The sequence below is a fragment of the Pinus tabuliformis genome, chromosome 5_2, assembly GCF_031772625.1.
Source record: "Pinus tabuliformis cultivar Carrire ecotype Pingquan chromosome 5_2, CPIR1, whole genome shotgun sequence".
NCBI classification, from domain to species: domain Eukaryota; kingdom Viridiplantae; phylum Streptophyta; class Pinopsida; order Pinales; family Pinaceae; genus Pinus; species Pinus tabuliformis.
The window spans coordinates 56,354,084-56,498,262 of NC_142306.1; the positions used below are offsets into that span (position 1 = coordinate 56,354,084).

The 144,179-nt window shown below is 38.3% G+C and overlaps 1 protein-coding gene and 1 pseudogene across 2 annotated transcripts; one reads left to right on the forward strand and one right to left on the reverse strand.

The window, feature by feature from the left end:
• Positions 1–9,202: 9,202 nt before the first annotated feature.
• On the reverse strand, positions 9,203–109,468 carry NUFIP (GATA zinc finger protein). Of its 2 annotated transcripts, XM_089435841.1 has the most exons (8): positions 109,236–109,468; positions 107,798–109,145; positions 94,556–94,908; positions 94,032–94,156; positions 93,614–93,686; positions 93,379–93,478; positions 93,231–93,299; positions 9,203–10,455 (listed from the first exon to the last, which is right to left on the reverse strand). In XM_089435841.1, the coding sequence occupies exons 2-8, from the start codon at positions 109,142–109,144 to the stop codon at positions 9,487–9,489; spliced, it is 3,036 nt and encodes a 1,011-aa protein (XP_089291967.1). In that variant the 5' UTR covers position 109,145; positions 109,236–109,468; the 3' UTR covers positions 9,203–9,486. The 2 variants fall into 2 exon arrangements, with proteins under 2 accessions (XP_089291967.1, XP_089291966.1); XM_089435840.1 differs by having other exon boundaries at positions 107,798–109,468.
• LOC149157539 (eukaryotic translation initiation factor 3 subunit A pseudogene) lies at positions 35,297–37,491 on the forward strand (annotated as a pseudogene).
• Positions 109,469–144,179: the final 34,711 nt, after the last annotated feature.

The window sequence follows — 144,179 nt, forward strand, 5'->3', positions numbered from 1 at the left end:
TGAGATATTTTTATCAGAAATTTATTACAGCATTGAATACAAAATAAAGGCGTCTTGATGTTCTGTCAGAAGATACTTTTGGCCTTTGGGAGCTGCTGAGTCGGTTGGGGACGTGCTGTTCAAAATGTGGCGAGCTGTCATCATTAGTGATGAATCACTTTTTGGATTCTTTTCAAACATTAATCCTTTTACACTTGTCTTCTGGTGAGCTGAGCTGGCAGTGGACGAATGTCTTGAAACTACCGTGGCAAAATTTGGAGCATGGCCTGCCACCAGTCCTCCTTAAGCATTTGGTGCCTCCGAATTTTAATTAGAGTCTCGTCAAGCTTTGTATATCTGAAAAAACTAGGAGGAGTTTCAAATAAATGATTTACCTCATTTTCAACAAAAAATGAGCCTTCAAGCTTAGTGTACAAGCTCTGTCCTGTTGGAGGAACTGTTTCCTCAGAAGTACTGCTGGATGCAGTGATTTGATTTTCAATGTAAGCGGCCACCCTGTTTGTAAATTGATCTCTGCTGATTAATTTTCCTGTGCTGCTCAGCAGGCTAGGCAGTCCTCTTGCTTGTAGCATTCCCATTCTGAGTTTATAATCTTCAACTTCAGTCTGTATCTCATAACTTTTTCTTTCTGCCGTCTGTACATAACCTCTGAGAGTTAGCACCTTTTTAGCCATGAGGATGGCCTCTGTTCTGTTGGTGATTCCAATGGCTGCCAGCTCCTCTTTGTCTTGCCTGTTCAAAAATTCTATCAATTGGCTAGCTTGCTCAGGTCTGTTTCCTAACACTGTCTTGGCTCTTTGGACATCTGTCTGGGCTTGTACAATTAAATCCATATGCTCATGCATTGTTTTAATGGATTTCCACTGTTTGATAATAGCTTGGGTAATTTTATTCCACAGGATTCTTTTAATTTCTGCCATAGTATTTTCCAGATTGAGCTCCTTCTCCAGGGCCTTTATTCTATCTTTTTGAGCCTTAATCTGTCTGCCCTGTTCTGCTACCGTTATCTTTGATTGGTCATATTTGGCATCTATCTCTGCCAGTTTTTCTTTTGCTTTCCTTATTTCATCCGCCTGTAGCTCCATTGCTTTGACAGCTTTGGTTAATTCTTCTACACTGGGGTGGGCATCTGTAGCTGCTGTTGTACCTGCTGCTTCTGTTGTGGGGACCACTGCTGCCCCAGAAGTTGTTGCTGTTGTGGAATCTGTTGGAGGAACTTGGAGTGTAGATCCTCCCTGTTTGTCTTGCAATGCTCCTTCCAGCTCTTTCTCTAGTTCTTGGATTCTTTGATCTTGCTGTAATAAGAGGTCAAGTTGTTCATTAACTTGCTTTTCCTTTTGCAATTCAGCTGTCTGAGGGTGTTCTGTAGGTAACAGCTTCAACCTCTTCTTCATGGCATTTAGATCATCATCCTTTTTCTTTATGAGGGCTTTTACCCCGGTTGGATCACTAGGGTCATGTCCTAGATCAACAATAATCTCCTCAAGAGATTTTATCCTATTGTCCTTGGCCTTAGAGGACAACCTCTCAAAATCTAGTTGAGTGTTTGTGTTCTTCAAAGATTCTTTCAGCTCATGAGCTAATGTGGCCTTCTCTACCAAGGTGGCATAGACCATCTCCCCAGTCTGCTTGTGGAGCTCAATTTGGTCCATAGGATGTATGTCTTTGGCCAGGACCTCCACCCTTGTTTTGATGAAATCTGCAGTTGTCATTGGGTGCGGCCCCTTGGGTTTGAAATGGCTGAATATCATTTTTTCCTCTTTGAAGTCGTAGACCGACATCAACCTTTCCTGCTGGGCTGGAGTGGCATCTATAAACTGTTTGTAAACCTCAGCCCTCAATAACTCATTTGCTGCCTTGATTTCTTTGAAGGTAGCCTTAGCACTGTTAAGCTTCTGGCTTTGCTGAGAAGAGGATGCCACCTCCAAACCAAGCTGTAAATTCTGCTCCTGCTGAAAGGAGCTTGTCCCTGTATGTTGGCTGCCTTCCCTGTCCTTTGCTGTATCGTTCAAGACATCTTCAGTGATGTCTTCCACCTCTGGGGAATCTGCCCTTTGCCTTTTGGCCTCTGGCTGGTGGGAGGATCCACTGAGGGGAGTGGACTCTTCTCTTTGCCTTTTAGTACCCCTCTCTTCATGTGCCGGGGTCTGCAAAACTGAGGTAGTTAATGGCTCAATTTCAGGTGGCGGTGTTTGCATTAGGGGGTTTTCTGGCAGCCCAGTTTGTGGCAGAATGGTTTGTCCTTGTTGCTGCTCTGTTTGTTGTTCTGTTTGATGATCTTTTTGCTGTGACTGTTGCTCTGACTGTTCCTTTTTTGCTTCATCCTCTGCATCCATTTTTCCTTTTCCTTTATCTAAGCCTGGTGCTGCTGTAGAGAGTGTCTGCGGCGCTGTCCTGGTAACTGAGGTCCCTCCTCCTACTGATTGAGGCAATCTGAAAGGTACCTGGAGCACATAGTCCAGGTCAATTGTCTTCTCAAGTTCTTTCATATTTCTAAGCATTCTTTCTTCTTCAGTTAAGCTCTCAACTAGAGTGTCCAGCTGCCATTCTTGTAAGTTGGCATACTTTTCTATGTGTGGGTAGTGGCAGTGTTTAATCCCTAGGAGTCTGTATTTAGTTCTCCTAGCAGTGATGAAACCTTGAGGGTCATAAGGGACCCATCGAAAACTGTATGACAATTTATATTTGTCCTTGAGGATCAGGTCTGCAGATTCCCATCCTTCCTTCTTGTTCATGATGAAAGGACCCAACTCATTTTTGAAGTTAAGGTGTGCCTTTTTCTTGGAGCTGTGGAAATGGGTAAGGTCTGACTGAATCAATTGCCTGTAATACTCCAAGGCAAATAATCTCATAGGAACATACTTGGGTAGCCTGTATGGACAGAGCTCACAGCCATATACTCTGAACACAGTATGGTTTTCATATAGGTACCAATCACCTATTTTGTACTTCTTAGACAGCTGCAAAGCTTTCTTGATCTCATTAGATACTCTGGGTGGAGGGGACTTCATAAGCATGCAGGAGACTGGGTATACAAACTGGTCAACAAATTCACAGTAGGTATAGGGTGAATTTGTGATTTCATGATAGACTGAGGTCCAGAAAATGACAGATCTCCTCTCTCCTTTGTTATCCAGCCTTCTGATGTAGCATGGGAAAGCTTCAGAATGATAAAACATGAACAGGTGGTAGATATAAGCTGAGTATCTGAAGACCCCCTGTCTGTCCATTTTGCTCAATTGATCATGAATCCTATTGGCTATGAACTTAGCAAAGTTATACTTTCGGGCAGGGGGTTGGCGTGGGCTGTAAGCAGACAGCAATACGAGCATGGCTTGATCCACATGCTTACTGTTTTGGTAACCTAACACATAGGCTATCATGTCTAGTAGCAGCCTGCCTGAGTCATTGAAATGTTCATGCAGATAAGGGGGTGGCCCTGTAGGCTGGCACTCAGCGCTCATGTAGTTCCTGGTGACCTTTTGCAGCTCCTCACTGGTCATCTTGTCACCAGCTTCCAGCAAGTACCTCATGGAGAATGGGACTAGCAACTCCATTTGATCAAACTGCAACATCTTGTTGATGGACTCAGCATTTATATAAAAAAGGATCCTCCCTGATGGAGTATTGACAGCTCTGTGCTCCAGATCATAGTTTTGAGCACATAAGTGAATGATTTCAGGGAAAACATTCACAGCTGGGAGACAGTAATAGGGCAGGTTTGACTCCCACATTCCATCTGTACCAAATCCCTCCTTATGGTCTTCCCTCAGTGTAGTGAAGGTCTTCAAAAAGTCCCTGTCCCCCTCAAAGTCATTGATGAGACAATCCTTGTCAATAAATGGCAAGGCCTCCAGTTCCTTATTGGTCTGATTCAGTGGAGTAACACTGAGGGAAGAGGATGCAGAGGCTGCCATGATTTAATCTGTATGTGTGCAGGGAGAGGTAAAAGTTTGATAAGTCTTTGAAGACTTAAGCAGCAGGAAAACTGTACACCGTGTGATGTCCTCTTCTAGTGTCAAATTGTAAGCAGGTTGGTAAAATGCTGTAAAATCTCCGGGATGTGGATTGCCTAAGGGGACGCTGCAGGGACAATGCTAATTTATTAGGAAGAGTGCAGGTGGCCTGTACTTGGCAAAAGGGAACAATGCCAAGTACCTCGGGGGCAAATTTTGCAGTTTTAACCCGCGAACTGATTTCTCCAATGTCAAATTGTGTCTTAGGGATGGGGCAAGTTGCTTGGGTTTGGTTTAGGTGCTCAGGTGGAGCTGAATTAAGTGAATTTACCAGTCTTTAATGGTGAATTCTACAGAGAATTGGAATTCATGGGCAAAGTGGAAGGAAATGGCAAAATACCTGGAAAATCGACTTGGAAGCTCGCTGGCCGGGTTGTGGCGACTTGGTGCCGTCGAATTCTGAACTTTGAATGGTCGGATTGTCGAATTTGATGGCTGAGTGAGAGGTTTCGCAGCATCTGTTGGCAACGGCTAGTTTCTCTTTCGCATGAAAATGAGCGAAAACGACTCATTTAGTCGTTTAAATCGTTAAATTTGACCAAAGTGTGCATTTGGCGCTTTTCCGCTGATGACGTCAGCATGACGTCATGGCGGGGCCCAGGTACGGAGGTGACGTGGCGGCTGAGGTGTTCGCCAGGGTGGCAGGACACGGTGGCGGGCGGGTACAGTGGTGGGTCCGCGTGGAGGGCCACGGGGCGCTGGGGCGGGTACCGGCGAGGTGACGTCAGGGTGACGTGCAACTGACGTGGGAGGAAAGTGGTATTAGGGGTGGCGGTAAGCGGGTTCCCCGCACCACCTTTGGGCAAAGGCGGTAATGGGGAGGGGGGCTCCAAACAACCCCGCCGCCTGCCACGCGTCCCCTGTACGGGATGGGCGAAACCACTTTCCCCGGACGCTAAAGGTCGGCAGGTCGGGGAGTGAAAATGACCGCCCACCTTTAGATCTGGGCGACGGAGATCTGACGACTGGCGGGCCTTCCGACTGGTCGAGCATGTTGGGGAGGGGTCCCGCCAGCGTAATAAAATGTTCAATTTAATAATTGGGCGGAGGACTATAGGAAAGTGGGTCTTTCCGCAGTTTTTGGGTTTTTTGAGCTTTTTCAAGGGTTTTTATGGGAAAACGGGGTTTTTGTGCGTTTTCAGCAGAGAGACTGTGAGGGTTTGAGGGAGAGGATTTCTGCTCAAAACCAGAGGTCAGAGCACATCCAAGACAAGGTTGACCACAGTCCCAGGTGGACTGAAGTCCCCTTAGACCATTTACTTGGCTATAATGCCAAAAGGAGAATATGTAGATAATGCTGGGATTTATACACCTTGGTGTTAGTAGTATTAGGGAAAAAGGTGATATAAGGGATTTATATAGTAGGGTAAGTGTTAGTTATGGAGGAGGGGGTAAGTGGATGTGGAAACCATTGAGTTTATGTGAAACAAGCTTGGTTTCAAGAGTAGATCAAGATGAAAAGATTTTTAGACAAGAAATGTGGCCTTTAAAGATCAAGAACCACCATGAAAACTTAGTCTTTTCCATGAATCTCAGGCTAGTGAGGGAATGTTAGAAATGAAATTGGAGGAGAGTGAGGGAAATTAGTCATGCTTCCAGCTGTAATCTTTTGCCTTGCTGCCCACCATCACCAATCTTGCAATGATAGGGATAACCTTTCTGCAACCCCAGCTACCTACCCAGCTACTTGCCTAGCATTTTATTTCTTCTTTGAGGGTGCATTTGGACTTGCAAACCCTTACTTGCCTTTTCTTTTCTTTGGCTTTTTTCTTTTGCTTTTTCTATCTACTTCTACCCTTATCTCTTCCAAGGTCCCAGATTAAGCTGTTGGGATCCTTTTCTTCTCTACCTAAACTAGTTGTCTGCCAAGATTAAACAGTTTGGACAGACTTCTTTCTCTAGTCTACAACACAAAATTGAACACATGGCATGATCCAGATTAGACTGTTGGATCATCCATCAAAATTTGAAATAAGGTCATCAACATTTGAAACACTTTACACACCTTCTTTATCTTTAGGAAATATGGGATCTTTGTGAACTCAAAGCAGAGCATATTTGGACTTTCTCTTGCCAATCATGAAATATGAAACCTATTGGTATAGGTATCCAACACACTGGACATGAAGGATCTATGTTGACGCACTATTATTTGGGACTGGAAGTCTAGCAAGGACCTGATGAAATCTTTCTAAGTCAAGGGAAGTATGTGATCGAGATGTTGAAGAGGTTTAACATGATGGATTGAAAACCAATGAAAACCCCGATGATCACAAACTTGAAAAGACTAAGGAGTTTCGAATCGAGCCCTATGGATCCTACTAGGTATAGAAAATTGATTGGCTCACTAATGTACTTGGTGAATACACAACCATACATATGTTTTGTAGTGAATGTTCTCAGTCAATTCCAAGTTGAGCCAAACCATGATCATTGGATAGTAGCAAATCATATACTGCGATATCTGCAAGGAACAATCCACTACTACCTGAAATATTATAGGAGAAATGATGTCCACTTGATTAGATATACAGATTCTGACTAGGGAGGCAGTGAGAAGGATGGAAGGAGCACTATAGGAGGATGTTTTATTTTGGCATCATCCATGATCTCATGGATGAGAATAAAGCAAGAAATAGTTGCTTTGAATAATGTTGAGGCTAAATATATTACAACCTATGAAGTAAGCAGAGAAGTTGTTTAATTGAGGAAGTCGTTGTCCTGCTTGTCTTAAGGACCAATGGACCCTACAATGATACATTGAGATAACACAAGTTGTATAAGATTGTCTGAAGACCTAGTGTTTCATGGAAAGAAAAAGAATATAAATAACAAGTATCACTACATTCAGAAGCCAGTACAAGATGGTGTACTTCAGCTACGGTATATCTTAACTGAAGAATATGTAGATAAGATTTTGACAAAATCTCTTCCTAACAAGAAACTTGTGTATTTGAGAGACAAGCTTGGTTTGGTTGATACGTCCTCCCTGGTTAAGAGAAAGAGATAGTCAAATCATTATTTTCTTCACTTGGGAAGAAAGAATGGAGGAATGGGTAAGCATCTGGAATCTGATACTGTTTGAGGATGTGGTGGGGAATCCAAGATAAGAGTAGTCGCACAAAACTAATATTATTTGGGGACTGGATATCCAAGATAAGAATAGTCCTGGTGTAACATACACTAAGAGAACCTCAGTGCGGCATGTTCTGAGAGAGACAATGATGATGGTGACGATAAAGCATTGGTCTCACCAACATTGTTCTCTTACCTTATGGGGAGATTAAGGTGTTAGTCAAGGCCTTGCTATATGAAAATGCTAGTTGGTATGATGTTAAACAGATGAGTTACCAATCTAACTCTTCTTATGAGATCTCTTCATATTGATAATGTCCATATACCATTTATTAATACCTCCTTAGTTAATAAGGAGTGTTGAAAAATGTGTAACTAGGTTCGTTCTTCATAAATATGAAATGTACTTTTGATTCTTTTATACCATTTATTAATACCTCCCTATTTTGTCAAATTTTCAGATTTTGTTGGGTTTCTGGCCTTTTCCGCAGGTCAGAGGTACCAGCCAAGCAAGAGATGACAAAATCTATGTGAGATCTGCCAACCAAAACTCCTGGGAACATGAAGCACTTTTCAGCCGCATAAGTGAGTTGTAGAGAGCATATGTTTGGCGAGAAAACTACATTTTCCTCAGCCAAACATGTAGCTCCTCAACATGCGAGCACAACTTGAGTGTATTTGAAAAAATACACGACAAGAAGCGCAACAAATTAAACTTAAAACTTAAAATATTCCAAATTTCCAATTATTTTTTTTAATTCATTCAATATATTTTTTTAATTATTATTTTATAATCTTTGTACAGGTTGGAGTCTCAGCGACTTAATGACATGGTCTACATCTACTACAATCTTCGATTGTGGGTGAGGCAACTTGAGAGGATACCTGATATGGAAGCCATCTCATTGGATGGGATTGACACCACTGTTGCATGGAGAGTTGAGGCCGAAAAGCCTCTCATGGAGTCGATCGATGATTGGTTAGAGCACGGGGTAGTGGAAGGCGTAGAGGGGGAGGAGGAGGTGGAAGAGGAAAAGCAACAGGGGGAGGAGGTGACACCACCTACCCAGGCTACCCATGCCACCCCACCAGTAGAGGACGTGGTCTACCTCCTCTAGCTCCTAATTCTTCAGCTTCTAGAGCACATCAGAGTCCACTACCAACTCCATTGGCATCTACATCTAGAGGGAAAGGGAAAACTATTGCATTTTCTCGCAAGAGGGGCAGAGGAAATCAATGGTATTGATTATTTGGTTCATTTCATTGTATATGACATTATGACTCATAATATGAGATACATTATTATATTTTTTTTGATATTTTGACACTAAGTTGGGACTCAAGAGTCAGGACTTACTATTCAAGACATGATTCATTGTTATGTGTGATGTGGCACCAGAAATGATATTACACATCTTATATATTAGTTTTTTCATCATATTTATGTGCCAATGTATTTATTTTATGTTGTAGATGTTTTAGATATCTAAAATTTTGAAAAAAAAAAAATGAATATTTTTATATTTTATGATTTTTTTCCCGATTTTTACGATTTTTTCCAATTTTTCCCCTTGCCGATTTAATCCCGATCACGATTTTCGCAACATTGGAACTTCGACGAACCTGAACAAACCTCAAATTTTTGTTATGTTCGTCAAATTTCAAACTTCAAATGTGTTATGTTCCTCAAATTTCAAACCTCAATGTTGAAGTTCACTGAACCTTCTGACATAGCTGTCAAGCACTTACTGAACGTATATTTTCGTTTATGCCTGAAAGAAAAATACTATTATTTTCTTTCGAAAATAATTATTGCTACTATTTCCATGTTATGATGGATATCCTTTGTACATCGGTAAGAAAATATTACAAATCACAGTAGACAATTAGAAGCAAAATTTTGAAAAGCACTGTACATATAACTTGTTTACTGTCAGCAAATGCAGTGTACCTGTACCAAATGATACAGAAAAAATTCATTTAACATTAACACGATCTTCACCATTAAATGGAAGCATAAATGAACAATTTTAGTAGATGTGTCAGTCTGAAATGCAAATTGCAATAATATAGACCAAACTTTATATACATACACAAATACTAGACGATACTGAGTGACAAGTGTATATATAACGCTTCACAGGATGGAAAATCAAGCACAAAGGTCAAATCATACAGGACCATATTCACTACTAGCATATAATACACATCCATAAGTTAGCAAACCCTAAACTGTAATACAGCAGTAAGCAGTAAGCATTACTGACTACAAGTAGTCTGTCCAGTTGTCCATCAGATCTCAAGTTCAGATAATTAGAAGACCTGTAATAGCTAGATCATAAATTTGCATCACTTGTTTAATTGGAATTAGTGTCTACCTTTTTTCTCAACAATTCTATTCAACCTCCCCCTCCACTATCTCTCCCTCTTCAATGTCTTCATGACTGCTGCTCTCTGTCTCATCTACGACAATCTTTTCAGGAGCATCATCTTCATCAAACTCTGTGTGCACTTCATCAATGCCAGTAATTGAATCCAAAAAGGACAGATTTTGTCTTTCAGCCTGCTCTGGATTTACATTTGATGCCTCCCCAGACCACTGAAAAAATTTCAAAGGCTTATTTGGCCATTCACTGAAGAAAGAATTGTTGACCATAAATCTGAAAACCTGCAGCAAGTGGCTTTTCTCCCTCTTTATTTCTCGACTAAGAAGTTTTTCTAAAAGTGTGGGTTCTCTTTTTGAATGCTTGGAAGCCAAACTAGTTTGATTATGACCGTCGTTTGACATCCGGACATGAACATGGTCACATCTTTGTCCTTTTTTGCAAAATCCCTTTTGGAAATATCGACAAATACTTTGTACTTTGTGGAACCTTTTACCATCACTGTGCTGAAGCTGCATATCCACGTCTGTGATATCATTCTGTGGAGCAATGCCCAAGGCCTCCTTATCGCTTTTATCCACTCCTGGGGGCAAGGGAGAACTTTCAGGGCATTGAATACCAGAAGCAGGGCTGACTGTTTCAATTGATTCCCTGGACTGTTTCACCTTAAAATCACTAGCATCATTCAGTACAGACCTCGGAGATGTTAAATCGTCAAGCCGTGGTATCTTCATGGCTGCATCATCTGTCCCCACTTCATTACTTTCGCCACTCTCATGTGATTGAGATTTCTTCGACTTCTGAAAATTGTAATTATTTGGAACCTTTCTGGATGTGAACGAATCTTGATGAAAGCGACCACGATGACCACTTTTATGGTGTCCTTTCTGGTGATCCAGACTGTCATGCATATAATGATCTGGTACTTCAGCTACTTGAATGCCTAGTTCTGCCTGTCTAGTAAGAATTTCTCTCAAGCGCTGGAAACAAAACCAACAAAGGCATGTCAAAAAGATGACACCAAGAGTGCCCCACTGATGCTTGTATCAATCCACAATAAAAGCAATGATAATCTGTAAAATGGCATATGACTCAGTTTCATTGAGCAAAACTTCAGACTTTGATCCTTGTTAAAAAAATAAGCCAAAATTCACATGTGGGAGACATGCTATTCAGTAAGAGGGCATAACATTTCCCTGCAGAATAAACGTCCAGTACATGATCTCGTGCATGGTAAAATCTTCTTTATTTCTCATCTTTTTTAATGTTTAGTAATAACATGCGCATCTAATGGACCATATTAACTGGGGAATATATTTGTAATGTATACAGTGAAACTAGCAATTAAATACATTGCTTCTTGTAATTATGTATGTAAAGCTAATTTTTTAACACAATTTGAAGAGGAACATAAATTCATGGCAAATGCATGCAATTGAATATATTGGATGTCTATTACATTCATAGACAACAATCTGTACAAGAACATGATAGTAAGAATTCACTGGTCAATAATTGCAATTAATCAATCTAAAGCATGTCAGGTAATAAGCAAAGGTATCTATAAAAACACTATATTCTTGATGAATATGTATGATATTATCATGAAAGTGAACAATGAGAATGACTGCAATAACCAGAAAGTCATCCATCATCTTGCATCTATTGGTCCCTCTGATCACATATCAACCACGTTGATGATAGTATGATAAAAGTACGATAGACTATTCCTCTAGAACTCTGAAGATATTTACATTTTTCAAGAAAATCTAGAAAGCATCAACTAAGTTCCCTCCAAATAGCCAGAATGTGAAACTGAATAGTTTAATAGTTGATCAAAGGGATTTTCATTTCCTTGAGTGAAAGGAAGTCCCACAATGCCTATGCCATTTTCAAACACTAAAACTAACTCTTGATAATAAATAATGATTTGAATGTCATGATCCTATTTCCAATGTATAAGCAAGAAACCTCTTCATCCAGGCTGACTTCTTTCAAGGCCTCAAATAGATCCTATGTGCTTAAAGAGCATTCAAACAATGGTAGGAATCCTAGAAATTTTCATCCCTACTTACAATGCACAATCAGGCAGAGGTGCAAGAAACTGAAGAAAACTATTGAACCCTCTTAAAGTGGGGATAATGGAACATGAACAACAGTTAATAAAAATAATGTTGAGCTCACCAGGCAAGCGCCAACAGTAGTAGCACCCAAGGCCCTAGACATGGATGCTTCTATCAGACAAGAAAGTAGAATTATTAGTGACCAACAAAAAGGGAAAGAGTTCCCTTGATATGTTATTTACCAATGTTCCACCAAGTTTCCAGGATGCAGGGGTGCTGATGCTGGGAAACACATCCAGGGGATTTGTGGAAGCACCCCCAAATTCTAGGGAATGTCATAGGGGACATCAAGGTCTCTGATATAGGAGACCTCACCAAGTTTCCAGGATGCAGGATTGCTGCTGCTGGGAAACACATCCAGGGGATTTGTGGAAGCACCCCCCAAATTCTAGGGAATGTCATAGGGGACATCAGGGTCTCTGATATAGGAGACCCCACAAAGATTCCAGGATGCAGGGTTGCTGCTGCTGGGAACACATCCAGGGGATTTGTGGAAGCACCCCCCAAATTCTAGGGGACATCAAGGTCTCTGATATAGGGCACCCCACCCAAGATACAAAAAAAAACTAAAAATTAAATATAGAATAAATTATATACAAATCATTGAATTCTTATACATAACAATGCACCAAAAACATACATCATTACATGTAACGTCATAAATCATAAATGATACATGTGATAACGTAACAACATTATAATCATGATTCACTGATCATCTATTACCATATATTTATAAGTTTCAGAGGATATAGATCTAAGTATTCAAGTAACCAATTTAAGAACAAGGAAAATGACAAATGAACATCACTACTTCAGGCAATGCCCGCTAATATCTGCATCTAGTCACTGCACGAGGAATACGGACCAACCATGAGAATGCCACTATCTGAGACAATCATTTGCATTCTCCAGAATACTGAATGACACACCAACCAATCAGAATTATGCCTCATTAGGTCCTTCCTCATCTACCTATGCATTAAGTTTGCATTCATTTTATTTTTTTATTTTGCTTTGTTGTCTATGTTTTCCTTGAAATGACAAACTTTGGTTAAAAGGGAAAGTGGAAGCATCTTATTTTTTGAGGGTATCGTTCCCTGCATCCCATTTGTTTAATCAATGAATGAATTGAATTGATTTACATGAACAAATGAAGCTCAATAAGTAATACAGAGATATTTACAGAAATAGAAACATCAAGTTTCTATTAGGAAATAGAAACAACCAGTTTCTTCTAAGAAACTGCTAAAAAGATAGAAATAGAAACAGCTAATAAGAATGAGCATTAAACACTAAATAGCATTATTCTAATACCCTCCCTTAATGCTCAATCTATTTACAACACCGATAGACCCTCTGAATTTTACAAACTTATCAGGACCAAGGGGCTTAGTAAAGATGTCGGCAGGCTGCTCCGTTGTGGGAACATATCGCAATTGAACGGATCCGTCTTCAACAAGCTGGCAAATGTAGTGACAATGGGTTTCTACATGTTTTGTTTGTTCATGAAAGACTGGATTCGTGGCAAGTTTGAGCACTCCCTAATTATCACAGAACAAGGGAGTAGGACCTGTTTGGAAAACATGCATATCAGCAAGCATACGTCGAAGCCAAACTGCCTCACAAGATGCCTTAACTGCTCCCCGATACTCTGGTTCTGTTGAGGAGAAAGCCACTGCCTGCTGCTTCTTACTAGTCTAGGTGACAGCACCAGATCCTAGACTAAACACACCCAGCGGTAGATTTACGTTCATCAACCGAACCGGCCCAGTCAGAATCTGTGTAACCACTGAGTATAGGATCAGAACTTCGAGTGTACAGAAGTCCATAATCAAGAGTGCCATGCACATAACACAGCACACGCTTTGCTGCTATCCAATGATCAGCCTTAGGAGCTGACATGAAGCAGGAAATGTAGCTCACTGCAAAACTAATGTCAGGTCTAGTGGCAGTAAGGTAGATGAGGTTGCCCACTAATTGCCTGAATAAAGTTTCATCCACAAGGGGTGAGGATGACTAAGCTGAAAGTTTGAGCCCTGGTTCCATAGGAGTCGTGGCAGGTTTGCAATCCTGCATTCTGAATCTGTCCACAAGAATTCTCGCATACTTGGACTACGAAAGAAAGATGTTGTTCTCAGTCTGCCAGACTTTAGCCCCCAAACAATAATGAAGAAGTCCTAAATCTGTCATATCAAAAGTCTTGCACAAATCCTGTTTGATCCCATGGATCAAATGTGTTGAGCTGCCAGTAATGATAAGGTCATCCACATAGACAACAACAAACAGAATATCATCACCAGTATGCTTGATATACAATTTTGCATCAGATAGACTCCGCGGAAAACCATGATCTGTGAGGCACTGATCAATTTTCATGTACCAAGCCCGAGGAGCTTGTTTCAGAGAATAGAGTGTTTTGACTAATCTACAGACTTTCTGTTCTTGACCGGCAACCTTGAATCTTGGAGGTTGCGTCATGTAGACTTCTTCCTGTAAGTCACCATTCAGAAAAGCACTCTTTACATCCATCTGATGGACTTTCCAATTGAACTAAACTGCTAAGGCAAGGACAAGCCATATGGTACTCATCTTGGCTGTAGGAGCAAAGGTCTCCTCGTAGTCAATGCCTTCCTTCTGTGAGAACCCTCGAGCAACAAGGCGAGCCTTATACTTGTCTAGGGTTCCGTCTACTTTGTATTTCACTTTATACACCCATTTGCAACTAATGGGCTTTTTCCCTGCAGGAAGATCAAAAAGGGTCCAAGTGTGATTCTTCTTAAGACTCTGGAATTCAGCTTCCATAACCTATTCCCACTCAGGTGTACCCTTAGCCTCTGAATAAGTTTGAGGCTCAAAAATACAGTGCAGGTTAGCCATAAGAGCAAAATTTACTATAGACTGTTGTTTGCTCTTATGTCTAGAAGTTCTACCTTCAAGGAGCTCATTATCCCCGAGATCACCAATGGTTTTAGCCCACCACTTAGGCTGGAGAGTAGAGGAACCGATATCAAGAGGAGATGGAGAAGGCTCAAGAACAATAGGAGCAGCAAGAGGAGGGTTATTTTCCGGAGGAAGCTCAGGTAGTGCATTATCAAATACTGATGCTGCATCATCCCTCCCATCCGATGGACCTACCGGAAGAAGAACACTGCGAGGCTGATCCTCAGAACACTGCTCAGAAAGAGGAGACTGAAAGAATCCTCTGTCTTCATCAAATACTACATCACGACTGAAGCTGAGACGACCAGTGGCTATATCTATCAACCTATAGGCATTGTGATGATCACTGTACGCTATCATCATGAGTTTCTGGCTTTTGGAATCCAACTTAGAGCGCTTAGCTGCTGGAATCCAAACATATGCAAATGAGCCAAATACTTTGAGGTAACTGATCTTAGGCTTACAACCAGACCAAACCTCTTCGGGAGTCGTCCCCTTAACAGCCTGAGTAGATGATCGGTTAAGAAGATAGACAACAGTAAATATTGCTTCAGCCCGGAATTTTTTTGGAACATTCCTGTGTTGTAACATGGAACGAGCCATTTCAACAATCGTACAGTTGCGGCGTTCGACAACACTGTTCTGCTGAGGAGTGTAGGGTGTAGTTAATTGACGTTTGATGCCATGAGTATCACAGAAGTTGGAGGAAGCAGAAGAACAAAATTCCCCCCTGTTATCTATCCCAAGAGTTATGATATTACAGCCAAACTCTTTTTCAACTAAGGATTTAAACTTCTGAAAGATGCTAAATACATCAGATTTATATTTTAGAAAATACACCCACATCTTTCTACTAAAATCATCTACAATAAGAAAAAAATATTTGCAACCAGTAATAGAAGATGTATGCATAGGACCACAAATATCAGCATGAATTAACTGGATTACCTTAGATGCGCGCCAAGATTCTCCATCCTTGAATGAAGACCGATGTTGCTTGCCAGCTTGACAAGCGTCGCATACAACCAACTGCTGAGTCTGAATATCAGGTAACCCTGACACAAGTCCCTCCTGAGAGAGTTGAGAGAGATACTGCATGTTTAGATGCCCATATCGCTGATGTCGTAGAGTGCTGATGGGAGAAACACGAGCTGCTAGAGCTACTTCTGGAGAATCTCCAGTGTCAAGAAGCCTGTATAGACCATGATCCTCTAGGCCAACAGCAACCGTAAGACTAGTGTCCCTATCGATAATGGAGCACTTGTGCGCACTGAACACTACATCAAGCTGAGGAGAGTTCCTCATAATCTGGTTAACAGACAACAGATTAATTTCCATACCAGGAACATAGTACACATTTAGGAAGATAAGTGTGCGCCCACCAGACTGGATCTGAACTGTACCTTTGCCAACCACTGTGTACTCTTCACCTCCGCCGAATACTACTGAATCACTGAAAGGTGAGAAGTCAATAAACGAGTCACGCCTGTGAGAGAAATGGCGTGATGCACCAGAGTCAATGTACCAGGCCGAAGACAGGACATGATCTGAAGACCTTTTAGCCATAAAGGCGTAATAGGCAGATTCTATCTGCTCGGAATGTTCTGCAACATTCGTTGTCTGATGAGGCCCTCCCTGTTTCTTTTGTTCAGAAGCAATCCTCTGTCGGCAATCTTTCTTCATGTGGCCGAATTTGTCACAGTGATTACACTACACATTTTTCTTCCTAGCAAGATCAAAAAACTAAGAAGAACCTTTATGTTGAAAGGACTGAGAGGACTGATATTTGGCAACAAAAGCATTTTCTGAGGAGGCTGATGAAGCACCACTACCAAACTGTTGTTTCCAACGATCCTGCTGCATGAGTTTGGTGCATAACTCCGGAAACTTCAGATCAACATTAGTGGAGGTAATGTTGAGTGTTTCTATGAAGTGCTCATAAGATTTTGGTAGACTTTTCAGAGTGATGACTACCATATCTTCTTCCTCCATGGTCCGACCAATGGCTTCACGCTGATCTTGAATGTCTTTAATCCTGTTAAGATGTTCCTGTAAAGACATATGTTCATCCATCATCATGGAGAACAATTGATTCTTGAGAAAGAAAGCTCTGCTCTTGTCGGATGTCTCATGCAATTCCTTCCAATGTTGCCAGATTTCGGCAGTTGTCTTGCCGGAAGGAATCTGCGGTCACTGATCATCAGTCACAGAGAGTTTGAGAAGCATAACAGCCTCTCGATTTCGATCATCAAACTTATCTTGACTGGTACCAGCTGTACCAGGACGGAGCTCTTTGTTCAGAACGAGCTAGTCAAGACGCCTATATTCAAAAATGGTCAACATTCTCTATTTCCAGATGTTATAATTTGTGCTATTAAAGCATTGATTGCCTTCCAACATCAGATTGGTTAGCGAGGCCATCTGTATCATGCAAAAAAAAAATCCACGGCCCCTCCTTGGTTTGTTGTTAAATGACGCGTATTGCTTTTCGCTGTGTGGACTGGTATATAGGTGGGGACATATGCTACTACAAGAATGCCAAGTTCCAGCTAACTCTTGCTCAGGTACAGAAAAGAACAACGCAAAACTTTACTCCAACAATAGGACTGAACACGTCCCTCTAGTAATTGGTGGAAATGTGCAAACGTTGTTACGACTGATAATATTGGTGATGACCCTCGTGCTGATAACGTCACACACAGCCGCCACGTGATCCTAGCCGTCAATCCGTCAATCACATGCAACCAACGCTCGATCTAGCCGTCACTCTGTCCCGTCGTCATCGTTGCTTCCGCAGGCCACACAGAGAGATTTCACGAGCGGCAAATAAAAAAATTCTCCAGCTCGAGCAGAGACGGAGGGGATCAAGAAATAGTGATGTTTGAACGACGATAGTGACCAACTAGAAGATGAGTTGGCGCTGTGGGAAAGTTCGCCTTCGTCGGGATCAGATGATTGGCTCACCCTCAAACAGTGACCCAAAGTTTTGCGATATTACCTTCAATTAACAGAGCGTCAACCTTTGAGCTTCGGAGGAGTAGCACCATGAACCAATGTTGCACGAAGTGGGGGCGAAGCGGAAGCTTTTTTGGAAGCGGGGACACGGAAGCGTCATTTTCCAAAAATCTAGGAAGCAAAGCGTCCGCGGAAGCGTCTGCTATATATATATATATATATATATATATACAGCCTTTGAGCTTCGGAGGAGTAGCACCATGAACCAATGTTGCACGAAGTGGGGGCGAAGCGGAAGCTTTTTTGGAAGCGGGGACACGGAAGCGTCATTTTCCAAAAATCTAGGAAGCGAAGCGTCCGCGGAAGCATCTGCTATATATATATATATATATTTATATTTTTTTGCATTTATACTCAAAACAAACATCCCAAATAGCAAATTAATTGTAGAAGACATGAAAACATGCATATTTTTGCATAAATCAAGATAGATATAACATCCATTGTACATTAATGATTAATTATTCGAGCATCAACCATTTAGATGCATCAACCATCTGGAATCTAGATTCTTCTCCTCTTGTCTAGCCTTTGCCTCTACCTCGATTGTCTAGGGATATTAGTCAACATTGCCCAATTTTGATCAAACTACCTAATTCAAGACTTAAAATATGGTAGAAAAAGCTTAACATGCTTGATCGATGATTTTGACTTGATTGAAAGGTAATTTTTTGCTAAGGGCGTGCCGCGTGACAAAGGAGTTCAACAATTAACACCACCAACACTAGGGTACATATAGGGCTTGGTGCTCTTGATTAAATGCTAATCGCATACCTTCATACTTGATATAATCTAATGAAATGCCACAATCCCATTGATCCTGAATTCCTGAAAACTGTTAAGTCTGCTGAATTTTGAATAGGATATGAAATTCTATTTTCTCCATATGAAGTCCAATGAGGCTGGAACCACTCTCAAACATCCTGAGTCATTTCATGGTAATGTTAAAAATTTAAGTAAAAGGATGAAAATGAAAAATAAAGGAGAATGTCACTTTTACTTTAAGAATTTAACATTACTATGAGGGAGCATCTACTATATTTATATTTTTTTTTTGCTTTCAGTTCTCACCCTAACCCAAGGTGGACCACCCCAACAAGCAAACTCAACTATAATTTAAAAAAAATATTGAAAAAAAAAAAAACGATTTTCTAAACACTTTTCCGGAAGCGTACGGAAAGCGTACGCTTCCTCCTCTGAAGCGCCATGCTTCCGACGCCCGAAGCGTTGTACGAAGCGCGCTTCGGCGCTTCCGTACCACGCTTCCAAATTTTCAGTAAGTGGCAAAAAATTCGGAAGCGCGCTTCCAGCCAAGCTTCCTAGGCGCTTCCGTACGGACGCGCTTCAGGGCTTGGAACCGTGGGGGGGGGGGAGGTGCTTCGTGCAACATTGTCTTCTCATCTCAGAACAGTCATCTTCATCGATACAAGTTGATATGATCTTCTAAGTGACAAACAAAATTGTCGCACTGAGAAGGGATTAGACCATCCTAGATTAATCTTCTGTGGAATATTCTGATCACTGGAATTTTGTAACAACTTGTCATCATAGGATTGGATTGAGGTTACATCACTATTCTCTGGAACATCAGTTTGTTGTTTCTGTTCTGAATGGTCCTAATACGTAGCATGGTTGAGTTGTCTACTCTCATGATTCGGATGTCAATAGGGAACCTTTTTGGTTTGACTTTTCTTTATTAAGTGTGTGAAAAAAATTTATTTACTTCAGGTGACGATGTTGTTGAGTTGGTTACAAAACCTTCACTTGGGGTGTTTATCATCTGAACTGCAACATCTAAGTGCATCTTTTCTTCAACTAGTTTGCATTCTTCTTGAGTTATGATATTCATTGGTTTGGTCTTTGTTCCCTTATCTTCAACTTGGACTGTTACGACTGGAGATTTCGATACTTCCTTTTCATTAAATTGTTCTAACTTGTCTTTTAATGTTTTGTTATCATCCTTAAGTTTCTTAATTTGAGTGAATAGACTTTGATTATGGTTTTTCAGACGTAAAATTTCTTCGGTTTCTGATTCATCAACCTTATTTTCAATGTTTTGACTTTTGACTGTTTCGTCTTTTAGATCTTTGATTTGTTCTAATAAATTTTTATTAAGGTTCTTTAAACCTAAAGTTTACTCTTCTTGTTCTAATAAGTGCTTCTTGAGTTCTTTCTTTGTGACCTTAGTCTTCTTCACTTGTGCAATTAGTTTTTCGACGTGGTCCTTGAGGCAAGAAATTTCTTCATCCTTTTCCATTACTTCCTTGTAATGCATATCCACAAGATTTTTATGTTCGTGTTGTAACGCTTTCTTGTTTTGTCGAAGTTTGGCTATTTTTCCATTCTCTTGATCTTCTAGCTGCAATTTCTTGGTACACTGGATTACATCGTTTGGTAGAAGCGATGATGGGCTTTCAACTTGAAATGTGGATTCTGTTTTCTTCATTTCCTTATTAAAATCAGCATTTCGTCGCTTATATATTGCCATTAATTGTTCTATATCTCTTGTAATTGATTGCTTTTGTGCATAACTTAGATATTCACCTAAGGTAAAAGTTTTGTAACATTTTATGCAAACAACGTTTTGATTTCTGAATGACTCTTGACAATTGGGGTATCCTTCTGAACAAAAAGGACATATTGAAAATAAATCGTCTTGTGGAAATCATCTTTTTACTTCTCTCTCTTTTCTTTTGTTTTTTCCCTTCAGTGATTGACTTTATTTTTTGTCAAATGATACTTTGATCAAAGGGTTTAAAGTGCCCTTTTAATTCTTGTAATAATACTTTTTTGTAAATCTTTTATTTTTTATTTTTTTTATAAAGATCCTATTTTTTATTTTTTTCTAAATCATCTATATATCCTCTTTACAAGATATGGTTTTAATATGTTTTTTTATAATTTATGGTTTCCCTTTATATTGAACCTTAGGCCTTAACCCCTTTTTTATTATTATTTTTTTGTCTTGAATAGTCTTAGTAAAGGATTATATATTTAGAATAGTCTTTCAAAGGTATTAAACCTTCAACAGTGCAAATCACTTAATTATTTGTTAACTGTTATGTGCTTAAACCAAACAATGCGTACCATATAGACGCGATTGTAACTATTATGTACTTAAACCAAACAACATGTACCATACAGTACCATTGTTATGTGCTCTCGATGGTCAAATGACTACTCGATTGTGCAGAGATTGATGGAAGCAATTTTGTACAGCGATGACAATCTTGAGCGGAGTAGGCGATAAGGTGGCAATGGCTTGATTTGACCGGATGGAATGGCAACTAGCCAACAATGGCCGATAGTGATAGTTGTTGAGCGTATTGTGCGTGGATGCTGGCAAACGGATAATGTGGTGGTGGCGAATGCAGCTATGGCTTCCACTGCAAAGATGGTGGCTTCCTGATGCAGGCGCATTCAACCCAAGGAAAATCATTGTATTTTAGTAGACATAAGGAGGGTCATGTGTTTTAAGGAAATTGGTTTCCTAAGTCTCAAATTAAAATAATATTTAGGCTTTTAAGTGATTAAAATAGGAATTAATTAGATGTGTGAGGATGTTTGTAAATGCTCTCGAATAAAGGAGAACATGAGTGGTTAATAATGACAAGAGAGTTAGAAGCCAATTATAACTCTAAAGGTAGTTTCATGATTCGAGGAACTAGAGAGAGTTCTTAGGAATTAATTGAAGTTAGAAGTGGACATAGAGGACATTTAGGAGTCAATTTAGTAGATCTAGGATTTGAACTAGAATTAGTTCAACAGAACCTTTCTAGTATAAATGTAAGCCTACGGGCAGAGTAAAGGGAGAGGCCATTGATATTGAAGATCAGGCCTGTGAGAGACAGAAAGTCTCGATATGTAATCATTTGTTTATACTTATATATACAGAGGTTTATTTCCTAACTGTGTAAGTGTGTGAAACGAGTATTTAATGAATGAATTACATGTAAGTTATGAATTCGTAGGTTCTGTAACAGAAGGTTGCAGGCAGAGTTCTGTAGATACGCAGAGGAGAGAATGATTCAGAGGAATCATAAGGGATCTTTGAATCCAGCTGAAGGATCAGAGTAAGCTCTGGAGAGGTAGCGAAGGGAGAATTCACGGAGTTAAGTTCAGAGGAAGCGGAAGAGCGGAAAACCGAAACCCTAAAGAAAAACCCAAAACCACAAGGAAAAACACTGAAGGACGAAGTAAAGTCAAAGGAAAGGAACGAGCGGAGAAGTGAAGAGGTGATGCATAAGAACTATTAGATCTCATAAATCAACGGTCATCGCATGAGAGAAGAGTGTGGGAGATAACTGACAAAAAGGCGGGTTTATAAGCGGAAGTGGTATTTCGGGCGAGGTTTAAATGGTAAGTGGTATGGAAGGGTGAGTGCCTGATTCCACTCACCATTCGACACGTAGCACAAAGGTGGTGAGGGGAAACCGCTTTATCGGGCGGTTAATCCCCGTGCTCGTTGTCTATTCGAAACCAACATCAACCATCAGATATAAAGAATGAAGATCGACAGCGGAGGGTCTTCGTTCTGTTCTGTTGATCGAGTGCAAGTCCTACCGTCGGATCGAGTCTAGATCGACAGTCATAATTTGATCGTTGATTGGAGTTTGAATGGAGAGCGCAATGGAAAGGTGATGGATGAGTGCAGACCCGACGACAATTATGAACACGGTTTTATAATGTTTGAAGTCCGGCCTATGTGTTTCGATCGGGTTATTCCTTTGTATTCTGATATAATTGAAGTTTCGTGTTTAAAGGTAAGTTCATGCGATAAATGTTATGTAACCAATGTTTAAAGAGGGAAGGTTATATATATGTGGTTAAAGAGTTAGCGAAAACTTAAAATAAGGTTTATGGGAGTGAATGAGACCCAATAGAAGGGTTTAATGAAAGGCTTTAATAAAGTCGCAAATGAAAGCTTGAGGATTGATTAAAATCCCGATAAGTGGATATTGCCTAAGGGTTAGGCTATGTTGGGTTTTAACAAATTATTCCGCAGAGACTAAGAAAGGGGGCCTTAACCATATTCTAATTGAAGATTTGGCTCCTTAGAGAGTTAAAATTCCTGGGACAAATGTACTTATGCATTTTAGATGCATACAATGGGTGTAAGCGGGGGTAACCCTGCATCATTTGGTATCAGAGCAGAATTGTAATTGAAACAATTGGTATTAAAACAAAACAAAGAATTTCTATGTGAAAGAATTGAGAACAAAGTTATGTGCCAAAGATGTTTATGCAGACAAGGAAGGAACAGATTCTAATCTGACAGAAAGTAGACACACAGAGGTGATGTGTCACAGAACTTGCAGATGCAAGAAACAGAGGACAATCCATTCAAGGTACAAGTGGAATGGTGGAACAAGATCATGCTGAGATCTTGAAGGTGATGTAATATGTTCTGTTTTGATTTGAGAATGTGTATTTATACATTGATATGCAGGTGACAGCGTAAGAAGGTGTGAAGGTTGCAGCAATCTAGAGCAAGGAGTGTTCAATTGATTCCAAAATAAAGAACCAGAGAGATGCTAAAAGACTGAGCTCAAAGGAGAGAAGCTTAGTGAGGTATATGTAACAAGAAGGAGACTTGTTACTACAGAGAGATTGTTGCATATCACAAAGGCAATTCCACAGAGGATGTGGGTAGAATTGCTAAGGGATGAAGGAAGCTGGTAAGACTTTCTAAGTGAAAGAAGAGGTGGTCAGAACCAAGTATTTCATTGTGATTGAAATACAAGAGGACAGTTGTGTTCTTGAGAAGTGCAGATGAGTTGAAGCCTAGAAGGAGCAGAGAGAAGTGCTCAAAGGAGGTTCCAGAGATAGAGAACCAAGGGCTTGCCAAAAGACCAAGTACAGAGGAAAGCTTGGTGAGGTAAGTTGCAACAAGGAGGACTTGTTGTTGCAAAGGCTTTAATGCAGCTCATAGTGAGTGAGTGAGGAGCTCATGAAGATAGAGAAGAAGAAGATGGCTACTAATAGTCATAGTAGAGGTTCTGAGGAAGACCACAGCAGAAGAAAGATGAAGAAAGAGGATGCCAAGGCAAATGGCAAGAGGATGAGTCAAGAGGAAATTGACAAAGAGATTGTAGAGTTAAAAGAACAACTCAATGCATTAAGGAGAATACTTGAGGAAAGCCAAGACTAGGTTGGGTTTTGAGGAAGAAGCCAGTGAAGTGGAATAAGTTGCAAAGAAGGCTACAGCGGAGGCAAGTAAGGTGGCTAATGGAAGAACTCAAAAGAGCTGAGTTGGAAATGAAAATGGAAGTGTCCATTTGTGAAGCAGAACAGGGTGAAGTTTTGAGAGAAGATGAAGACATGAAGACTAAAACTTCAAGTGAGGCCAAAGGGTCACATGGTTTTAAATCTAACAATTTGTGTATGTTTGCAAGTGAAACATGTAAAGAAGGACAATTCGCTAATATTGTCATAAAGGAGGAAGAAGACAAGCAAAATCTAAATTCTATTCTAGAAGAAGATGAGATAGATAGGTCTCATATACAGTTGGGGAAAGATATCAAGCAACCAAGTGAAGGGCTTGAGGAGATTGAAGAGGAGACCATCGAAGAATTTCTTAATCATATGAAGGATTTAGAATAGCGAGGAGATATGATGGTTGAAACATCAAGTGGGACCACGGGGTCTTATGTTTTTAAGACTGATAGTTTGTCTGTGGATGCAGAACAAATGAAAGAGAATATTAATGCAGATGGTGAGACAAGGATAGCTCTTGAAGAAGGTAAACAACAAGAGATTAAAGGCAAACTTGAAGAAGAGACTATGTTAGCTAAAAAAATAGTAAAGGATCATTAGTTCACTATAATGATAGGCACAGTGGAAATAGCCATGGAAATTGTTGAGGCAGTCAGTAAGAAAGAAGGACATCTACTGAAAGATGTTAAAAAGGAAGAACCCTATGCAAAGGATTTAACCTTCAAAGAAGGAACACTAACAAAGGAGTGTTTTGCAGAGGATGAGCAATCTTTTGAACTGTCAGAAGTATGGAAGAGTATCTTTTATAAGATAAAAACTCTGAAATAAAGGAGAATGGAGAATGTCTCTTAAATGAGAGACGCAATGATTTATTGCAGTAGAAAGAAGTTAATAATGCATTGATATTTGAAACTGTGACAACACATGAAGAATTTCTTGTGAAATAAGGAGATGAAATTCAATCTGAAGAGCTGATATGTGAAGCAAAAGTTGAGACTGTTGAACCTTGTGATTTTCAAATTGATAATTTGTTTATAAATGCAGGAATTATAAGTGATGATGAAGTACTTATGAAGTATCACAAAGAAATTGCATTGCTGGAATATTTGCTGGAAAATTCAAAATATGACAGTGTGATTGAAGAAGGAGTTCACTACAGTGGACAAGAGTAGGAAGACATCATTAGAGCAGATGATGTGGGGGAGAGACTAGTTGACAGTTTCATGAATTCTTTTGAGAATTCAAAACAGCATACTGATGTGCTGACAGAGGAGAAAGAAACAGAGCAGCAAACTGAATTGTTGCCAAAGGAAGATAAGGCACAGAAGCCTTATGTTTTTTATTTTAACAAGTGTTTTGTGAGTGCAGGTTTTGTTGCAAATACTGAAGGAAATTTGGCACCGATGAGCAGCGAAATAAAGATGAAAGAAGAAGATTCTGTGAAAGAATTCAATCCATGAAACAAAGATGCTCAATTGCTGGAGAGAACGTTGGAAAGTCATGATTCAATGCAAACAGAAATAATCATGAAAGAGGGTAAGGATGAAAGGGAGGCAGCAAGAATAACAGAACAAGTAAGAATGAGAGGAAGAATAAGAGTAAGTGATAGCATTCGACAACTCCAAGAAGAAGAACATCATATTGAAGAGTTGGTGAACAGCAGCAACAACTTGAAACAAAGAAAAAGAGGCAGAAGTAAGTGGCAAAGTATAGCACAGTCCAAGGATGCACTGGAGACGGAGATTGAAAAATTATGGCAGCTAATGATGAAACAGGCCATAGGAAGGAAAATGATAGTAGCAGGAAACATGATCAATCAGAATTTGAACCTAATTGACAAGGAGAGGAAGATGAAACAGAAAATAGCAAACATACCGCAGCAACATAGGTGCAGAGCTTTCAGACAGTTACAAACTAAAGTTTGGGACCCTAGAGGTTTCCTATCAACACATGAAGACACATGATCAGTTGATCATGAATATTTTCTACTTTGGGAGTCTGATGCAGAAGCATTCAACCCAAGGAAAATCATTGTATTTTAGTAGACATAGGGGGTGTCATGTGTTTTAAGTAAGTTGGTTTCCTAAGTCTCAAATTAAAATAATATTTAGGCTTTTAAGTGATTAGAATAAGAATTAATTAGATGTGTATGTTTGTAAATGCTCTTGAATAAAGAGGAACATGAGTGGTTAATTAATGACAAGAGAGTTAGAAGCCAATTATAACTCTAAAGGTAGTTTCATGATTCGAGAAACTAAAGAGAGTTCTTAGGAACTAATTGAAGTTAGAAGTGGACATAGAGGACACTTAGGAGTCAGTTTAGTAGATCTAGGATTTGAATCAAAATTAGTTCAATAGAACCTTTCTGATATAAATGTAAGCCTACGAGCAGAGTAAAGGGAGAGGCCACTGATATTGAAGATCAAGGCTGTGAGAGACAAAAAGTCTCGATATATAATCATTTGTTTATACTTATATATACAAAGGTTTATTTCCTAACCATGTAAGTGTGTGAAACGAGTATTTAATGAATGAATTACATGTAAGTTATGAATTCGTAAGTTCTGTAACAGAAGGTTGCACGCAGAGTTCTGTAGATACGCGGAGGGGAGAATGGTTCAGAGGAATCATAAGGGATCTTTGATCCAGCTGGAGGATCAGAGTAAACTCTAGAGAGGTAGCGAAGGGAGAATTCGCGGAGTTAAGTTCAGAGGAAGCGAAAGAGCGGAAAATCGGAACCCCGAAGAAAAACCCAAAACCACAAGGAAAAACACTGAAGGACAAAGTAAAGTCAAAGGAAAGGAACAAGTGGAGAAGTGAAGAGGTGATGCATAAGAACCATTAGATCTCATAGATCAACGGTCATCGCATGAGAGAAGAGCGCGGGAGATAACTGACGAAAAGGCGGGTTTATAAGCGGAAGTGGTATTTCGGGCAAGGTTTAAATGGTAAGTGGTATGGAAGGGTGAGCGCCCGATTCCACTCACCATTCGACACATAGCACAAAGGTGGTGAGGGGAAACCGCTTTATCGAGCAGTTAATCCCTGTGCTCATTGTCTATCCAAAACCAACATCAACAGTCAGATATGAAGAAGGAAGATCGATGGCAGAGGGTCGTCGTTCTGTTCTGTTGATCGGGTGCAAGTCCTACCGTCGGATCGAGTCTAGATCGACAGTCATAATTTGATCGCTAATCGGAGTTTGAATGGAGAGCGCAATGGAAAGGCGATGGATGAGTGCGGACCCGACAACAATTATGAACGCGGTTTTATAATGTTTGAAGTCCAGCCTATGTGTTTCTGTCGGGTTATTGCTTTGTATTCTGAGTAAGTGGCAAAGTATAGCACAGTCCAAGGATGCACTGGAGACGGAGATTGAAAAATTATGGCAGCTAATGATGAAACAGGCCATAGGAAGGAAAATGATAGTAGCAGGAAACATGATCAATCAGAATTTGAACCTAATTGACAAGGAGAGGAAGATGAAACAGAAAATAGCAAACATACCGCAGCAACATAGGTGCACAGCTTTCAGACAGTTACAAACTAAAGTTTGGGACCCTAGAGGTTTCCTATCAACACATGAAGACACATGATCAGTTGATCATGAATATTTTCTACTTATGTGATAAATGCCATGCAAACAATGTTTAAAGAGGGAATGTTATATATATGTGGTTAAAGGGTTAGTGAAAGCTTAAACTAAGGTTTATGGGAGTGAATGAGTCCCAATAGAAGGGTTTAATGAGTCCCGATAGAAGGGTTTATAAGTCACAAATGAAGGCTTGAGGATTGATTAAAATCCCGATAAGTGGATATTGCCTAAAGGTTAGGCTATGTTGGGTTTTAACAAATTATTCCACAGAGACTAAGAAAGGAGGCCTTAACCATATTCTAATTGAAGATTTGGCTCCTTAGAGAGTTAAAATTCCTGGGACAAATGTACTTATGCATTTTAGATGCATACTGTGGGTGTAAGCAGGGGTAACCCTGCATCACTTCCTATAGCAAAATCGGCCTAACACGGGATTTAGCCCCTGAAATTGGGTGTTCGAAGATGACATGACCTTGGCAAACCTCGGCCTCCACCTGTACTTAATTTAGCCTCCCTGTATGGTTGTGTTGGCAACTACGGTGGTTCCATAACTGGCGGCGACACGTTTTCATGAAGTTTCGCGGAAGCCTGTCTGTTGTGTATGGTAGCGGTTGGAGGAGCTAGACGCAACAGGGTTTTTCATGAAGTTTTGTTTTGATATGTATATATATAATACATAAACTTTTTTTATAAATTGTGATTTATTTTATTTTACTTTTATTTTTATTTCATTTTCAAACGAATTTTTTTGAAATTATTATTATTATTTTAAACATTTTTTTATATATTTCTTTTTTTTCTAATGCTTTTTTTTCTTCTTTAAAAAATGGCCAAGGGCCTCTAACGAACTCAGCAACAGAGAAACTCCAAAAGTGTAGCGAAACGCTTCAGTCTTGACAGAAACAATGTTGACGAAACCTTGATGGTCAAGGGTCTGGATTGGAGAGATGACTCTATGCAGCGGTGGAGCGGCAAGAGGATCGAACTGCTCTGATACCAAATGAAGCGAACAAAGTTCCTTCTTCAGATTGATCACCCCAGAAGACTTGGAATATAAAGATATCCATGAGGATACAAATATTATATATTAAATGTGTGAATAAGAATGTTTCAAATGAGAGTGAGAGGTCTGCTTATATACTATGCAGGTGTCTCTTCATGGAGAGTCATGTCTCATTTAGACATGACTCTTCGACCTAATTACTAAATAACTAATCATTATTAATTATTATCATTTATATTATTTCCTATATATTTATTCATAACAACTTCTTCATCACTTCTTCTTTTGTTTCCCAACAACATCATCATAGCCAAAAAAGGAACCAACAAGATAAGGCTAAGCCATATACCCATCATGTTTGTTGAAGGTAGAGATTCTTGCCTGCAATAAAATGAGGGAGAAATGGGAAAGAGTAGCAGAAGAGAACATCTAGATTCTAGTAACTAGTTTCTACTTCTAGATTTGACAAATTCATTCAACATATAAAAAACAAAAATGTTACAAGGATTAAAAAACAAGAATGGCATTAGACCTTAACTCTTTGGCTTTGTAATGGTGGTGGCAGCCTTCAATCTCCCATGCAAGCTCCCATAATCTTATCTTTTCAATCTTCTCAAATCTTCCCCTCAAGGCTAAAACCCACTCAATCTCTCTCACAAACACATAAAATGATGTTAAGTGGGAGGGGAGGAGGCCTTTATTCCCCTTGGCCCTCCCATTTCCCTTCAAAAACCAATTTTTCCCATATTGGGCCACGCACGGACGAAAGGGGGCAGGAGCGGATTTTTTGTTTGGGGAGTGATCGTTCCCTGAGCGTTAAAAACACTCCGAGAGTGAAGCCCCTTGTTTACTACATAAGGATGGTTTTCTAGGTGGATTCTTCTTTTATAATAAATAAGATAGCAACTCAATGGAACACCAATGCATGGCTCCAAATCTGTTGGAGGAGAGCAGTTGATAGTATTTTGTTTGCTGCACAATAAATGTTGGAGATGTTTCCCACGTATATACAATGGTAACCATAGGAGAAATGTTTTCTCTCCTGATGAGTGTTCCAGCGAGCAACCTCACATACCCTTTAGATAGTAGCCTCTAAGATACCTCTCACTCATTATTAATTAACTCATTCACTCAATCAACATACTCATCCCATGAAGGTGGGTTAGTAACCATGACGTATATTAGCCATTGTTTCATACAAAGTGCTTACATTTCATGTTTTAGGCTAAGGATCATGGGTTGAAGTTAGATAATGGATAATGATGGTTGGAATTGTACTTGTTGCCTCATTTCACCTTGGTGGTCATCTATTCCTTCTAGTCCAATGTAACCACTTTGGGTCGTTTCTTTCAATATCCAAGAGGGGCACGAATTGGAGGCCTTCATACAGATAGTGTGTCTGCATGTTTCCATACTTAACATTTTCCATCTATTTCTTTCTCTGTTTCCCTATCTTTTGGTTGGTTTTTGTCAGTCACCCATAATGGTTCCTTGTTTGTCTCATTCTATGAGAAGAGGGACTTTGAAATGCCCAGAGGTTGATGCAGCTACAAAAAGAAAGAAATAAAGAGCATGTGCCAAATGCCAAATGCTAAAACATGGCAAGAGACGAATGATGATTAAAAACCAAGTTAGCTTGAGCTCTACCCCCTTATGTGAGACCATCACCCTAGTCCCATGCATATCACGGCTATTAAAGAAACAACCCAACCGCTATGGGCAATGAATTTCCCATCTTAAAGGGGTCTTAAATAAAATCAATGCAAGCTTGTTGAGCAAGTTGATCTAAGCAAAGAAAAAGGCTAATTAAAGGGCAAAAAAAGCAGTGTCAAAGAAATAGTTACTCAAGTGCTCTCTCTACAAAGGTGTTCATGGATGATGGTCTTGCATAACCCATGTATAAGACTATGACACCTTTCATGAAGTCCACCCCTAACCATTTCACTTATCATTTACACCTATCAATTGAAAGGTCATCCTAGGAACTCCTCCCCTTAGGGTTGGAAGCACCATATAAGGGTAATTGATGACCCTCCCATACCCAAATTTAGCAACATGTATGAGGTCCTAAACTAGTGTGAAGTTTGAAGAAGATACTTAACATTGAATATAGTCCACCTTTTGTGCTTTAATGACTCTTTGTATCCATGTTAGTTGATCTTACTTGATTCCTTGAGCTTGTACTTGTTGATGATGCAAACATGGTCATAGCCCTTTGGAGGATGTTGATGATGCTTCTCCTACACTTCATGGATGATGATTGCACAACCTTTGGAGGTCCTTCCACTTCATGATGGGCATTACGCATATGATGATGAGCATTGAGCTTGGTGATGACTTGACATGCATCAAGAGACACTCCTCCACCCTCGACATCTTGGGTGTTGCCCATTGGAGCAAGGACATTGCTCCTACATGATGATGTGGTACCCTATTGCATGATGTAGGGCTTGAGGAGGATTGTGTTGGGCTTGAAAAAGGCACCTTTTGATGATAAGACGTGACCTTTAACAAGAAGACATGCCCCTTGGACTATTCATTACACGTTTTGATGGAGGGGCATGCCTTTTAAGGATCATGTCACCCTTTCAAGGCTTATACACTCACATATGTGGCCTTTTGGAGGGCATTTTTCATGTTTTATCATTGTATCTTTATTACTTTAGGTTATTTTGGGGGTCGTCTTGATAAACTATCCACCCGATATCATGGATTTGTATGGTTTAGGGATTTTTATCCTAATTTCAACTAAAGTGCTTAGTTGCCCTAGTATATAAATGGAAGCATCTGGTTCATTTGGATCAATGTACAACTTGAGAGACAACTCATAGATTATTACTCTTTTCTCTAGATTGCTATGGAGAGTTGAGCGACTTTCTTGGGGACTTTTGTTAAAATTGGGCAGCTCCGGGATGAATTTCACCAATGGGAAACCATAAGCCCCAATAGAAGCCCATCTACCCCAACAGAAGCCCCAAGGAAGAATCTGAATTGGTCAAAGGAAATTATTAATTGGTTTATTAATGTGGCTTGATTCATCTAGGGCTAGCAAATGGAAATTTAATATTAATTTGGGCAAAACTTTTATTAAAAGAAAAATGTATTTGAAAAGAAAATTTAAATTTTGATTTCCCTCCAAATATTATCAAGCCCACTCAAATAAAGGTCACCCATTCGGTCAAGGGAAAATATATATAAAGGAGGCTCGCTTTATCTCAAATGACTCGAAAAGATTCGTTTGTAGCATCGAATTAGTATTCGTTGAGATTCACATCTTATGGCTCGCATTTCTGAGGCACGCATCATCTTTCCTATGGTTCAATTATCTGTGACTCAATATCCATTTCAAAGGCTCGTATTGTATTGGAGGATCACATCTCCCTATGGCTCTTATCTCACTCTCCAGAGGCTAGTAGTGATTTATCTATGGCATTCTTCTATTAAGGCTTGCACCATATTATAGTGGCTCGTGTATCTAAGTTTTCCTATTACTCAATTCCTTCACAAAGGTTCACATATCCCATTTGTGGTTCGTAGATATTCTTTATGGCTCACTCTGGTTCATAGTGGTCACATTAATGTTACAGAGGCAGCTTTACAATGGTCATAGTCTTCAATTATCGCATTCTATTACAATGGCGTACATATAATTTCCATCACGGTATCTCAGTAACATAGTAACTTATAGTTTGACTCTGACATCACTCACGTGAGATGGGTCACTCTATGGTATAACTTGTTGTATAGTTTGGTTCTTCTATACAGTAGTTACTCGTTCTATGTGAAGCAGCGATCTATGAGATTGTATTTAGGACAGTGATTTATATTAGTGGGACAGTGACCTTATATGGTGATGATCATGGTGTTGGAGAATCTAGTATGGCAGTTATTTAAACAATCTCCTTATTAATAATTGTCTGTGAAATTTAGTTAGCTTCTTATTCTTCTTTATTAGATTCTTTCATCAAACAATTATCAAGAGCATAAACTATAGAGACAATAAACACCAGAAGTAGGCTCCAAGCCAAGGCAAAACCCCTCCAAGGGGAAAACCCAGTAAGAATCTCTTCTCTTCTTATAAAATCAATTCAAATGAGAAAACCAAGACCTAAAGACAAAAGTCAAACCTCCTCCAAGCACCAAGTCAGCCCTAACAATGCTTCCTTAAGTAAGTCAAAGTCTTCGAAAGTCAACAAGAGTCAAACCCTCCTTCAACCTGCTCCAAATCACAGTGTCGTCCTTCAACTCAGATCTACAACTTCGGCCTACAACTCTCAGTGCTGCAATTGTTGCAGAATGCAATATGGCAACTGTTAATTCAATTTCTCCTTAAACTTAATAATTGCTTGTGAACTTCATTTATCTTCTTATGTTTATTTATTAGATCCTTTTCATCAAACAATTATCAAGAGAAAAACAATAAAGACAATGGACACAAAATATATGCTCCAAGCCAAGGCAAAACCCCTCCAAGGGGAAAACCTAGAAAATCTCTTCTCTTCTTATAGAATTTGCTTCAAATGAAAAAACTGACACCCAAAACCCTAGACCAAGTCCTACTCCAAGCACCAAGTAATCCCTCCAAGAAACCCTTCCAATTAGGTCAGAGATCAACCAAGACAACAAGAGTCAATCATGCTTTAACTGGCATCTAGCTTCAACTTTGGCCCCTAGCTTCGACCTACAACTTCAGCCCTACAAATGCTACAGAAACCCGAATTCTAGAACACATTAATCCTCCAGGAAGTCTTCCTTCAAACAAGCTAAGGTCTCCAAAGTCAAACTAGACCAAATCAAAGTATTTGGTTCTCCTACAACTTGGATCTGCAAATCAGGCTCCTGCAATTCAAACCTACAAATTTCGGCCTTCCTTGAAGCTGCAAAAACACTAACCTTCGCACGTCTGAGAGAATAAGGCCCAAATGTATATTTTCCTTGTTCTTCTAGACTTCTTGCTTCCTTCATCTTTGCTCTAGCTTTCTTGATCTTCCTTGCTCCAGTTCGAACTTCTTTCTTGAGAGATCGAATTGGTGACTAAATGAGGTCAAATCTGCTTCTATTTATAGGCTTTCCATGACGTCATATACCCCTCTTTACGCTAATTTGTGCTAGGAGGCTTGAAGGACTTTCTAGACTCATAATTAATGTCATTTACATGTTACAACTTGCCCAATAGGGTTTTATACAAATAATAAGGACTCTCTTAACTCAAGAAAAATATTCTTTTGACATGACAAACCCTAGAAGCATGAAGAACATGCTTACCTAGATGACCATAAAAATGGAGCATGAAACCCATGCTCAAAATAATGTTTTTCTTTCTTATTTTTCTCATTACATAAAATATACATAATGAAATGAGTACAATGACAATTATGAAGACTGAAACTAGTTACATTTTCCAATGCTCCCTCTTAACTAGGCAGGTATTCATAATTGTACAACCGATACAATATTATTCTCAAACTCAAGAGTAGTCATAAGAAGAGTCAGATTGGTAAGCCATCGTTAAGCGTCAACATCATGAACAGCATTGTCAACATAGTAAGGACTTAACTAGACAAGCTCTTTCTTATACATGAGCATAATATTGGGAGGCTTTATGTGAGATACCATACTACCTCTTCAAGGTACATACCCCATCTGGATGTTCACTAGGTATGCCCTTTTAGGACTACTCTTATCATGGATTCCCAATCCTCAATGAATATCCATCCTCTTTGACCACTCTTGTCTTGGATACCTATCCAATCGTCATAGAGTGCTAGTCCATTTCCTATCTTGGGTTTTTCTATCCTCAAGGAAATCATAGATGTTTATCTAGTCCTCCATTCTTCATTCCCCCTCCATGGCCTTCAGTTAGATGTACGACTGTTAGTCCTAGTCAAATGACACATGAAGTAGAGAATATAAATGTGATGTCCATCATCACTCCCTCTCAACCAGAGAGGAGATCCTCATTCCCTCTTGATGTTATGAATATAATTCATAACAATTAGATAAATAAAATAAATATAAATATTAAATCATTAAATATTATTTAGATTAAATAGTCATTTAATTAAGTGAAAAGGAATGTCTAAAAGACATGCCCATTCACGAAAGGTCACCTGTTGAGATATAAAAGCAGGGCCTCATTGTAACATCTTATATCAACTTATACATTTTATATATATTAATAAATCATTATTTTAAATACTTGTGTGTATTTTTACATTCAAGCATACAAGCTATCAGTTTTTTTGCTTCAACCATAGTTTTTATGCTATAGTGGTATCAAAGCCATGGCACACAATATAATCATGCGGGCCTTTGAACATAGTTCACCGCACAATGTGCCATTACGTTAACATCCTGATTACGTTGAACAGTTTAGTATTCAAGAAGCATCTCAACGATTAGAAAAATCATTTACAGAAGTTAAAGAATGTCGAAAAGAAATTGATGATCTAGATGAGGATTCAAATAAAGTTGATATTGATGAGAATGAGGATTATCTAGACCAAGATAATGATTCTGATGAAGCTGATATAGATCAAGAAGATTATAATGTTGAAAATCCAGATGAAGTTGATCTTGATGTGGATGAGAATGATGATTGAGATGTGGCGTTGGCTATAAAGAGAAATTTATTGCTTGAAGGACAGGATGGAGAAGATGATGTAGAACTTCAAAAGATAGACAAAGACAATGCAAAATTGGCCCAAATAAATTTCTCAATATTGAAGCGAGAAGCCACAACCCTTTTTGAAGTGATCACAAAGGATGCAACCCAAGGAAGCGAGGTAGGGAAAGAAATGGCATTTTATGTGCTAGATTCCTTGTTAAGCTTTGATCAGGACCAGGTTTTCTTAATCCAGCTTCAAAGTAGGGATTTGTTACATGGTTCTCTGTAAGACATCAACAACAACTCATACCAAGCGGTAATGCTTCCATCAACGGATTCTATACGTCGTCTGTATACTGTTGAAGGTGAGTCAATGGACCATGAGCTCTATGAGGAACAAGATAATGACTTCCAGCAACATCAAAACAATGCTGCAACAACGATAGAAGAAATGAAAAAACGGATAACTGAATTAGAAGAAGAGGTGAATGCCATCAAGGAAATGCAAGCTAAAGTTGAGAGCGAGATGGGTTTAAATTCAAGCTCTACCCAAAGTGAGCCAACCAGGGAGGATACCGATTCGCGCTCGGTACCTGATATTGTAGAGCCAGTGCCCATGGAGAGTGAAGAGAACCCTATATTGACATGTATAAGAGGGAAATGTGTTACTCAAGTTCTATTGCTGGGTGCAATTGACTGTATCCAGGTTGCAAGCTGGGGCGCTTACCTAGCCAGTTACAATATGTTGACTATGTCTTTTGCACCAATAGATATACATGAAGCACAAGTGCAGTTTTCTTTGGAGCGTGGAGTGCCAGCTATAATTGGAATAATGGGCATACGTAGACTTCCTTATCCTGCCAAGGCTTTTGACATGGTTCACTGTTCCCGATGTCTGATTCCATGGACACAATATGATGGCCTATACTTGATTGAAGTGGATAGAGTCTTGAGACCCAGTGGCTACTGGATTTTATCAGGTCCACCCATTAACGGAAAAAAACATCATGAGGGTTGGCAAAGGATTGTTGAAAGCTTAAAGCAAGAGCAAGACGCAATTGAGGATCTTGCTAAGCGGCTATGCTGGAAGAAGATTGTCGAAGCAGGTGATATTGCTATATGGCAAAAACCTCTTGAAACAATAATGTTCAAATACGTGGAACTTTGCATGGAACTGAGGCGTGGCAGGTTTGCAAAGGATGGGCTTATTCAGTATCGTAATGTATGCCAGCAAGTTAATGTGAGTTCATTGGAGGAGGTTATAAAGTATTTCCTGCATCTGTCTACTGAGAAGGCTGGTGGAGCAGTACAGGCTAGTTTTGGCCGAATTGCCTTGGATCATGTGGAGGACTTAGAGGCAGAGAAGAGGCCAGAGGACTTGATGCTTAGTTGTGTGAGTGTCAGTGGAGAGAAAGAGCAGGAGCTTGTTACACCCTGGCTTAAGTTTCTGTGGGAAACGTATAGGACTGTGCTCGAAGTACTTCGCAACAATTCGAAGGTGGAAGCATTATACGCGATGACTGCATAGCGAGCCTTCAATCCTGTTTGCAATATAAGCGGACAACAGAGTTCCGCCAACTTTGTGAAATAATTCGTAATCACCTAGTCAATTTGACTAAGTACAGGGATCAAAAAGACATGCCTGATCTCAATCTACCTAAGACTTTGCAGCTTTACCTTGATACAAGGTTTGAGCAACTGAAGGTTGCAACCGAGCTTGAGCTCTGGCAGGAAGCTTTTCAGTCGATAGAAGATATTCATGGTGTTATGTGCATGGTTAAGAAGACTCCCAAGCCCCAAATGATGGCAATTTACTATTCAAAGCTAACAAAGATATTTTGGATATCAGAAAGTCATTTGTATCATGGTTATGCATGGTACAAGCTGTTTATCCTTCAAAAAAGATACAATAAAAACTTGACCCACAAGGATTTGCAGCTGATGGCATCATCTGTCTTGTTGGCGGCCATTTCTGTTATGCCCTACGATCACAAGCAGCATGGAGCTCACCATTCTGAACTGAAAAATGAGGAGAGGAGTTTAAGAATGGCCAAGCTTTTGGGATTTAGTTTGGATCCTAAAACAGACAACAAAGAAACGTTGTCACGCTCGGCCCTTATTTCTGAATTGGTTTCCAAAGGTGTCATGACATATGTTCCGCAAACTGTCAAAGATTTGTATCATCCACTGGAAATTGATTTCCACCCTATGGATCTCGCTGACAAAGTTCAGCCTTTGCTAGGTATCAACCTTTGCTAGGTATCACAAGTGTATCAAACCATGAAAATCACGGCCCTTTTGAGGATGATACCATTTTCTGATTTTGTTGCCGCCACCCTGTTCTGCTTCTGTCGTCCACCGTCGTCTTATGCTACAATAGTCCACCGCCCATCCTATGTCGTCGTCCACCGACTAATCTATCCACCTGTGCTCGGCTCCAGTGATGTCGGGCACCAAAGATGGCTGACCAACCCGCTATCAAACCAGTCCAGCCACCTCTCCAACTCGGCGTGACGGTCAAACGGTCAGACATAGTCATTCGAGCACTACATAAGTTTAATTTAATTATATTTATACAATATATGGATTATATCTATATATATATATAAAACGTATATATATATATATATATATAATTTAATTAATTAGTACATTTTAATTATTAAAAGAAAAGTATTTAAATAAAAAAATATCAATGTTTAATAAATAAAAAATCAGTAAAAGAAAAAAGCATAATTATTATATTTAAAAAAAAGGAAGTTATAAAAATAAAACAAATATAGAGATAAATTAAAAAATTAAAAATTAAAAATTAAAAAAAAAAATAGACTTCAAAAGAAAAAATAAATAAATAAATTCCAAAGGAATATCACTGATTAGCTATAAGACGAGAGGAAGGTCACGTTACATACATCAAGATGACATACACTAAGTGAAGAAAACCCCCACTGTTAAAGCTTTGAGGACAAAGCTTTCGAAGGAAGAGGCTATGTTATGAATATAATTCATAACAATTAGATAAATAAAATAAATATAAATATTAAATAATTATATATTATTTAGGTTAAATAGTCATTTAATTAAGTGAAAAGACATGTCTAAAAGACATGCCCATTCACGAAAGATCACCTGCTGAGATATAAAAGCAGGGCCTCATTGTAACATCTTATATCAACTTATACATTTTATATATATTAATAAATCATTATTTTAAATACTTGTGTGTATTTTTACATTCAAGCCTACAAGCTATCAATTTTTTTGCTTCAGCCATAGTTTTTATGCTACACTTGATTAGTGAATTGATCCTTTCTCCCTTTCATAGATTCAAGGAGACTCCTTTTACTCCCTTTCAAATATGGAGGAGATTTTAACTTCATTTTAATTTGGGAAGTCATAAGCACAAGCACTTTAGAATATCCTCATAAATGTATCAGCTATCAATTCTTCATGGAGATAGTTGGATGGCTCCTTCTTTCCTTTGTGTCGCATCATATTGGCATCTTTCTTCCTGTATGTTGTGGAGCCATCTTCTTCATTTAATCTTGTGACAGGGTTCAGGCCATGAACATTCCATATCATCAATGAAGGCACTATATTAAGCCTTCCAAAACATGAAAGTGATCTTCATGAACATCAGGTTATCTTCTTACACTACTACCTTTCAATCCCAAGATGATGATGTAAACATCTTGACTGTTAAACTTTCGATTGTTCTATGTTGTTACAAGCACTTTAGCCCAATTCTTATCTTTCATTAGCAATCTTTAAACACAATTTAATCTTTCAATGATCAATAGCAATTGTAGATAGAACAGTAAATGCAATGAACAATAAGAGACACCAAATTTGGTCAAAGACCAAGGAAAAACCCCACAAGGGGGAAAACCCTTTCAAATTCTTCTTCTTATTAGATTGTCATAAAGTGTTCAGCAAAGAGAGAGTACAATGTTCCAATTCATCAATCACAAGACTATTCAGCAAAACCAACCATACAATATCCAAGAGATGAATCCAGCAACAATATTGATCAGAATCAAGGTTTCAGGCATGCAGTCAATTATCAAGATCTGCGGTCAACTGTTATCAAAACCCTAGGTCACAGTTGCGCAAAGCCAGTGACCATGCGAGCGATTGCAACTCTCCAATCACACAGAGAACCATGTATGCATGCAGCTACAGTCATGATTTCCCTGATCCAACCATGCGGCCCAGACCAAAAGCCTAATCCACATGTGCGAGCTCGAACCCTACAATTTCGAACCTATACAAACCAATTCTGTGAACCAACCTCAAATCTGTGAGAGCCAATCCAAAGAAGAGAGAAGAAGATGCTTGATGATGATGTCCAAATGAGGTTCACTTGAGTTGTGGCTTCCAAGGGTGTCCAATTTCTCTTTTGGGCCAACCTATTCTTTTGTATACATGTGGGTTTCCATATTAAAAATATATTTTTCCTCAACCAAATTAAATTCTTCCAAGGGATAGGAGGGGTCTTTCTTGATGAAGAAGGTTGTCCAAAGGAGGGAATTTGTCCCTAAGCTACCAAATTAACACTCCCTCTCAGCTAGGGAGAAATTACCGACTGCAACATATGTTCCATCTCAAATATCAATGTTCGACACTGCTCATCTCTACTCATCTCTGTTGAACACTCTTGAATCTAAAAGAAGAAAAATTTTACATCAAGGGAAGCTCAAGCTACCACCCTCTTTCTAATGAAAATAGGCGAGATACAACTTACTAGCAAGGATCACAACCATCCTGTTGTTTAATGACAACAAGTGAGATATGACTTGCTATCAGGTAAGGATCACATCCATCCTATCATCCAGAGACAATGGGCAAGATACATCTACCAACAAGGATCACATCCATCTTGTTGCTTAGTCAACAGGTGAGATACAACTTGCCATATAGGGTAGAGATCACAACCATCCCAATGTTTGTTGATCTTCCCACGTTGACCCTCAAGAGTCAAGTGGTAGAACACCTACATCCTCTATACTTGAGCAAGATACCACTTTCTATGCAAGGATCACACCATCTCAAGTCATCTCAAACCATTGGTCAGATGGGGAGGCAATCCCAACAAGCCCTTCTTGTGGGTAGGATGCATACTGGGGTATACTCTACTAATCATGATATACCCAACTTGTCATAAATGACAAGGATCACGCACACCCTATGGTGACAATAGGCGAGATACCACTTACCATAAGGGTAAGGATCACAACCATCCTATTGTCTAGAGATACCTCAACCCCAAGAGCCCTCAATGCTCCATTCCCTCCTTGGGAGCTCAAACAAGGGGGAAGAGTTATGCTCAGTGTTCTCGATCAGCCGGGACCCTTACCCATGAGGGTCACATCCATCAGTCCAAGCTACTCTCTAAAGACCAAGAACTTCCCTTTCGACAAAGCCTTGGTGAGTATATCTGTGATTTGTTTGTCTGCCGATATGTGATGGAGTCTCACGAGTCCTCTTTGTACCATGTATCAAATGTAGTGGTACTTGATCTCAATATGCTTGGACTTGTCATGAAATACAAGATTCTCTACCAATCAAATCCCACTCTTGTTATCGCAATATATCACTGTCATGTCTAGGACCTGCTCAAAGAGCTTCCTCAACCAAACTGCCTCACACCTAGCCATGCTAGCAACAATATACTATGCATCTGTCATACTCAAGGCCATTGACTTTTGTTTCTTGCTCATCCAAGATATCATGGTAGATCCCAAGCTAAAGCAGCACCCAAATGTGCTCTTCCTGTCAATAATGTCTCCAACCCAATCAGCATCAGTATATCCATGCAGTCTCACATCTCCGAAAGTATATCTAAAACAAATATTAATCGTCCCATGCAAACATCTCAATATGTGTTTGGTAGCAACCCAACCCAACGCGCATGAAGAGGCTCAGTCATAAATTGACTCAAAGTGTTCACTGCAAAGCATATAATTGAAGGTGTTCACAAGGAACATTAGTGCCCCAATCAATTGTCGATACTCAAAAGGATTCGCCAAATCAAGTCTAGCAGCATCTCCACCTAACTTCTTGAAATTTATCTCCATTGGGGTATCCAAGGATTTGCATTTCGTCATTCCAAATCTCTCTAATAACTTCATGACATATTTTCCTTGAGAAAGGAAAATCTCTCCAGGTCTCTGCCAAACTTCTAATCCCAGAAAGTAATGCATCATGCCAAGATCCTTCATCTCGAACTCAGAGGCCAACTCCCTCTTACACTCGATCATTAGAGGCTCACTACCTGTCAAGAATAGATCGTCAACATATAAAACCAAAATCAAAGGCATACCTTGGACCACCTTGAAATAGAGGTTGGAGTCAGCGCTGCTTCTTGTGAATCCAAGCTTCATCAGGTAACTATCAATGTGGGCATACCAGGCTTGAGGAGCTTGCTTCAAACCATATAATGCTTTCTTCAACCTGTAAACATGAGTCTTCTTGTCCTTTACTTCAAATCCTTGAGGCTGCTCAACATATACTTCTTCCTGTAGCATGCCATGAAGAAATGTTGTCTTTACATCCATCTGGTGAAGGGTCCATCCTTGACTAGTAGCAAGGGCAACAATCAATCTAATAGTGGTGTAGCGAGCAACTGGTGCAAAGATGTCATCATAATATTCTCCCTCTTTCTAGGAGAATCCTCTAGCCACGAACCTTGCCTTGTACTTTTCAATGCTTCCATCAGCTCCATGTTTGATCTTGTACAACCATTTTGAGGTCATGACAGACTTTCCTTTAGGTCTCGGAACAATATCCCATACATCATTCTTCATAATGGATTCATATTCTTCGGTCATAGCATCCTTCCAAACTTGTTCTTTCACTACTTCCTCAAATGTGGAGGGCTCAGCCTGGATCATAGTGCTCATCGCTACAACATATCCCTGATATCAGCACAACCTTTTGCTTTCTCTAAAGGTTCTTTCGGCGGGAACAAATCTCTCGACATCCTATAAAGTATCATGAAGCCATTATGGTCTCTTTCAGGCAGGGGGGTCACTTGGAGGAGAATCCAAGGGGTCCATAGGCTCCATGGGATCATCAATAATGTCCTTCTCTGATTCCGGCACAGAAGGACCTTCTAATATATCCATATCATCATCTTTCTTCAGAGGAGGAGGAAGGCCTCTTGCTTTTCCAAGAGCAACATCTTCAGCAAAGGTCACATCCATGCTAAACTCGATCCTACTTTGGCCATATATATATATATATATATATTAAATGCTTTAGAATTTTCACAATACCCAACAAATGTACCTTTCTTTCTAGTGGCTTCCAACTTGTTCCTCTTATCCTTCGGCACATGAAAGTATACGGGGCAACCAAATATCCTGAGATGACCAATGTCGGGTTTTACACCAATGAACATTTCTTCGGGAGTCTTGTTATCCAAGGCTTGATGTTAAAATTCGCAACTCGGGCCAAATTCCACCTTGGGACAACTCATACAATGGAGATGATTATTGCATTGGATTCCTCCTTTCGAGAGGTCCAATTTTGATAAAAATATCATCTCATTCTGACAAGCAGAAGTGGAATTTTGAATTTATTCTCTCTCGTGCACAAATTGTCAAGGTCAACCTTAGTCAAATGTAGGCTCAAGAAGCCCAATGGATGTGTCTCCTCACCCTCAACGAATTGTGTAAATAGGAGTGACCTCTCTCCTCATTTGGACATCACTCACACACAATATTCTTCTCTCTCTTCTCTTGATTGGCTCGTACAGCTTGGGAAGCCTCTCTCTCTCTCCCCCGTGTGGCATAGAAGGATGAAAATTTCAAGGACAAGTACAAGCTGAAATTTCAAAGAACAGACCAACGTTGGCCAGCGGTCGCTTGACCATCTTTGACTGTGTTTTTCTGGGAAAATTTCTGATTTCTTGAGGCCGCATTCTCTGGCACAAAAACATAGGTATTTGGGGCAATTTGACCTGTGTTGACCGTAGGAATGTTTGACCACAACATTGACTAAAGTTTGAAAGAGGTTGGGTGGACTGTTTTGGGTTGACTTTGACCCTTCTTGAAGGCCGAATTGGATTGTTGTTGACCGAGCTGCTTGGAGGAAGTTTTGTTGTTGATTTGACCAGTGTTGACTTTCTGGTTAGGGTTGCAGTTGACTGTTGTTGACTGCTGATTTTGACAGGGTTGTTTTGACTATGTATTGGGCAAGTAAATTTGATCTATGTACTCTCTCTCTCTCTCTACTGAACTATTGAATAATAATAAGAAGATTTGATCAAAGGGTTTTCTCCACATTGAGGTTTTCCCCTGGCATCCGCCAAATCTTGTGTCCTCTTGTCTTGGCTTGTCTTCTGCACATGTTTTTATGTTCTATCTGCATTCATTGTCAATGTGATTATGTTAATGTGATTGCTACTAGAAATAATTGGAAATTGTCATTGGGTTGATAAGGAACATTGAAGTAAATTGTACTAAAGCATAGAACATACCATTGTTATCTAAAATTAACAATGAGGAACCTTGTTTTGTACATAGACCGTGTATTTGTTGCTTCACCACAAAGGAACTTTGGTAACTTTTGATCATGCAGCATAACTCAGGCAACTTCCACAATCGACCTATTCTTTCTTTCAGCCACTCCATTTTGCTCGAGATTGTAGGGTACAATTGTTTCCTTCTTACAGAAGTCAATGAACTCATTTGAAATGTACTCTCCACCATTTTCAGACTTGAAGACCTTAATTTTCTTCCCTATTTGATTCTCTATCAGCACCTTGAAGTCTTTGAACATATCAAAAGCCTTGTCCTTGTGCTTCAAATAGTAAATCCATGTTTTCCTGGAGAAGTCATCAATGAATATGATGTAATAGAGATGGCCACCAAGAGAATGCACTAGCATGGGTCCACAAAGATCAGAATGAATGATTTGAAGAATATCATCCGTCTTCTTTCCACTGGCACAACTCGGACAAATTCCATCATGACTTGCTTGAACATCAAGCATCCCAGAGACTAACTTCTTCAACTTTGGTAGGGCATCATAATGTAGATGTGCTAACCTACGATGCCATAACTCACTTTGGTGATTGGTGTCGTGGACCATTGCCAGTAGAGGTCTCCCATTAACTCTATAGAGTCCTTCAACTCTAGATCCCAATGTGAAAGCATCCCTCATGCAAGATTCCTTAGGCCAAGTGAGGACTTTTCCCTTTATGAAAGCTACTCTCATGCCCTTGTCTTCCAAAGCAGAAATAGATACCAAGTTCTTCTTTAGTTCTGGAACATACATTACATCATGAAGAAGGATGGATTCCCCAGAGTACAAATCAAATTTGACATAGCTAAAGCCCTTTACTAGATATGTAGAGTTATCCCCAAGAATGATCTTCAAACTTGTCTCCCTCTCATCCAAATTTGAGAGGACTTCCTTGTATCCAAAGAAGTGTCTAGAAGCCCCACTATCTACCAACCAAACATCATACAAATCTGGAGAAGAAGAACTCAAAAGAGTGGAAATAAGAATATATTCAGATTGACTTGCAGCTATATTATTTTCATACCTAGAATTTCTTGCTCTCTTTTGAGGACGATAGCTTCCTTCTCAATCATCAAGTGTATCTCTTCTTCTTCTATCATCTCGCCTTCTTCTATCATCACCTCTTCTTTTATCATCATTTCTTCTTCTATTATTGAACTTGTGAATCATGATTGTTGTTGTACCTTGATCTTGGAGCATTCCTCTTTTCCCGACAATCTTGAGCATAGTGGCCAAACTTGTGACAATTGTAACATTCAATCTTTGACATATCTTTATCTCTCCTCATTCTCCTATTGGAATCCCTAGGTGTTGGTGCAAACTTCCTTTTATTAGATGGACCTCCTTTACCTTTCCTTTTCTTATCTTGAGTGGCAAATGCAGAAGGCTCTCCAACTTCATGCTTTTGAATTTTCCCTCTATCAATCATCCTGGTCTCCTCTTAAGTGCATTTACCAACGAGCTCATTAAATGACGAGAATGCATTATTATTGCTTAGAGTAGTAATGAAGGTCTCCCAAATAGGAGCAAGATCTTGAAGAGTGGCCAATATCAACTCCTTATCAAATACCTACTCACCTGCAACTTGCAATTGATCCCTTAAATGGGATACCCTCATGATATAGGATTGCACAGATTCTCCCTTGTTCATATTTATCTCTTTGAGTTGATCTTTCAAAGAGAGGATGTGATTCAAGTTGTTGACCTCATACATCCCAATCGGCTTGTCATACATATCCTTAAATGCCTTCAAGTTACTAACATAAATAAGAAAATGATCTTGTAAACCATCAATGATAATTTTCTTAGCTTTGAGATCACCTTTCTTGTACCTGGATTTTATAGCAATAGAAGCATTCGTTGGAGGCTCAGGTACCTTTCCTTGCACATACTCCAAAACATCATTGTCATCTAGTATAACTTCCAACCTGATCTTCCAAGCAACAAAGTTAGATGAGTCACCCAACTTCTCATTCTCCTTGAAGTAAGAGGTAGACATCTTGACCAAACCAAATAGGCTCCTTCAGCTTCTTTCAAGAATGATTGCTCTTGTCTCTTGTCTCCTTGGGCTTTGTTCTTCACCTTAGCTCTGATACCATGTTAAACTTTCCACTGTTCTATGTTGTTACAATCAATTTAGCCCAATTCTTATCTTTCATTAACAATCTTTAAACACAATTTAATCTTTCAATGATCAATAGCAATTGTAGATAGAATAGTAAATGCAATGAACAATAAGAGACAAATAAGAGATACCATATTTGGTCAAAGACCAAGGAAAAAACCCCACAAGGGGGAAACCCTTTCAAATTCTTCTTCTTATTAGATTGTCATAAAGTGTTCAACAAAGAGAGAGTACAATGTTCCAATTCATCAATCACAAGACTATCCAGCAAAACCAACCATACAATATCCAAGAGATGAACCCAATAACAACACTGATCAGGATCAAGGTTCCAGGCCTGCGATCAACTGTTATCAAAACCCTAGGTCATAGCCGCACGAAACCAGTGACCATGCGAGCAGCTGCAACTCTCCAGCCACACAGAGAACCATGTATGTGTGTTGCTACAACCAAGATTTCCTTGTTCCAACCCTGCAGCCCCAGACCAAAAACCCTAATCCACACGTGCGAGCTCGAACTCTGCAATTTCGGACCTATACGAACCAATTCCGCAAACCAACCTTGACCCGTGCGAACCAATCCAAAGAAGAGAGAAGAAGTTGCTTGATGATGATGTCCGAATGAGGTTCACCTGACTTGTATTTATAAGCTTCCAAAGGTGTCCAATTTCTCTTTTAGGCCGACCTATCCTTTTGTGCACATGTGGGTTTCCATATTAAAAATATATTTTTCCTCAACCAAATTAAATTCTTCCAAGGGCTAAGAGGGGTCTTTCTTGATGACGATGGTTGTCCAAAGGAGGGAATTTGACCTTGAGTTGCCAAATTAACATTGACTACATAATTGCCAACACCATATACTCAATCCATATGTTCTTTGAATTGATTTCAACACTAACAGTTCAACTTGCCTCAATTGTCATCAAGCATTCCTGTAATATCCTTCTAGGAAGCAAAACAATATGTTAACCAAATAACCAATATCAAAATATTAATATCAGACTTACCTTATCATGATGGCCTTTTCATCAAAGCATCAACTTACTTGAGTTCTTTGAGATCAACATCCTTTCGCATGATCCATCTCCATATGAATCTTTCTCCATGCATCCATTTTAATCAAAGTGCCCATGGATCAAACTTGATTACCAAGGTACAACATCTTCCTTGGAGTTGTCATTGTTAACTCCCTTTCTTTCTTCCAGACACTACACTTGATGTTGATCAATATTGTCACATGTATGCCATGCAATCTTGTGAGAGAGTCTTGATCTCCAAAGAATATCAAATTTCAAGCATCATGCAGCCATATGGAAGACTTTACCAAGCCCATTTTTATATCCAACTCTTTTTGCAATATTCTTGTAGATATGAACCTTACCCTAGAGAGGAGTTACTTAAAATATGCATACCTCTGCTTCCATACAATCATCTAGCCATTCTTTCTTGAATGAGCTTGCTTCTTTTACCTGTCAAAGATAGGTCCCTTTTCCCAAGAGAAGAAAGACCTTCATTATGCTCTTCTCACTGCAACTTGACCATCTACATTTCCTTCATCCTTTAGAAGTATTGTTTCCATACTAGATGGTATACATACTAGTCATGTCATAATGTTATTTCCAAGAGCCTTTTAAAATTATGGTTCTTATATGATCTTGATGATCCATCTTTGCAAAAGGACTACCTCTAACATGATGTTAGAGAATGCTTGGATGAACAACTATATGCAATATGGTTCTAATCTTCTCATTCCTTTTAAACTATTTGATCTTTCCCAAAGCAATTTAATCACGTAGATTGTAATTTCTCTACTATCATATGCTTCTATCTATGATGCCATGTTTTTACAAAAATCAAGACTTCTTCTAAAGAATGCAATAATGCATACTACTCTACTTTCTACTTAATAAAAGAAAGACAAAATTCATAAAGAACCTGATGTAGATGGAGCTTCCTTCAATAGTAAAAATGCTTGAGATCTTCTCCTTTCGGCTTCTTCTTAGGTCTCCCTTTTTCCTTAGATATGTGTGTTAGGATATTCCAACACATAGGAAATAATTAAGTATAACTTGGTCTGGTGTATAGTTACGTAAAGTCTGTTTTTTTAGTATGTACTTTTTGTAACTTACAATCCGACGTTCACAATATGTTCTAGACATGAAGTGATCCGACGGTTCATTCTCTCATCGGTATTACCGACACTTGATCCGTGGCTTAACACTCGATTGGTCCATGATCTATAATTATAGAGCATGGAGGGTCAATTGTTAGGTGACCGTTCATGAGAGGAGCTTATGTAAATTTTCTTTCTTTTACATTAATAAATTTCCTGAGGTGGCCGTGTTGGCTTAGGCCGTGAACTGTTTCCCTCTTTGAGGGTTTTAAGTTTTAACCACGTCAAGAATATTGGTGTACCGATCTATGATCTGTTTGTGAGCGGTGTCCTTTGGTGTTCTATCTAAGGAACTTACATGTTGGCTTAGACCGTGAATTGTTTCCCTCTTTGAGGGTTTTAAGTTTTAACCACATCAAGAATATTGGTGTATCGATCTATGATCTGTTTGTGAGCGGTGTCCTTTGGTGTTCTATCTAAGGAACTTACCCTGTAAATTCCTACAATGTGAGCTTCACTTCTTTCCTTTCTTTTGTTGTTCTACTTGTTTGGACAATCCCTCTTAAAATGACCATACTCATTGCATCCAAAGCATTGAACCTTGGACATATCTGTCTTTTTCTTGGACTTTCCAAACTTCCCTTTCTTCAACTTCTTAGACCTTGCAATAAAGGCTTGAGACCTTTCATTTGATTCGGTGTCATCCTTTGCCTTGATCCTAGATTCTTCCAAGATACATTGAGCCCATAACTCATCAAATGGTGTAGTATCCTTCTTAGAGTAGATACTAGTTGCAAAACTGCTCCAATCAAGTGGAAAAGCATTTAATACACAAATGGTCATTTCAGAGTTAAAAACAGTTTCCCCAAGCCCTTGCAATTGATCCCTTATTTGTGAGATCTTCATGAGATAAGTGGCCATGTCTTCATCCTTTGACTTCCTTATTCTATATAGTTGATTCCTCAAGGAAATATTTTGACCTAATGTACTTATAGAGTACAACTTTACCAACTTATCATACATAGCCTTGGATGTCTCCAAATCATCACAAAGGGAATAAGATGATCTTTTAATGGATTTAACAATGATCCTTTGTGCCCTCACTTCTCCCTTCTTGTATTTTGCTATCTCTAGAGTCTTTTCCTTGTCTAGTTCAACTACGTCACCAAGGACATATTCCATGACTTCATTTTCTGTGAGTGCCAAGCCAATCCTCTTATTCCATGCTAGGAAGATTGCTAATCCAACGAGCTAGTTGCTTTCCTTGCTAAATGTAGCCATGTGATCTGTAGATTGAGATATAGAAGATAATATGATACTTACTTGTCAACCAAGAGTCTTATCCTTTTTTTGATGATGTCGCCAACTATCTTAATGTTTTCAAGACCTTCAAGGAGATTTCAACAATATCCTAGAATGATGACTTCTAGGATGCCTTCAACAATGGTGTATTTGAATAGCTTCAAAGAATGAACGATGATCCCAAGCTTCCTTGATGCTTCTTCTTCTTCAAGATGATGTACTTAGGAATCTTCAATAAGAACTTGTCCTTCCTTCCTTCAATGAGAGCTTGATGATGAGGTCTTCTTCAATGAAAGCTTGATGCAGTTCTCTTCCTTTTAGGTCAATAGATCTTCTTCTTTCTTTGTGTCCTTTTGCAAATGATTCCTCTTGACATGCAATCCCTTCAAGTTGATCCTTTAGTTGCCTTCTCTTGTTCACCTTAGCTTTGATACCGTGTTGGAGAATGCAGTAAGGCAACTATTAATTCAATTTCTCCTTAACCTTAATAATTGCTTGTGAATTTTATTTATCTTCTTGTATTTCTTTATCAGATCATTTTTATCAAACAAGTATCAAGAGCATAACAATAAAGACAATGGACACAAAATATAGGCTCCAAGCCAGGGCAAAACCCCTCCAAGGGGAAAACCTAGAAAATCTCTTCTCTTCTTATAGAATCTACTTCAAATGAGAAAACTAACACCCAAAACCTGAGACCAAGTCCTCCTCCAAGCACCAAGTCATCCCTCCAAGAAACCGTTCCAATTAGGTCAACGATCAACCAAGACAACAAGAGTCAATTCTGCTTTAACCAGCGTCCAACTTCAACTTTGGCCCCCAGCTTCGACCTGCAATTTCGGCCCTGCAGTTATTGTGGAAACCCTAATTTTGGGATGTGTTAATTCTCCAAGAAGTCTTCCTTCAAACAAGCTAAGGTCTCCAAAGTCAAACTAGACCAAATCAGAGTATTCGGCTCTCCTACAACTTAGATCTACAATTCAATCTCCTGCAATTTTCAGCCTTCCTTGAAGCTGCAGAAACCCTAACCTTCACACGTGTGAGAGAATAAGGCCCAAAAACATATTTTCCTTGTTCTTCTAGACTTCTTCTTGCTTCCTTGATCTTCGCTCTACCTTCCTTGATCTTCCTTGCTCTAGATCGAACTTCTTTCTTGAGAGATCGAATTGGTGACTAAATGAGGTTGAATTTGCTTCTATTTGCATGCCTTCCATGAGGTCGAATACCCCTCTTTAGGTCGACTAGTCTCCACCAAGGTCGAGTTGTCTCCACCAAGGCTGACTTGTGCTAGGAGGCTTGAAGTACTTTCTAGACTCATAATTAATGTCATTTACATGTTACAACTTGCCCAATAGGGTTTTATACAAATAATGACTCTCTAGACTCAAGAAAAATATTATTTTGACATGACAAACCCTAGAAGCATGAAGAACATGCTTGACCTAGATGACCATAAAAATGGAACATGAAACCCAAGCTCAAAATAATATTTTTCTTTCTTTTTCTTGTAACATAAAATATACATAGTGACGTGAGTACAATGAAAATTATGAAGGCTAAAACTAGTTACATTTTCCAACAGCAACAGTTGCAAAAACCCTAATTTTTGCACATGTGGACAGAAATGGATAAGATTTCGTACCTTTTCCTTTGCTTGGCCTTTCTCTTGCTTCCTTGTCTTTCGCTCTTCTTGTCTTCATTTTTATTGCTTGAGATCGAACTGCAGAAGTGTGTGTTAATGAGGTCGAACTATCTTTCCTTTATATAGCCTTCACATGAGGTCGAATGGGCCTCTCCTAGGCCGCCATGTCACTGGTAGGGCCAACTTGGTCTTGGAGGCTATTTTGACTTTCTAGACTCAAAAATAAATTCTTTTACTTGTTACAACTGGCCCAAATGGGTCGTATACAGATAATATTGACTCTCTTGATTCATGTCAATTATTATTATGACTTGACAAACCCTAGGAGCATGAAATACATGCTTGACCTAAGCATGAAACCCATGCTTGAAAATAATATTTTTCTTTCTTTGTTTTCTTGTAACATAAGATATACATAATGACATGAGTACAATGACAATTATGAAGACCAAAACTAGTTACATTTTCCAAAAAATGACACATTAGTAACCTTGATAAATGATGTTGTGATAGTAACCTTACCTACATGATGATTGTCATTATAGTAGTAGTGACCTTTGTCCCAGGGATCTCGGAGTATGATTATGACAATAGCAGTGTCCCTTTGTCCATGACAGTATGATGGATTTAACCTTGTTGACAGTGACCATGTGTATGATACATATGACAATGACATTTATTATGTCATAGCAGTGATATAATGTGACTGTAATCTTGTTCTTATATTCAAATGCTATAGTGACCTAGCTCCATGATGATAGTGACCTTCTTTATGATACAATGATGACAGTGTTGCTATGACAATGATGACAGTGCTTTTATGACAAATATGGCAGATATGATGTTGTGATGTGATAGAAGCTCTCTTGGAATTGTTTCGTTTAATTCACAAACAAAGTTGTGCACTGACTCGGGTTGGCCCTAGGAGGCTTAATGTGTTTGATGATTGTATGTTGTCTCTTAGCTGAACAATTGATGAAGATCTAATATTAGAATAATTGAATTGAATTTCGGGTTTTCCCCTATTCTCCGACGAAATCCTTGGGTCTCCATTATGTATTCTTTTCGTCTATTGTTCCTTACTCTTCCACTACTCTGTTGATGTTATCGTTCTTTCTACATAATTTCTAATAATGTTATAATGTTATGGGGTAAATGCAATATGTAAATGATGAAAAATTTGTAAATGCAATTATCTAAAGCAAAGAACAATCTAGCCCTAAGGAAAATTAACAGCTTTGTTGATGTGGATTTGATCTAATTTCATGGATGCTTATGGTGATGCTTGTTGGCAAATGTAACTAGGTTCGGTCTTCATAATTGTCATTGTACTTATGTCATTATCTATTTTATCTAAAATGCAAAAGAAGAAAAAGAAATTTATTTATTTTTCAAGCATGGGTTACATGCTCAAGCATTATTAATTTATTTAGATAAGCATGTTCTTCATGTTAGTTTCTGTAGCATCGGATGTGTTCTAGCCACAAAATTTGGTAGAAGGCTAGAATACATGAGATCTCCAAAATCCAGAAATCGTTTCTCGAAATTCCACCTAGAAATGACTTAATTAGATTATTAGTCAATTTTTAAATATTTCCTAGGTTTAAACTTACGGAATATGACTAATTAATCATAATTAATTAAGTCAAGTCGTGAATGTTCTAAAAACTCACATCAACTTCTAGTTAATCCTAGCCATCGATTAAGATTTAATTTTGGTCGTTGGAGTCCCAACAGAGGATTATAAAAAGAAGTCGATGGGCACTTGGAGAAAACACTTGAGCAGTTCGATTTCATGAGCAGATCGATTTCATGAGTAGCAGCAGTCAATTACCGGAGAGAGAGCTCGTGAGATCGAAGCAATGAGTGAGGGGCAAAGGCAGTGATTTGGAGGAAAGATTTTCCAGATCCGGGGAAGTAGCAGCAAGTGAGCCGAATTATCCCAGAGAGGCAGCGCTGAGGGGCAGCATAGTTGCTTCAGTCTGGCAGTTCGATTTGGAGAGAAGAAAATTCATTCTCAGTTCCAAAGGCCAGGAAGGAATCCCAGAGGGCCGAAGAGATGGTTTTCTCAGCTTCCAGAGGTAGAACGACTTCTTCAGAGCCCAATCTGAAACAAGTCGTCCAGCCAGCTACGTAGAGCAGCGCAAAGGCTGATGCAGAGCTCTAGGAAGCCAAGTTTTGATAGGGAAAGTCGAGCTAGAGATTATTTGTGGGAGAAGGGTAATTCTCTTTAGTATTTTACTCAAATTTTCTTGTTGTTTGGATTGCCAGTTGGGCATCCATAGATGTACTCAGATTTCACTGTTGCATAATAAAATAAACCCTCACTGCTGCACTGTTTTCACAAGTTGGGTTTTTCTGGGGACATTGGTCCAAAAATAACTGTTATTTTAAGTGTGTGTGCTAGCATTTCTTCCAATATTTATTCTTCCACAGTTTTATTTGTGTAGGTTGCAGTGTGATTTATTCAGTGTTTGTTGTAGGAGACAGTAAATAAATTGTCAAATTAAAATAACAATTAGGAGAATAATTTCCAATTGCTGCAATAGGATTCGGAATTCTGAATTTTCACACTTCATGCTTCTAGGTTTTCTTGAGTGAAAGAGTCAAAGTCCTATTTTGACCTGTTGTATTTTAATACGTAATTTGGGTCAAAAACTCCTCTAGATGCCAAGTCAGCCTACCTGTCAAGTCAACCTAGCCCCAATGGACATGTTTATTCGCACCCCTCTAGACAGTATAAATAGAGGATGATTTCAGCTCATTTGGACACACATTTTTGCTCAATCTAATCTGAAAAATTGTAGAAGATGAGAGAGGCCAAAATCTGAAATTGATGAAAAATGTCTCTTCAAGTTTTATGGAAGATCTGCCCTATTACATCTCTTGTTGGAAATTTGTTGCTAGTCTCTTTCTAATGAATATTGCTATGAAGAAGAAGGATTTGACTTGGCATCTAGAGGGTTGAATTCTTTGGTCATCGGTCTTGGATATCTCACTTTGATCTAATTCTATAAGAAGAGAACTTTTTTAGGTTTTCCCCTTAGAGGGGTTTTGCCCTAGCTTGGAGCCTATATCTTGTGTTCTTTTGTTTTTTGTGATCTTCATGTTTTGTACGTTTGATAATTGTTTGATTAAGAAGAACAAAAATTAAATTAATAACAAGCCAACAAATTTCACAAGCAGTTATCGAAGAAAGGAAAATCTAATTTAAACGTAAAGTCTCTCAATTTTCCAACATGGTTTCAGAGCTAAGGTGGTTTGAAGTACGAGGCAAGTTCTCAAATTCCTCTTCTGAGGCTATAAAACAGTCTGAGTTATCTCTCTATTCGAAGTTTGTTATGTAGCTCGCTACTCATCTACTATTGTGATGTGACTCACTATTCATTTATATTTTGTGGCTCGATCACTATATGGGCCCAATACATATGACTGTGGCTCAACATTGCTCCTACAATAGCTTGTATTATCTCTTTTCTGTTGCTGGATTCATTAATGACACAAAGAAACTCATTACAGTGGTTTGGATCTATCTTACAAAGGCTTGAATCAAATTCTCTAGCTCAATTGGCTCGTAAAGCCCCACTCTTTTATGACTCGTTGTATTACCAATCTATGGCACCTTTGATTCAACTATAGCTCGCATATATAACATATACAGCTCAGAGATATACATCAGTGGCTCATTTTATCGCTTGCAGTCCACATTGACTGTAGATCAAATATTATGATGCTGAAACAAATATTTGATGATGTTGTGATGGGACAGATCTGTGGTTCGTATTGATCATCTATGCCCATATTGTCTATCTATGACTCGTGGCTAGTATACACAGTACAGTGGGATCATTCTGCAGAGTAGAGTGGCATTGTTATATCAATCTATACAAGTCAACATCACAGTGATCGCATGGCTCATTCCAGTGACATGATTATAGACTATGGACTCGCATCTCAGTGCTCACTCACATAAAATATAATAATTCGAATTACAGTGACATCAATATACTGAGACATCTCTACAAGGGTCGTGGATCCACATGCCAATTCACAATAGTCTCACTCTACATTATGGTCAATTACTTCAGTGCTATATGGTTCGTATACCATCACATTTAATATTGGCACATATCATGTCACTGTGGTCATGAGAATTTGATGACAGTATTGTATGGCTTGAAAACTATTAATAATGGTCGATGGATACCAAGCAGAATGATGACCTAAAGAAAGCCGACCTAATACTGTCTATTTAAATGAAGATGATGAATTACAATTCAAGAAACAAGACCAAGTCTCCTCAAAAGAATACAGGTAAAGTCTAAGAGGTATGTATACATCCAGATCATTTACAATCTATATTATGATAATGATGCATAATCTTTAATGTATGACTATAGTTAGGGTTTTTGCAATATGTTTGTAGGATTTTGTTGTTTTATTTGTGGTACGTCTTAATGACTATATAATTTCTAGAGTTTGTCTATTGGTATTTAGGGTTTATGTACCCTAGATTGAATTAATCCTAGGAGAGAAAGCCCTAACCCTAACTATTTGTCGCTTTAAAGTAATCCCTAGTTTTCGGGAAATGGAATCTAGGGTTTGTAGGTTGTGTTCTTTGATATTAAAATATCTTGAAACCACAGCATAAAAGAGTTTCGAGAGGAAAACTCTAGGGTATATATTAAACCCCAGCAAAAGTTGGATTAAGACAAAGCTAGGGCTTGAACTCAAAGCCCTAAGAGGACCTAGTGTTTCTGTTATATGTAAAAACCCTAATAAGAGTTATGTGAAGGAATTTCTAGGGTTTGTAGCTAGAACCCTAGAATTACACTTTTGAATAATCATAGAAACCCTAGATTGACAGGATTAACATCATGCTCTTGTACTTGTATAGTTTGCTTGGTTGTACTTGTTGGTGAGAATTGCATAGACATAATGAAGGCTATCAAAATGGTGGAAGTATTAGTTTTCCACTGTTCAATGCTTAGTACAATCACTTAGCTCAATATTTTCGTCAATTAGCAATCAATTTTTAATCTTCCAATGATAAATAGCAATAGTAGATAGAACAGTAAATGCAATGTATAATAGAAGTGTTAGGATATTCCAACACAGGAAATAGCTAAGTATAACTTGGTCTAGTGTATAGTTAGGTAACGTGTGTTTCTTTAATATGTACTTTTTGTAACTTACAATCTGACGGTCACGATATGTTCTAGACATTAAGTGATCCGACGGTTCATTCTCTCCTCGATATTACCGACACTTGATCTGTGGCTTAACACCCAATTGGTCCATGATCTCTATTTAAAGAGCATGGAGGGTCATTTGTAAGGTGACCATTCATGAGAGAAGATTATGTAAATTTTCTTTCTTTTACATTAATAAATTCCCTGAGTGGTCGCATTGGCTCAAGTTGTGCACTGTTTCCCTCTTTGAGGGTTTTAACCACGTCAAGAATACTAGTGTATTGATCTGTGAGCAGTGTCCTCTGGTATTCTATCTGAGGAATTTACCCCATAAATTCCTACATGGTATCAGAGCTATTTAAAGACCGCATCCATTGGTGATCCAAATCCGAAGACGGTACAACTGCATCCGACTGTCGTTTCCTAGATCTGATGTTTCTGACCGCTTTCAGACCAAGAGGACTACTCTATTGTGTTAGGAGCATCTGTTCCAGTGAGGAACCCTTTTCGTTTCACACAGGTTTCTGATAGCCCTAGGTACGTCATTTTTAAGATCTGAAGGTATACAATCTTTTTGCAGTTTTAGTTATTTATCTCTTTGTTTATTTCGATTTATTTATCTCTCTGTTTTTTATTATCGGATCCATACCTTTCATTTCTGCATATGCTCTTTGTCCCGCGACTCTGTGCGATCTGGGCAAATCAAAAACAAAAAAGAAGGATTTTTCTCATGCATATGCTCTTCTCCGCCGCGCCTTAGTGTGATCTCGAAAAATCAAAAACATTGAGGAAAATATTTAGTTTTCGGCAAAATCTAACTTCAAGTTGTAAGGTTTGGTTTTCTTGCATGTCTGTTTTAGGTTGTATGGTTTTTTGTTTTGTAGGCAAAAAGGGCTTTCTCAAGTAAGCACGCACTCCAAAGCTTCAATGACTAAAAAAGTAACCCCCCTTCCTCTTTTCCAAAAATTACTAACCTTTTAAACTACCCCACTTGGTCCAAAGTTACTTCATGAGAATAGAGGTCTTAGGTTCAAGTCTTTCTTTTTGTTGAATTACTTTTTCAAAAAGTACATATAAATTATGTTTTAAAGTTACTTTATGTAAAAGTGTTCTCACCCATTATAAAAAGTGAGTCACTTATAATTTTGAAGTCTCTTTATCTTTTATTTAAGTTACAATTTAGTAGGTAGCTCATAAAGTACCATTGTAAAAGTGACTTTCTCTTATTTATATAAGTGGGTCACATAAAATATTTTTTTTAAAGTGAGCTAATTAGATTAAGTTTGGAAATGATGGGTTTAAAATAACATTATCATTCACTTCCGCATATTCACGTACTTCAAAGGCATCTTCAAAAACTCTTCTTCAAAAAGCCATAACTTCTTCATCTGGAAGCCGTTTACAGAGCCTTTTTTTTTTAATTGACCTAATTTTTCGAGATCTTTCCATTGGAACACTTAGTTTCAGCATCTATAACTTCAATTTCTGCTAAAATGGAAAGTCCATGCCAAGTTATTCTTGACAACACCAACTACTTCCAATGGTTGTCCTACATTGAAGATTTACTTAGAAGTAAAGGCCTTTATAGAATAGCCTCAGGGCAAAAAGCCAAACCTAAAGATGAATATAAGCAAGCCAAATGAGAAAATAAACAAGATCAGGCACGTGGGTTGATAGGGATGTCTATTTCTCCAGACCTTAGATTCCATATCGCAGAACTTGATACCCCTGATGAAGCAATGAAATAGCTCAATAAAGTTTTTGGAATTAAAAATGAAATTAGAGCCCATCAACTCGAAAATGAGTTGCTTACGTTGGACCCCAATAATTTTTCTTCCATTGAAGATTTATTGTCCAAGTTCAAGACCCTTAGACTTCTCTTGGAAGGTGTTAAGGTTAAGAAAGAAGATGGCAGCGTTATCTATTCCATTCTTACTAAGTTGGGACCAACCCACTCTATGTTTGTTTCCACCTTCCATTCTATAAGAGAAACCTTTATTTCTCAAGCACAAGACTACAAGTCCCCCTCTTTTGATGCCTTTTGTGATTCTTTAAAAAGAGAACAAAAAGAACTCTTACATCTTGGTCTTCTTAATATTGGAAACTCTTCAAAGAATCCTAAGAAGCAACATCCTAAAAAGAATGGTCCTAAACCAAACAAGGGTCTTAAGCAATATCAACCTCAAAATGAAAAATCAATTCAACAAAATGATAAGGCAAATAAAAACTGATAGACATTGCAACTTTTGTAATCATGATGGACACTTAGAATCCAAATGTTTTAAAAAGATGGAAGCCTTGGAAGCAGCGATGAAGAAGCATAACATCCATTTGGAGCACTCTTCAACTTCAACTTCATCTTCAGGAATAGCACTTTCTGCATGTGGTTGTCAAGCATCTCGATCTGGTTATGCACTAAATGTATCTTCTTCTTCTCATTCCCATGAGTGGCTTATTCATTCTAGAGCTTCTTATCACATGGCAAAAAACAAAGCCATGTTCTCTTCTTTAAATGATTGTAACACCAAAAATATAAATGTTGGTGATGATAGATCTCTTAGTGTTGTAGGCACTAGAACTATTCATCTAGACAATGGTCAACTTAATGATGTATTATGTGTTCCTACCTTATCTTGCAACCTTCTATCTGTATATCAGATAACTCATTCAGGGAAAGGTAACACCATTGAATTTTCAGCTCATGATGTTGTAATTAAGGACCTAAGATATCCTACACAAATTTTAGCTACTAGCATTGCGGATGATTCTACAAGGTTGTATAAGTTTAACAACTTTGAGTCATCAACTCTTCCCTCAATTTTTGTTGCTCATAATGATGAAGTGAGCAAACTTTGGCATGAGCGATTTGGTCACTTAAACTATCGCTCCCTTCAAAATCTATGTAAGGAAAATATGGTGACAGGTCTTCCTATGGTATCTTGCAGGGATGGTGTTTGTTCAAGATGTGTACTTGGAAAACATCATCGGGATAGTTATGAAAAACGTGCTTCTTGGCACGCCTCTGCCCCTTTACAGCTTGTGCACAATGTTTTATGTGGCCCACTTCCAGTTGTTTCATTCTCCAGCTACAAGTATTTCTTAACTTTCATTGATGATTTCTCTAGACGCACTTGGGTATACTTCTTAAAACTCAAGAGTGAAGTCTTTAATATGTGACTGGCCTTTAAAACCTTTGTTGAGAAACAATCTGGACATCAAATTCTTAAGCTAAGATGTGATAATGGCGGAGAATATGTTAACAACAAATTCATCAACTTTTGCACTGAGCATGGAATTCAATTGCAACATATTGTTCCATATACTTAACAAAATGGTGTAGCTGAAAGTAAGAATCACACCTTAAAGGAAATGGCTAATTGTATGCTTCAATCTAAAGGGCTTAGTCTTAATTTTTGGGCAGAAGCAATTAATTGCGCAAATTACATAGTAAATTGCACTCCTACTAAGGTTTTAAAGAATATCACTCTAGAAGAAGCATGGAGCTCAATTAAACCAGATGTAAGTCACATTCGTGTTTTTGGAAGTGAAGCATGGGCCCATATTCCTGATGAGAAACATAAAGCCTTAGAACCTAAGAGTGAAAAATGTATTTTTGTTGGATATTCTAAAGATGTCAAAGGATAAAGACTTTTTCCACCTAAATTCAAAAATGTTATCATTAGAAGAGATGTAAAGTTTGCTAAAAATATATCGACCTACGAGCCTAGTTCGACAAATGTGCCACCTCTCTCTATCCCTTCTACTTCTAAAAATATTTCTTCAGATGATGATGACAATCGGGATGATAATCCTCCCCCACCTTCTTGGGATCCTCCTTCAGCGCCTCAGCTTCCAAAATGGGTCTGTGCTACTCGAGATGCAACAGGTGCTCTTGCAGGTGATCCTACAGATCAGCGACGTACACATTCTCAGTGTGATACAGCCTCTTCTTTACATCATAGAATATGAGCCTTAGAACTTTGCATAAGCAGAGAGAGATGTTCCACAAAATAGACCTTTAAGAGAGAGCTTCTTCCTTCTATTATCGTCCATGTATCCAGGCCTTTCTTCACTTGAAACAGAGATAGATGATTTAAATTTAATTTCATCTTGAGAGGAGATCAAATAAGCTACATATATAATCTTTTTAATCATGTGAAAGAGTGTGTAACGATCCATCTATAAATACAAAGAACGCAAGCATAATAGCAGGTATACGGTACATGCATATGATAGCTACATATGCATGTGTCGCATACACCGCACTAGTATTTTATACTAAATTAATTATAAGTGCTAAATACCATGACACTTCTTGGAATAGAAGTTCTACACATTCATCAATATTGCGTAATGTATGGTTAGGTCTTAAAAGAGGACTATATATATATATTATATGCTCCAGATTATTGATAAAATTATATTAATAAATTAATAAAATAAATGTTAAATATTAATGTAAGTAATTAATTAAAAAAGGGGATCCAAGTATAAAGTTTATAATGCTATATTTAAAACAAATATATATAAAATAATATGATATGTTAAAAAAATATATAACGTTATAATGTTTTAAACGTAATGGTCATATTAAAAGAATAATAATGTTTTAAATGTAATGGTCATATTAAAAGAATAATTAATAAATACCATATGGTTCAAATTTCAAAACATAAAGAGGTATTCATTCACGACTGGAAAGAAGACCAGGAAAGGATACATAGGCACGGGCGTGTCCTCAGCAGAGTGAGCAGTGGCTGCAAATGGAAGGGCAACCACTGCCAAGCCAGAGCATAAAAACCACGGGACATGGAATTCAAAGGCACACAAAAACCAGAGGGAAGAATTCGAAAGGAAAAGGGAATCAGCCATAGGAAGAGCTTGAGAGTTCTGAGGTTCTGGGCACGGGGGAAGAGTCAGCTTCTGTTGAGAAGCTTACTGGATTGAGCAGCCAGGCTCTGCTCAGTCTGGCTGGGTGGATTCGGTCTCTCGGTAACTGTAGCAGCATAGCCGGAGGCATCTTCAACTGCAGGAGTACAGGTAGGTACCTCAACAGTCCCGTTAATTGATTTTGTCAGGTTTCTGTTGAAAATGTTACAGGTTCATGCTTTAAATCCCTTATTGTTTTCCTTACATTTGTTTACAGCTCTTACAGGGTGTCTTCCATAGGCAGGCCGACTTGATAGTAGAAGGGTCGACTTGGCAGTTGGGATTTGACCAAAAGACACATAAAAAATAAATTTTCTTTCTTTAAAAAATGTCCAAATAGGACATGATAGAAACAATTTTTCTTTTGACTCAAATAACTTCTTTTTAACTCTTTACAAAATAAAGGGTTAGGTTTATGGGATATGACTTATGAAGGAACCTCCCAAAACTTAAAATCCTTATTGTAATTGGTATCCTGGATGGTTCTTGAAGAATTGTCTTTTCAAAGGAATGGGACCACACGGGACCAAGTGGACCCAGTCTAGGATAGGGGGAATGAGTATAGCAACCAATGATGTTCTTACCCTAGACAAGGTGGGGAAAGGATCAAAGAAAGAATTTTCACTTGAAGGTGTTGATTTGATCCTTTGAGGTACTAGCCTTGGGGATGTTAAGGCAAAGTTTGATCTCAGAGCTAGGGCTTGGCTTTTCTCCCAACTCCATCGTCAGAATAGCCTCAAAATTGGAGGAGACCTTGAAGAAAGACCGAAGCAAGAGATCTTAGGAGATCGAACTTTTTGGAGGGCTAGCTTGTCAAGAAATTGATGCCCTAGGTGCCCCAACTTGGCTAGACCTGGAAGAAGGTGAAGGAATGTGATTTTTGGTGACCACCTTTTGGTAGATCAGTGCCTTAGTCTTTGGGAGAATGGAGTCTATGATGAATATGAGTAGGATTTCTTGGTTCCCAATCAAGGAGGCCTCAAGACCACTTCGCTAGCCTTCTAGGTCAAAGAGAAATCTTGCAACTTTTATACTTCGATGTACAAAAGAAATGGCTTATCAAGGTCAAATTCTTTGGTAGAATTACCCCTAGGAGATTTCGCTCAAATTACATGGCCCATACATCGAGAGATGTTATAATAGAGACAAATTCCACAATTTTAAGCAGTAAATGTATGCAACAATTAGCCCTAGAACAACATAAATCCCAGTTCAATGTATATGACAAAGTAAAACAAAAATAACATTAAAAGCATGTACTTACATGTAACAGAGTCCAACCATTCACAATTGACAAGAGAGAAGCTTCGAGAGAAGATAGACCAATATCCACACATCAAAATTCATCCATAAAGCTCTAATTCAACCTCTAGAAAAAGTGTGAAAATCTCAAGAGAGAGAAATGATCCAAACTAAAGTGATGATGAGCAAATGAGTTCATCTCACTTGTATTTATACACAACTTAGGAGTTCGAATTAGCCTCATTGGCCTACATAAGCTCCAAAAATAAAATAATGTTCTAATAATTCAACTTTTGGTGACAAGCCCACCAAACTAGCTCATAAATGAAAAAGTAAGCCTCTCAAGAAGTCAAATAATAATCTATGCATGTCATAGGGCCCTCTAAGAGGCCTAATGAGGTCCATGGGTGCCACAATGAAGAATAGGACCCTCAAAAGCAGTGGACAAGGGGTTGGACCCTTGTAATAACCTGCAGTGCTCCAAATGACATGTGGGGGTACACAAGTATCCTTATGGGTCTCCAAACAAATCAAAGATGCTTGTAGATCACCTACAAGGGCTAGGATGATGGTGTAGGTGATGCCACATCATCATGAAAGTCCAAGATCATCTGTTGAGTGTATGGTGTAAGTCTGGGGCCAGTTGGGCATGATGGGTCAGATGAATCCTACTCGCCCAATAAGTGAACCACGAGCAATACCTGAATGGATGTGGGGATCCATATAGTGCAATCTGCTATTGTCGAGGCCCGTGGCTCTCAACGCTCACCCTACATGTGCTAATGTAACCCTCTGGAGGATTCAAACCCCGTATAGGGAGACCAAACCCAAGATGGAAACCATCTACAATCTTGCATAAGATCCAATGGGTCCCCTAGCCTTCCAGTACAACAAGTAATTAGAGAAATCGAGTAAATGAGCTTACAGAATCATGGACCACAGGTGAAGACTTCATAATGGCATGCCCTTGCATAATGGGCTTCGGGATGTGACAATGTCTCCTAAACTCCAAATGGGGTTAACCAATAATCATATTAGGTGGTTTCTACTTCTAAAGGGGATAATATAGTCAAGGTACATCCTTCAAAAGGTGGTGGCATGTGGCAGATAGGTGAATGAAGTAGGGAATGAGAAGGGGCAGCCCTGGGTTAGATGTCGGGGTACACGGGTAGCTAATAAGAGGGAAGCCCACACTTGGGTTTATACTGTATAGGAGGGAGCAATCATGGTACATGAGGTGCCCCGGCCTTGATTTTTCCACCCTTCTTTATATGCCTTTTGTCTTTTTATGACTTTCTTCGATTAACTGCTCAAGTTTCAGGGGGTAAGAGCATGATGTATAAGATATAGCAGTGAATACCCCCTTTAAGGTGGGGCGGTTTATTGCCCACTAGGGGTTAGGGCAATCATGGGTTCATATATGATGAGGGAGGTTCACAAAACCTGTAGGAACTAGGGAGATGGCCATGATGATGGGCTAGAGCTCATGTACTAGCTTTTGCCCACGTGTTAAATGTATTTGTCCCGGCCATCTTTTGCATTTTGTGGTACATTTTCCTGTTGAATGTGGCCATATATGCTTTTATCTTTCTTTTCAATTGCATCAACCTCCAGGCTCCGTTTCAGGCCATGGCACAAGATGTGGGCAAGGGGAAGGGGCAAACTAACCCTATGTGGACCCAATGGAAGAATGTGGACCCAGGCGGGAGAAATGATGAATGGGGTAGCAACGAACGGAAAGAGGATAATATAAGCGGCTAAGGAAGTGGGACCATGCAACCAAAATCGGGGTTTCCCGTGAAATACCATCCCTGGAACCAAATGGTTAGCAAAAGAGATCCCACGGAACTAGAATCCAACGTTGGGATAAAAGCACAGACCTAGCCCATTCTTTCCGTTGAATCCTCCCATTAATCAATGCCCAGAAGTATCCATGATAAGCAAACTACAATACTCAATTTCTAAATGACAAGGCATACCTTTAGATCCGGGGGACCCACCTTCAAACATACGATCATGGTAGATGGGTGAGGGACCACATGGATGGCTCAGGTGACAGAAAAATGGCACAATAAGCTAGCTGGTGGCTGCAAGGGGTTGTTGGCTGCCGACTGAGGACCATCTTGGAGAAAAAAATTCCCCTAGGGATATTAGCCACAAAATGCTGGTTAACATTTGGCTCCAACTAGGACATGATCTCTCGAAGAAGTGGGGAAAGGATCAAAGAAAGAATTTTCACTTGAAGGTGTTGATTTGATCCTTTGAGGTACTACCCTTGGAGATGTTAAGGCAAAGTTTGATCTCAGAGCTAGGGCTTGGCTTTTCTCCCAACTCCATCGTCAGAATAGCCTCAAAATTGGAGGAGACCTTGAAGAAAGACCGACGCAAGAGATCTAGGAGATCGAACTTTTTGGAGGGCTAGCTTGTCAGGAAATTGATGCCCTAGGTGCCCCACCTTGGCTAGACATGGAAGAAGGTGAAGGAATGTGATTTTTGGTGACCACCTTTTGATAGATCAATGCCTTAGTCTTTGGGAGAATGGAGTCTATGATGAATATGAGTAGGATTCCTTGGTTCCCAATCAAGGAGGCCTCAAGACCACTTCGTTAGCCTTCTAGGTCAAGGAGAAGCAATCTTGCAACTTTTATACTTCGATGTACAAAAGAAATGGCTTATCAAGGTCAAATTCTTTGGTAGAATTACCCCTAGGAGATTTCGCTCACATTACATGGCCCATACATCGAGAGATGTTATAATAGAGACAAATTCCACAATTTTAAGCAGTAAATGTATGCAGCAATTAGCCCTAGAACAACATAAATCCCAGTTCAATGTATATGACAAAGTAAAACAAAAATAACATTAAAAGCATGTACTTACATGTAACAGAGTCCAACCATTCACAATAGACAAGAGAGAAGGTCCAAGAGAAGATAGACCAATATCCACACATCAAAATTCATCCATAAAGCTCTAATTCAACCTCTAGAAAAAGTGTGAAAATCTGAAGAGAGAGAAATGATCCAAACTAAAGTGATGATGAGCAAATGAGCTCATCTCACTTGTATTTATACACAACTTAGGAGTTCGAATTAGCCTGATTGGCCTACATAAGCCCCAAAAATAAAATAATGTTCTAATAATTCAACTTTTGGTGACAAGCCCACCGAACTAACTCATAAATGAAAAAGTAAGTCTCTCAAGAAGCCAAATAATAATCTATGCATGTCATAGGGCCCTATAAGAGGCCTAATGAGGTCCATGGGTGCCACAATGAAGAATACGACCCTCAAAAGCTGTGGACAAGGGGTTGGCCCCTTATAATAAACTGCAGTGCTCCAAATGACATGCGGGGGTACACAAGTATCCTTATGGGTCTCCAAACAAATCAAAGATGCTTGTAAATCACCTACAAGGGCTAGGATGATGGTGTAGGTGATGCCACATCATCATGCAAGTCCAAGATCATCTGTTGAGTGTATGGTGTAAGTCTGGGGCCAGTTGGGCATGATGGGTCAGATGAATCCTACTCGCCCAATAAGTGAACCACGAGCAATATCTGAATGGATGTGGGGATCCATATAGTGCAATCTACTACTGTGGAGGCCCGTGGCTCTCAACACTCACCCTACATGTGCTAATGTAACCCTCTGGAGGATTCAAACCCCGTATAGGGTGACCAAACCCAAGATGGAAACCATCTACAATCTTGCATAAGATCCAATGCGTCCCCTAGCCTTCCAGTACAACAAGTCATTAGAGAAATCGAGTAAATGAGCTTACAGAATCATGGACCACAGGTGAGGACTTCATAATGGCATGCCCTTGCATAATGGGCTTCGTGATGTGTCAATGTCTCCTAAACTCCAAATGGTGTTAACCAATAATCATATTAGGTGGTTTCTACTTCTAAAGGGGACAATATAGTCAAGGTACATCCTTCAAAAGGTGGTGGCATGTGGCAGATAGGTGAAAGAAGCAGGGAATGAGAAGGGGCAGCCCTGGGTTAGATGTCGGGGTACGCGGGTAGCTAATAAGAGGGAGGCCCACACTTGCGTTTATACTGTATAGGAGGGAGCAATCATGGTACATGAGGTGCCTCGGCCTTGATTTTTCCACCCTTCTCTATATGCTTTTGTCTTTTTATGACTTTCTTTGATTAACTGCTCCGGGTTCAGGGAGTAAGAGCATGATGTATAAGATATAGCAGTGAATACCCCCTTTAAGGTGGAGCGGTTTATTGCCCACTAGGGGTTAGGGCAATCATGGGTTCATATATGATGAGGGAGGTTCACAAAACCTGTAGGAACTAGGGTGATGGGCTAGAGCTCATGTACCAGCTTTTGCCCACGTGTTAAATGTATTTGTCCCGGCCATCTTTTGCATTTTGTGGTACATTTTCATGTTGAATGTGGCCATATATGCTTTTATCTTTCTTTTCAATTGCATCAACCTCCAGGCTCCATTTCAGGCCATGACCCAAGATGTGGGCAAGGCGAAGGGGCAAACTAACCCTATGTGGACCCAATGGAGGAATGTGGACCCAGGCGGGAGAAATGATGAATGGGGTAGCAACGAACGGAAAGAGGATAATATAAGCGGCTACGAAAGTGGGACCATGCAACCAAAATCGGGGTTTCCCGTGAAATACCATCCCTGGAACCAAATGGTTAGTAAAAGAGATCCCACAGAACTAGAATCCAACATTAATTCTTAAAAGGGATCTAGGGGATAAAAGCACAAACCTAGCCCATTCTTTCCGTTGAATCCTCCCATTAATCAATGCCCAGAAGTATCCATGATAAGCAAACTACAATACTCAATTTCTAAATGACAAGGCATACATTTAGATCCGGGAGACCCACCTTCAAACATATGATCATGGTAGATGGGTGAGGGACCACATGGATGGCTCAAGTGATAGAAAAATGGCACAATGAGCTAGTTGGTGGCTGCAAGGGGTTGTTGGCTGCCGACTGAGGACCATCTTGGAGAAAAAAATTCCCCTAGGGATATTAGCCACAAAATGCTAGTTAACATTTGGCTCCAACTAGGACATGATCTCTCGAAGAAGTGGGGAAAGGATCAAAGAAAGAATTTTCACTTGAAGGTGTTGATTTGATCCTTTGAGGTACTACCCTTTGGGGATGTTAAGGCAAAGTTTGATCGCAGAGCTAGGGCTTGGCTTTTCTCCCAACTCCATCGTCAGAATAGCCTCAAAATTGGAGGAGACCTTGAAGAAAGACCGACACAAGAGATCTTAGGAGATCGAACTTTTTGGAGGGCTAGCTTGTCAAGAAATTGATGCCCTAGGTGCCCCAACTTGGCTAGACCTGGAAGAAGGTGAAGGAATGTGATTTTTGGTGACCACCTTTTGATAGATTAGTGCCTTAGTCTTTGGGAGAATGGAGTCTATGATGAATATGAGTAGGATTTCTTGGTTCCCAATCAAGGAGGCCTCAAGACCACTTCGCTAGCCTTCTAGGTCAAGGAGAAGCAATCTTGCAACTTTTATACTTCGATGTACAAAAGAAATGGCTTATCAAGGTCAAATTCTTTGGTAGAATTACCCCTAGGATATTTTACTCATATTACATGGCCCATACATCGAGAGATGTTATAATAGAGACAAATTCCACAATTTTAAGCAGTAAATGTATGCAGCAATTAGCCCTAGAACAACATAAATCCCAGTTCAATGTATATGACAAAGTGAAACAAAAATAACATTAAAAGCATGTACTTACATGTAACAGACTCCAACCATTCACAATTGACAAGAGAGAAGCTCTGAGAGAAGATAGACCAATATCCACACATCAAAATTCATCCATAAAGCTCTAATTCAACCTCTAGAAAAAGTGTGAAAATCTCAAGAGAGAGAAATGATCCAAACTAAAGTGATGATGAGCAAATGAGCTCATCTCACTTGTATTTATACACAACTTAGGAGTTCGAATTAGCCTCATTGGCCTACATAAACCCCAAAAATAAATTAATGTTCTAATAATTCAACTTTGGTGACAAGCCCACCAAACTAGCTCATAAATGAAAAAGTAAGCATTTCAAAAAGCCAAATAATAATCTATGCATGTCATAGGGCCCTCTAAAAGGCCTAATGAGGTCCATGGGTGCCATAATGAAGAATAGGACCCTCAAAAGCAGTGGACAAGGGGTTGGACCCTTGTAATAACCTGCAGTGCTCCAAATGACATGCGGGGGTACACAAGTATCCTTATGGGTCTCCAAACAAATCAAAGATGCTTGTAGATCACCTACAAGGGCTAGGATGATGGTGTAGGTGATGCCACATCATCATGCAAGTCCAAGATCATCTGTTGAGTGTATGGTGTAAGTCTGGGGCCAGTTGGGCATGATGGGTCAGATGAATCCTCCTCGCCCAATAAGTGAACCACGAGCAATATCTTAATGGATGTGGGGATCCATTCAACTTTGGTGACAAGCCCACCAAACTAGCTCATAAATGAAAAAGTAAGCCTCTCAAAAAGCCAAATAATAATCTATGCATGTCATAGGGCCCTCTAAGAGCCCTAATGAGGTCCATGGGTGCCACAATGAAGAATAGGACCCTCAAAAGCAGTGGACAAGGAGTTGGACCCTTGTAATAACCTGCAGTGCTCCAAATGACATGCGGGGGTACACAAGTATCCTTATGGGTCTCCAAACAAATCAAAGATGCTTGTAGATCACCTACAAGGGCTAGGATGATGGTGTAGGTGATGCCACATCATCATGCAAGTCCAAAATCATCTGTTGAGTGTATGGTGTAAGTTTGGGGCCAGTTGGGCATGATGGGTCAGATGAATCCTCCTCGCCCAATAAGTGAACCACGAGCAATATCTGAATGGATGTGGGGATCCATATAGTGCAATCTGCTACTGTGGAGGCCCGTGGCTCTCAACGCTCACCTACATGTGCTAATGTAGCCCTCTGGAGGATTCAAACTCCGTATAGGGAGACCAAACCCAAGATGGAAACCATCTACAATCCTGCATAAGATCCAATGCATCCCCTAGCCTTCCAGTACAACAAGTCATTAGAGAAATCGAGTAAATGAGCTTACAGAATCACGGACCACAGGGGAGGACTTCATAATGGCATGCCCTTGCATAATGGGCTTCGGGATGTGCCAATGTCTCCTAAACTCCAAATGGGGTTAACCAATAATCATATTAGGTGGTTTCTACTTCTAAAGGGGATGGTATAGTCAAGGTACATCCTTCAAAAGGTGGTGGCATATGGCAGATAGGTGAATGAAGTAGGGAATGAGAAGGGGCAGCCCTGGGTTAAATGTCGGGGTACACGGGTAGCTAATAAGAGGGAAACCCACACTTGGGTTTATACTGTATAGGAGGGAGCAATCATGGTACATGAGGTGCCTCGGCCTTGATTTTTCCACCCTTCTTTATATGCCTTTTGTCTTTTTATGACTTTCTTTGATTAACTGCTCGGGGTTCAGGGGGTAAGAGCATGATGTATAAGATATAGCAGTGAATACCCCCTTTAATGTGGGGCGGTTTATTGCCCACTAGGGGTTAGGGCAATCATGGGTCCCTATATGATGAGGGAGGTTCACAAAACCTGTAGGAACTAGGGTGATGGCCATGATGATGGGCTAGAGCTCATGTACTAGCTTTTGCCCACGTGTTAAATGTATTTGTCCTGGCCATCTTTTGCATTTTGTGGTACATTTTCCTGTTGAATGTGGCCATATATGCTTTTATCTTTCTTTTCAGTTGCATCAACCTCCAAGCTCCATTTCAGGCCATGACCCAAGATGTGGGCAAGGGGAAGGGGCAAACTAACCCTGTGTGGACCCAATGGAGGAATGTGGACCCAAACGGGAGAAATGATGAATGGGGTAGCAACGAATGGAAAGAGGATAATATAAGTGGCTAAGGAAGTGGGACCATGCAACCAAAATTGGGGTTTCCCATGAAATACCATCCCTGGAACCAAATGGTTAGTAAAAGAGATCCCACGGAACTAGAATCCAACGTTAATTCTTAAAAGTGATCTAGGGGATAAAAGCACAGACCTAGCCCATTCTTTCCGTTGAATCCTCCCATTAATCAATGCCCAGAAGTATCCATGATAAGCAAACTACAATACTCAATTTCTAAATGACAAGGCATACCTTTAGATTCGGGAGACCCACCTTCAAACATAAGATCATGGTAGATGGGTGAGGGACCACATGGATGGCTCAGGTGACAGAAAAATGGCACAATGAGCTAGCTGGTGGCTGCAAGGGGTTGTTGGCTGCCGACTGAGGACCATCTTGGAGAAAAAAATTCCCCTATGGATATTACCCACAAAATGTTGGCTAACATTTGGCTCCAACTAGGACATGATCTCTCGAAGAAGTGGGTGAGGCTACTTGAACGGGAGCTCACGAGAACTCCAGCAATCTCTTGGTTACTGTAGACCTATCACCTGCACATATAATAGATGAAACAACACAAGGCAGCATGCTTTCACAGCATCTCAGGATCGCACATGCTAATATTTTAGGTCATAAATCAACAGAAAAATAAAATATGCAAATTTTAATTTAGACGCACCTAATCTACCATGAGAAATATAATATGATGTTAATTCTAATGAGAAAATGAGCATGCAACGCAACCTATCCTAACATGCACATAGTAAGGCTAATACTAAGTGTAATCATAGAATCCGTGCAACCAACAAATCATCACATTAATATATGTGTGCCTGTTAGTATGATTATTCATGTAGCAACTCCCAAATTGAATGTGGACATAGTCAGATGGCGGATGAAGTGGGTGGGAGGCAAGAAAATATTATCTCCATCCGAGGTAAAGGGAAGTCCTAGGAAAAGGAAAATAGATCAATCTAGAGGTCTCGGGCTTCCCTTCTAGGTACACAATGGTGGAATAAATGATCACTCTCAAGAACTCCTTATCACAATAATTGTCTATAATATCATGGTTTGTAGATGCCACAAGGTTGTGATGAGAGGGGAACAAAAGGTTAGGGAGAGAAGGAGTGCAACAAATGGGTCTCTCAAGGTGATGGTCACATTGGGGAGGGGAGGTCGCAGAGTGATCACAACCCTGAGGATGAGACAAAGTTGATAAATTATATTCAATGACAGGTTCTTCCTTGACACCATATTCAGATAGGGGAAAAGGGGCATTGTCACTCGAGGTCATATCAAAAGCAACAAGGGAATTACTTGAGGAAGACTCAAGGTGATGAACAAGAGGGAAAGGCAAAGGGGATGGCAAAGTATCATATTCAATGGGTTTTCCTTCCCCACAATCTAAAGGCTCAAGTGATTTGAATACATAGTCATAAGGTGGGTAGGTGGGAGCCTCATTGCTTTCCTCATTATAAGCATCAAAGATTGGGCTTTCATTAAAAGGAGAATCAATCACTTCCAACTGTCCTTCTTCATGCAAGGGAAAATAATAATTCTCCTTCCCAAAGGTATCGATGGATATGTCATCGCAAGTAATGTTCAAGATAAAGGAAAAACCAATCTCAATCTCATCTTCCTTGTCAGTATCATAAATGGGAGCACAATCAAATTGGGGCCCAACAATATCCCATTTCTCCTTTTCAATGTGGAAATAATCTCCAATGTCATTTTCCAAGGAGCTCAAAGGATCACCTTCCTCGAAGTTTTCAAAAGGAGATTCATCAAGAGTGATATCCTTGAGAAAGGTAAGGCCCGTCTCGGCCTTACTTTCCATAACTTCATTCTCCTCAACACATGTGCTCTCAAAATCATCCTTTTTGTCTTGCAGCCCCAACGAGGACTCATCTTCCTGCTCATCACCGAGATCCTCAAGGTCATCTTCATCTTGGTTGGTTGACAAGCAGGACCTCTCTTCTTCTCTCCTCTCTTGAAGAACAACGACTAAGTTATTTGTTACACGATTCTGGTAGCATGCTTCTAGGAGGAGAGCATTAGTAGGGTTCTCTTTATATTCACATTTCATCTTATGAACCTTCACCTCTTCATCATAGAAACAGGAGAAAACTTCATTAGAATTATATTCCCTTACTACCTCCCTGCATGACCTACTATATTCATTTCTTGAGTGATTTGGAGGCTTGCAAGATCCAACTCCTTGTCATCCTCAAAGGAGGTATTCCCTTTCCCATTGTTATTGATGAGGTTATCTAGAATATCATAGCACAAGTTATGTGAACAAGGTCAAGGAGACGACTAGGATCCTTTTCATAAGCACACCTTACTATGTCGAGTTGTACTTCTTGCGACCTATAAAACCTAAGCATGAATTCCATATCCATGCTCTCCAACATATTTTGAAAAAATTTTGCATATTCCACCGCTTTCTTTTGCAGTTCCTGGATTTCTTGGTTATTGATTTTTTCAAACATAGGACCAAGAGAAATCTCCATTTTCTATAATTTTGCATATTAAGATTATAATGGAGTTTCCAGGGTGAATTAAAGTGCCTTGATAGATGCTTGCTTCACCCTACAAGCATTAACTTTAAAGCTCAATGAAGAATTAGGGCTTCGTTCTTCCAGTGGAGTCGCCAATAATGATATGTCGATATGTCGTATGGGGAACAAAACACGTCCCGTGTCCCCGGCAGCGGCGCCAAAATGTTACCGCTCAAACTAGCAGGGGACCTAATGGGGATCCCTAAAGGGAAAATGTTAGGCCAAGGGCAACAAATGAAGACTTAGCTCATTGTCACCTCAGCTAAGGCTCCCTTCTATTTACGAACTTTCACCAATGGGAGGAGACCTGGTATATTATGGAGTCATCGATGAAGGATAAGTCAATGAGATGATGTGGAGTGACCGAAACAATCCCTTTCCCGTAAGAATTAGAAGGATAAGGCTTGCTTGCTTTCTAAGCAAAGTACAAAGTTTCTAGGGAAAGGAAAGGAGGATTCAAAGGTTAGGTTTATGGGATGACTTATGAAGGAACCTCCCAAACCCTAAAATCCTTATTGTAATTGGTATCCCGAATGGTTCTTGAAGAATTGTCTTTTCAAAGGAATGGGACCACACGAGACCAAGTGGACCTGGTCTAGGTTAGGGGGAATGAGTATAGCAACCAATGAAGTGTCCATGATAAGCAAACTACAATACTCAATTTCCAAGTTACAAGGCATACCTTTAGATTCGAAAGGCCCACCTTCAAATATACAATCATGGAAGATGGGTGAGGGACCACATGGTTGGCTCAGGTGGCGGAGAAATGGCACAATGAGCTAGCTGTTGGCTGCAAGGGGCTGTTGGTTGCTTGCGAAAAGATTTATCCTAGGGATATTACCCACAAAATGGTAAGTACGGGCCTAACAAGTTAGCCCTATCCAAGCCAAGACACATGTCGATTCAACATATTCAAACTAGTATATATACCCCTATCATGCCACCTCAAATGAATACACTTGAGCTCGGACCTTTAGATAGAGATCACGGTTCTGAGGAAGGGTTCACAACTTGTGAACTAAAGGAAGATGAACATTGTTTGATTGGCATTTTTGTTGATTCAGACCTATTACAATTGTGCATTCTCGGACCTATGGCCTACAGACCTATTACAATTGTGCATTCTCGGACCCATGGCCTACAGACCCGTGTATTCTCAGACCTGTGGCATAGAATTGTGGATTATAGGATCAATTCTCATACTAGGCTAACACTTTCGGACCTATGCTTGAACTATGGACAGACTTTTAGCAGCACGAAACTATGGTAGAGGAGCTCGGATCTATGACTTAAAAGCTCAGACTGTGGTAAGATATCTCGGACCTATGCATAAATTCTCGGATTTGTGGCTACATATTTCAACTTGTGGCAACATATCTCAGATTGTGGCAAAAGGATTGAAGCTCGGACATGTTGCAGAGGAACTCAAGTACGAACTTGTGTGAAGACAAGCTTAAACCAGTGTGTGAACAACAGCTCAGACTCGCTTATTTTTGAAGAGACACAAGTTTTTGTTGAGAGGAAACATTATAGTCTTGTAAAGACTAGGAAGCAAGCTTTTGGAGAAGGGCTAAGGATAGAAAATTCTGAAGAATACTCTAAAAGTATCTCTGGAGTCTTGTTGAAGAAAACTTGAAGTTTGCCTCTTATAGCAGCTTGAATAAACCTTGAAGATTTGTTTTGAAAAGGACTTATTGTGAAAACCTTGAAGCCATCATTGAAAAGTTGTTTTGTATAATTGTTGGAGCAGATTTAAGAAACCCTAACTAAAGCAACTTTGTTGAAGTAGTCATCTATGAAGAAGCAGCATTGTTGAAGTCCTAAGGGAGTAGCTTTGCAGAGGATTGTTTGTGCAGACATGTATATTCTTGGAGACACATACTGGGCATGTTGAAGTTGAGCTTGATGAACTAGCCCTTGAAGTATTTTGGAGACTATTTAAGGCATTTGTTGAAGCAGATCTTGGAGTTATTTTTAGGACTTGTTGAAGAAGATATTGGAAGTCCTGAAGTAGCACTAAAACCATCTTGAAGAATTGAAGCAGATTAAGACGGTTGGAGCCCTAGAGGATTGGAGTCCTCACACAAGGTTGGAGCCTCGTGAAAAAACAGGTTAGGACCGGAATTATTGGAGTGGATTGGAGTCCTCAAGTACACCAAGTTGGAGCTTGGTGTAGTCAGATTGGAACCTAGTTTGAAAATGAAGATTGGAGTGTCCATCTAGGGTTGGAACCCTGAAGTATTATTGTACTTGAATTGTTTTAAAAGAGGGTTGGAATCCTCATCATTCTTATTAATAAAATTATTCTTTTGTTGTACATCTTGTGTTCTGGTTTTACTAAGTGATCTTAACTGGTATAATAAGATAACAATTGTAAAAGAATACAGATTCACCCACTCTCAGTATTTCCAACAGCTTTTCGGCACCCACCCATCAGCTCCGTATCTCGAATAGTGGTACTTAATCATGATTCATAATGTGCTTCAACCTTCCATGAAAAACTGGGTTTTCTGACAATCTTCATACAACTTATTACAAAGTATCACAGTCGGTTCCTATAAGCCATCAAACATTTTATGGAGCCAAACTGCTTCACAACTAACTGCACAAGCTACCGTATATTTTGCCTCCACATTGCTTAGTGCAACAAAATTTTGCTTCCTGCTCTTCCAAGAAACCATAGCATATCCGAAGCAGAAACAACCTCTAGTATTACTTTTATCATCATCAACACAGATAGTCTTCTCTTCTGACTCATGAGTCCTTCTTTTGTTAGAAGCAAAGTATTGCGATCATTATTACTCTAATCAATCAATCTCAAAGTATGAGATATTCTTCAATCATGAGACTCCTTTTTCATGTCCTTCAAAAATCTGGGGTAACTTTTCCAACTGAGGCAAATGTCTCATCATGAACTTCTTCCTCTTACTTGGGAGAATCTTCTTGCTTCCATGTTGCCATTGTTGCATGCTAGAACTCGACTTCTCTGGTATATAATCAAGGGATACTTCAGACTTCCTACTCCTCCTACATTCCAGTCTTCTATAATTCTAGAAAGTCCCCTTGCTTTATTAAGTTCTTCCATTTCCTTCATTTGCTGCCAAGGCCTAGGCAGCCATTGTCATCAACCTGTAATCCTCACTAGGAGGCCATGGAAGAACAAATACAATTAAGCAAAGTACATAGACAAGAGACTATCCAAAGGTAAAGACAATAACAATAGCAATAATCAAAGAGAGAATATATAGAATACTTATCTTTTGACAAAAGTCAGCTCCCTCTTACTCTTGGACTTCTTGCATTTATCTTGCAACTTCATCATCCTTGTCCTCAGCATCAGCATGATGTCATATTCTTCTTTATAGCAAAAACTATCATTCCTAGGGTACAAACCCTAAATATTTCTTGTTCAAACCTTCGCTAGGGTTCATAGACCAACACACTTGACTATAGCTTGATAAATCAAGACTTTTCCTTTCAACCTCTTCTCAACTTGCTAGGGTTTTAGACTCCTAATCTGCAGGTGCCCAAATTCCAAGACGCTGGATCCTTTACGTCATTAATTAATCAATAGTTAACCTTGACTTCATCAAGCCAAGTTACCTGGCTTCTTAGAATCATTGTTATTTTATCAAAGTAAATTTCAATACCCAAGCACATATGGCATTGATACTTTAGAAGTTCAGATCCCCTTAGTAACTCAACATCTTTTAGTCCAAAATCCTTGGCTTGTAATGATGAGGCAACATTAGATCTCACAAGTCAGACTTTAGATTGTATTGATCAAAAGGTTTTTTGTATGTGCTTCCTTTATAATGTAGCAGATCTAGCATTCCTTACAATGTGTGTATCCTTCTAAAAGCACACATCCTTGAGATCATCATTGCTTTGTCGAATTCATTTGTGAGCAACTGTCTTGAGATTTTGATGGTTGATCTCTTACCCATATTGCAGAGCATAGGGAGTTATACTTCTAGTTTATTGGTCCTCAATCATTGAGTATTGTGGTAAAGAAAAATTTATTCAGGTTGCTTATCAAGTCGGCTCCAAGCACTGTCTTTGGTCTAGAATTTTTTACTTTATATTATGTTTCGATCTGTCACATAGTGATCTTGAATCTTCACTATAAAGTTTCAGATGTTATCTGCCTTTTTACAGAGGTTCGCTTCCAGCACTTTTAAATAAATTCAGGTCTGTCTTTTCATGCCACAGTGGTCTGAAAACATGTCATGGGAAATTTCATGAAAACATATCCTTCTTCTACAGAGATACATAAAGACATTTCATGCTATGATCTGCTCCCTAATGGCTTTGACCATTGATAAGAGAACTTGGATTTGAGACCTTAGCAGAGCTCTCATGTCCATCATAAGACTTCTTGTGACTTGAACTAGGGATTTGACTACCCTATAGCCTAGCTCTGATACCATGTTGAAATGCATTTGCAAGAAAGAATTTCTGATCAAGATAATTACTTGCGACTGATATATATGTTTTTCTTTTAGTATTCACTTCATTCAGTTGTGTCGTCAAGCAATTATACATTCAATTATGCAAGTATAAAGAAAGTAGAGACCATAATGCACAAAGAGACAACATATGTTTACCCTAGGAAAACCCACAATGGGAAAAACACATCAATCCTTTCCTTATAGAATCATTGTCAACAATAGAGAAATCCAAGTCATAGATAAACTGACCAGTAGCCAATCACCTAAGTGCCAAGTCAGCACTTCACCTAAGTCACCTGACACGGGGATTCAGGACACGTAGGATTCGAGATTCGTGGTGTCGGATTCGGACACGCTAACCCCCCGGAACAGGACACGTTATATATTATTTTATTAAAAATATATATATATATATATATATATATATATTTATATATATATATTTATATATATATATATATATATATATATATTAAAAATTAGATATTATCATATTTCTTACACAAATTTTAATTAATGATACAAATTTATTGATTTCAAACATAGATCTTCATCTATAGCTATTAGCGTGCATAGTACATACAAAATTCAAATAAATGTCAGTGGTACTGGTCACATAAATGATAAATCTATTAAAAATTTAAATCATGATTCATAATTCATAACTGAAAGACAACTTACAACTACAAGATAGTAAGATAAACACACTGACAATTGTAGTTTCCTCATTAAGTCATCAAATCAAAATGTGTTACATAGGTAGTGTTGGTGCAATGCCAATGGCAAATAGAAATAGAAAATATAAAACAACTACAGGTATACAAGCCTCAAGGCATCAATCAGCATCACTGTCCCCATCATCATGGTCCCCACTGCTCTCCTCTGCATCCTCCTCCTCCCCTGTATCCATAGTCGCCTCTGCATCTGCTGGTATGGAGGTTGACCCCTCTAAGTCATCAAATCTAACAGGCTCTAGCACTGGATCATTGAGATCCATGTTGGCCAATGCCAACTCAACAGTGGTGTCCATACCCATATCATCAGGAACAGTGTTACTTGGGAGAGGGAGCGAAAGCGGGGAGCGGGAGCGAAAACGGGAGCGGGAGCGACATATTCAGAAGCTCTTGGTTTGGTGCCCTTGATTAAATACGAGTTCCATACCCTAATACATGACAAATTCAATGGAAACATTGCAATCCCCCAATCCTAAAATCCTGAAAAACTGATAAGTCTGCTGGATTTTTAATGAAATCTAAAATTCTACTTTCTCCATATGAAATCCAATGAGGCCGGAACCACTCTCAAACATCCTGAGTCATTTCATGGTAATGTTAAAAATTTAAGTAAAAGGATGAAAATGAAGATTAAGGAGAATGTCACTTTTACTTTAAGAATTTAACATTACCATGAATAGCATATCAAATACTAGGGCCTAGACTTGATCATGATGCTGCCAAAATGCTCTACTCCTTGCTGCAACAGCACAAATCACTTGCCAAATGAAAATATTAATGAGCAAACACGCCCTTTTCTTTCCCGCACTGAGCTTAGCGAGTCCTGGAAACAGGATACGTGTCCCAAAATCGCGACACGCTTTTGAAAATCATGACACGACCTCGAATTCGATGTGTCGGAAACGGACACGACGTGTCATATGATTTGGACACAAATCCGGAGCAAATCGTGTCGGATTCGCTGGATTCGGGATTCGTAGGGGGTTTAGGACGAATCTGGTGACTTAGCACTTCACCAAATAATAGCCTTCAACATCAGTCTTCATGAAATTTCCACAAATTGTCATATGTCTGCCCAGGTTTCTATCCACATTACTGCCCATAAGGTGCCACTTGTCTGTCCTTGGTATGACCGAACTTTGGCTTGTAATCCAGCTTTAGAACCATAGAAAAGAGTGCTTCAGGTCTTTGCATTACAGCACAGAATATGAGCCTCATAACATCACACAGGCAGAGAGATATGTTCCACAGAAATCATCCTTCTTTAAGAGCTAGCTTCTTCCTTCTATTATCGTCCATGTATTCTAGCCTTCCTTCAATTGGAGCAGAGATATATGATTTGAATTAAATTTCATCTTGGGAGGAGATCGAATAGGCTAAATATATATTATATATAGTCTTCTTGATCATGCGAAAGGGTGCCTTCCATAGGCACCCTGACTTGACAGTAGTGACAGTAGAAGGGCCGACTTGGTAGTTGGGATTTGACCAAAAGACATAAAAATTAATTTTTCTTCTTTAAAAATGTCCAAATGGGACATGATAAAAATAATATTTCTTTTGACTCAAATAACTTCTTTTTTACTCTTTACAAAATCATGATGATACATTATGAAGACCAAACCTAGTTACAATTTCAACAATACATACATACATGCGTGCATTAATGCATTCATACATGCATTAATGCATGCATACGTACATTCATGCATCCATACATACATACATACATTCATGCATCCATATATACATGCATACATTCATGCATCCATACATACATGCATCTATGCATACAGCATGCATGCATACATATGTACATATTACATACATCCATACATGCATACAAAGCCCTTAATAAAATATTATAATGAATATCTACTTGATGTAAAGAAATAGTGTTACATTAAGAAGAATGCATAACTTATGAAGCTGAGCATGAAATTAATTTAGCCAATTATTTTATTAGAGAAAACTCAACTCAAGAGCACCCATAAATAATGGAGAAAATTTAGGAATGAGAATCGTAACTCAATTTCATTTATGAAATAAAATATGGTAAGTTAAAAAGTAACAAGAGCTAGTAATTAACTTAAGCATGCAACTATCCACGCAACACAAAAATAGGAACTTGTAAAAGATCTAAGGGACAACTAGGAGTAAAAGTAGGAATCAAGGAAGTGGGTGAGTAAAATGTTTTATTTTTAATTTTGAAACTAGATAATCACATGTGCATGAGCATGACACATGTAAGGGTGAAATATAAGCAATTAGATAATCAATAAATTATAATTTTGCATGGGTGGAACAAGAGGCATAAGCCACAAGTGTTATAAAAAGAGGACTTGGGTGTGAGAGAAAACACTTTGGATGTCCCGAACAATGTTGCACGAAGCAGGGACGAAACGGGGACGTTTTTTGGAAGCGGGGACGCGGAAGCGTCATTTTCCAAAAATCTAGGAAGCAAAGCGTCTACTATATATATATATATATATATATATATATTTTTTTGCATTTATACTCAAAACAAACATCCCAAATACCAAATTAGTTGTAGAAGACATGAAAACATGCATATTTTTGCATAAATCAAGATACATATAGCATCCATTGTACATTAATGATTAATTATTAGAGCATCAACCATCTAGAATCTAGATTCTTCTCCTCTTGTCTAGCCTTTGCCTCTACCTCGATTGTCTAGGGGTATTAATCAACATTGCCCAATTTTGATCAAACTACCTAATCCAAGACTTAAAATATGGTAGAAAAAGCTTAACATGCTTGATCGATGATTTTGACTTGATTGAAAGGTAATTTTTTGCTAAGGGCGTGACAAAGGAGTTCAACAATTAACACCACCAACACTAGGGTACATATAGGGCTTGGTGCTCTTGATTAAATGCTAATCGCATACCTTCATACTTGATATAATCTAATGAAATCCCATAATTCCATTGATCCTGAATTCCTGAAAATTGTTAAGTCTGCTGAATTTTGAATAGGATATGAAATTCTATTTTCTCCATATGAAGTCCAATGAGGCTGGAACCACTCTCAAGCATCCTGAGTCATAAGTGACATTCTCATTTATTTTTCATTTTCATCCTTTTACTTTAAGAATTTAACATTACCATGAGGGAGCATCTACTATATTTATATTTTTTTTGCTATATATATATATATATATATATATATATATATATATATATATTGCATTTTTTTATAATTTTTTGGAAGCTTGACGCTTCGTACGGCCGAAGCGCCGTCCGGAACGCCAAGCTTCCAAAAAAAATTATAAAAAAATGCAATATATATATATATATATATATATATATATTGCATATTTTTATAAAAAATTTTGGAAGCTTGACGCTTCGCACGGCCGAAGCGCCATCCGAAACGCGTTTCAGAAAAACCAAAACGCGGTTCGGAAAAAAACCAAAACGCGGTTCGGAAAAACCGAAACGCGTTCTGGGCAGACGATTCCTTAAATTTCCAGGAAGCGCCGAAACGCGTTTCAGTTTTTTCGAAGCACGTTTCAGGAGGCTCTTCTCCCACGCATCCATACGGACCGCGTTTCGGGGGTTAGCTCCCGGGGGGGGGACGTTTCCTACAACATTGGTCCCGAATGCTAGATGGATATCATAATGACAATATGACTTTCGAAGTGGAGATCTTCTTAAGTTTTCACAACTTCAATCCTCAATCTTTTGGTAGTGACAAATCTTCATACAACCCTGTTGTAGCTTGGGGGTCCTTGGGAAAGAAGAATACCCACAGATTTCATAGGGAAGTCAATTGGTGAGCCTTTAACAATCGACAAATCTTCGCAAGGACATCAACAAGATTGACGCAAGGCTTCCAACAACTATTGATGAACAGTAAGCTTATAATTTTGTTGAATTTATAGCTAATAGTATATTGATTTGTTATTTATTTCATTGTTATACTTGATGTATTCATGAAAAGGGTTTTATTTTAGCATTGATTTTGTTGATCACTATTTGAATTAGTTACTAGGATTGGGAGATTGAATTTAACAGTTAAGAAAATATGTTTAAAATTATGGTTATATATAAAAATACTCACACACATACAAAACACTTGTGTAGCCAAAGAAATAGTATCTATATATTTAACAGGTTGAAAAACTAGGTTTACATTGAACCAAATAGCCTTCTAGAAAACTCAAAAATTCATTTGGATCGGGACCATTCTAGTAAGATTACCAAAGCTATCTAGACCTTTTACAATCATTCATTTTGTTAAACAACAAGTAACAAATCTAGCACTTCCCTAATGTGGAAGTCGTTTGAGCAAAACACAAAATGTTCATACATACTTGGAAGTATAAGTGCCAAACTGCTTCAAACTGAAGCTTGAAATCTTGGTTTCCCACTCGCCCTTTTAGTTCGGCCTTTGTTATTATTAGGTATGTGAACATGTCTTTTCTTGGCCAATCAATGCTTGTAAATTTTGAGTTAATAAAGAAAAAGAACAACAATAGAGTCATTGTCATTAAAATAATTCTTGTGCAATTCAACATTGGTTGATCTAGAAAGAGAATTATCTTCCCATTAATATTCCATCTATATTTCTTGTAGTATATATTGTCCACAGATATGTGTAGATATATACCTACAGTAGCAAAGGATTCTTTGCAAGGAGCTCTAGACACAATGGCCAACAATTTAATTGGCATTGCCAATCTTGTGACAATGTGGTGTTTGGCACCCCATCATTCCACGAACAACAATAGAGTCACTGTCATTAAAATAATTCTTGTGCAATTCAACATTGGTTGATCTAGAAATAGAATTATGTTCCTATTAATATTCCATCTACATCTACATCTCTTGTAGTATAAATTGTCCATCGATCTAAGCAGATATATACCTATAGTAGCTAAGGATTCCTTGGAATGAGCTCTAGACACAATTGCCAACAATTTAATTGGCATTGCCAATCTTGTGACAATGTGATGCTAGGCATCCCATCATTCCACTCTCCACCCATGGTTAGTTGATGGTCAGTGTTAACCCCCAGGTTTGCCCCCTTGTAAATCTGGAGGGTTAAAGGCCAACACATTTCATCAGATTGGTATTCATATGTCGTTCTAGAGATAGCTTTGCATGAGCCAAGAGTGGTACCATAGAGTTCAGGTATAGGATTGGTTCAATGATGTGATCTTGATTGAGAGACAAATATTGCGCAAGCTTTCTATTAGATTGGAGAGAGTTACTAATTTTGGCAATGTTCCTACACTTTAGGAGATAAGGTTGAGAGCCTTGCATGTTAGAGATGATGGCATATTTGAGATCATTGCGAAATCATAATTATGATTATCTATTTTCAAGCGACATGCAAGACATTACTATTTTTAACAGGGATTGCATGTTAACTTTGATCACATAATCGAACTCCTTGCTAAGAAATTGAGTTCAACAAGTAGAGTTTCACAAACATGCGAGGACTTTATATTTTTAACAATACCTATCTTTAGGCATGCTATATTTAGCAAGGCTCCCCCTAGTTGTTTTGGACATTTTCTATTTTTTTCGTAATTTCTAGAGGAACTACTATTTTTTGGCGTGTCTTATAGTAGGGTGACATGTGCCAAAGTCGATAATGACACATGGCAACTTCTAGTTGTGACATGTGGCAGCGTCTGCAATAGACAAGTGGCAAAATCTGGAGGTGCACATGAGTCAATAGTGATGTGGCAAGTACTTGAATTTATTGAGAGAGTTCGTGAGCCATCAAAGTGCATGCCTTGGTCAAACTGGAGACAACTGGGTCACTTGCATGGATAAGGGAGTGATGCAGCCTCAGGAGTTAACTTAGTGCTTGCATCAATTAACTGAGTCATCCTTGTCAATGGACTAGAGTAAGGGGTACTTCACAGTAGTTCGACTTCAATTACATCTCAGTTTATCCTCACTTCACTAGTGCACGTGGGTCTCTCTCACTCTACCTCAGTTTAACTAGAAGTATTTCGAGTTTACTAGAATGTGTGACCACTTCATCTTGGTCAAACTTTAGTCCAACTCAAAGTGTACCTCAAGAGGACTAGTTCGCATGGTTACCTCATCATCATTCTAGTAAAGATACTCCTCCTTAAGGATAGTGCACATGATCATCTCTCGTCACTCCCACATTGAATTAACTTGAGCATATGGATAAGAACTCTTGGTCTAGGTCATGCTCTCCACTTTACTTGACCTCTCACCTAGTCAACTAAGCACATGCCTAGTTACTCTCCACTCTATCCTCAAATCACTAAATCGAATCTCGAGGAGGATTAAGCATACAAGTGATCAATTTTAGGTCCTTCTCAAGTCAACAAAGCATACTTCCACATCAGCTTGAGTCCATATCCACCTCATGCTCACTTAACCCACTAAAGCACGTGTATTCTAATTTCTCTCTAGTTTACAGCCACTTAACTGAGTAACTCTTAATTGAACTCGTGTGCACTAGTACTTGTACTCTAGCTTGTCTCCACTTCAACTACAGATAAAGGCACTTCATCTCATGATGACTCAAAGCTTCTTCAGTGGAACTCAAGTGCTTGGACTTTAATTCAACTCTTTCTCTGCTTCAACTCAGTTCTCGACTTGGACAGCAGTGTATTCTCACTTACCTAGACTTGGATGGCGAGTTCACTTCACATAACTAATCAATGGGCATGAGCCTTACTTGCATGATGAATTCGACCTATATCCCTAATGCGCATTGGAAAGGTTGATTTAAGGAGGTTGAACTGGTTTTGGGGCTGGATCTTCATCAGCAGCAGCATACTCTCTCATTCTCTCTCTTTCTCTCTTTCTCTCTTCTAGCTTCTACATTTTTTTCATGAAGCATCATTGTACTGGTTCTGTATTTGTCTCTTCAGCATAAAATGCCTCTTGAGTCTTGGTTCATGCAGAATAAAGTTTTGTTATACTCTTACCTGGCGCTCAGAGTTTGTCAGTATTTTGATGATTTATTGTGCAATGTTTTAGAAGTTCATACACCTTTATTTTGGTAGCAAATCTACCATCTTAGGCGGTTTTCTTCTTAATTTTCTTTCATCATTTAAAGCTAACATTGAAGGGAAATTCCACCACTGTTTACCAAATATATTTTATAACCCCTTTTGGCAGCCTGGTTGCATGCCAAAGGAAATGTTGCCTGCAGTTTTATGTGTCTATTTTGCAGGTCTACAAGGAAAGCAATGCATGCAAGTCTAGGGGCGCCCCATCAAAGGTTGGCAAGTACCAGCCTGAATGGAGAGAAGAATTTGCAACTGACATCATTGGGCAGATTCTTCTAAATGTGACACTGAAATTTCCAACGCAGATTCATCAAGTTACTCACTTTTCTGGCGAGTTGATTTCTGTGCTAACACAATCAGGAAATGAGATGGCAATGAGTCAAGTGATCACCCTTGTTGAACAAAATTAGAATCCATGATGATTATAAGTAGCAGTTACAACTTAATTCCTGTAATTCAGAGAATAGAAGACCACATCCCATAACTCCAGCAAATTCAGTATATGATGAGCATTGTCTTCAATTTAGATTGGGGTTTGGCATCTTTGTCAAATGACAAGGTTTCATATTATTTCCCTCCAGTCATCTTCTTTACACATTCTGTCAGGACAGGACAATGTAAACGATGGTAACCATGAACAGAACATGAAAGAGAAACCACAAACCTTGATTTTAGAGTAACTCATTCAAAATATAATAGTTCTGGAATTTTACGAAGTAAATTTAAAACCTTAGATTAATTCAATGTCGGTTTTCCTGAAATATATTAGATCAATACCAATATAAATGAAAGGAAGGGACTCAAAAAGAGTATATTTAATCTCAAAATCTTTATTTACAAAGCCAACAAAATTATTACAACTTTAGCTGTGTACAAAAGATAATCTTGTTTATCCATTTGTTAAATTGAGCTTTGAAGGTGATTTCCTTGAAAATCCAGTTAGGTGTGCTAATGGAGACATTCTTTGCATCATAAGGATCTCAATTATTTTCAAATTGGAAATTAAGACAGCATTTGGAGGAAGCTAGAACACTATTTTCCAACTTTAAACTTAGCAGAGTACAAAAATTATATTGCGAGTGGCCTGACAATTATTAGGGCAGAATCGGGGTAGGGTAAGGAAATCATCTCTATGAATTGGTGCGATCAAACTCAAGTTAAGCTTCCACGAAATCATATACAACAAATTTCAATGTAAAGTTTAATGGGAGATGTGGAGCCTGTGATAAGAGGAAATTCTGCTAGATAATAATATACTCATATCTACAGTAAGTTGTCTTATAATGCCACTTTTAAATCAATTACCGGATGCATAGTTTTCACCCTTCACAACTCAAGATCAAGATTGAACACAAATAAAATCCTTTGTTTTTACTCTAGGTGCAGTAGCTGTGAAGAAAACATAGAACAAGTGTCTGCTCAATGAGCTGTAATGAAATTGCCATGTCATCACCATGTTAAATGTAAGTTCATATAATGTCCTATTGCACATTTATGCCTTCAAAAGTTTGAACTTCTCTAGATTGGAGTGTTGATTGTTGATATTAGAATTCCGATGTCAGTATATAATCAACAATTATTTTGAATGATGGAATGTATCTGAGAATCAAACACTAACGCCTTGATGGATAACATTCCAATATATTAATTTTAGAGACGAGGATACCACTGGCCAAGTATTGTAGACAGATGACGTCTCACTCCAAAATTGATCATTTATTTATATAGGTTTTGAGCAATCAGTTAAAGAAAATTTGTGAAAACAAATCTAAATTTATTAATAATTGTTCATTTATGTTGGTTTTGCGTTTGAATACCGGTTTATATAAATTCAGGTGGATCTAGACCCGTTTTCCATATGACTTGGGTCTCTAATGACAATTTAGCGATCTTCAAATTGACATTTAGGGCTCAACAGAAACTGCAAAAGAGGAATTATAAAACAATGCTAAAAATTTTCAACTTGAATCATTTTTTTACTGTTCTTGTGTATTTGGTGTCATAGACAAATGATCCAATTCAATGATATCTGTGTGAGAGTATCAAGTCCCTAGAGTGAAGTTATGTTTTAGTGCATGTCTAGTTACCTTCCAGCTGTCTCAAGATCCTGTTTTTAGGGTTGTTCCAGGTCTAAAAAATAGAGTTTTCAGCATTTTTTGGAACAGCACATGGTTTTCTATGGTTTCTAACCTATATTTCAATATCACGCTACTTCTTTGGCACCGTTTTGGTCCTTCCAATGGAATCAAGGAGACCTATTGCATGTGATGCCCTCTTCTAGGACAGCATGTTCTTTTTTCTGATCTTTCAGCAAAAATATTCAAACTTATTTAGGGAAGCACTAATTCAGATTCTATTCATTCAGAGGAATGCTTGGCGGTGACATTTTTTGGACTACTGTTATTATAGGATTTCAAACCCCTTCTTGCCCCTTTCGCAAGTTTTGTTGAGTTCTTCACAGACACTTCTTTCTGGACAGGATGGATTGCTTTGTGGTGTACTTTGTAGATCTGGCTGTACCAGATTCAAAGGCTGATACTCTTGGTATTGAATCCACCTTATTTGGAGATATTCTACATATCCCATGGATTTCTACTTATGATTGGATACTATGGTTGGTAACACAAGGCCTAATCCTCAGCCTCCAACAATGATTTATAGGGGCTCTAACAAGTCTGCAGTCGTTTATTTGCAAAAGGAGACCAATGCTGACTCCTTTGACGCAGTTTCCAGTCACAGGACCACAATATCTATCCCACCCTACATTACTAATAATTATATCAATGATTCTCAGCCTATTTTAGTGGATCATGTTGATTGTGTGGATCTCTGTCCTTCACATTATGATATTTGTCCTTATGGGACATCCTATATGCAACACACTTTAATGGCTCCTTTCAGATCTCTGCCAAAGAACCCCCTCCCCTTCCCCAACTGTGGAACCATATTTGTATTGGTACTAAGGTGATTTTTTGAGGTTCTATCTTCAAATGGCCCACATTCAACATTGCCAGGGGAAGGTGCTATTTAATGCTTTCTCTCACCAGCCTCCTATCCATCTTCAAAGAGGATGTTGTGCATAGAGTTGACCCCGTGTTCAGATGGGTATTCATTAACCCTCTCACTTTTTTATTTCAGCTACAGTTGACCATCATTTCAAGTTGGTTATCCACACACCAACTCTCGCTTGTATTTCAACCACCTATATTCTTTATTTTGTCCATAGCCACTCCTTGTGAGCAATTAGGTATTTATAAACCCACTCTTATCTTATATTCAAGCTTCCTCTTGAGCTTTGCTCTCTCAACTACACCTATGTTGTCTATCCATAAACCCACACACTTGTATTTAATATGCTTGGCCAGATTCAAACTCTTTTAGATATATGGAGTTGGAACTTCTCAGTCTCACTTCAACTACGACAAGATGTTTCCTCTAACACCTTTTCAAATGGACAATTCAATACCACTCCCCTAGTAGATGCACAGTATGGTAGGGATATATCTTCCCACACTCCATTGGATGAGCAAGTCAATGACATTTGTTTCCAATAGAGAAGTCGATCGGTAGCTACATTCATTATTCCTATACAAGATGTCTCTTCTGACACCTCTTCAGATGGATAGTTCAAATGGCAAGGGTATATCTTCCTGACCTCCTCCATTGGATGGGTAGGTCAATGTCAATGTTTTTTAGCAATTGAGCAGATATTACATTCTTCATTTCTATACAGGTTGTTTCTTCCAATACTCCATCAAATGTACAATTTAGTAGTACCACTTTCCCAGTGTTGCAAGGATATGTCTTCCCACCCAACTCCATTAAATGAGTAGGTCAGTGATAGTGTTTCCAACAAATGAGTAGTTTTGTGGTAGCATCTTTTTAGCTTATTCGGTGTAAGTGTGCACAAAGTTTAATTCTCAAACATAAATATAGTCCCCTTACAAATAGTGACCAGCAAATTAAATCACCACGAACATGTGTGCCAATGAGGGGTGCACTCTAATAAAGTGTTGTACCATGTAAATAAAAGATGCCCCCTCAGCAAAACCCAACCATGATAACAACAAAATATAAAGCCAAACATAAGGTGCACCTCCACCAGGGGATTATTATATCAAAAATCATCATTAAACCTTGGGAAAAGGTTAGATCACCATCAAATCATAGCCTCCAACATGGGGACATGCACTCTTTTTAGGAGTGCATAAGAACCCCAAAATTCTCTAGTTGAACTTGTGAAGAAGAAAGAAAAGGAAAGATCATGTGGCGGAAGGGATACATATCAATATCCACAAACACCACATACATATTTTCTCTCTTTTTTTCATAAATACATCAACAAGAACTCAAGATTCAGCTACAACAATGCCAAAAATACATCAAAGTAAACTAAATGCTCACATGTGTTGAACTTATTCCAGTGTTCCACCAAGACTCTGGGACGGGAGACGCACAAGGGGGACGTGTGGGAGTACCCTCAAATTTTAGGGAAATTTAGGGGGGACGGGGGGACGTCGGGGTATATATATATATATATTTTCCTTTTTAATAAATATATATATATATATATATCAAATTCATATTCAATAATGAAAGCATAAATACAATGATACATACATAATTGAATTAAATAATGAAATACAATGATCCATACTCACAATCCTTACTAATACATACATGATTTATCCATAGATCACAAGATTCAACAATGAAATACACCAATCCATATTCATTATTCAGCATTCAGCATTCTAGAATCTACATTGATTTAAAAACTAAATTCATCATTCATCATTCTAGATTCTAAATTGATTTAAAATTAGAATTCATCATTCATCATTCTAGAATCTAATTAGTACTAAGCAAAATAGACTATAATAGATACTGAAAATCTGAATACTGGAATAGTAAATTGATATAACTAAAACTCAAAAACAGTGGAGTGATGAGTCTAAACGTCACTCTAAATTACAAAGAGGGCTTGGTGCCCTTGATTAAATACTAATTCCATACCCTTGTACATGACAAAATGCAATGGAAACATTTCAATCCATCGAATCCTGAATTCCTGAAAAACTGTTAAGTCTGCTAGATTTTGAATGAGATCTAAAATTCTACTTTCTCCATATGAAATCCAATGAGGTCGGAACCACTCTCAAACATCCTGAGTCATTTCATGGTAATGTTAAAAATTTAAGTAAAAGGATGAAAAAGAAAGATAAAGGAGAATGAGAAAATGAAAGATAAAGGAGAATGAGAATGTCACTTTCACTTTAAGAATTTAACATTACCATGAATTGCATAGCATTAGTAGGGAAATATGGTCAAATACTAGGTTTTCCCTTTAAAAGCAAATTTAACAGGGGACGCATAGCCCATATTAAGGGGAGACACCCAGGAGTCCCCCTTTTGGGGAGTCACGCGCCTGCGTTTCCCCGCGTCTCCCCAAAAGGGGGACATGGGGAAACGTTTCCCCAGACGTCCCCCCGTCCCGGCTGCGTGGGGTGCGAGGGGTGCGCGCACCCGACCCTGGGAGATGCGTCCCCGTGGAACACTAACTTATTCATCCTAAACTCCTATGACATAGGATGAAACAAGAAGCTAAGTGAAATCAAATAGCCAATGCAACAATCCAAGCATCACATCATGGCCATGGATCCTACCTTTGCGTTTGGTAATGATCCAAAAAAAATTACATCGATAGTTACATGAGTATATGCTGGAATCTCTAGTGTGTCATGGTTGCTAAATGAATAACATCACATACATGGTAACCAATATGAAAATCTGGAATAGGGTAGCATGCTCTGACACATGCTAAATCAATCCAATGTTGAAAAAAAACTGAAAAATGCAAGTGAAAATCCATCATCAACCTCCAAAATATCACATGTGGGCCTTTTAAAAGGCAAATCTGCCTGCATGACAAACATCAATAACACCCTCAAGCAAAGAGGATGTGGCTAACCCAATGTCTTCTATCATGCATGAAGCATGATATGAAATTTCAGATCTAAAAATGAATTTCTTCATCACAAATGACTGTCATAAATTCTACACTCAATATCTTGCTACCCAAAAAAAAACTCAACACTAAAACCATGATCTTCAGTTGAAAAATCACATGCATTTTCACAAAAAAATAAAGAGGATGGCTGGAAATTTATAGCAATTTCCTCATTAATAACATGCCCCAAAAACTGAAATTTTTCAGCATTTTTTGTCAATAAAGAAGGCTAGAAATTTCTGCAAGATATGCCAATCTGAAAAGTGTGTTGTCCTTGTTATTACAAAATCAAGCAACCTAGTGCAAAGCCTCATTAGGCAACTTAGGTCCTATGGCAACAAAGAGGTCAGCCACCATTGTCACCTTAGTGGCTTCTCTCCTGCTGTTTTTGGTTGTGGATGTTATCCCCCTAAGTAAAACTTCCCTGGCAAGACTTAGATGACCCAGGTTTGCTAAGTGAAATGATATTCTAAGGATCTTGCTAACAATATCACCTAGAAGCCCACAGGGCTTTGGATGGACAGTGAACAGGTGTATTGTTAAAGCACTCTTTGCAAAAAAGGTCACCAGTTCAAATCTTCTTTGGGTTAGGATGATGGTTCCTAGGGCAGTTTTGAGACTCATTACGATTTTTATTAACCATAGATGTTTGCTTGTGGTGGCTACCCTTGTGGTCCATTTTCTTTTGTAAGTAATTCCTTGCATGGCTACTAAATTTTTCATAGAGCGCCCTGTCCCTGAATCTAGTTTTCCTTGGAAATGGGAATCTCAGATCCGTATTGCATTCTTCGGTTTTTTGTGTATTTCGGATCAGATCCATTTCCAGTATAAGTGTATCCAGATCCCAGTGACAGAATCGTGTCAAATTTACCCTTGGCTACATGTTTTGAACAATTTTTACCATCATCATTTCCACAAACAGTGAGCATACACTTCATATTAAAAGCATTTGCTAACTTAGTCAAAATTTGAGCAATTTGTTCCCAAGTGCCCCGGTTGAGCACTTCAGTTGTAATCATCATGTTTATATCATACTGTATTTTACTAGTTTTGTGCAGTGACTTGTCCTCAGTATTGCCTGTCTTCTAAAGAACTGCTGAAAGGTGAAAGTTCACATGCAATGTGTCTTTCTGTATTTATTGGGTCTCACCTCGTATTTAATCATCACCAGTCATGTATTCTCATAGTTTTGTAATCTGAATTAGAAGGGTTCTCTCTGCACAGTTTTCCACTGCTAGTGAGCTTCATCTCTCCTCTTGCAATTAGAGGAATTGATTTTAGTTCTTCTCACCGTCCTCCATCTTGGTCCATATTATTTTGGTGTTATAGCCTGAATATTTGATGATGCTATGATCTATCTATGAGCAATTGCAATCATCAAAATTTTCCGCGAACTTGAAGATTTTGTCTCATTCACCAAGTGGCAATATGAGTATGAGAGTTAAACATATGATATCCTTTAATTCATATTTCATTTCTCTTTTAATATAAAATTTAAATGTCCCGGCTAGAGTCAGTGGAAGCACGGTTTGTTCTCCCCTCCATTCAATTCCTGCAAAGGGACATGTTGGCCCATTGTGATAAGGTTAGAAGGGTAGGTGCCCCAACTACAAAGGACATCTCAGCCCTTTCTAAGTCATGAGTTACCTGTTAGGTGCTGGCTTGCAGGCTGCTGGCACTAGCCTAGGGGTTAGAGTGGCACCTGCTGGCTTTGAACCTAGACCTTGCCCAGGTAATCCCAACAAGTTACTGATTCCGTTAAAACAATTTCTTTCTTTCTTTCTTTCTATATATATATATATATATATATTGCAGTTAGGGTTCTGAGTACACAATTTCTAATATCCAGACAAGTGTTGCACCCCACTGGATTCTTATGCTGAGTCTGGACTCTGAACGCACCCACTGTTCATGTAACCATGGTGCCTTGTATGTAAGTATTGTTCATAGAAAACAGAAATGAAGCCCATCAGTTCTGGATTGGTAGATGCTCTTTGTGCTATGTCCACAAAGGCCAAGGCATTATATCTCTTCGAGTCCTCTGGAGTTACCAGCCACCTATGCGGCTGGCAGTTGATCCACCCTCCTTCCAGAAATTATCGGGAAGAAGTGGGAGAGCTCCACAAATGGCTGGCATGGTACCAACACCTCCATTCTGCCCTTCAAGTGTGAGAGGGTGAAGTGAGATTATTTCCTCAAAATAAACATTAAGTATTTTCCAAAAAACTTAAATAAATAAAAATATTTTTAAGTAATCCGTAATAAAGTAAGAATATGAACACAATACCGTTGCAATTCAAAATTCAAGCTTATATCTTGCAACTCCATACATTTCAAACAAGAAAAAATTTTGAAAATTACAAAACAGTGGTTCAATTTGTAAATGCTTGCTTGTCAATGCTTTGCTATCTTCATCTATAAGTTGAACAAATTCATATACATTAAAAAACAAGGGTTCAACTTGTAAGTTGCAACTACATACCTGCCTCCTCCTTTTGGCATCCTCATCTATAAGCTCACCCCGTGCCCTTTTCTGTTGCATTTCCTGAGCCTGAACCAAGATAATCCACAGTCAACCAGCAAATTGAATAACTACAACATATTCAATCATGTCGAGTATGGAGCCAAACCTTGCGTGTTATGGTTGATTCTGTGGGATAATTCCTTTTGCGCTCCTCACGCCATTGCTGAATTTCTTCAGCAGACTCCTTAGATTTCAATGAAGCAGCCCTATTTATCATAATATTATCCATGAGCAGAGGTATTACAAATTAGGGAAAAAGCAAACTTCCACAGAAATTGCAGACAACCATTCAAGATATTACAAAAAGACATCCCTCCATGCATCAGATCAGAACACAATACCTTTGACCAGCAATCAAAGCTTGCCCACTCTGCTTCTTGTGATGAATCAACATGTGCTCCTTCAACATCTTCCCTGCTCAAACCACACATTAAGTACTATACAAACTTAATTTAAAGACATGCCTTGGCATCTAACTCTAGATAATTTGCCTTCCCACAGGACTTCATAATATTAGAGTCTTGATGACCAAGAGACAAGACCTGAAACAGAGCAATGCAGTATTTAACTATAACACATAAAATGGCGCTATAAACATTCATCATTTAAAATGAGCAATACCAAGCAATGAGGTCCATCAGAAAGAAAGATATTGGATAATTAAGTCTCATTTTCAATGTATTCATTTCATAGTATATAAGCAGTATAGGTACAATCATGACATTCTGTTATTTTAAACTGTAACATATAAATACTGACCAGAGGCATCAAATGAGCAATCTGGCTCATCACATTTGACATGAGACTTTAAATGCTCATCCAACTGACGCCTGTGACTGAAAGAGATCTCACAATTCTTGCAGATTAGTGCATCTGCATATGACCTGCCAAGACAAAGTTAGTTTGAATCCTATATATGTGCATATATATATATATATATATATATATATATATATATATATATATATATATATATAAACAATATGCATTCGTTTGACGCATGCATGAGACCAGAAAAGTAAATTTTGACTCAATCAAACCATATATGCTCACTTTCAAGTTTGCACTGTGTACTCACATAACTCAATATTATCGTTTCAGCCATGGCATAGAAAAGGACACTAAAGCATATGTAAACTCAAGAGAAAGTCAGAAAGACACATCGAGGTTTTCTGCCTATCCTACTGCCTTCAGAACTAAATTAGTAAACAATTAAAATTCAGAGATAATGAAGGTGATAGAAAAAGACAGGTAGAAAGAAAGGCACATTTTGTAACACATACCTTGCACCTTCCACATTCTTCTGGAACCTAGAAGGCCCATTATTGAACTTCCCGTTTTGAGAAAAATTGGGCAAAGCGAATCCATGTTTTGCTCTTCCTTGGGCTTGCTCTGAAGAGTTCAACCCAGATGATCCAATTTTCCGCTTTGGATAAGGCTTCTCAGCTTCTGGCCATCTACTGTGGTCTGTGCTGAGTCTGCCACTATAATTATATTGGTGCACACCAGACCCTGCAACTTGGTCTCTACCACCAATCCCCGGTGAAATTCCTCTAAACGACACATTTTGGTGATGCTGCATGTCATTTGTAGTGGGAGAAGTCTTGACTCCAGCTTCTTGCTCATTTGAACTGGCCTACAAAACAATAATTGGTCCATATAAGCTAAGCAAAGCTTCAGCTCCAAATAGCTCTAAGGATCAAATAGGTTGCAATGTAACAAGATTTGTACATTAAAAAGCAGTATACAGTCACACCTCTAACAATCCATCATAGATGAATATGTCAAAACAAGACCAGATACTGCATTCATCGTAACACAGAAACATGGTAGAAGCAAAGAATTATGCCTAACAAAAGCATCTACAGTAGAGAACTCACATGTAATCTATTTTTTGCTACTGTCAGTTCTTCCAAATTTCATCATTGCCACTAATAATGATCAGTTGCTTTTTAGCATACATCTTAGCCATGCATAAAATTGAGTCTTGAATTAGCTTTACCATAAATTTTACCTGTACACAACCTGCGTGTAAGCTTCATTGTCAAAAGAAACAGAATTTACCTACAACATTACTTTGAGATATGTTACACCTGGTAAGATCTGTATTGCACTATCTCAACCACATCCAATACTTATGAAGTATCAGGATGAATCATGAAATGAAACTCAAAATGAAAAACAGTAGCAACATCAGATAGTAAATTTCCAGAGAAAAGACTGCCGTGATTTTTTTTTCTGAGGAAAAAATTGTGGAGACCCCAATGTGCTGCTTCCCCATATTCATGGATAGCATCCTTAGTAAGCCCGTTGGAGTAGACTAGCATTCCTAACCCTGGGAGATTCGAATTGGACCCTGCTGGCACAAATTTGGCCAAATGCCCAACAACACTGGCAACATCTCGTTGAGCTAAACCCTTAGCTATAAATATTAATGACTTACATGAATTCTTTAACTGTGTGGCAACCTAAACAGACCAACACTCATAAATAATAAATATATCAGTTGGAGAAGACACATACAAGTAGAAGAAATATAACGACTTGGCAGCAAAATGATTCAAGAGGTAAACCTCTTTCTCGTTGTCACCATACATCAACACAGATAATTTAAGGATAGTTAACCTTCCCAGCTAGCCACTAACTAACCATTGATAATATGAAGATCATTTGCAGCCAATGGCTCCTTAACATCTTCCCATTAACCGAATAAGCACTCCTCAAATATTGCAATTTCCTGAATTATCATAGCATGTACGAACATGCCCAGGTAACTCTCCTCAACAGCCACTATGTTCACAATATTAAATGTTATTATTGTACTCTTGCCATATACTGTACTGCCCACGTAACCAACCATAGTAGCCAATTGTTCAGTGAGTCAGAGTACCCAAAACAAAATTCACTGTGATTTATAACCTCGCTAGCCACCATGACTAGTCACTTAATTTGGGCATAGTTTTAAAAACTGGCCTGGTTGAACCGGAAATCGGCCAAACCAGCCGGTCAGATGCCTGAGCTTGCTAACCAGAGCAATAAACCCCGTTCATTGGCCGATTAGGACTGGTTAGGTACCAAACCAGTCAGTTTGGTACCTAAACGGCCGCACCATAAAAAACCAGCCCCCTTGGAATAGCATGTACTGGTTCTGAACTTCTGAAGCCAGAGACTCGCTTTTGGTGAGAGGGATAGCAAGTCTAAAATTTCCACTCAGACTCCTTGGGATCAATTCCCAAGGGATGAATCTGATTGATAACAAATAGCCTAGTGAGAAAGACATTGTTATGGTGTTCCAGCTTATGAGCTTACTTATTGATAAAGAGGGGCATGTATTTAGTATATACTGATAAATAGGCAAGCCAAGACCACTCAATGAAACAGCAATATGTGCAACCCTCATCAAAATGTTACACATACTCTTGATTATTAGAAACAATGAGGGTTATGCATGTCATGTTGATGCAACTATTGAATTATTTACAGATAAATAGGTAAGTTGTGTCTATAGAAGGGGAAACATTAATTATGGCAATAGTTTGACCTTTACCCCCATTATTTTTACTCCACAAGATGAATAAGTTACACCAAACTCTGGGAATTTTCTATCATTTGGTTTTTATTCTTTCAGCCTGAACTACTACAATAATCTGGTTAAACTATTTATGTTTGATGTGTCTATGTATGACAAATATGTCTCATATTTAGAAGACTCACCAACACTTGCCAGAAACTTCTAGTTCTATTAGGCCTAGTGTTGTTGCTCTTGCTACTGCTAGTACTGAAACTCAGGCCAGAGAGGAGTTGGAGGAGTCCTCAGACTCTAAGCCAGATGATGTTTATTTGCTCGTGATGATCCCATGTGTACTAGTGGTGATGAGTTTGATGACTTGATCATGTTGATCAGTGACTTGTAGTACGCTAGTGGCCTAGTAGCTTTGATTTGTAGCATTATTTTTAGAGTCTAGAGGCCATTTCGGGCCTCATTGCTTATGTATTTTTTGATGATATGTAGTGAACTTAGTGCCATTTTGATATATGCACCCTTACATGGTATATAGATGAGCATACTTTGCATATTTTGTCTCTAATGGTTTAGAATCATGGTTTGGAATATTAAAAAAAAATCATTAAAAATTAATTATTTTATGTATTTTTTCAATTCCAGTTTATTGAATCCGGTTCGACCCAATTTGATCTGAATCCTGGTTGGATAGGTGGTCAGTTCGAAATCGGGTTTCGGTTTCTAAAACTATGAATTGGGGTAGTTCTAGCTATAGTTTTAAAAACCGGCCGGTTCAAACCAGAAATCAGCCGAAGCAGCTGGTCAGCAAATCTTGGGATTGAACCGGCCCAACTAATCTGATTCATAGGCCGATCAGGACCGATTTGGCGCCTATACTGGTCCTGACCTGCTGGTTCGGGTGTCGCGCATGTGGACGGAAAAAAGGGGGCCGTGGGTGGTTTTTTGCAAACCATGCACAAGTTTCCCCCCTACATCAGACCCCCTAAATTTATAAAAGCAAATCCAAGCTCCTATTTGCCTCACACAGTTAATTTCTAGTGTTTGTGAGCATTTGAGAGCTTGGATAGTACTACAACAGCATTGTGTTTTGGAGCAACAGCAGCAAATTTGGAAGTTCATTGTCATCCTGGAGGAGTTGTCTAGTGGAGTTCGCATCTTTGGGAGGAGGCTTCATCAACTGGTTTTCATTTCCAGCATTCTAGGTATGATTTTTCCCTAAAAAAATTCCACATTTCATTGTTGTCCCTGTTTTTTAATTTTTTTCCCCTATTTCAAGTAAAAAACAACCCCTATTTGTAGGCTAAATATGTCTCTTTTATTGCTTACCATAGATTTGCCATTTTTACTTAGATGCAATTTTCTCTTCTATTTGCAAATCTCTTTCCATTCAAATATAAAATTTCATCATCCACCATGGCACCAAAAGCCAAAGATGTTGCATGGATTCATTATGATGTTGATGGCAAAATGTTGTGCAAATATTACAATTGCCCAATGGCAAGGGGGGCATCTATAGGTTGAAACAACACTTGGCTAGTATAAGAGGCCACATAATCCCATTTGATGCACCAGATGAACTGATAGGGCTTATTAGGGCAGAATACCTTGAAAAATTTGACGAGTTTTAGGAAGCAAAGGCCAGGGAAAAAGCTATACAAGCAGAAGTTTGATGAATGGTCATGTCATGTTGACCAATGATTTGAATTTTGTAGTAGGCCAGTGACCTAGTAGCTTGAATTGTAGCATTTGTTTGGACTCTAGAGGCCATTTAGAAGTTAGAACTTCATTGATTATGTCTTTCGTTGATCATATGTATCGCACTCTGTGCCATTTTGATATATGCACCCTTACATGGCATATAGATGAGAAGTCGTTCTATATTTTCTCTCTAATGGTTTGGAATCATGGTTTGTAATCTTAAAGAAAAAAACGTTAAAAATAAACATTTTATGTATTTTTGTCGATTCCGGTATATTGAATCCGGTTCAATCCGGTTTGATCCGGTTCCAATTCGACTCACGGTTTGATAGCGCGATCAATTCGTTACCCGTTCTAGCTTTTAAAACGATGGTTCCAGCAAGAACTTAAACAATTTGTTTCATTTTCACCAACCTCTTCTTGGCAGCAATTGTCCTCGTATACCACAAGTCACTTCTTTACACCTTCCTCTCTTTCACTAAAGGGTTTTTCGTCCACCTAAAATTTTGTAGTCTAGGAGGTTACAACTTACATTATGTCAACTATTAGCTTTGTTAATTTTAGGTATGTTCTATGCTTAGAGCAATTTATTTCAATATTCACATTTAGCTCAATATCTTTTCCAAATTAGCAATCACATCAGCATTAAAGTAAACTGCAGATAGAACATAAACATAAATCGCAGAAGACAAGTCAAGACAAGAGGACACAAGATGTGGCGCTAGCCAGGGACAAACCCCAATGTGGGGAAACCCTTGATCAATTCTTCTTATATGTTCTTCAATAGTTCAACACAGAGAGAGATAGTACATTTACAACAGAAGTCAACACGTTGACACATCTAAATAAGAGCATAGATCATCTCTAAGAAGATGAAAAATGAGATAGTTGAACTCAGTTGAAGACATGTTGCTTCAACTGATTCTCCAAGATGACTCCTTCACCTATCATAGTGTTGCACCTTGTCATCATGTTACACCTCACCGTGTTGCACCCATCATCACTATGCTGGACCTCATAACCATGTTGCACACATCATATTGTTGCACCTTATGCTGCCACTGTTGTCCCATGTACCATATTGCTATCCCATTTGCTTGCTCCACCAAGCTTCATTGCTATCCCAAGTACCATTGTTGCACCTTTTTGCACCATGTACTATTTGTCCCATTTGGCATGTTGTACCTTGCTGTCCCATTTGCTACACAATGTCATTGTTGTTGTCCCCATCATACTACTAGCACTGTTGTGACATTGCTACTCCTATGTGGCAGTATCCAACAACTAAGAAACTCCTCCATATGGCTGCTAACAGACGTTGAGCACATATGGGTGTTATTTAGTTGTTGGCCGACCTTGACGAATTGTTTTATAACACAAATAAAGTCATAACTCCATGAATACTTATCAGAATCGAATGATCTTTAAATCAATCCTACACCTCTTGGCGAGAGGGATCCAAGAAAAATATCAACTGCCATAAATAAGATGACCCACGTGGAGTTTGGCCCTAGTTGCCAATTTTAACAAGCTTTCATGTCACTCTAACTATAACAATTGTGCCAAAGGTAACTCCTAACTTGCCTATTTTTAATGTATGACTGAATTTATGCAAGGAGGTGACCCTTTGTTTCATTGTCTAAGGGTCCCCTCACATTATCCTAATTTATTTATTTACAATTTCAAGACAAAAATCCCAAAAGGTTATGTCCAACATTCCTCCCTCAACCCCTCCACCCCCACCTTAAGCTGAATGGTTGTTTGTCAGCCCAAGCATCATTCTGAATTTTTCTCCTCTGAGTGCTTTTGTGAAGATGTCTGCAATTTCATCATTTTTGGAACAATGTCTTAAGTGAATAGTCTCGCCCTCTACATGACATCAAATCAAATGATGCTTGTGTTGATGTGTTTGATCTAATCATGGAATCTGGGATCCTTGGCCAACTTGATTGCAAAAATGTTGCCAACCAGAAGAGGAGTGGAATTCACTTGTTTCTCCTAACAATCCAAGAAATAATTAGAAGTTATAGAATGTAAGTCTTGGACCTCCAAAGTAATCTTTAGAGAAACACCACCCCTCTCAACTTCCAAATCGATATTCTTTCCAGCATTATCATCCAGCAATGCTTCCAACTTCACAAGATGTGTCACAATTTCACTATTCACGTGCACAAGTATATCCCCGGCCTCTAAATGCATCTTATGAGCAGGACCTCCAGGCACCACGGAATTTATAATAAGAATTCATGTCCCCTCAGGAAAAGTCTTTCTCACTAATTTCTCAGTCTCGCGTTGAAGTCCTAACTGACGTGCCTTATCAAATCCTCTGTGAAGCAGGGTCATCTGAAGTGTTCCTCGAGGAATATGGACTGCACTGCTGTCCTAGTTTTCGCAATCTTGTAAAATTTTCAAGGCCCTTACCACTCGATCCAGTGGAAGACAAAATGAGGTAGAAGTAGTCGCATCGCCGCCCGCATGTAGTCCGACTGCTTGTCCATGACAATCAATTATAGGTGACCCACTTGACCCTCCTATTGTTCCTATAGCTTCCTGCATATAAAACGTATTGAAGTCATTGTATCCATTATCAAAATAGTGGCGGGCATTTGTATCCAACTGGGCCAAGGTCCCCGGAATTATTGAAAACTTCTCACCACCGTCATTTCCTACCACCCGGATCTCCAATCCAACCGCTGCAACTTCTTTCTTTATAATTTTTGCTGGTTGCTGGATCTTGGTTACCGTTTTTGGTTTCATTTCTTCATCACTTTCAGAGGTTTCTTCCTCACTGCTGCTTGTACCCTTCTTAAGTGGCTTGGCCAGAACAGCCTTTACTGGTTGTTGGGCCTTGGTTGCCATTTTGGGTTTTGGTTCCTCGTCACTTTCAGAAGATTCCTCCTCACTGCTGCTTGTATCCATTTTGACAAACTTTGCAGGAATGCCCTTTACTGGTTGTTGGGCCTTGGTTGCCTTTTTCAATTTTGGTTCCTCGTCACTTTCAGCCTTGACTGATGGTTTTGTTTCCTCATTGTCCCTATCATCTTCCTTATTATTGATTTCCTTTAGACATGTTTTAACTTTTGCACATGATTTTTCTAATCGCCGAAATACTTCTTGAATTTTATTAAGCTACTCAACGCAATCAGGATGTGAATGTAATGTCACATTATGCGGCGAACAACGTTCAAAGACCCGCATGATTATATTGTGTGCCATGGCTCTGATACCACTAAAGCATAAAAATTGCTACTGAAGCATGAACACTGATAGCTTGGAGGCTTGAATGTAAAAATACACAAAGGTATTTGAAATAATAATTTATTATATATATAAAATTGTACAAGTGGTGATCAAATGTTACAATGAGGACCCCCATATATACCTAAGCAGGTGTCCTTTCGTGACTGGGCATGTCTTCTAGACATGCCTTTTCACTTAACTTAATGACTGTTTAACATAACCAATATCTGATTATTTAATATTTACATTTATTTTATATATTTACTTGTTATGAATTATATTCATAACAAAATTGCAAGTAATTTGTTTGAAGGAATTTAACAAATAGGAGAATATCATCAGTTGTTGCAGTATGGATTACGGCTTAGGAATTTTCAGATGGTATTAGAGCAACAGGTGGAAGAAGAAGAGCAACGTCAGAGTACCCAGCGCTAAGCAGAAGAGGGAGATTGAAAATCTGCAGGAGGCAACAGTTCAAAACCCCAGATGGGTTTGCGCAGTTCTAGTCAGAGGACTAAAATTTCAAGGCAATTTCCCTCCAAGTGAGTCGACGGAGAGAAGGGCTTCCAGATCGAGTTTTTGTCAGCGCAGATGGAGCAGCGCTAAAGCCTCAGCATGAGGAAAGCTGGTGGGACGCAGATTTTTCTATCACCTTTTACCTACTAGACAGGAGCTAAACAAGATCATCAGGGAGGACATCTATAGGCAGTTCATCCAGGCCACTTGGTTCAATCCTCCAAGAGGATTGCGCCCAAAGATGGCCTTCTACGCTGAGCACTTCTTGGAGTAACAAGATATAACTTTTTCTTTCAAGCTTCTAAAGTTGACCACACCACAACAATAGTTCCTTGGTTCAAGTCTTCCAGACACTTGTCATATTATTGTTTTCTCTCTCAATCCTTGAGACAAGGCTCAATCAACCAAATGAGCCTCTTTAAGAACATCTTCAATGGTCTTCCATTATATGTTTGTTAAACTTGGTAATCCGTTTATACCTTCTCCATCATTGCCCTCTTTTGAGCAGTTTTCACATAGCTTTACCATTGAGCCTTGTACCTTTACTTGCATTAACTAGACATCTGATTCCAAGAAATGCTCTATCAAATTCTCTCAAGAAGGCACTACACTAGTACACCCATCTACTTTCTTTCCTCTCTTGACCTCACCTCTATCCTTTTCAACCAGGGTTACGGGGGAGCGCCCCCTCCCCCACGTTCCCGCTCCCAATTCGCACTTCGAGTGGGAGCGAGTCAGGAGCGCGCTCCCGGCAAAAAAACGCACCCTGGCTTCTCAGGTGCGTTTAGGCATTTTTGCAACAACAAAAAATTGCAGTAATATTCCAAATGCAATTTTTTTTCAAATAAACAAAGAAGTTTTGAGTGGCGCAACCTAATGATCAAGCCTATGGCCCTAGTATTGATATTGCGATTCATGGTAATGTTAAATTCTAAACATTACCATGAAATGACTCAAGATATTTGAGAGTAGTTCCAACCTCGTTGGATTTCATATGGAGAAGGTAGAATTTTAGATTTCATTCAAAATTCAGCAAACTTATCTATTTTTCAGGATTTCAGGATTGCAATGTTTCCATTGGATTTTGTCATGTATTAGGGTATGGAACCCGTATTTAATCAAGAGCACCAATCCCTCTATGCACCTTGATGTTAGTGACATTGGTTGTCGAACTCCTCTATCATGACCCTCCTAAAAATGTACACATCACTCAAACAAAATCTTGACTTGACATGATATGCTTTTTCTATCTTATGTTAATGCTTAGAGGGTGATATTAATGACAAAGATCCCTATACAAATCTAGAGGTAATGACAAAAATACCTCTAGATATTAATGCTTAGAGGGTGATATTAATGACAAAGATCCTGATTTTCCAACATGACTAAAAAATTAGACATTTCTCATGGCAGCAAGAGGCCCAAGCATTAGCAATAGATAATAGATTTACTTGTCTTTTCTAGTTTCTAGTAGTTTTTATAACTATTGACTCTTGCATATTTATTATGATATTTTTTGTAAACAATATATGACAATTTAAGTTTGAAGTTGGCAATTATAACTCATTAGTAATGAATTATGAATATGATGCTTTGTGAAAGTTGAAAGTTGTTTCACTTTATAACATTTCATTTCATGTTAGATATTATTTGTTGTAATGGTTACACTTAGCTTACAAGTACAACTTTGGTGATCAATGATGATAAATGTTATAAATTGAATTTTGAAAGCTTGAAACTTTAAAATTGATGAATCATGAGACTCAATATGTTGTCTGTTACTATGTTACTAACTTGTGGACGTGGTTGATGAAGATTATAACTTCTAGATGATTGTTGTTATATGGTTCAATCTATGTTTTTGATGTTTTTTATATCTAATTCATCATTCTACATGCTTTTGTTGACATAAATGCATCAAAATATAAAATATATATATATATATATACAAAACGCTCCCAAAATCATTCCCAAACTAGGATCTTCTGAAAAAATGTCGCTCCTGCTCCCACTCCCAAGTAATCTTGTTTTCAACCATCTTTCATCTATTGTGTTCTATTTATTCTGCTTTCTTTCCTCTCTTGACCTCACCTCTATCCTTTTCAACCATATTTCATCTATCGTGTTCTATTTATTCCAATGTCAACTTGCCAACTTAACATTACAATTTTTTCTTCAACAACTCCTTGTCTCTTTTTATGGTACATGCCACACTACTATCTCCATTTTCTACCATGTCATCCCAACCCCACTAACAACTCTTCATTGTCATCTCCACCTGCTCTCAACTACTAGCTAAATGCCTTACACCAGTCTCTGTCAATCACAAATGTATTAAAATACTGTACAACAACAAACTATACATCATGCAATTATGTATAAATTCTTTCTCAGACTTCAATCTCATAGATGATGCTAGCTGAATTGCTTGGTCAAAACAAAATTCATCCCACAATTGATTGAACCATGCATTAAGAGTCTATTTCTCAAATTTATGAATTTCTCACTGTCTTGACCACAAGATCCCAATTCCTGTTTATTGTTGATTTGCCATTATCCAATTAAAGATCTATCCAAGCAATAACTCTATTAACTTATCATGTTTTTGAGAAATATCTAAGTCTACTCCTAGTCAAAGACAAAATATTTATTTTTGCCAGCAAGGCATTAGATCACTAGTGAGGTCGACAGAGTATTAAGCCATCCACCGAGGTCCCACTCTCATTATCTTGATGGCATGTCAAAAAAGGAATGAGAGAGAGTGCAAGTCCCAAGCGATTTTAGTGGAATATGTCTCTCTCAAACTTGGCATCTATGTGAAGGAAGTTCATGTTATGTAGGGCAGCCCTGACATTGGGACATGTCTCTGGAAGACAGTTCCAAAAAAAAAATTCCAACATAATTTGTGAAGTAGCTCTCAATTTTTTTCCCAGTGTTCTCTGAATTCTTTGTCATACCATTTTTTGTCATTTGTTGGACATTAATACAATTATCTTAGTTTATCTTATCTACTTCCATCGTGATATATAGGAAGCTTGTCCATACTCGCAACTCAAATTCAGCTTACAACCAACAATGAAACCAATGTTCTCTCCATGGAGGAAATGTGAATTAGATTGCTATCACACATTTTGATAGACGAAATAAATTAGATAACGAGTTAGGAGATAGAAAAATAAAGGAAGAAATGGTTAATAACTAATTAGTAATTTACAATGGGAAGTCTGAATTTCCTCTCTTATGTAAATATGCTTATTTGCATTCTTTAAGAAACAGGTATTGGAATTCAATACATAAATCTATCAACTTAGTTGGCCAGTTAACTATTCTCGCTGACTAACTTGACAGACAGGTCAAGCCACTGGCCAGCATCAACTATCCTACTTGACTACTAAAGGCCATCTACCACCAAATAATTTATATAAATATCCCATGTGTCTAGATCGAAGATACGAAATTCTTTTCCAAAGTCACACACTACTCCATAAATACAGCGTCTTACTCCTTGGTAGAAAAAATCCATTTCTCACTATATTTATTGTTTTTCTAAATCTATGACTACAGTTGTACTCTGAATGGGGGTTTTTTTAATCAATAACGATAAAACCAAAAGCTACAATCCATATTGATAGAGAATCATATTTTGGTTGTTGCCTTGTTGCTATAAATCTCTTTTGCTGCAATTTTTTGCAGCTGATAAATCTCTGCAATTTCACTATTATCTGCTTCTGGACTCTTACTCCTATCTTCTAGTTGCTTCCCTCTATTGTCCTGCTTTTATCTATGCATTATCCTCGATTGAAACTTTGAATGGCATTAAATACCTGTGAACCTTTTAGTTAACAGTTTTGCTCTTAGATATCTTCATGTCTCAAATATTGGCATTCCATACCATTTCCTTATTGAAAACCAACTTGATTTTAAACACATTTCCTTTAGGAAGTTGTCAGCAGGAAATAGTATTCTGCATTCCTCTGGGAGTTATTTCAACTTTGTCTATAAACTTTAATCTTCAGCAAATGTATGTTTTTTGCTTGAATTATTTGCAATAGTATTCAGTTTGTACTTCATCTGATAATAACTAAGTTGTTCAATAGAGTATCCCAATTTCAGACCAGACTTGTAGGTGAGCCTGAACCAAAATCCTCCTATAACTAAGTTGCATGAAATGACAAAACGTTTCGGAGTTTCTGAAATGGGTACGTTTAGAAATGTCGCCCCCCAAAAATAGAAACGTTGGCCGAAATGTCAGCGGAAACGTCATATATGTATATATAAAAAATATATATATAAATAAATAAGTGAATAACACATTATCTTGCAAGAAAAAAGGGAATAAGACCCATAGATGACAATTTAGAAGGAAAAACAAGTCTATATTAACTCTAGTAGATGATTACATGATGGTCGAGTTTCGGCCAAGTTTTGGAGTTTCCAGTATGGGTACGGCCCGAAACGTCAGGTTCCTTGAAGCTTCATGCAACATAGTCCTATAATCATCCACAGCAAATCTGGTAACTCTAATGGCAAAATATACAAATGAGAGTTAAAAAGACTTTCCAACACAGGTAAATACCACATCCTCAGCATTTTTCTGACTATTTTATTTCAATTGGTGGCTGACTGTTCCAATCCAGTCTCCCAGATCAGATTAGTCTACCAGCATACCCAAGAATAAACCCCTGCTTTTCCTTTCCCCTTTGGGCAGGCATATGGAGTATAGCCAAGTGGTAAGGCATCAGTTTTTCTGCAGCATGCTGTAGTCAACAAATTATGTATTGAAATGATGACAACCTAAGTGACCTGTTTCATGTTCGTGTTTGAATTTGAGGGCAATGAAATTCAAAAAATGTTCACCAGTGCAAAAAAATATCATAAATTCACCATTAAGTTTGTAAAGACAATTCAGCACATTCCATTATAACTTCACGTATTTAAACAAAATACCAAATATATATATATATATATATTCTAACTTCAAATTTGACTTAATAATATGTCAACATGTTGGGACTAGCGACATAGATACATACATATATGACTTTGTTCTAATATTTTTAGGTTTAACGAAAATGTGAATCCTAATATTTATTTTTAAAACTTATAAAAGAATTGCATGGCCAACTAAATTCACCATTCAATTCGACACTTCTTGAGATTCAACAAGATAACATTCAAGTTTTTATTTAAATATTTTGCCATACACGGTGACTAAGATACAAAAGCAATGAAAGAGATGCACAACTATATCCCCAACGTTTTGGTCATTGGCAAAAAGCACATTTGTTGTTATTAAGGTATCTAAAGGACTGCCAAGATGCTGGAGAGATTATTCTGAGCCATACTATCATAGAGACAACTTAAGGTCTGGGAGACTCTACCAATAATAAAGTAATTATATTTCACAGTGGGTATGTACATTCAACTGTGTCATGGTGCATTAGAACTCCCATAAAGAAAACACAATAAACTTTCAGTTGGATCATGTGAAACATAAAAGATTGCCCAAAAAGGTAAATATAACACATGAAAAAGATATTGAGATTACCTGTGATGGTTGAAGGTTGTTTGGGTACATATATTTCTGGATTTGCTGCAGCTGTTGATGATTTTGATGCATTGGGACTGGCCCACCACCTTGGAAGACTGTGTTGCCTGCTAAATGGGCAGCAGCCATTTGTGACATCTCTCCAACATTTTGAACCACAAAAGGTGGATTGAAAGTTTGGGCTGTTGGTTGTGTGGGAGTAGGAAAGGCTGGATTAGACGAAAACGGAGGGCATGCATCAGAAGGAAGAGCTTGTGATGTGAGGTGTTTTTGCTCAGGAATAGGAGGGGGATGGGAAGGGTGTGGAGGAAGTTGTTGATAGGGTATCTGAGATTGATTTTGAGAAACACCAACAGCTCCAACATTGTTGTGGAGTTGTGTATGAGAAGGTTGGGTGTTTGAGAAAACTGCATTGGGTTCAGAAGCCTTCTGCGTGGGAAATAACAGATTACCGTGAGGTGGATATGGAGGTGTTGGAGGTGTTGGTCCAGCCTGAGGATTGGTATGACTGGCTAGGCCAGGAGTTGAACCTTGTGGTGGCATGCTTTGGTAGTTATTAATCGGAGAAGACATTGAGGTGCCAGGAAAGCCATTTTGAAAGCACTGTACAAAAGAAAGGATGTGCATCAGAGTTGCTGGATTATGTATATTGGCTACTACAGAGGCCAACTGCTGTACCACCGCAGATTGCTGAGCTGTAATATGCATATTGTTATTCAACATTGGCGACGGATTGGGCTGCGAAGGTGCACCAAGATGAGGCAATTGCACCAGCCCCGGGGTTGGAGTAGATATAGGAGTAGACACCGATCCCGAGGGAACATTCATCGCAGGAACCAGAGTTGGATTCCAGACTGGCATCGCAGATGAAACCATGTTCGCATTCGGAACCTCGACTTGGGCTCGACTGTGCATGTGATTAGAGGAAGAAACCATGTGGGCATTCTGTACCAGGTCAGATTTTATCTTCTGACACTGAGAATCTCCACCACTGCCGATAGATGTCCCTGTTACTGGAAGCTGCTGAACGGCTTGATTAGGTAAACCAATTGCCGCAAGCTGAGGATAGCAGTTACTCTCCTGAACTTGCATTTGCATCTGCATATGCGCCTGCAATTGCAACCGTGACTGCATTTGCATCTGCATTTGCATTTGCATTTGCTGTTGGGCAAAGTGGCCAGGGAATTGGCAGGAAGGATCAGGGTGTGGCCGCATGGGGTTGGGTTGAACTAGCCCCTGGGGTTGGCCAGGCATAATCCCCCCTGAAAGATGAAATGGGCTGTTCGGAGCTTGGCCCTCGAATTTAGGGGCCATACGCATGTTTTGGTGATTGAACGGCGATGCCATACTGCGATTTAATGTGACAAACAGCTGAAATCTCTATGAAATAAAACTCTGGGAATGAAAAGGCAAAAGCAAACGTGTGAGATAGAAGAACCTGAGTTTTTCAGAGACATATGAGGAAAAATGAAAAGTCGGTTTCCCGAGTTATTTGCCACTGTGGCAAAGAATTCGTGGAGCTCCAGCAAATGGACGTAGCAGATTGTTAAACTGAAACCTGTAGCGGCGCCTGCTTCTTCATAGAAGCTGCATAAACCCCAAGGGTTTAAGCACTCTTTCAAGTTTGTTTGCTTTTAAGTGGATATTTCGCTCACCGTAAAAGCAAATATCGTCACCATGGAAAGTTGTTCCAGAAGAGGGAAAAAAATTATTGCAGGAATAAAATATACTCATTTAATTTAGACCTCTAAATACAATTTTTTAAATATGTACATGTCGGCCCGTGGCGAGGGCATATTCTTAGGGAGTTGTCTATAATGCGACTTTTTGGAGATTCCGGTGACGGAATCCGTCGGAAGAAATTGAGGTTAAATCTTGATTTGTTGCAGTTAAAATGGTTTTTTAAATGCATATTTAGATTCAGCACCCTGGAAAACCCCTGTGACACTTTGATTGTGCAGAAACTAGCTATCAAACTTGAGATTCCAATAAATTGCTGCCGGATTTTGACCAAAAAACCCACCGGAAAAGCTTCCAAAAAGTCGCATTATAGACAACTGCTATTCTTAGAGGTGGGATGGTTTTCTCTAAATAAATCAATAAATCATATGTATGGATTAGTCGGAAAACATCAAATAAATTATTTTAGAGTCTATGATGTATAATTTATTTTATTTATTTTTAATAAAAACATAAATAAATATATATTTAATTGTTGAAATTGAGATTTTTGTGATCCATATCAAGTTTACGATAGATTTTTTGGCATAAATTACATGGTATTTTATTTGTCGACGCGGTTCGAATTAACAAGTGTGGTTCATCCTCAAGACAAGTTGAGGAACAGATCAAGCTATGCATGTTAAATAGACAGAGCAGACCTCCAACAGCTATAATTCAAGATCAAGCAACGGCTATAACGGCTAAATACCATGTGATTTACCCCGAAAAATCTATTCTAAACAAAATATATATTTAATCTAATATAATGTATAATTTTTTTAATTTTTTTTTAGTAAAAATATAAATAAGTATATATTTAAAAGATTAAATGGTAAAATACTAAAATTATTTCAAAAGTTTTAATCATAATAATTTATTCTCTATACATAAATAAATATAAAGTTGATAGAGGTATAAATTAGTTAACATACATCTTTAAATAATTTATTTAAATGTGATGTTGAAATACTTGTTGAAAAATTTAAACCTTAAAAATCTTACTCACATTTTTTAACTTCTAATTACTTTACATGATCTTCTGATCTTCTGTGGTCAATCATTGGATCTTCTGCCAGAGACCCTGCCGGTGAATGAGGAAGCCCATCGTTTCTGCCGCTGGAAAAAGAAACGAACAGTGCACTGGTTTGAACGCACAGTGGCTTCGGTAAAGCCCACCAAACCAGTCGTTACAACCACCTAGCCAAAATTCAGCCCACTCTTTTTTTGCTGTGAAGAAAATAGATGCCGTTGAAAAATTGCAAGAGAGCCGCAGAGGTAGAACCTATTTGAGAGCCGTTGTTTGAGAAAAATCTTCTGATCTGATCTTGACTTGACTTAGGTTCGGATCTTCTCTGTGGTCTTCGGATCAACCTATGTAAAAATCCTCGTGTCATCTCAGGGTAGGCGTTGGTCGGATCTTCTGCAATCTTCTGCAGGATCGGATCTTCTGCGGTCTTTTGCGGGATAGCTTCTGCGGTCTTCTTCAGATCGGATCTTTTGCGGGATAGCTTCTGCAGTCTTCGGATCTGATCTTCTGCGGTCTTGGGATCATCGGATCTTCTACCACATCTTCTAGCTTCTGCAGTCTTCGGATCTTCCAATAAGGCTTGAGTTGTTTATCAATGGTCTAGCTTCTGTGGTCTTCGAATCCTCTGATCTTCTGCGGTCTTCAGATCATCTGATATTTCTGTTGGATCTTCTAGCTTCTGCAGTCTTCAGATCTTTGTATCATCTGATATTTCTGCTGGATCTTCTAGCTTCCGCAGTCTTCAGATCTTTGGATCTTCTAATCTTTTGCGGTCTTGTATCTTCTGCTCCAAATGGCTCCCAGCTTCGCAAAAATAGTTGTTGGCTTAGCTCCGTCCGCTTCCAGGGGGTAAGCTCCTACCCATATCATCAGTGAAGCCCCAGCTCCCACTGTCCAAGTGGTCCAGGCGTCACTCGATGAGGCTCTGAAGTTTTTTGAAAGTGCCCTAATCTGTCGGTTCAATGGTTTTTGGTCGCAGCTGACAACTCTCCACAGTTGGATCTCGGGGGTATGGAAGCTTGTCATTTCTGATGCAATTAATATCTACCCCTTGTGTTAGGGGTTTCTTTATAGTAGATTTTGAAAACTTTGAAAGTAGAAAATGCATTCTAGATTTTGGCCCTTGGTTTTGGGAAAACTCAGGCCTATTCATGAAGCCATGGAACCCATCATTCGATCCCTCAACAACAGTCATAACCTCAGAACCAGTTTGGGTGAGATTGCCAAACCTACCTTTGCATCTCTGGAATTTCTCCTCGCTAAAAGCCATTGGAAATGCAATTGGGAAATTTTACTACAGGTGCCCAGAAACAAAGGAATATGCCAGAACCACCTATGCACGCATCCGTGTGGAAATGGGCTTCAACGCCAGATTCCCAGCTGAAATAAACCTAACAAGTAAAGACTATGTGTGGAACCAGAAACTCGATTATGAGAGTGTCCTCTTCGGATGTCGATCCTGTTTTGAGACAAGTCATCTAGCCAAAAATTGCCCAAAAGCCTCCCAGAAAAATGCTAGAAAAAATCACCACATATCTACATGGTGGGAAGGAGCACAAAAAGAACACTACATTGTCATCAAAGAAGAATACTCTCGAGAAAACTCTGAATCACAAGAAATCGGGCAAGAAAGAAACAACTCTCAAAACAAGCAGGGGGAAAGCCCCGCCCAACTCGACAACCCCTCAAGCATCAACAGTTATGAGGATTCAAATACCGCACAAAATAAATCTTCATTTAACAGCGAAGCAAATCTCCTAGACCAAACTTCTTCTCCGACTATCTTCAAAAGGACATCAATGTCCGAAGAACCAGAAAAGATGAAGGAGATGCAAGATAAAGGAAGTTAGAAGACCGTAGAGAAAAAAAAGAAAGCTACAGCACCAATCTCTCCAAGAAAGACAAGGAGCCAGTCAATTAAAAAATAAAAAATTTATAGGTCTGATAGACCAATTTGGTTTCAATGGACATTAACCACCACCATCATCATCATCATGAAATTATATTATAAACAACTAAATAAATATGCATAATATTTTTTTATTTTTTTTTATTATAGCATATATTGATTTTTTATTTAGATAATATTTTATTTTTATTTTAAGAGACATACCCACGAACATCACCCTCATAGTGGTTTGTAAAATGAGTCTATCCGCTCAATAAAGAGTGTGGTGGTTTTTTAAATTTGTTTTAATAATAAAATTAATGTTGTTTAAGTAATAAGTAAAATGGTTAGGCTTCGAGTATTGCCCTAAAGTTGCTTTTGTTTGGTTAATAGTTTGTCTTTCTCAGCCACCAGCTCGTAATTTTAAGTGGTGTGGTTTTCCTTGATTAATAGTAATAAATCAACTTGCATTCCTAGGATGTCCTCATTGTTGGTTTGAAAATTGTCCTTGTTGATTTGACAATTATTGTCATGCCCCTACACTGGTGGTACTCTTCCGACCGCACTATAGCGAGGTGCGGCACTACCAACCGTTTTCTTTTCACCAATACTTACGATTGTAGACTACGCCTAACATCCCATACTTAGTTTATTTTTCGTTACCAAGTATTATTTTTATCCTTTATACAAGTGAAAGCCCATAACATTCACATAAACAGCATTATACAATAGAAATGCACAACAGTATAAAGGGAGGGGCAACTCCCTGCAATATGAGTCTGCCTGAATCAATCTTCTTTTATAAGTACAAGTTAAATCTTGGGAAACTCCAAATTTACACTTAGCCAAATTTCCAACTTCGTCAAACTTGGTTGCCCAGCTCGTCGGCGCCTCCGCACAGTCACCGCACGACTCACCAACCCTTCGTTCACCTCATCGCACGATCGTGTTGTTTGCTCAACTTGGGCGCGCCTCGTCGTAACCAAGTCGCCACACACGGATGCCTCCGCACAAGTCACACCTTTGTTCACAACCTAAACACTTCACCGTTTCCACCGTTTCGTCGTGCACGACGCGCCCTACCTAAGTCACCCGTCCGCATGATTTTTCATTTCGGCGTGCATGGCGCACCCTCGCCCGGCCACCCGTCCACCCGTTCACCCAAACTCGTTCACCTGAACAACTTCACCCGAGTCGCCACACGACTTCACCTGGGTCGCACACGACTTCACCCGGTTTGCCCGAACGAACTCACCCAAGTCGCCACACGACTTCACCCGGGTCGCCCGACGACCTCACCCGGCTCACCCGAACGACCTCGCCCGAGTTTCCTGCCCGACGACCTCGCCCGAGTTCTGCCTGAACGACCTCGCCCGAGTTCTGCCTGAACGACCTCGCCTGAGTCCTGCCTGAATGACCTCACCCGAGTTCTGCCCGACGACCTCGCCCGAGTTTTCTACACGAGTTTTTCGCCCCCGAGTTTTCTGCACGAATTTTTCGCCCGAGTTTCTCACCCAAGCTTTTCACCTGACTTATCTCAACGAGTTTTTCACCCGAGTTCCGCCCGTCATGCAGGCTCATCCACGCACCGCACAACTCCTTGTTCGAACTCGTGTTGATCGAATGATGGTCGTTTGCCTCCAAACACCCTCCAATATATATGGGCAGGTGGCGGGTTATGTCACCTGGCCGACCCATGCCCAAGCACTAAGCTTCTCCTCTGCTAAACTTGTTTCACCATTCATCTGAATCACCCTGATATTCCACCTGTCACCTGCAAAACTTGAACTCCCTTTCAAGTCTTCGGTCTTCGTAGAATCAGCACCTTGATTCAGTTCACCAAGTTTCTTGCAAAACTTGGACCAGCTTTGATACCACCTGTCACGAAGTGCAGGTGTGTATCAGCTTCAACGCTTCAACACAAGCACTAGCTCCCTGGTACTAGCTTTGATACCACTTGTCACGCCCCTACATTGGCGATACTCTTCCAACCGCACTATAGCGAGGTGCGGCACTACCAGTCGTTTTCTTTTCACCAATACTTACGATTGTAGACTACGCATAGCATTCCATACTTAGTTTATTTTTCGTTACCAAGTATTATTTTTATCCTTTATACAAGTGAAATCCCATAACATTCACATAAACAAAATTATACAATAGAAATGCACAACAGTATAAAGGGAGGGGCAACTCCCTGCAATATGAGCCTGCCTGAATCAATATATATAATCTTCTTTTATAAGTACAAGTTAAATCTTGGGAAACCCCAAATTCACACTTAGCCAAATTTCCAACTTCGGCAAACTTGGTTGCCCAGCTCGTTGGCGCCTCCGCACGGTCGCCGCACGACTCACCAACCCTTCGTTCACCTCGTCGCACGATCGTGTTGTTTGCCTAACTTGGGTGCGCCTTGTCGTAACCAAGTCGCCACACATGGGCGCCTCCGCACGAGTCACACCTTCATTCACAACCTCAACACTTCACCGTTTCCACCGTTTCGTCGAGCACAACGTGCCCTACCCAAGTTGCCCGTCCGCACGATTCTTCGTTTTGGCGTGCACGGCGTGCCCTCGCCCGGCCGCCTGTCCGCACGTCCACCCGTTCACCCAAACTCATTCACCCGAGTCGCCACATGACTTCACCCGGGTCGCCACACGACTTCACCCGGTTCGCCCGAACGAACTCACCCGGGTCGCCACACGACTTCACCCGGTTCGCCCGAACGAACTCACCCGGGTCGCCACATGACTTCACCCGGTTCGCCCGAACGAACTCACCCGGGTCGCCACACGACTTCACCCCAGTTCGCCCGAACAAACTCACCCGGGTCGCCACACGACTTCACCCGGGTCGCCCGACAACCTCACCTGGGTCGCCCAAACGACCTCACCTAGTTCGCCCGAACGACCTCGCCCAAGTTTCCTGCCCGACGACCTTGCCCGAGTTCTACCTAAACGACCTCGCCCGAGTCCTGCCTGAATGACCTCGCCCGAGTTCTACCTAAACGACCTCGCCCGAGTCCTGCCTGAATGACCTCGCCCGAGTCTTGCCTGAATGACCTCGCCCGAGTTCTACCCGACGACCTCGCCTGAGTTTTCTGCACTAGTTTTTTCGCCTGAGTTTTCTGCACGAGTTTTTCGCCCAAGTTTCTCACCCAAGCTTTTCACCCGACTTTTCTGAACGAGTTTTTCACCCGAGTTCCGCCCGTTGTGCGGGCTCATCCATGCACCGCAGAACTCCTTGTTCGAACTCGTGTTGATCGAATGATGGTCGTTTGCCTCCAAACACCCTCCAATATATACGGGCGGGTGGCGGGTTATGTCACCCGGCCGACCCATGCCCAACGCCCAAGCCGACTCGTTCAACATCTTGTCTTCGCCTGAGTGGAGGGTCAGCCTACCCAACTCGTGGGACCGCCCTCTCAACTCACCCAACATCGTATAAACTCGCCCTTGGCTCGTTCAATTCGCATTTCGCATAAGTCCTTCGCACGGTGGAGTCGCCCTACCCGTTGCACGGACCGCAGGTCCATACAATTATCCTTTCTGTTGGTTTGACAACTAAGCAATAATAGGTTTTCTAAAGTCGTGGTATTTTTCTCCTTAAATGTGATGAAACAATTTTAAATAATATTTTGATTTGTTGTTATTTAAAATGTGTTTTTAAATGCATAAATAGATTTAGCAAATTAAACAACTTTGCAAATTACACAACTTAAACTTATGATCATGGATTTTTTTTGGGGCAAAATTTAGTGAACTAACTATATATATATATATATATATATATTCTTTTATTTGATCAAAAAATGCTTATATTTTACATATATGATTAAGCTACTAATTTTTGTATTCACTATTTTTTGGCCCATAATGAATTAAGCAAAATTCATTATGTAAAAATTTTCGGTAGAAATTACATAAGAGAGAGAAATTCCACGAACCAACGAGTGTGATTTACCATCACAACCAAAACTTTACCAATTTTAATAGTAAATTACATATTTTGTTTTGTATTGAATATTGATCTATATTCTATATATGATCTTTTAAACTAAAATAATATCGTATAATTCTATAGATAAGCATAATATTTAAATCCTTAAAATATATTGCTTGTGATTTTTAGATTCTTAAAATTCTCTACTTAAATTTAGTAAAACTGAGTAAAAAAACATTTTATTTTTTAATTAGAATATATCAATAAAAATAAAGTTTAATTATTTTATTTTTTTTTAATTTCTTTTAAAATAACATAATTTAAACAAAATTATTAAATTTTTGAATAATTCTTCGGCGAAAATCACATGGAGAAATTTTTGTCGACGCGTTTCGAACCAACCAGTGTGGTTCATCATCAGGTCAAATGGAGAAATTTTTGTCGACGCGTTTCGAACCAACCAGTGTGGTTCATCATCAGGTCAAGTTGAATGAGCAGATCTAGCATATGCACTTTAAATAGACCGGGCAGAATATCCAATGACTCAGATTACTTGATAAGGTAACAGCTAGAAAGACAACAGCTCGATTTGGCCTGATAACGGCTAGTTTGACCACTATATTAATTTATATTATTTATTTTATTTATATAACAGAAATTTTAGTTATAGAATAAATTAATTATAAAATAAATTAATTATAAAAAAAATAATTTTAAATATATTAATAAACTTACATTAATTTAAATTTGTTAGAAATGTATACTATAATAGGTAAAATTATAATAAGTAAATTACTAAAAATAAATAAATAATTTTAAATATATTAATTTTGAAAATAAAAATATTAGTCAGTTATAACGACTAGTTTGACCATTAGTTTGATAAGGCGTATTCATTTATTTATTTACTTATTTTATTTCAAAAATGGAATAAATTAATAAATTATAATAGGTGAATCATAAAATATATTAATTTATTAATAAATTTAAATTAACATAAATAAATAATTTCAAATATATTACATAATGAGAATAAAATTAATTTCAAATTGTTAGATAAAAATATTAGTTAGGAGGCCAAGTGCCTGATGTTCTAGGCTTGGTGCCTGTTATTGGATTGGGATGCCGAAGTCTGGAAGGGATGTAAAGGACTTCGATGCCTGGGGTCGTGCACCTTAGTAGTTGTGGAGGGAGTGGGCCAGCCTTGCCAGATGCCCAGAGTCATTGAGTACCGGACCGGATGCCTGCCTTGGGGCAGATGAGGTCTGAGTCAGGCGCGAGCCTTGGGGCCAGCCTTGGACTAGGATACAGACCGGGTCAAGCTTAGCCTGGTGCCGAAAGTGGGAAAAATGACAGAGATTCCTTGAGATTTCCCGGAGTGTTGGGGACTTTCAATCCCTGCTGGTTATACTAGTTCAGCAGAGGGTGTTGGTAACAGGAAGTAAATAAAATAATAAATAATACATAATAAAAATAATACATAATACATAATTCAACATAACTTCAGGACGAAGTTCCTTAAAGGGGGAGAGTATGTAATATCCCTCCCCTTAATAATAAATAATAAATAATAAAAATAATAATATAATAATAAATAATAATAAATAATAAATAATACAAATAAATAATAATAATATAAATAATAAATAATAAATCACTTAATAATAAATAATAAAAATAATAAATCATAAATGTTAAATAATAAATGATATTTAAAAAACATACAAGAAAATAAATAAAAATAAAAAAATAGTAATAACTATGCTAAAGCTCTAATAAGAATAAATAGAAATAAAACAAAGGAAACAATAAAAAAATCAAAAAGAAGAAAATAAACCAAGAAAGCTAAAAATCAAAATAAAAGTAAAGAAATAAAACAAGAAAGCCAAAAATCAAAGTCACATGTAGACACATGGAATGTGTGCATGTGGTTCCCATCCAATGTTTGCTCTATTTATTAGATGGTGAGGAGGATGGGAGGCATTCCATCTTTCCAAGATTCTATCTTTCATTCTCTTGGGAGAATGGTGTTTTAAGACATAGGAGTCACTCGCAGTAGTACGTTGATTGAGGGCTCGGGGGTGGTCAGTTGTAGCAAATCCTTGCACAATTGAGCCTACGGTTGGGTGGAGAGTCGTCCCCAAAACCTGGTTGCGGTAAGCCTACTCCTACGACAGGTAAGCATTATTCTTAGTTGAATTTAATGTTAATTAGAAAAGTTAATTAGATGTTTATTTTTGGACTGTTACAGTTATTGTTGTTACAAGAATTCAATATTACTATTTTGGATCGACTTGGGAAACAAAATACAGTTGCTGACTTTCTATCTAGGTTCAAAATGATAATAATGACGTACCTGTAGAAGATAATTTTTTCTGATGAATATTTTTTGCAGTATCTATTAAATCTCCTTGGTTTGTAGATATTGCTAATTTTTTTTTTTTTTTAACGGTAACGGATATCCTTTATTTAAAAATCAGGGTGAGTCGAGACTAATTCAGCTTAATTACAATGCTTTCCTTTCCTAATTCCCGCCTTGGAGGATTCTGCGGGCCTGAGAAATGCCTGAACCTCTCAGAGCTCTGCTCATTTCCGACAGAGAGGCTAGATTTGCTGTGTTTTTAGCTAGAAGGCGATGAGGACTGAGACGGTGGATTGATGGCTATTGTGGGCGGTTCATATCAGTCTCTGGCCAATGCTTTCCAGTGAGAAACCCTGCAGCTTGGCACGATGTCGCTGGCAAGGAGGTATCCGATTTGCAGTCCTCCATCCGGCTCCTTTCGGACTACAGAGTCGTCCTCATTGCGGATGTCGATTGAGACCATTTGGATGTCGAGGAGAGACACTTGTGCCGCCTTCAGAGTCAAGGAACTAGGCTCCTCTGTTCAGATCTTGAACTTGCAGGCCTCCCTTTTTTCCTGGCTGCGCCTTCCCTGTGCATTGAGATTGAAATAAAATTACCCCAGAAGTATCTGTGCCCATTTTGGAGTGGCCAGTTCAGGTAATGTGCCAGAAGTATCAAACATATTCTTCTCGAGCCTGTGCAGAGTGCTTACTCCAGTCTTCCTGCTTTTTGGTCTGATCTACCCTTGTGCTAAGGTATGCTGTTTGAGATAGCACTGTTGCCATTGTAGTTGAGAATTCCCGGAGCTAAAAGGCAACCTTTGTTTGCCATTTCATCTGCCTCCTTATTCAAGCTTCTGAGGATGTGGAATATTTTACAGGAGGTAAAATCTTGCAGGATTAGCTTTAGTCTGTTCAGGGACTTGTTGAGGATTGCATTGTTGAACTGATCTTCTGAGTTGATCTTCCTGATGAGGATTTCAGAGTCTCCGAATACTTGGCATTCTTTGATGCCTTCGTCCCTGACTATTTGACAGGCTTTTGTGAGGGCAAGAAGCTCTGCTTGATTGTTTGTGGAGATGCCGAGCCCCCAGCAGAAATGGGCCTTCCTTAGATTGTCAGCGAAGTAAATGACTCCTCCAGCTCCCGCAGCCCCCGGATTTCCTTTGGAGGCACCGTCAAAGAAGATTGAAGTTGTATTTTGGATCTTCCACCAGATTTGAAAGGCATCTTCAGATTCTCTGATTTTCCAAGGAGGGGGGAGGGGAGGGGGAAGGGGACGGACTTTGCTAGAGGGACAGGGGCTGTGGAGGTTCAGCCATGCCTTTTCAGAGGGAAGAAGGGAGGATTCAGAGATTTGAGAATGCTGGAGGACAGATTCAATAAGAAGGCCTTTGGCTATTGAGGCGGTTTTTGCAGGAGAGCGAGAGGAGTTATTGAAAATTAAGTCATTCCGGGCAAGCCAAATTTCCCAGCAAACAAATTTGGGAATGGAAAGCCATATATGAAGCCACAAGGATTTCTTTGGGATGGATTGAGGGTAGTATTGGAGCCATCCGGAAAAAAGGTCTGCTATGGAGCTGTGCTGGGGCGGGGAGACAGGCAGTCCAAGTAGAGTTAGTGTCCATACTTCTTTAGCAAAAATGCAGTCAGTAAACAGATGGGGAGCTGTTTCTCCTGAGTTTTTGCACATTGCACATCTGTGAGGCCCAGCAAAGTTACGCTTTGACAAATTGTCCCCTGTGAGCTGTTTATTTTGCATGAGGATCCAAAAAAAGAAATTAACTTTGGGAAGTCCCTTGGCGTTCCATACCTGTTTCCAGAACGCTGGTGTTCTCATGCTGTCTTTTTTGATCTGAAGGGCAGAGTAGCCCAAAGATGGCGTGTAAAACCCGGTTTCGCCCCATCCCCATCTGTCTGCGATGTTGCGGTGTACTGGCGCTGCATTTAGGAGCAGAGATTTGAGGATTTCGGTTTGCTGTTGGAGCTGCTCTGGCACAGGAGGGATTGCCCAATCAACCCAATTCCCTCTGCTGTCCCACTCAGAAATGTCGTTCAGCTTTCTTATTCCTGCATCGTGGAGCCAGTTTCTGATGTCCCGGATTTCTGTGTGGGAGCTGAGTGGAGGCCTGTTCATTATGCGATCTTTCCAGAGAAGGGTCTTTTCCCCATTACCCGGGATGCGGTATAGATGTTTGCTGAAACTACTCATGCTTTTCCTACAGAGATTCCAGGTATTTGTGCCTGCTGTTGTGTTATTTGCTGTCAGGTGTCTGAGGGAGATCCCCTGCGCATATTTGGCGATGAATGTTTCGCTGATCTGATGAGTAGGATCTGAATATATTTTCCACAAGAGCTTGCATCCAAGAGACAGGTTCGAAAGAGCAGGATCTCTGATCTGAAGCCCGCCTTCCAGAATTGGCCGCTTGACTAATTCCCAGTTTGCCAGATGGATTTTATTTTGATTGCCTCTGCCTCCTTTCCAGAGAAAGTCTCTTAGAAGACAAGAGATCTGCTCCATGATGTGTTTCGGGGCCAGAAGAAAGGAGGCTTGATAAATGGGAAGAGCAGATAAGACGGATTTGAGAAGGATGATTTTCCCTCCCTTGGTTAGCCAATAGCCTCCCCAGAAGTTAATCTTATCTTTAATTTTGCTAATGACCCCCTGCCACAGAGATCTGTTATTGACTCCAGGTGTGAGGGGTAGGCCTAAATATTTGATGCTGTCCCATTGGGCGAAGCACTCAAATCCTAGGATCTGGGCTATATTATTGAGGTTGTGCTGACTCACATTCCATCCGAAAATCGAGCTTTTCTGTCATTTACCGTAGCTCCTGATGCTCTACAATAACTTTTTAAAACAGCATCAAAATTGACTGCTATTCTAGTGGAGGATCCTCCTAGAAGAATAGAGTCGTCTGCAAAGAGAGCATGATTCATTGGGTTTAGAGCACTTGCGATTCAGATTCCAGGGAGTTCACCTGTGTTCATTTCCACGGCCAGCTTCCTGCTGAGCGAATCGGCCATAAGAATGTACAAGAAAGGTGAGAGGGGGTAGCCTTGCCTTAATCCGCGGTGAGCTTGAAAGAAGGATGCTGGACGACCGTTGACCATGGGGGAAATCCAAGGGCATGAGATGCATGCTTTGATGAGATTGATGAACTGAGGAGGGAAGCCGAAGGCTCGTAGGACTTGGAGAAGATAGGCATGGTTGACTCTGTCAAATGCGTTCGCCATATCAAGCTTGATCAACATCCCCTTCTCTTTCCTCTGATTGCTGGAATGGATAGCTTCCTGCACTTGGATGATATTATCCAAGATGTGTCTGCCTTTGACGAACCCCCCTTGGGCTTTGGATATTAGTTTGTCAAGAAGGGGTTTAATTCTATTTGCCATGATTTTTGACAGAATTTTATAGGAGGCATTGCACAGGGAGATGGGCCTGAACCTGCCAAATGTTTCCGGATTGACCTCTTTTGGTATTAATGCAAGAAAGGTGGAATTGATGCCTCCCCCAATCTTGGCTTTCCCAAAGAATCCGTGTATCATTTTCAGCAGGTCTGTTTTGATGATGTCCCAGCAGACTTTGAAGAAGTGAATTGTGAAGCCGTCCGGCCCGGGGGCCTTGTCTGAGTCCATTGCCCAAATAACCTTGATGATTTCTTCTTCAGATACTGGTTTCAGTAATGCCTGATTGTCCTCATGGTTGATGAGGTGAGGAATATGCGAGAGCAGATTTTCAGTATCCTCTTTGCTTCCTTCATGCCTTGTGCCATAAAGATCTTTGAAGTGATTTTCAGCTGCAATTTTTATTTGGTCAAATTTATTACAGATCTGCCCTTCATCATTTTTGATCTCTGTAATATGATTCCGAGAGAGACGGGCTTTGTATTGTCGGTGAAAAAAGGAAGTATTTCGGTCTCCTGCCTTTAACCAGAGGCTGCGAGATTTAAGTCTCCAATGCTCTTCTTCCCTTCTGATGGATTGATGGATGTTTCTTTGACAGGCAGCTTCTTTGTTTAAAATTTCCGGGGTGATGTGAAGCCCTTCCATACCTATTTGCAAGGTTTCCAGCTGCTGGACATCGATTTTTCTCTGGTGGGTGGTGGGGTTCTGAAGTTTCCTTAGCCACTTCTTTAGAGCTTGTTTGGTGGCTTTTAATTTTTGCTCCCACACGTAACTTGGTGATCCATTGATGGGGATATCCCAAGCTGATTGGATAGTTTCCATGAACCCTTCTTTTTCGATCCATAGTGGGTTAAATTTAAAGGGGATGGGCCCAAGGTCTTCTTCAGGGGCCAGAAGGAGAAGGATAGGCTTGTGATCCGAGGAGAGCTTGGGGAGAATTTTTGTTGATATGAGGAGTTTTTCCATCAGCAGGGAGCTTTGAATTAGAAATCTGTCCAGCCGGGCAGCGATGTGATCAGGCCCAGTTCTGTTATTTGTCCAAGTATATTTGCCTCTCACCGGGGCAAAATCTAGAAGATCCCACTGTTGCATTATTTCCTCTACCAAAGGGAGCATCTGATCTCTGTTGCTGTTTCCCCCCCTTTTTTCTTTAGGCTTCATGACTAAGTTGAGATCTCCTCCCAGGACAATATTTTTTGGGGAGTGCTGATCTAAAAAGGCCAAGAGAGTATTCCAACAGTCTCTTTTTTCTGCATAGTTAACAGGAACATATAAATTGAATAAGGCTATAGATAACTTACTTTCTAGATGCTTTAGCTCCGTGAAGATCCAATGTTGCGTCTCATGGGAGTTTGCCAGATGAAACTGATCTTCCGACCAGAGGGTTGCAACGCCTCCCGAGGTTCCCCTTGAGCTGACTGCTATACCTTCATTCTTTTTCCATTTAGATTTGTTGATATCCTTGAGAGTTTGCCCATCGATTTTGGTCTCTTGGAGTAGGAGGATGTCTGAGGGTTCTATTTTTATTAGATCTTTGACGGCTTCAATTTTTGGTTGAGTCCCCAGGCCTCTACAGTTCCAAGAGACTATTCTCATTATTTACCTGGCGAGGGGTTTGGGAATCCTCCCTTGGTGGATCTTCCTCTAGTATTTCTTCCTATGGTCATCTCTATTGTAGATTGGCTGCCTTGCATTTTGAGACGCTCTGCTTCCTCCTCCCTGACTGCTTTGTGGGTCTTCCTGCCTGCTTTCTTCGAGGGTCTCTCGTAGGTCTCTTCCTCTGAGGAGTCTGAAGGTTCTGGCAATTTTTTCTTCTTTGTTATATCTGCATATGAGAGCCTGGAGGGGCTGCCCTGAGGAGAGTCTAGCGGTGCTTCTCCACCTCGCTCTTTATTTGCCTGTGGATCTTCGGCCTGTGCTGGTATGATCAGATCCGTTTCTGGGGGTTCTGAAGGAGAGGCTTCTTCAGGATTTGAGATCTCATCCGATTTCTGTTGGGTTTCATTTTCTTTGCTGGGTTTTCCTTGATTGTTCCCCTTTGTGGCTCCTTTCCCTGTTGCTTTTGCATTGCCCGTTTTCTGGATTGTAGTCCATTGATCTCCCTTGGGGGGATGGCTCTGATCTTCCGATTTTTTCTTGCAGTGTTTTGCGAAGTGGCCATAGCCGTGACAGTGTCTGCATTTAAAGGGGATCTGCTCGTAATCCAGCTCTTGAATATGGGACCATCCTGCCACAGTGAGTTTTATTGCTTCGGGTAGTCCTTCTTCCAGATCTACTTCCACGCATATTCGGGCGCAGGAGTATTGGTCTTTCCTTGCAGCCTGATCAATGTATTTGCCCAGAGAGTTGCCGATGATTTGGAGGGATTTCTGACTCCAGCAATGCAGGGGGAGATGGGGAAGCCGCACCCATACGGGAACCGCAGAGGGGACATCCTGGGTCGGATCAAAATCTGGGGACCATTTATTTAAGTATAGTCCCTGTGGCCCCATGAAATATGGCCCGTTCCTGAAGATGAGGCTCCGATCTTCTGCTAATTCAAACACAAAAACAAAGAAGCCTTTACCAACGAAGTAAGATTTAATTCCTTCCTTGATCAGAGGGATCCAGTTTCTCTTGATCCAGTCTTCTACAGATTTGGGCGATGGCCAAAGGCCGGTGAACTGTCCTATGAGCCCTCTATCTGCTAGATTCAGAGCCGAGCGGCAGGTTTCTTCCTCGGGGAGGGCCACCGTGGGGATGCAATCTTTTTTTTTTACGAATTTCTGTTGTTGAGCAGAAGGGGGGCGTCTATTGCATGCTTCGATTATTTTCTGAAACTCTATGACTTCTGGAGGGAGGGGGGGAGGATCTGCCTCCCCATCACCAGGCATGGCTGCCCAGGGCCGCTACTGTAACAGAACGCGGCACCAGGAGGGACGACGCAGGGGGCTAGGTCACGCAGAGTGCTGCGCGGTTCCGTTCCGAGCCTGTCGGAGCTCAGAGCCAGCGTCAAAGGTCCACATAAGATATCAGATATTGCTAATTATTTGGCTACAAGGAAGTTACCATTATATTTGTCTGCTGGAGAGAAAAGAAAGGTAATTCAAATTAGTGCATCTTACTCGTGGATAAATGAAGAATTGTACAAAATAGGGTCAGATCTGATTATTCAAAGATATGTCAGAGAAGATGAAGTACCAGAGATAGTAAAGGCTTGTCATGATGAACCATGTGGAGGACACTTCCCTGATAAAAGATCTCCTTACAAAATCCTTCTCTTAGGATATTATTGGCCTTCCCTTTTCAAGGATACGAAAGAATATGTAAAGAGATGTGATAGTTGTCAAAGAATGGATAAACGTGTTCCTTTAGATGAAATGCCTCTGCAACCTCAGGTACTCATTGAACCTTTTAAGAAATGGGCTCTGGATTTTGTTGGTCCAATTAATCCACCATCCAGACAAAAAAAGTACATTCTTGTTTGCACTGATTATTTTACAAAATGGGTAGAAGCTAAAACACTTTCTTTTGCTACCAAAAATATTGTAGTTTCATTTCTTTTCGAGGATATTTTTACTCGTTTTGGTGTCCCAAGGGAAATTGTGACAGATCAAGGAACTCAATTTACATCCAAGTTCGTACAAAAGATAATGGAGGAATATAAAATCAAACATTAGAAGTCCACTACATATCATCCATAGGCAAATGGACAGATGAAATCCACCAATAAAATAATTGAAGCAATTCTGACCAAGACTGTGCATCTGCATAGAAGAGACTGGGCAGAAAAGCTTCTAGAAGCTTTATGGGCATACCATACCACATGGAGAAACATTACAGGACGTACTCCCTATGAACTTGTTTATGGGAAGCAAGTCTTATTTCTTATTAAGTTTCAGGTAAAGACCTTCAAGACAATAGTTAAAATAGGTCTTGATCTATCTGAAGCACAAAAATAAAGAATGGAGTCGTTGAATGAATTAGATGAGATAAGACATGATGTTATTCAAAGAACCAACATAATTCAACAACAAAGATCCAAGTGGCATGACAAGTACATAAAGGAAAGAAAAATTCAGCCAAGAGATTGGGCATTACTTTTTGACTCAAAATTTAAAGATTTTCAAGGAAAATTTCAAACTCATTGGCTTGGGCCTTATGAGATTGAAACTATCTTTGATAATGGTGCAGTCAGGATCAAAACCATTGATGAAGAAAAAATGACCTTCCTTGTAAATGGTCATCAATTGAGAAGTTATCACAAACCATTGACAAAAGAGGAATTTGTGAAAACCTTGCAAGACAATATTGTTTTGAAGATGATTATGAATTATTTTCCTTCCTCTCCAACTTGATTTGTAAAGCTTTTTATTTTCTACAAAAATAAATAAAAAGAATGAAAAATGAAAAATAAAAGAAAATTGCATAAACATGAAAACCAACTATGTTGGCATGTTTATACAAAAAATTTGGGATGAAAACCAAGAATTCTTGACACCCTAAATTTTCTTTTTCAATCCTATTCTAATCCCCATTTTCTTTATATCCCTCCTTTTATTTTCAGAATAAGTAGCTACATAATTGTTGAGAATCTGCAGCTTTGACAAAATTCTGCAGCTGATATTCACAGGAATCACTAACTGGAACAATTGAGGATTCTAGCAAAAGGGAATGATCAAGCCTACAATTGTAAGCACCTGAGGACAATTCAAAAGGAACAATCAAGTACTAGAATACAAAACTTGAAGGTATGTAAATATTGGATTTAATAATAAAGGTAAAAACATTAGATTATGAAATAATATAGACATTGTACTGCCATTCAAAATAATGATTATTGTTCTAACTTCGGACTGAGTTATAAATATCATGTCATATCAATGAAGTTAGCTGGAAAAGCCCATTTTCCATTCATCATTACACAAACACTTCATTTTTGAAACCTTGCTTCATTGATAATTCCGCTCACTCATATCCATTCATACTCTGTTTTCTCAAGAGCCATTCTACTCATTTCCATTTACCATTTCACTCTCGTCCATAATCATATTTCCGAAACTGATATCATTCCAAAACCCTGTCAAAGAAGCAATTGTGGAGTAAAACTTCACCAACATGGGAGTCATTGTTAGAACAAAGCCAAATGGAAGAAGTTTATGGAAGGGTACCCACAGGTCAAGCAGATGCTACAACAAGCGCAGTGGTTGGATTTTATAGAAAAATTTGATGGCTATGACAGAGAGGTAACCAAGTCTTTTGCCTGAGCCTTTGATGGAACTAAAGTAGAAATCGGGGACATCAAAATAGTGGTGACAAAATCCTTCATGGTCGAGGTAACTGGACTACCCAGGGTTGGCGAGAGGTGGTTCAAAAATAGGGGAATTGAAGGGAATGAATGGAAAGCATTTCTAAAAAACCCAGGTATGGATACTACTATCTTTAAAAAGGGTATTCCAAGCACAACTTTCAAAAGTAAATGGAGGAATTTATTGTTTGTTATTCAGAATTCATTACTTGCGAAGGTAGGTTCAGTAGCATGTTTTTCTACCATGTCCATTTAATGATGCACTTTCTTGAAGGAAATGAAATTAATTTACCCTATTTTCTACTTAATAGCTTGAGGAAGATGTATGACAATACTCAAAGAAAAATATAGTTCATTGAAAATACTATGTATCATCATGGTCTTGTAAAAATGTTTATTGAAGCCCATCTTGAGAATTTAGGAGATATCTCGGAGAGTTTTCTAATCAGAAATCATTTTAAGGAAATAGAGCAAGAAGAACCTAATAGCAGTAAGGTAAAGAGAAGCAGAAGAAAATTTTCTGAAAATCCTAATGATAATCCACTTCTACAACCAAAGCAGCGTTTAGAAGATGAAATTCCTCTTGTAAATGTTTTAGAAAACATAAAGAAGAAAGATGTTCGAAGAAAGAAAGCTAGTGAAAAGGAAGAAAATATACCCAAAAAGAAAATAGATGAAACAAAGAAAACCAATGACAAGGAAGGAAGTATGTCTAAAAAGGAATCAGAGGAAATGGAACAGGTAAAAACTGAACAAGTAAAAGTTCAAAAGAAAACTCCTCTTACAAAAAATTCGTCTACTGCTAGGAGAAGTGCCATAATCAACAAATCAACAAAGGAATCATCTCGACCATCTGTAGATTTTGTCAATTTGGAGGAAGATGAAGAACTGAAGATTTCATCACCTATGGTTCCATCACCAACTTTATCACCAGTTTCATCACCAATTGCTAATACAGTGAGAAGAACACCAGAGATTTACCCAGTCCAGCAAGAGATATATGACTACATTGAGTCTCTGGAGAAGAAAGCTACAAAAAAGGTCACGACAACATCAAATAAAGGAATTTAGTCTAGTAGTCCATAAGAACCTCCATTTGTGAATACTATCAAACAAGAAATATTTAAATTGGAGACACTAAACAGACACTTAAAGTAGGAACATGAAACATTGAAAGTGCAAAATGAAATACAAAGGACTCAAAATGACAACATTCTCTTACATCTTTCTCTATGGTATGATAAAAATAAGAAATTAAAGGAAAAGAACAAGTCTCTCAAGAGGAAGGTCATAAGTTTGAATTACAATTTTTTGATGAATAAGCCCAAGATGGCAATTGCTAAGAAGAAGGTAAAGAAAGCAAACTTGGATGTTCTCGCTCAAGTTTATGAAGGAGTACAATGACAAAGAAAGGCTATCAGTTTTGAATTTTTGCATGAGGACATGCAATGACCTCTGTGTGGGGGAATTATGAGCCTCATAATTGCTTCTTTTTGACACCCTTTTTCACCTATCTTATTCTTTTTTGACCAACATAATCACTCAATGGGCATCAAATCACAAAATTTATGGCATGACAGGTATATAATTGTCTTGTATTTCATAAGTTGATAATGTTCTTTATTATTAGTCTAACATTTGCTTTAACTACCGAAATGGGATGATTTTGCAGCTAATGTCTGAATCTGCAGCCAAGTCCATGGTTTGATAGGTTCCAATGTGCCAGCTCGAGAGCGAAATATATGAAAAGGTGGCGATCAATGCACTCAATGGTTCCCTCCTACCTTCATGAACCATATTGATAAAATAAGATTCCAATTACATGGTCAAGGATAAAGTCAACTCTGTCAGCAATAACAGGCGAGCGAGGAACGAGATATACGCCTCACGATTTGCTTTGTTAATAACACTTTATGAGCAAATTTTGTTGTGTTATCTTTTCATAGTTAATTTTAGCATTCTGCTAGCAAGGTTAGGCATAAAGCTATGAACATTTAATGATACCGATTTTATAAAAAGACCTCACAACAGACACAAACACAATGACTTTTATATGCATAGTGAAGGCTTAAAACTCTGTTTTTAATTCAGTTTATAAAGATTCTTTTCATTTCCATGCGTGGTTGACTGTTTGATTGATAACGTGAATTACCTGCTTCTCATGGAGGGCCCCCTCGAGCACTAAGGATTTTTATTTGTCTTCAGTAGATAGAATTTCTGTATAATTTCATAAGTTTTATGAGTAGATGCGTTTTTAATTTCTTTCAGATTCACATTGTGATTGTTATACTAATCATCTCTTTTGTTTATAAATGCACATGAATTAAGCTTAACAACAATGATAACAACGATTTGATCCATACTTAGACAATACTTTATTTGCCTTATAGAACAAAAGATTTATTTGCTGACATATTTAGATGTTATATTTCAAGCATGAGTGATTTATAAGTAATAAGCACGTGTGAACATATTTAAGTAGGGATTCAATTTATTTTGGTTTTCATGCAAGAGTGTGTTATATGGACAAATGAGTTGATTCTTAGAAAGCATATTTGAGATATATAACAATGTGTGTGTGTTTTATGAATTGAATTTCATTTTACAAGTGTGAGATTGATTTATAAGTTTAAGATTTTTATTGGTTGTGTGGATTTCATAATTAGTTATAATTTTTATAAGAGTGCAATTAATTTTCATTTAAGTGAGATTGATTTACTTATATGCAAAGTTGTGAGATTTTCTTTTAAAGCAGAGTGTGAGATTTTCCATAAATAATCTTCAGTAAAAACGTGTGATCATTTTATTTTCTAAAAATAATTGCTTTACTCATATACATTTCAATAACTCAATTTAAATTTATGTTTAGATAACTAAACTTAATTTAAAATTGAAATAAATAATGAAAAACTTCTAATATATAACATACACTTACACTTCATCAACTTTCTAACTCGTGAACAATAATTTATACAAATAATTTTAGGTTAAATTACCAAACATTATGTACAACATTTAACCATAAAAACCAACTCCTTAAAACCTTTAACCATATAGACCGACTCCTTAATCACTAACTCCCTGATTGCCAAAACAACATTCAACATTATCATGAGACACGTTGGCCACTTAAACGATCCTATGTGGCCTGATGACAAACATAAAGTTTGTAATATTTACATGTGTGAACTCCATAACTAAAATGGTAGATGACATAGTGGACGATGACTTCAATCTTTATGCAATATAAAGACACAATAAAAATCTAACCTTAAATTTTGACTCCTTGGTATTAAATTTTATTTATAAGTTTATTGGTATGAAATTTTCAAAACCATTGAATTATATCAAATTCACTTTATCATAATATTTATGATTACATGACATAATTGTATTATTTATTATTTAAAAATTATATATATATATATATATAATTTTATAATATTAAAAAATAAAAATATAAAATAATTTTTTTATTATATTAAATTTAATTTCAAAATATTTATTTAAAAATGACAAAATATATTTAATTAATTAAATTCCTAAAATATAATTATCATTAATTAATAATTAAACATAATAGTAAAGAGAGTATTTTTTTGGTGAAATTTAATTAACTTTTTTTAAATATATATTCTTTTCAATAAAGTTGGTTTAAACTTTAAACATATTAAAATGATAAATTTAAATGGAATATTACACTTTAAACCTATTAAAATGATAAATTTAAATCATTCAATTTATATAAATTGAATTTCCAAAATTTTCATAAGTTTAAAAATATATTTTAAATAATAATTTTGTTATTGAATTGAGACTTCTGTGATTGATATCAAATTTTCGAAGAATTCTTCAGCGGAAATCACATGGAGAAATTTTTGTTGACGCGTTTCGAACCAACCAGTGTGGTTCATCGTCAGGACAAGTTGAATGAGCAGATCTGGCATATGCACTTTAAATAGACCGGGCATAATATCCAATGACTCAGATTACTTGATAAGGTAACAGCTAGAAAGACAAGCAGAATATCCAATGACTCAGATTACTTGATAAGGTAACAGCTGGAAAGACAACAGCTCGATTTGGCCTGATAACGGCTAGTTTGACCACTATATTAATTTATATTATTTATTTTATTTATATAACATAAATTTTAGTTATAGAATAAATTAATTATAAAATGAATTAATTATAAAAAATTAATTTTAAATATATTAATAAACTTACATTAATTTAAATTTGTTAGAAATGTATACTATAATAGGTAAAATTATAATAAGTAAATTACTAAAAATAAATAAATAATTTTAAATATATTAATTTTGAAAATAAAAATATTAGTTAGTTATAACGGCTAGTTTGACCATGATAAGGGCTAGTTTGATAAGGCGTATTCATTTATTTATTTATTTTATTTCAAAAATGGAATAAATTAATAAATTATAATAGGTAAATCATAAAATATATTAATTTATTAATAAATTTAAATTAACATAAATAAATAATTTCAAATATATTAACTAATGAGAATAAAATTAATTTCAAATTGTTAGATAAAAATATTAGTTAGTAAAAATTTAAATTCAAGGTCTATGTAAGGGAGGGGCTTCTGTCATTCTTAACAAGGAAGACTACCGCAATAAAATGTTAGATCATCTTCACAATAGTGGTAGTTATAAGAAGCTTCCCAGAAACCCGCTAAAGAGGATCTCCAAGATTGTGGCCCTTGCTATTAAATCCTGTGACTCAGTGAGTTCCCTGCACCATAAACTCATTGAGAGCAATCCTATCACGCCTAGAATCTATGGGCTCCCTAAAATTCATAAGGAAGGAGCTCCCCTTAGGCCTATCGTCAACACCATTGGAGGTCCTACCTATCTTCTTGCTAAGTTTCTTGCCTTGAAGCTTAAGCCCTTAGTTGGCCATACAACATCCTTCGTGAAAGACTCGGCCTCCTTTATTGAAGAGCTCAAGGACATCAAACTGGACCCTGGAGACATTCTGGTCAGTTTTGATGTTGTTTCCCTCTACACTTGCATCCCTATAAATGAGGCATTGGATGTGATCAACCGTCTTACTGATCCTGATACTGCTCGGTTAGTTGAGATCTGCCTCACCTCAACCTTTTTCAGTTTTGAAGGGGAGTTCTTTGAGCAAACCTATGGGGTTGCCATGGGCTCACCCCTATCCCCTGTGGTTGCTAATCTGTTTATGGAGGATTTTGAGTCTAAGGCTCTGAACTCAGCCCGTCTCCTTCCCAAACTTTGGAAAAGGTTTATAGATGATACTAATGTCATCTGGTCTCACGGCCAAGAGGAGTTAGATCTCTTCTTCGATCATCTCAATAATCAATCCTCAGCTATTAAGTTCACTATGGAACAAGAGGTTAATGGTTGCCTCCCGTTCCTTGATATTCTTATCTCTAAGAATGAGGATGGTTCCCTCTCCCACCGGGTGTTTCGCAAGAAAACTCATACGGAGCAGTATCTTCATGCTAGTTCCCACCATTTCCTAGCCCAGAAGTTGGGGGTTCTCAACACCCTTGCAACTCGTGCCTTAAGGATCTCTGATGATAAGAGCTTCGAGGAGGAGAAAGCCCACCTCCTTAATGTCTTTGTTGAAAACGGTTATAGTAGACACTTGGGACAAAAGGCTTTCCTCAAAGCAGCTAAGAATTCGTTAACCAAAAGAGGGCCTAAAGAGCGGATTCCTAGTGTCCATCTTTCGTATGTTCAGGGGACCACGGATAAGATTATGAGGGTTCTTAAGAAGCATAATGTCCCCGCATCTTTTAGACCTCTCAACACCATTCGTAAATCCCTCAGATCTGTAAAGGATCCCATCGACCCTAAGGACATGAAAGGGGTTTATATTATTCCTTGTTCGTGTGGGACCCCCTATATTGGTGAGACTGGTCGCTCCATTAATCAAAGGATTAGTGAGCACGCAGCTGACCTCAATCATATGAGAACTAAGTCGTTCGCTTTAGCAGAACATGTGGAGAAAACTAATCATCATGTCTGCATCGAGGAGGCTAGTGTGATTGCTAGAGTGTCGCAATTCCATCACCGAAAATTTAGGGAAGCCCTGGAGATTGAAAAAAGACCGAACAATCTCAATAGAGAGGATGGCTGGAAGATCAGCAGTTGTTGGATCCCAGCCCCCTCCTAGTCGTTTCCTTTTTTTTTTCTTTCTTTTCCTCCCTTATTTCACCGATTAATTAATTTTATTTATTTATTTATTTTATTTACTTATTTATTTATTATTATTATTATTATTATTTTATTATTATTTTTATTGATTGATTTATTTATTATTATTATTTAATTTAAACTTAAGAAAATTAATTTTAAATCGATTTTAATTATTAATTTAAAATATTAATTAATTTTAATAGGTTAAAATTAGTATTAATATTATTAATTATTAATTTATTTATATATATATGTATATTTATTTTTATATTTTTAATTTTAATTTATTTATTATTTATTTATTTATTTATTTTTAATCAATTTGATCTTAATTTGCATAAAGTTAATTTTAAAATACTATTTTTACCATTACATAGACCTTGAATTAAAATTTTTAGTAACTAATATTTTTATCTAACAATTTGAAATTAATTTTATTCTAATTAGTTAATATATTTGAAATTATTTATTTATGTTAATTTAAATTTATTAATAAATTAATATATTTTATGATTTACCTATTATAATTTATTAATTTACTCCATTTTTGAAATAAAATAAGTAAATAAATAAATGAATATGGCTTATCAAACTAGCCCTTATCATGGTCAAACTAGCCGTAATAAATAAATGAATATGGCTTATCAAACTAGCCCTTATCATGGTCAAACTAGCCGTTATAACTAACTAATATTTTTATTTTCAAAATTAATATATTTAAAATTATTTATTTATTTTTAGTAATTTACTTATTATAATTTTACCTATTATAGTATACATTTCTAACAAATTTAAATTAATGTAAGTTTATTAATATACTTAAAATTAATTTTTTATAATTAATTCATTTTATAATTAATTTATTCTATAACTAAAATTTATGTTATATAAATAAAATAAATAATATAAATTAATATAGTGGTCAAACTAGCCGTTATCAGACCAAATCGAGCTGTTGTCTTTCTAGCTGTTACCTTATCAAGTAATCTGAGTCATTGGATATTCTGCTTGTCTTTCTAGCTATTACCTTATCAAGTAATCTGAGTCATTGGATATTCTGCCCGGTCTATTTAAAGTGCATATGCCAGATCTACTCATTCAACTTGTCCTGACGATGAACCACACTGGTTGGTTCGAAACGCATCGACAAAAATTTCTCCATGTGATTTCCGCCGAAGAATTCTTCAAAAATTTGATATGGATCACAGAAGTCTCAATTCAATAACAAAATTATTATTTAAAATATATTTTTAAACTGATGAAAATTTTGGAAATTCAATTTATATAAATTGAATGATTTAAATTTATCATTTTAATAGGTTTAAAGTGTAATATTCCATTTAAATTTATCATTTTAATATGTTTAAAGTTTAAACCAACTTTATTGAAAAGAATATATATTTAAAAAAAGTTAATTAAATTTCACCAAAAAAATACTCTCTTTACTATTATGTTTAATTATTAATTAATGATAATTATATTTTAGGAATTTAATTAATTAAATATATTTTGTCATTTTTAAATAAATATTTTGAAATTAAATTTAATATAATAAAAAAATTATTTTATATTTTTATTTTTTAATATTATAAAATTATATATATATATATATATAATTTTTAAATAATAAATAATACAATTATGTCATGTAATCATAAATATTATGATAAAGTGAATTTGATATAATTCAATGGTTTTGAAAATTTCATACCAATAAACTTATAAATAAAATTTAATACCAAGGAGTCAAAATTTAAGGTTAGATTTTTATTGTGTCTTTATATTGCATAAAGATTGAAGTCATCGTCCACTATGTCATTTACCATTTTAGTTATGGAGTTCACACATGTAAATATTACAAACTTTATGTTTGTCATCAGGCCACATAGGATCGTTTAAGTGGCCAACGTGTCTCATGATAATGTTGAATGTTGTTTTGGCCATCAAGGAGTTAGTGATTAAGGAGTTGGTCTATATGGTTAAAGGTTTTAAGGAGTTGGTTTTTATGGTTAAATGTTGTACATAATGTTTGGTAATTTAACCTAAAATTATTTGTATAAATTATTGTTCAGAGTTAGTAAGTTCATGAAGTGTAAGTGTATGTTATATATTAGAAGTTTTTCATTATTTACATCAATTTTAAATTAAGTTTAGTTATCTAAACATAAATTTTAAATTGAGTTATTGAAATGCATATGAGTAAAGCAATTATTTTTAGAAAATAAAATGATCACACGTTTTTACTGAAGATTATTTATGGAAAATCTCACACTCTGCTTTAAAAGAAAATCTCACAACTTTGCATATAAGTAAATCAATCTCACTTAAATGAAAATTAATTGCACTCTTATAAAAATTATAACTAATTATGAAATCCACACAACCAATAAAAATCTTAAACTTATAAATCAATCTCACACTTGTAAAATGAAATTCAATTCATAAAACACACACACATTGTTATATATCTCAAATATGCTTTCTAAGAATCAACTCATTTGTCCATATAACACACTCTTGCATGAAAACCAAAATAAATTGAATCCCTACTTAAATATGTTCACACGTGCTTATTACTTATAAATCACTCATGCTTGAAATATAACATCTAAATATGTCAGCAAATAAATCTTTTGTTCTATAAGGCAAATAAAGTATTGTCTAAGTATGGATCAAATCGTTGTTATCATTGTTGTTAAGCTTAATTCATGTGCATTTATAAACAAAAGAGATGATTAGTATAACAATCACAATGTGAATCTGAAAGAAATTAAAAACGCATCTACTCATAAAACTTATGAAATTATACAGAAATTCTATCTACTGAAGACAAATAAAAATCCTTAGTGCTCGAGGGGGCCCTCCATGAGAAGCAGCTAATTCACATTATCAATCAAACAATCAACCACGCATGGAAATGAAAAGATTCTTTATAAACTGAATTAAAAACAGAGTTTTAAGCCTTCACTGTGCATATAAAAGTCATTGTGTTTGTGTCTGTTGTGAGGTCTTTTTATAAAATCGGTATCATTAAATGTTCATAGCTTTATGCCTAACCTTGCTAGCAGAATGCTAAAATTAACTATGAAAAGATAACATAACAAAATTTGCTCATAAAGTGTTATTAACAAAGCAAATCGTGAGGCGTATATCTCGTTCCTCGCTCGCCTGTTATAGCTGACAGAGTTGACTTTATCCTTGACCATGCAATTGGAATCTTATTTTATCAATATGGTTCATGAAGGTAGGAGGGAACCATTGAGTGCATTGATCGCCACCTTTTCATATATTTCGCTCTCAAGCTGGCACATTGGAACCTATCAAACCATGGACTTGGCTGCAGATTCAGACATTAGCTGCAAAATCATCCCATTTCGGTAGTTAAAGCAAATGTTAGACTAATAATAAAGAACATTATCAACTTATGAAATACAAGACAATTATATACCTGTCATGCCATAAATCTTGTGATTTGATGCCCATTGAGTGATTATGATGGTCAAAAAAGAATAAGATAGGTGAAAAAGGGTGTCAAAAAGAAGCAATTATGAGGCTCAACATTCCCCCACACAGAGGTCATTGCATGTCCTCATGCAAAAATTCAAAACTGATAGCCTTTCTCTGTCATTGTACTCCTTCATAAACTTGAGCGAGAACATCCAAGTTTGTTTTCTTTACCTTCTTCTTAGCAATTGCCATCTTGGGCTTATTCATCAAAAAATTGTAATTCAAACTTATGACCTTCCTCTTGAGAGACTTGTTATTTTCCTTTAGTTTCTTATTCTTATCATACCATAGAGAAAGATGTAAGAGAATGTTGTCATTTTGAGTCCTTTGTATTTCATTCTGCACTTTCAATGTTTCATGTTCCTACTTTAAGTGTCTGTTTAGTGTCTCCAATTTAAATATTTCTTGTTTGATAGTATTCACAAATGGAGGTTCTTATGGACTACTAGACTAAATTCCTTTATTTGATGATGTCGTGACCTTTTTTGTAGCTTTCTTCTCCAGAGACTCAATGCAGTCATATATCTCTTGCTGGACTGGGTAAATCTCTGGTGTTCTTCTCACTGTATTAGCAATTGGTGATGAAACTGGTGATAAAGTTGGTGATGGAACCATAGGTGATGAAATCTTCAGTTCTTCATCTTCCTCCAAATTGACAAAATCTACAGATGGTCGAGATGATTCCTTTGTTGATTTGTTGATTCTGGCACTTCTCCTAGCAGTAGACGAATTTTTTGTAAGAGGAGTTTTCTTTTGAACTTTTACTTGTTCAGTTTTTACCTGTTCCATTTCCTCTGATTCCTTTTTAGACATACTTCCTTCCTTGTCATTGGTTTTCTTTGTTTCATCTATTTTCTTTTTGGGTATATTTTCTTCTTTTTCACTAGCTTTCTTTCTTCGAACATCTTTCTTCTTTATGTTTTCTAAAACATTTACAAGAGGAATTTCATCTTCTAAACGCTGCTTTGGTTGTAGAAGTGGGTTATCATTAGGATTTTCAAAAAAAATTCTTCTGCTTCTCTTTACCTTACTGCTATTAGGTTCTTCTTGCTCTATTTCCTTAAAATGATTTCTGATTAGAAAACTCTCCGAGATATCTCCTAAATTCTCAAGATGGGCTTCAATAAACATTTTTACAAGACCATGATGATACATAGTATTTTCAATGAACTATATTTTCCTTTGAGTATTGTCATACATCTTCCTCAAGCTATTAAGTAGAAAATAGGGTAAATTAATTTCATTTCCTTCAAGAAAGTGCATCATTAAATGGACATGGTAGAAAAACATGCTACTGAACCTACCTTCGCAAGTAATGAACTTCTGAATAACAAACAATAAATTCCTCCATTTACTTTTGAAAGTTGTGCTTGGTATACCCTCTTTAAATATAGTAGTATCCATACCTGGGTTTTCTAGAAATCCTTTCCATTCATTCCCTTCAATTCCCCTATTTTTGAACCACCTCTCCCCAACCTTGGTTAGTCCAGTTACCTCGACCATGAAGGATTTTGTCACCACTATTTTGATGTCACCGATTTCTACTTTAGTTCCATCAAAGGCTCAGGCAAAAGACTTGGTTACCTCTCTGTCATAGCCATCAAAGTTTTCTATAAAATCCAACCACTGCACTTGTTGTAGCATCTGCTTGACCTGTGGGTACCCTTCCATAAACTTCTTCCATTTGGCTCTGTTCTAACAATGACTCCCATGTTGGTGAAGTTTTACTCCACAATTGCTTCTTTGACAGGGTTTTGGAATGATATCAGTTTCAGAAATATGAGTATGGACGAGAGTGAAATGGTAAATGGAAATGAGTAGAATGGCTCTTGAGAAAACAGAGTATGAATGGACATGAGTGAGCGGAATTATCATTGAAGCAAGGTTTCTAAAATGAAGTGTTTGTGTAATGATGAATGGAAAATGGGCTTTTCCAGCTACATTGATATGACGTGATATTTTTAACTCAGTCCGAAGTTAGAACAATAATCATTATTTTGAATGGCAGTACAATGTCTATAATATTTCATAATCTAATGTTTTTACCTTTATTATTAAATCCAATGTTTACATATCTTCAAGTTTTGTATTCTAGTACTTGATTGTTCCTTTTGAATTGTCCTCAGGTGCTTACAATTGTAGGCTTGATCATTCCCTTTTGCTAGAATCCTCAATTATTCCAGTTAGTGATTCCTGTGAATATTAGCTGCAGAATTTTGTCAAAGCTGCAGATTCTCAACAATTATGTAGCTACTTATTCTGAAAATAAAAGGAGGGATATAAAGAAAATGGGGATTAGAATCGGATTGAAAAAGAAAATTTAGGGTGTCAAGAATTCTTGGTTTTCATCCCAAATTTTTTGTATAAACATGCCAACATAGTTGGTTTTCATGTTTATGCAAATTTGTTTTATTTTTCATTTTTCATTCTTTTTATTTATTTTTGTAGAAAATAAAAAGCTTTACAAATCAAGTTGGAGAGGAAGGAAAATAATTCATAATCATCTTCAAAACAATATTGTCTTGCAAGGTTTTCACAAATTCCTCTTTTGTCAATGGTTTGTGATAACTTCTCAATTGATGACCATTTACAAGGAAGGTCACTCTTTCTTCATCAATGGTTTTGATCCTGACTGCACCATTATCAAAGATAGTTTCAATCTCATAAGGCCCAAGCCAATGAGTTTGAAATTTTCCTTGAAAATCTTTAAATTTTGAGTCAAAAAGTAATGCCCAATCTCTTGGCTGAATTTTTCTCTCCTTTATGTACTTGTCATGCCACTTGGATCTTTGTTGTTGAACTATGTTGGTTCTTTGAATAACATCCTGTCTTATCTCATCTAGTTCATTCAACTACTCCATTCTTTATTTTTGTGCTTCAGATAGATCAAGACCTAATTTAACTATTGTCTTGAAGGTCTTTACCTGAAACTTAATAGGAAATAAGACTTGCTTCCCATAAACAAGTTCATAGGGAGTACATCCTGTAATGTTTCTCCATGTGGTATGGTATGCCCATAAAGCTTCTAGAAGCTTTTCTGCCCAGTCTCTTCTATGCAGATGCACAGTCTTGGTCAGAATTGCTTCAATTATTTTATTGGTGGATTTCATCTGTCCATTTGCCTATGGATGATATGTAGTGGACTTCTAATGTTTGATTTTATATTCCTCCATTATCTTTTGTACGAACTTGGATGTAAATTGAGTTCCTTGATCTGTCACAATTTCCCTTGGGACACCAAAACGAGTAAAAATATCCTCGAAAAGAAATGAAACTACAGTATTTTTGGTAGCAAAAGAAAGTGTTTTAGCTTCTACCCATTTTGTAAAATAATCAGTGCAAAAAAGAATGTACTTTTTTTGTCTGGATGGTGGATTAATTGGACCAACAAAATCCAGAGCCCATTTCTTAAAAGGTTCAATGAGTACCTGAGGTTGCAGAGGCATTTCATCTAAAGGAACACGTTTCTCCATTATTTGACAACTATCACATCTCTTTACATATTTTTTCGCATCCTTGAAAAGGGAAGGCCAATAATATCCTAAGAGAAGGATTTTGTAAGGAGATCTTTTATCAGGGAAGTGTCCTCCACATGGTTCATCATGACAAGCCTTTAATATCTCTAGTACTTCATCTTCTCTGACATATCTTTGAATAATCAAATCTGACCCTATTTTGTACAATTCTTCATTTATCCACGAGTAAGATGCACTAATTTGAATTACCTTTCTTTTCTATCCAGGAGACAAATATAATGGTAACTTCCTTGTAGCCAAATAATTAGCAATATCTACAAACCTAGGAGATTTAATAGATACTGCAAAAAATATTCATCAGAAAAAATTATCTTCTACAGGTACGTCATTATTATCATTTTGAACCTAGATAGAAAGTCAGCAACTGTATTTTGTTTCCCAAATCGATCCAAAATAGTAATATTGATTCTTGTAACAACAATAACTGTAACAGTCCAAAAATAAACATCTAATTAACTTTTCTAATTAACATTAAATTCAACTAAGAATAGTGCTTACCTGTCGTAGGAGTAGGCTTACCGCAACCAGGTTTTGGGGACGACTCTCCACCCAACCGTAGGCTCAATTGTGCAAGGATTTGCTACAACTGACCACCCCCGAGCCCTCAATCAACGTACTACTGCCAGTGACTCCTATGTCTTAAAACACCATTCTCCCAAGAGAATGAAAGATAGAATCTTGGAAAGATGGAATGCCTCCCATCCTCCTCACCATCTAATAAATAGAGCAAACATTGGATGGGAACCACATGCACACACTCCATGTGTCTACATGCGACTTTGATTTTTAGCTTTTTTGTTTTATTTCTTTACTTTTATTTTGATCTTTAGCTTTCTTGGTTTATTTTCTTCTTTTTGATTTTTTTTATTGTTTTCTTTGTTTTATTTCTATTTATTCTTATTAGAGCTTTAACATAGTTATTACTATTTTGTATTTTTATTTATTTTCTTGTATGTTTTTTAAATATCATTTATTATTTAACATTTATGATTTATTATTTTTATTATTTATTATTAAGTGATTTATTATTTATTATTTATATTATTATTATTTATTTGTATTATTTATTATTTATTATTATATTATTATTTTTATTATTTATTATTTATTATTAAGGGGAGGGATATTACATACTCTCCCCCTTTAAGGAACTTCGTCCTGAAGTTATGTTGAATTATGTATTATGTATTATTTATTATTTTATTTACTTCCTGTTGCCAACACCCTCTGCTGGACTAGTATAACCAGCAGGCATCGAAAGTCCCCAACACCCCGGGAAATCTCAAGGAATCTCTGTCCTTTTTCCCACTTTCGGCACCAGGCTAAGCCTGATTTGGTCTGTATCCTAGTCCAAGGCTGGCCCCAAGGCTCGCGCCTGACTCAGACCTCATCTGCCCCAAGGCAGGCATCCGGTCCGGTACTCAATGACCCTGGGCATCTGGCAAGGCTGGCCCACTCCCTCCACAACTACTAAGGTGCACGGCCCCAAGCATCGAAGTCCTTTACATCCCTTCTAGACTTCGGCATCCCAATCCAATAACAGGCACCAAGCCTAGAACATCAGGCACTTGGCCTCCTCAAGATGGTCCCATAGCTCTTCTAGAGCTATCCATCAAGAGCTATACACAAGACAAAGGAACCACTGGCATATGTAGTGTTGATTGAGTTTTGTCCCCAGCCCATATGGTGTTACTTATTCTCCCTCGTGCGTATGGGCTCGCACGAGATCATCAAATAAACTGGTCCTCTCGGCCCATTTGTGGAGTCCTGTGAATCATCACATCTCCACATGCATCCAATGCATTAACCATACCATCATAGTATCATAGGAAATAATCCACATGTCAATAATCCTCATATTATAGCATCATAATTCCTATGGCCAGTTGTAGCAAATCCTTGCACAATTGAGCCTATGGTTGGGTGGAGAGTCGTCCCCAAAACCTGGTTGCGGTAAGCCTACTCCTACGACAGGTAAGCACTATTCTTAGTTGAATTTAATGTTAATTAGAAAAGTTAATTAGATGTTTATTTTTGGACTGTTACATATGGCATTAGAGCAGTTAGTTGTTATAGTGGCCTGCTATGCCACATCCTCATCCAAACCACCTTAGTTGGATTAACATTTTATATAGAACAAAGGTTATTGACAAATAAGTGGTGTTACGTTTGCATAAAGCATTTTTATCCATACAATAGATTGCCATAAAGCTGTTACCGATATAATAGAATGCAATTGATAGTTGTGACTTGCTTCTTAAACTCATAATGACGAAACTATACAAGATGAATACCAGACAAGTCAATATTCACAAATACAAGACTTTTATTATAACAACAACAAAAGTCAAAGGAAGTAGTGTCTTCTACACTGGAGCTTGCACTCGCTGACATATGTTAGATATAATGGAAAAACTATGTAAGATGAATACGACACAAGTCAATATTCACACATACAAGGCTCTTACTATAATTACGGTAACTCACACTCCCTGACATATATTACAGCATCTGTGGCCGTGTGCCATCTCAGTCAGTCAATCAGACCATAATGTTTGTGTTCATTAAAAACAACAAAACAAAGATCAGGGATTCTAAAATTTCCTCAGAGAATTAATATTGGTTTGATGCTAATGCTGAAACTTAAATTTGCGATGAAACTTTCGGTTTCCTGATGCTCAAATTTGCGGTTTCCAATGGTAAAAGCGTGGTCACATAGTCACCTGGTGCAAAGTGGTTTTTACACGATCCCTGCTCTGCAGCTAATTTGCTGTTATTTCACAAATAAAATTTTCATAAAAAGCGATAAACTTCTATTGCTGCTCAGCGTTATAATAACCAGGGAACAAGTGTATCCCCAATCTAATTCTAAAGAAAATGAAATGAAAGGATTATTCATCAGGCCAATTGCGCCATCCATTTCTCTGAGTACCCTACATTACGTTGTGTAGAACTACCAAAGACCGAGAAATGATTATTTTTAGAAAAGACTAATATGCAATGATGGCTTCTGTGTTTTCATGTTTAATCTGTAACTCTCTCGTTTCAAAACAAACTCTTTTGCAGAAACGAACTATGGCCTTTAACAGAAAATTGTGAATGAGAAAAAACAACAGAAAAATGTTAAACCTCCATAAACCTAAGAGCTGGTATTTACCCTCTTACCAGAATAATTATGTTTCTTAATCAGCCTTTCGAGCACAACTAAGCTAAAATATAGAAAAAGGCAACTATTTAAAAGGAAAACTAGAGTTTATCCATGCAGATGCCCAAGGGACAGATGCCCATTAACACAAGCCCTAAACGTCAAACTGCCACCCTCGTCCAAAAAGACTGGTTTGATTTAATTTCAAAAACATACTTTTCTCAAGTACGAGTTAAGCCAGCAAGGCACATGTCCAGAAGCAAAAAAAACAAACAGTAAGAAGAAACAGAAAGGGAAGCAGAGGAAAGGATGGCAATTCCCTGCACCAGACTCAGAGGACGAAGAATCAGAAGCAGAGGAGGAAGAGCCTCCTACAGAGAAAG

Excerpts from the sequence above, each read along its gene's own strand:
- NUFIP (XM_089435841.1), bottom strand. The coding sequence starts at position 109,144 with ATGGCATCGCCGTTCAATCACCAAAACATGCGTATGGCCCCTAAATTC. Across the intron at positions 94,909-107,797 it reads ACAACCTTCAACCATCACAG|GCCAGTTCAAATGAGCAAGA; the intron begins GTAATCTCAATA and ends ATTGTTTTGTAG. Across the intron at positions 10,456-93,230 it reads ATGCCAAAAGGAGGAGGCAG|CGCTTGAGAGAAATTCTTAC; the intron begins GTATGTAGTTGC and ends TTTTGTTTCCAG.